General features: G+C 28.6%; 5 protein-coding genes and 1 pseudogene across 5 annotated transcripts; 1 reads left to right on the forward strand and 5 right to left on the reverse strand.

Moving 5' to 3' along the window:
• Positions 1 to 32,499: 32,499 nt before the first annotated feature.
• LOC113868082 lies at positions 32,500 to 33,797 on the reverse strand. Its single transcript, XM_027503648.1, has 3 exons — positions 33,722 to 33,797; positions 32,992 to 33,318; positions 32,500 to 32,693 (listed from the first exon to the last, which is right to left on the reverse strand). Exons 1-3 carry the CDS (start codon positions 33,795 to 33,797, stop codon positions 32,500 to 32,502), a joined length of 597 nt encoding a protein of 198 aa, XP_027359449.1.
• Positions 33,798 to 64,435: 30,638 nt separating this feature from the next.
• Positions 64,436 to 68,326, forward strand: LOC113867437 (oxalate--CoA ligase-like). The gene is made up of 4 exons (XM_027502764.1): positions 64,436 to 64,722; positions 64,806 to 65,859; positions 66,633 to 66,736; positions 67,894 to 68,326. Exons 1-4 carry the CDS (start codon positions 64,519 to 64,521, stop codon positions 68,080 to 68,082), a joined length of 1,551 nt encoding a protein of 516 aa, XP_027358565.1. The 5' UTR covers positions 64,436 to 64,518; the 3' UTR covers positions 68,083 to 68,326.
• A 3,633-nt stretch (positions 68,327 to 71,959) lies between these two features.
• Positions 71,960 to 75,204, reverse strand: LOC113868092 (receptor-like protein EIX2). Its single transcript, XM_027503658.1, has one exon. The coding sequence runs from the start codon at positions 75,175 to 75,177 to the stop codon at positions 72,190 to 72,192; it is 2,988 nt and encodes a 995-aa protein (XP_027359459.1). The 5' UTR covers positions 75,178 to 75,204; the 3' UTR covers positions 71,960 to 72,189.
• Positions 75,205 to 80,398: 5,194 nt separating this feature from the next.
• LOC113866649 lies at positions 80,399 to 89,740 on the reverse strand (annotated as a pseudogene).
• Positions 89,741 to 100,402: 10,662 nt separating this feature from the next.
• LOC113866650 lies at positions 100,403 to 101,836 on the reverse strand. The gene is made up of 2 exons (XM_027501460.1): positions 101,529 to 101,836; positions 100,403 to 101,435 (listed from the first exon to the last, which is right to left on the reverse strand). Exons 1-2 carry the CDS (start codon positions 101,834 to 101,836, stop codon positions 100,403 to 100,405), a joined length of 1,341 nt encoding a protein of 446 aa, XP_027357261.1.
• Positions 101,837 to 138,331: 36,495 nt separating this feature from the next.
• Positions 138,332 to 141,319, reverse strand: LOC113866651 (receptor-like protein EIX2). Its single transcript, XM_027501461.1, has 2 exons — positions 140,228 to 141,319; positions 138,332 to 140,071 (listed from the first exon to the last, which is right to left on the reverse strand). Exons 1-2 carry the CDS (start codon positions 141,317 to 141,319, stop codon positions 138,332 to 138,334), a joined length of 2,832 nt encoding a protein of 943 aa, XP_027357262.1.
• Between the last annotated feature and the right edge of the window lie 2,860 nt (positions 141,320 to 144,179).

Genomic DNA, 144,179 nt, shown 5'->3' on the forward strand with positions numbered 1-144,179 from the left:
TTCCAAGAAAATAATATTTTTATAAATATTTTTTTAACTATGTTTTTTTAGAAAACGTTATTATAAAAAAGCTGAGGATTTAAGATTCTTATAACAGTAATTTTTATATACTATAAAAATATAATTATACTCTTCAATATTCTTAGATCTAAAACTAATTAATATTATCTCTCCATTTTTTTAATTTCTAATTAACTTAAGTAATAACGTCTAACGTCATCTAATACTATTAATTATTTAATTTTAAATAGAAATAAATTTAGTTAATTATTAATATAAATAAAATTTATTAATTGTCATAAATAGTAAAATGATATTTTTTAAAATATATTAATATTTTTAAATATTAATGTTAAAACTAAATATAATATCAAAATATTTTTAAAGAATCATTGTATAACATTTTAAAAAATATTTAAAACATATTATAGAAAATAAAATTTTAAACACTAAAAAAAAAATATTTGCCAAATACTTCAAATTAATCAACTTTATTATTTTATTTATTTATTTATTTATTGTTGTTCTTAATACGCTGAAATTGAGTACGTCAAGATCCCTTCAATCAAATTAACGTTTTTTCATAAAGAAAAAAAAATGTCATGTATAATTTAATATAAAGAACATAAAATACCATTTATTATTTAAAAAATTAGATAGACAAATTTGTGACTAAATAGATAAGAAAAAGAGAGATTTAATGTCATTATTATGGCTAAATTAATTCAATAAAATTCACATTTAAAAATTGAATAGTCACGTTGATACTAGCTCCAATAATAACAATGATTTCTTTTTTTTCAACACGTTCTTTTTTGTTAATTACTTCCATGTTATATATATGCCTTTTCATTTATTTGTTCTATTTTTAAGACCTTTTTCTAATATATATATTTTTGTTTTCTTATTTATTTAAACAAACTAAAAGGAAAACTAATATTTTTCTTTCACTTCACATACTTTATGTTTAACTTTTTTTCATTTCATATTTCAATTATTATTTTTTTATTATATTTATTTGTTTAGAAACTGCTTTATCTGAGTCAACTAAACGCATATTATAATAAACTTATCTTGCATAATTAACAATAGCAGAACCTAAACAATAAAAGGAACAAAAAGTTAATGTTAAAGAGCAACGATAGTTGCAAACTTGCAATGAACCACATAAAAAAGAAAACTTAGAAAACATGTTACATGCAATAGACAAGAAACATATGCAAAGGAAAAAAAAAGTAATATAACTATATAAGACTTGTGAAATCCAAATGTAAGACTAGGCTTAGAATTTAGGCTGTTATTAGCACTACAAAATGTTCATCCTAAACTCTTCTTTGTTGCCTCCTTTTTTTTCCCCTTACGTGCAGCCTCTTTCTTCCTTGCTCTGTGTCCTCTCTTTTTTTCTGCACGGTCATGCTGAAGTTTCATGAGATGTTTTCCTCTTTTTTAATTATGCTTTCCATTTTAAGCTTTGAATCAAAATCCCACTTTCCACTCTTTCCTTATATAATTCAATAAATTTATTTAGAAACCCTAATCAAATCCTCAATACATCAATTTCACTAAATATATAAAACATTTAAAATGATTTTGTTTGTTAATTAAGGAAATGTATTCCACAATCAAGCTCTCAACCACTTCTCTACCATTAGTGAAAAACACATGCTGCAAAAGGATTTCACAAACTTAGACACTCAAGCATTATTGCATTACTATTTATTATTGTGTTTTTTGGTATCTTTTATTATCTAATTTTTATATTTTAGTCTCAAATATTTTTACTTTATTTTCATTTTTCGTTTATTATTTTATATTTATATTTTAATTCATTTGATAACCCCCAAACGCTGTAAAGAGACTGCCTATTAAATTTTTAGTTTATTTTTTTGTTATTATCATTTTTATTTTGTCAAGTAATGCGAGTCAAAATAAGGTAACCCCATATGCATGTGCTATTAAGAAAAAATAAACTGTTGTAATAAATATTGAGGGATCATCGTCAAAATAGGGTAAAAACATTAAGATAATAAAGTAGAATAAAAAGGATAGGATAAGATTAGTAGTACGCAACAAATATCACATTATGTTAATGTTAGGGTAAATAGATAATCTTAATATGGTTATATGTATGTCACAATGTAGTTCACAAAAAACTGATTAGTTTATTACTTTTGATTAAATAACATGAGAGTATAAATGGGAAAATTATAATTAACAAAATCTTAAATTTATAACTAAATAATAAAATGATTTGTTTTTGTTAACTAGACCTATAAAAGAAAATGGAGCACAGGTAGTATTTTTTTGAATATGATGTTATGTGAATTCATTAGTGAGATTGTAAATTATACTTTGCTGTTTTTATCAAAACCCCAGAAAATCTCAATATCCGTAGATGAATGTCCTATTGCCAGGAGTGGTAAATGGTAAGGGAACGTGTCTAAGGGGACTTCTCTGATCTATTAACTAATACTTATAAACATTAAAAACGTGCAACACTACAACTTCTGTAAGTGTTAGAAAGAAGAAATTCAAATTAATGCAATTTTACTTTATTTCCAATGGTGTGTGAAAATTAAATTTTAATTTTTTTAGTTCTTCAGACACATGACAAATCATTTTCAAAATGAGACAAACAGGGACAACATTTATCGTATCTGTGTAGGATTCAAGACATGAATTAGTTGTCTTTTAAAAGAGATTAAAAATGAGAGGAGAATGAATTGACTAGATCACTAGAACATTGGTAAATTGGTTTTGAAGGGTTGGAGGCATCCTTTGTACTCTTTTTATATTATATTTTTTCTTTTACTGAGAAAAAGAGTAGGTGATGAATTGGTCAAGTCGTTAGTTCAAAAGTTTCAAGAAAGAAACACAAATCTATGCTGAGGAACTGGTTGAATTAATTCAATATTGATAAAAAAAAATGATAACAAAAAATTAGTTTAATATTTTTTTAATCATAAATCTTATTCTAATTAACAAGAATGATAACTCATGAGCAAAGTTTTTTTTTTCCTTTTAAAGAAACACAATTTTATAATAAAATAGTAATCTTAAGAACATTCCACTCAAGTAAGATAAAAGGTAGGGCTAAAAATATATAATACACTGTACACATATATATATCACCAACTAAATCACAATTGCTATAATATGAAAATATCCCTACTTGGCCAGGGAACTTTCAAGGAGTTTCCATTTCTAACAATACAAGTCACAACTAGTTAGCCTCTACGTGTAACATATAAATTCTAATGAAGATATTTAAGAATTTCCAAGATCTAATGTATTCATAATTAACTCATTTGTAAAGTTTATTTGGATTGGTATTATTATTTAGTCTTTTATTAATTATTCAATATATATGACAGATTTTTTATATTAGTTTAAAATTTAGTTAGCTTAACTTTTAATGATTTTTATTTTATTATTTAATATAATATTTATAAATATTTAATTATTATCATTCTAACTATTATTTAATTACAATTAAACTAATAAATCATAAAATATTGTCATACTTATTTATTGATTCATCAAGATTAAATTATTGCTTTACCTTTTTTTATAAATGATAATGTCATATTTTTAAAAAAATCTAATTAATTTTTTTGTTGAGACAAGAAGTTTATTGGTCTATGAAATTACAAATTCATAATCACACTAGTAATAATGTCTAATTTAATAATTTTATAGAATGTGAGACTAATTAATTTAACTCTTAAATTATTTTATATCATTTTTATGATTATGTATATCAAATTTTATATAAGTTAAATATTTGTAGGTATGTTATCTAGAATTTAATATTTATACTTTTAAAAAATATTACACATTAAAATAAAAGAATGAGATAAAATTATATCAAAAATTAATGATGTACTATCAAACCCTAAAAAAATCTAAATTAAATTAAATTAAATAACTTTACTATCGATTCAACAGAAGAAATATCAAGTGATAATTTAATAATTTATTTTAAAATAATAAATATATTAAGTTGGTATAATAATTTCAATAATTTATTTTTATTAATTTTAAAGGCCTCACTTTAGAGCTTATTTTGCGTCTAGATCAAATTTAGGTATCATCTGTAATTTTTATACACGAGAAAAAAAACCATAAAAATATGATAAAAATATATGAATAATAATTTTTTAATAATTATTATTTTTTAAAATATTAAGAAAAACATAACGTAAGTACAAGAATGTAATAAAAAATTATCTTATTTTAATAATAATTCTTAATACATCATTCTATTCAAAATAAGATATTTCGCTTAATAGAAAAAATGGACATGATAATCACATTCTCCTACAAAGATATATGTACGGACCCCATTTTCAATCCTCTAAAGGCATTAAAACATTAGTTTTTGTCCAATATACGTATCATGAAAATTTTTCATTTATTATTATTATTATTATTGGTCCTTGTGCTTGAACTTAGTATTTGCTTGGCATTAATTTTCTGTATGTGTCATAATTAGAACGTGTTAGCTGAAAATGTTGGTAGTACATGTTGACCAACCGACCATAATTCCAGACCTCATATTGTTGTATTGCCAATTCGATTCAATAATACATGTCATCATCATCAACCAGTGTCTTTGCAGCCATTATTTGATATATATAAGAAAAAAAAAACATTGTCAATATCAGCGAAAAGCCTCAATTTACATGCACGACAACCCACACGACCTCGTTCTAATGGTCAAACTAGGCTCCTTTTCCTGTGTCTCAATCTAGCAGCTCGCAGAGAATTGTAACGACAAATATTAATTTAAAAGATGGCAAATAGTTTGAACATAAAAGTGTGAAAAGACCATGCATGCAATTCATTTGTTCGCACTTGCTAGTATCCTTGTGTTCGTTCTTCTCCTACCTATTATTGCATTAGCATCACAATTATTATTATCATATATGATATAAAAATAACAAAACTGTATTGTTCAGCAACCATTAAGAAAATTTTGATATAGATTAGGGTTTCAAAATGTCGCAATTTTTTTGCTGGATAATTAATATCTCAAGATTTCGTTACGAACATATTCGAAAGTTAGCTTAAACCAAATCATTGTACCACATTTTCTAGGTTGCACCAAAAATTGTGAGACTTAGGACTTTTTACCTACGAGGATAATTTCCTAGTGTAAATTTTAAAAAATTTACATAATTAGTATATAAGTCGCATTTATAAAGTCTCTAAGAGTATTTTAATTTCTGTTTTTAAAAATTAACTCTATATTAAAATTAATTTTTAAAAATATAAAACTGTTTTAAATACAGAAATCAAATAACATGCTTTAACTCACTTTGCTTCTTCTTTTTTTTTTTTCTAAAACATGCATAGGTTTGTGGTGCTTTTGAGTATAATATTTGATAAATTTTAACTGCTACGAAGTTGATGGTTGTTACAAACTACTAGAAACTTATATGGACAAAAGAAAATAAAAAAAAATGCAGATCAGAATCTATAAGCTAGTCCAACTTATACTATTTTCATAAAATTTTCAGAAAGTTACATTAATTAATTGGTTAATTTTTAAGAAATATTACCCAAATTGTGTAAAAAGAAAAACCATAATATTTTGTACTCAAATACTTATATATATATATATATATATATATATATATATATATATATATATAGTTAACATACTTAATAATGAAATTTTGCAGATTAATAACGTGAATTGACCCCACAACCCAGCCTGTAGTTAGGTATAGTTTACAGTACTAGAGATCTTGGCAGAGAAAATGTTATTGAGGGAGAGAGGTGATGGGCATGAAAAGAATAAAAATAGAGCAGTATAAATATGGTGCATGCGATGGATGAAGACACAATGAAAGTAGCCAAAGCATAATAGAATAAAAGTCACTAACATAACTCATGGTATGATAAAAAATAAATGGTTAAATATATTTTGTGCTTCAAAATGTATCAAATTTTAATTTTAGTTCTTCTATAATTATTTTTTTAATAGTACATTTCTTAAAAATTTATTATTTTTAAACCTTAGTCATTATTAAATGATGATGTGACTAATTCAAATATTATCATGTGCCATTTTAAAAAAAATATAGAGACTAAAACAAAAATAATAATTTTAAAAAGATTAAAATTAAATTTAATGTACTGTGAGAAGATAAAAATATATTTAAACCATTAAAAAACTTTAAAGTCACATGATTCTTTAGAAAAATAATTAACGATTGCAGTTAATTTTAATTTTGAATTTCTTTAGTTTCTTATTCGATTTAATTTAGATTTGATATGAGTTATACACTTAAATATAGTTGATGAGTCTACTACTGAAGATTTTTTACATATACAAAGACTTAAATCTAAAACTTTACTTAAGTGATATTAAGCCGCTTGCCATTTAGACTAATTTCTATTAGTAAAATAATTTTATTTTTAGATTATAGTTATACAATAAATAAAATGACATAACCACGTATAAATCCCAATGATGCATATGATAATTGATGATGAAAAATCATACATTCAACATGCAAACATTGCATGAATTTAAATTTTGAACATTTATTGGATAATCGATAAACTAATTTCAATGAAAAGATGATTTTATTTTTAAGTTGAATTCACATTGCATAATGTTTAAGATAACATAACTATTCCTATATCCCTATGATGGCTTTAATACTTCGTGATGGAGAATCAAACAAAGTCATATATCATAACATGAATTGATTTATTTGAATAAATTGAATGATTAAGAAACAACTTAATTACATTTCTCTTTACGATAAAGATAATTATTCACAAAGGGTAAAGGTCATAAACAATTAAATAAATTAAAATTTACACACCATTACACTGCTGAACAATAACAAGTTATATTAGAGCAAAAATGAGAGCACACGGTTTTACTTTTTTTTTTTTTTGGTCATGATATTTTTGTCAACGAGATAGAAAAGCAATGGTGCAAGACCGACAACATAGTCCAAACGATCCAGACCTTTTCTCTTTTTAGCCCAAAATCTTGCCCACTGAAAATCATATGAATAAAAGCCAACGAAAACCAAACCCCAAGTACGACCCCACAAATAATATGGCCCATTATTCGAAAAAGACAATATTCAGAAACCTTAACAAAACACGACCAAAAAAGAGTAACCTTAACAAAAGCAACATGAAAGATGAAAGAAAAATAAGAATCCAAAGCAAAAACTGGTAACAGAGAGGGACTTGCGCTGTGCTTCTTGTCCATTTGAGAATATTTCAAAAAGTTCATAGGAAGTTAAAAAATAACTTATATTTTTATCAAGTTTTTCAATTTATTTTAATAAGTTTCTTAATATATTTTATGAAAAGAATTTTTTTTATTTTATTCTTATAAATTTCATGATCAGATTTATATCTCGAACGTTAATATAAAACGAGTTTATTGATAAACATTTGATAAAACAATTTATCTAAATGTATCCTTATTAGTTCTTAGAGTGGTAAGGAGGAAATTTAAGTGGAACTTTATTTTCAGTGAGACTCTGCTTAGCCTTCGTTTTTCAGTATTTCTTATATCCCCATTGTTGTGCTGCTCTAAAATTTTTATGTTTTCTTCAGTACTTTTTTAGGCATGCAATGGTGGTTATATTTGTCTTCGAAATAGTGAGAGGTTTATTTGTGGCTCGATCTCCGATTTTTCAACTAAAAGTGAGAAAATACTTTTCTTGTAAACTATATATATAAATAAGAAGAAAGATCTTCTTATCTTGATATAAGTATAAAAAAATTTATATTTGATCTGAAGTTTTTATTTAATTTATATTTAACAATTAGTTGAATAAAAAATTATAATATATTAGATATAAGTTTAAATAAAAGACTCATAAAAATTTTTAGACATATAAAAAGATTATATTTCTATATATATATATATATTTAATATTTATATTTATAATTATATTATTTAATTTTTATAAGAAAATAATATACATAATTTAATGGTTAATTGGTCATTTTCATATTTTTAATAAAAATTAATAAGTGGTATAAATGTTTAAACGCGATATTTATATTAACGGATTTTGAATCATAAAAAAAATTACTAATTTTAAATTTTGCCTACATCCAAACGAAACAATTAAAAAAATACTAGTAAAAGTAAAATTAAAAATTGTTTTATATTTAAAATGAATGTAATTTTAAAAGTCACACATACATAGAGTTTTTCCTGTTAATGGGTAAAACATGCTTTTTAAAAAAGTAAAAATCAAGCCACAAAGATCATGAAGCTAATTTTGTCTATGCAATTGGGAAAAACTAGTTGTGGAACATATGATGTATTGAACTATGCTTTTACAGAAACATGTAATGCGTAAAATATGATTGCTTTCTTTATATGGAAAACAAAACTAGTTTTGTGAAGCAAATGAATGCTTCGAAATCAGAGCTATGTGTATTCTATTATTTTTATATAATTCAGTTACTGCATAACACAAGGCTAGAGAGTTTAGTTACAGTTCAAGGGCTTAATCTTTTTTCCTCCATTATTTTTTAAAAATCTATAATTTATTTTATGTTTTGGAAACAACTATCTCTAATTCATTAACAAATAAAATAATTTTTTTATGATTCTTTAAAAGTATTTATAGTTAAGAACAATTTTTCATAAATCTTATCTTATTCCGTTGTCGTATATTCTTGAACTGGAAATGGATATAAGCACATCGATCCTTGATACGTGAAGGTTATTGCCTATTTATAACGATAGTCATATAACACATCGTCAATAGCAATAGCATTGTGTCTACCTACGGATAGGAATGGATTTGTGCCTATTATATAAATCTAGAGTTTGAGTGTAGGTCTATGATTTATATAAGCTAAAATTTTAGACTTTACTTAGCTTTTTTTAGTAACTTATTTAATATTAACATCTTTAAATAACATTAACAGTTTAAATTTAATATGTCAATAAGCTAATAAACTAATAACTAATAGGCTAACAAGCTGAAAGACAATAGTAAAATAGAAAATATATTATTAGTAATTATATTTAAATATTATATTTAGTAATAAAAAAATACATAAATAACTTTATAGATATTATATTTCAAAATGATCATATTTAATAATTTCACAAAATTTTATATCTCAAATAATTTAAAAGTTAAAAAAAAATAATATGTCTATATTATGTAATTTTAAATATTAAGCTAACAATTAAGATATTTATTACCAAAAAAAAAAAATTAAAACGTATAATTCAACAAATAATTGTCAAGCTATTGGACAAAATATCAAATCTTCAATATGATTACTTCAAGTTGTGCATCTACTTAAAAAAATAATTTTTAAAACAAAAAGTGATTTTAAAATAAAAATAAGAAATATAAAAAAGTTGAGAAGTAATTGAATTAAAAAAACTAGAACAGAAATTAAGAAATAATGAATTAAGATATTTTAGAAATCAAACAAAGCTTTAAATAATAGGTTTTTCTTTTACAATAAATTTTAATTTTGATACTCTAATAGTATAATTATAATTATTATATTATTAAAGTATAAATACTAAACTATGTTATATATTATATTATATATATTAATTTTTTAGATAATTATATTTATATTAAATTGTTATAAATAAATAAATTATAAAATAATATAATTATTTAATTGAGTCAGTTTAATAGGTCTGAAAGGTTTTTTTTAAAGTTTAAGTTTAACTTTTTTTTATTTATTTAAACAGGCCTTTTTAAAAGCCTAAGTTTAACCCTTTTAATAAACAAGTCGAGTCGATAATTATTTTTCGTAGAAATCGTATAGAAAAAGATAATATTTATTTTACGGTAAAGTTAGCTATTTTAATAAAAAAAATTATGAAAAAATTAAATTAAAAAATTTACTTTAAAAAGTTAATATGTATCATTTATTAAGAAAAATTAACTATATATATATATATATATATATATATATATATATATAAAGGTTTGTTTGTTTTTTAGATAAACCTTTTCTTTTAACAATTTGACTTTGAGATATGAAACAATAATATCTATTTAATTATCAATTTATTAGATTAATATTATTTTAACTCTCAATTTGAGTATTTATGCTAAACACTCTATATACCTACAACATAAGTATTTTTTTATTTGTATAAGGTGTTCATATAGACATTTAAATTAAGTGTTAGAATAACATTATTCATTTTTGTTACCACTAATTTTTAAGTATAAATTAAAAAATTTAATATAGTAATTTTTTATTAAAAATATAACATTTATTACACTTATATTCTTAAGATGATAAGTAATTTTTTGATAAAAATTTATTAATTTTACTTGTTTAATCATAACCTTAAGAGTTGGGTTAACCTTTTCTCTAATTATTAAACAAAATATTTTATAAAGACCTTTTAAAGTTTATTTAGTCAATTATAAGTCATTTTAAGTTATAGACTTGTTCATTTAAATAAATTAAAAAAAAAATATTTCTATATTTAATTTTTTATAATATATTAATGTTATATACTTAATAACTTATTTAAAGATTTAATTCCACTAACTTATGTTAAGTTTAGGTCCATATTTAGAGATAAATTTGTAGGTCTATTTAAAAGATTTTAGTGTATCTTTCTTAAAATAACCTTATTTCTATTCAGATCTCATTACTATTAATAAGATATAATTGTTTATTTAAGAAAAAAATTATTCTTTTTATTCATAATTTTATCATATTTATTCAACAATTATTAAAGTTTGCACACCTTTTGCTTTTTTGAACTTTTAATGAGCTGCTTTGCTCAATGTTTATGCAGATCACAGTAGACACATTTACTCATTTGAGCTTTAATATCTCAACAACGACATTCACACACCCTTATTTTTTCACTTTTCTTTAATTATTTTTTTTACTTTTTAATTTTATATATTTTTCATAAAGGATAATTTTATTTAAATTAAGTACGACTATTATGAGCACTAAACTTTCTCTAAATATTTAACATAATTGTATTCACTGATATTTGAATTCAGGGCATAAATATCCTTAAAAATAGGAAAATTTTAAAATCTAATGAGATAAATCAGAACTCAAGTATTGTAAATGGAGGTCACTGGGTTGTTGAATGGAAACTACAGCTAATAAAAAGTAACACATTCATAGTTAATGTCTAAGTTAGATCATTTTTTCATTGAAAATACTAAATTCACTTATGCAGACTTTAAAAAGTTAGTGAAGTGGAACAAGATAAGGTTTGACATCTAATAGGTCACAGAAATCCCCATTCAACTCCTTGAAGCACGCACAGATAGCAATTAATAATCTGTTTGATCTTTTGTTAGCCAAGTATAATCTAGTTCAAAATATTAAAATCAATGATTAATATCATTTGTAAATTCAATTTTGTTGTATCAATTTTTTTTTCCTTAATTCTTAGAAAATCGATTCTCACAAATTTGAACTGAAACTAACCACAGCCCAATCTAGGCAACTTGCAAACATAACTCATTGTAATTTTTCCTATTCAAATTAACTCACTTTATTTTATATAAGCATTTCGAACTTTAATTTTTTGGCCTTAACTAACGTTGTGAATTTATTTTTATTTTTATTTTTGTTTTTGGGTGGAGTGGCTTTGCATTAATATAGTTGAAGATTGAGTAGATATCCATTGCAGGTTTCATGTCGTTGTATTACATGATGGGGTCCCTTGGTCTGTTCTGGTGGATCACTTTTTAGAACCATGACTTTCATATACACAATCCTGAAATTAAGTGCTAACTACTGATTCACACTTTCTCTAAGCATTATTGCAACACTGTTTATACACAAGTTTTAAAGATTTGGAAATTTCTTATAATAAAGCCAATCAAGTCTTTAGTGTACCCTTTTGTTTTCACTTTTTTGGGCATCACGTACCCATTATGATGCTCTTTGGTGATAGCAAAGAAAGACATTTTCTTTGTGCTACATAAATATTATATACAATGTTATCTTGTTACATTTTGAGATCTCTTAACTTCACAGCTTGTGGACATCATAAAATAACCCATAAGCTCAAACTTGAAATTTTGTCATTATAAAAGAAGCAAAATTTTATTTCTCACCTTTCTCAACTTCTTGGGACAATTTGAAGGAGATTTTGGCTCTTCTTCACTTTGATCTAATTTTCTTTGTTTTCTTAGTTGTGCAAACATAGTGCTACTCCAATTGGTCAGTGTAAAGGAGGTTCTAGCATATACATTCATGTGCTTGAAGTTCTAGTTCGAGTTTGTAAGTAGATAAAGCATATACATTTACTAACTTTCTATTATTATTGAAATATACTTTTAATTTCCACTATCAAATCTTACACTCTTTCATGACAAGAAAATAATAAATTTCACATTCAAATAATAGCTATTAATTATAATATAATTTGCAGAAATTATAAACATTTGTATAGATAATACACTTTGGTCTAAAACGCATACACATTTATTATCCTTACATGAATAAACCTAACACTTGATTAACTTTTAAGCCAATGAATCGAATAAAGCTAGCCAATCAAAAGAAGTGGAGACCAAATCAGAAGCACTTGTAGCTTCAAACAAGCGTGTGGTGTAAAATATTAATTATATTTTAATTTAAGAATGAAAACTTAATTTAATATTTAGAAAAATTATCCGATCCAAGTTAGTCTTTAAAGAAAAAAGAAATCACTAAATATTTATCAAAATATTAAACATCAAACAATTTCATTTTTCAATTATTCTCTCTATTTTAATTTATAATTAATCTTTTTTTTAAAAAAGAATAGTGTACTAATTTCTCTCTTAATTTACTTTAACCCATAAAGTTAACATAATGACGTAAGATCTAATGGCATTCACACGTGTAGTCAAGCCAGCGAAAATTACTAATTACAAGTGAGGATTAGATTAATCTTAAAATTTTTAAACTTATATATATATATATAAATGAATTTTTTTTAAATATCAAAGTATCTCTTATGTTTATGTCTCTTATGCAGCTCCATTTGAATATTTACTCTAAATTTAAGAGAGAAACAAAAGGAAAAAGGAAAAAGATAGAGTGAAGGAAAATGTCATTATCTGGAATAGAACAGTTGCCTAGGTTCTCCCCAGCAGCATTTGATGTTTGATTGCAACCTTCACCTGCCTTCAAAATCAAATGATCTTCCGTTATCTTGTTGGTCCCCATAATTAATAACATACTGCACTGCAGACTATAGGACCATTTTTCAGCATTGCCATATTCTATGTCCCTCTATTTTATATTGTAGCCTATATCCCTCCAATTATACATATGAACATGAGCTTGTAGAGCGTATTTATATTCACGATTAATGTGGATAAATTTATATATTTTACAGCATTATCAATTATAGTTTTTAATTTGAACTTACGTTTTTAAATGTGTTTTAGTGTTTTTTAATGCACACATAATCAATCAAAACATTTGAAACTTTGTATGCATGAAGGTCTAGTATGTGAGTTAATTGAAAAGTGTCGATTTGGTCCTTTGTACAATTTTATTTTATTTTTACCGTGTGGACACGTTTGATTATTTTATGTTTGGAAGGGAAAAATATTCTTCTTTTTTAAATATTGTGTTAAATGATCAAATTGTCTTATAATTTTATATTTAAGAAATATTAATTGATTTATTTTTTAATTTAATTTAATCTTCTAAGTTTATTTTAAATTTTCTTCAAATTTTTTGCATTTTTTATTCAATTTAATCTTTTATTTCTTCAAGTTAAATTAATCCTTTAATTTTATGCTTTCTTCTAATTTGACAATTTTTAAAAAAAATTAGTATATTTTAGACAAAAATATTTTTTATTTTATATTTATTAATTATAATTTAAAGCTCTCAAACTACCACTATTTTTTTAAAATTACCAATAATTTTTTCCATCAATTACTCATTTTTTCTTTTATCATCCTAAATACTTAACAATCTTCGTCAAGCCAATATCATTGATCAAATATCATGCATGTATCATTATCATTGCTAATCATCTTCATTGTAAACTAGTATTTACATAAACATCAAAATATCCACTAAATTAATAAAAATTAAAAGACAGAGTAAAGTTAACTCAATACTTTAAGATAAAAAAAAAATTAATTTAGAAGATAAATTGAATAAAATAGGCTAAAATACTAAAGTAAAACTTAAATTAAACTTATCCTAAATATTATATAAAAGTGTTAGAAGATTTTACAAGATTAAATTAAAACTTCTCTTAAACTTAGAAGAAGAAAAATATAATTTAGCAAAAAAAATTATTGAGAAAATTACATCCTCTTCTCTTAAAAGATACATATTACACTATTTTTCCTTCTATTTAAAAAATATATAATTTTTTCTCTTAAAAGATTAAAATACATCATAATTTAATGCATTTTAAGTTTTTCATTCAAGCACTGTTAGAAAAGAAACTATAATTTAACTTTTATCAAATTTATTTTCTGATTATATTTCCTACTTTCCTATATTTTTTTGCTCTCCACTTTTTTCTTTGAATGTGTTAAAGTTATAAATCATTTGTATCTTGTACACTTGTTTAAAGGTGAGTGTTTTTAGTTTTGTTTTTTTTATTCAATGTTGAGGCAAGTCTTTAAAACTTTTATAACAATTACAAGTGGTCTATAAAAAAACATATTGAGGTTGTTGAACTTCTTGAAATATTGATAACAAAAGTGTAAAATTTATTAAAAGGAGTATTTTTTCTGTAAAAAAATGTCAAACAAATGCTTAACATTTCTTTAACAGTAAACTTAAAATGGATTAAATTGTAATCCATTTCAAATTTTTTAGGGGAAGGGGTTATATGATTTTAAAATAAAAGAGAGGATAGTGTAATATAAGCATCTTTTAAGAAAGGAGAATGTAATTTACTCAAAATTCAGAATTATTTTATTTAAATTTTTATATCACACTGCTACAACAACAAAAAATTTAATGGTTAAAAAAATCCTACGTTAATTACTATTACAGTTACTAACTATACTCGTCAAGAAAAAGTATGAAACTTAATTATGTTAAACAGTTCTAAATTCCTTATGTAAACAATATATATCAATGGTTTCTTCAAAGAATTTCTAGGGTATTTTTTTTGTTTTTGAAATTAAACTTTGATTAACAATTTCAATTATGAATAGCTAATGAAGGTTAATCTACATTAGGGGTTGTTATTAAACTGTTAACGTAGTCTTTTTCTTAAAAATAATATAGTTTAATAGTGTTTTATTATAAGAACAGCTACCATTGAGTTTATTTTTTGCTTTTAGAAAAGAAAGAGTTTTATATTTGCTTTAGATCTGTTTCCTTGATCAAGACGCAACACAAATTATCAACGAAATTCTTTCTAGTTTCACCCAACGAATGATTAATCCAGTAAAGGCTATATCCCACATTCAAAAGTTATCATTATGTATGCTTTCAAATAAAGACATGTTTACAAAGAAAATCAGTAATAGGGAAAGCGGTTTATTTTGCAGAAAAGCTTGTTCGGTTCGATCAATCGCTATCTTCCTTGTGCGAATTAACTCGTTCTTCCCAAGTTTTGATTAAATTAGTATTTTTAGTCCCTAATCTTTTTAGTTTCAATTCCTTAACTTTAACTTGTGTGAAATATCCTTAACTATTAGAATGTTTACAACTTTAGGCATATTATTTGTTATGTTATAACATCATTGGACTTGTGCATAGGTCGCAGTTAACTATCCTAAGTGGCACTTGCTGACCATCTTGACCCATTGGGGACTCTCTTCTTCCCCAGATTGCCATGGTTTGCCTCCATACTTAATTTGAGAGTAAAAATTCCTCCAAACACGTCTTTTAGAGACATACTATTATCCTTACTCACTTTCTAGTTAATGGACACAATCCCCAATTGTTTACCATATGATCTAGGCAATATAGACTGAAAGGAATCTATGGGTGTTTGAAAGAAAAACAAAGGTTAGTGTTGACCACGTCCTTCACTGAGCTTGTATTGTGGCATTAGAAATTTCAAAATACCTGTAATTTACTCGTATTTAAGTTTTCAACAAGCATAAAATTGAAGGCAACTAAGTCCCATAGTATAATGAAATGTATATATGTACTAGAGTTTTTAAAAAAAAAATCAAGCACACATATATACCTAATTCCCATATATATAAGTAAATACAACATCGAGTTGTAAACACTTAATTAGCATCGATTTCTTCTTCCTCCTTGGCATTTTTTTTTCCTTTGAAAATTCATAAGTTGGGTTGTAGCTCATGTCCCAGCTTGAGTTGGAGTATATATATGGTTTGCTAGCATGGCTGTCCAAGAATGGAGTTGACTAGGTTGTACTTGTTGGGATGAATAACCAAACTAAATATCCAAGTATACTAGAATACACTGAAGATTTGATGGGAAATAAGGGACTCCGATCCCTAATGGTAATATATGGATTAACGTGGTAAATCAATGTCACTTAGCTAAGACAATTAAAAGACACACAATTAAACATGAATAATGGGTCTTATGGACTCACCGAAAATCAGACATGTTTTAAAGTTTAGAAGGCGCTTATAAAAGTGTTTACAAATTATCCACCACTAAAATCTTTATATCAATAATAGAATTTGAACCTGCATCCTTGTAAAATATGAATAAAGGGTTCAATTGTTTGAAATAAAATCATTTTTGACAAAATCTGTGTTAATTGCTGATTGTTTAGGATGTGACCCAAGACATAGCAGTTCCCATGGTTCTAATTTTGACACATGTTCAGTATATAACTAAAGTAATTATTAAAGACAACATCAATATGACGAAAGATTAAAGAATAGTCTTAGAATAAAAGAGAATTGGGATATTTCAGAAGTCTTTCAAACTAGACACGCCTCCGATCGAAGCACGAGGAAATCTCACTAGAATGTCTTGGTGATGCATGGTGAGAATGATTTTAGCTATCTTTAAGTAGAAAAGAAGGTAAAAGACTTTATTGGTGCCTTGCCAATGAGGGCAAGATTATCAACACATATGACCTGTAAGTACATATAAAATCAGGATGAACATTTTAAAATACAAATTATATATATAACATAAAAATTTATAATGATTTATATATTTCTTAAAAACATATTTACAAATATCAAAGATATTTAGACTCAATAATATCATTTAATCATGTTAAATTAAAAAAAAAGATAATTTTTTATTAACTTTAATTAATAATATCTACAATCAATCAAAGTGAATCATTGTTTAATATAATTTTTTTTCAATATAATTATATCATGTTATTTATCAATATCTAAATTTATATCGTAAATATTTAACCTTACCCCATAATTCAGCATATTTACGATTAAACTTTAGTTTTCTCTCCATATAAGTGTGAATCAGTACATAGTTATTTAAATTTTTTTAAAAAAATCAAATTTTCTAATAAACTTATTTTAAAAAATAAAGTATATAAACAAGAAGTTTAAGCCTAGAAAGGTCTAACAGATCAATCAAATCTTAGGTGACGTTTCCACATCGATCTATGAGTAGACTGAGGGATCCTCAGTAGATTGACTTGTGAACTGTGTTTAACAAAATGATTGGATATGGAAGGTGGGTTGAAATGGCCTAAAACTTCTGGTCGGCTAACGTGTGCATTGGTGGGGAAGAAATCATAATGTTGAATGCCAAAGTTTCGCATCAATAAATGCACATTAATTGGTGAGAAAGTTTCAACTGTTTCATTTTTGTTAGTGAAGCAATAGCTCTTCGTTCTCTGTCAAGGGATCCATCTTACTTAGACAGAATATTCTGCTTTGAATATAGTGTTAGCCACATATACATTTTAAATAAAGCCAAATTTTAAGATAAGATACAACATTCAACCATGGATTCGGTCCTACACAATAAAGCACCAAGGAATGTTGTAATTTCCAACTTTAGTCATCATAACACCACCATGTGTAATTTTTATAAAGAGGACAAATATGATTTATCAATTTATGTACACTTTTTAAAAATAATATTAATTTTTATTTTTATTAATATACTTTTTTATGTTAAAATTTTAAATATCATAAATAAATTATTTATATCAGTAAAACAGTCTTAAAGTTAAATAAAAAGTTCATTAATATATAAAAGATAAATCATAAATTGAGAAAATATCAAATTATTCTAAAAATAACTCTAAAAATAACAATAGATTCTTAATAACTATATTGAATTTTACAAATCCAACTTTTACAAATCCAACCATTAGAATTTAGGATTCGATCAAGTTCATGTACTCAATAACTCTTTGCTAATTTAACTTTTAAATTAAAAAATAATTTAAATATATTAAATTTTAAAAAATAAATAAAATAAAAAATAATTAACATTTCATCAAATAAAATTTTTAACACAAATAATAAATTATTAACTCATGAATTGTAATGTAAACATCAAAGACATAAGAATTAGAGCAAAACCCAACCTGTTTTTTTTTTTTTTTTTGAGAGGAGCAAATAAAAAGATTAATTAATTTAAAAATTAATATATTAAACTTAATTAATAGTCAAAAGATTTAAAATGATTAATACTTATAAAAGGTAAAGCAACAAAACTAAACAAACATATAATAGTCATCAACGAAAGATGAATTCAATACACTTTGTAGAGTTAAATTCATATATGATTAACTATATACTAAAAAGGCTAGTAATGTTTTTTTAAACATAAATAATTAGAATATCTATAAGAAACTCATTATTTATTTTTTTCATAGTCTAATCTTAACCATTTTCATTGTTGATAAGACTTTCTCCCTATTTGTTACATAGATAACAAGATGAATTAATTCATTAATCAAGTGATAATTCTTCTTTTTTAAATTTTCTCATCTTTATTTATGTACGATACAACTTAAAGAGTGTTGTTATAACATAAAAACTTTGATGGTAAGGTATATTAAATATTTCATATTTCAATTTTAATTAATCTTACCATTTAATTTAATTTAAGAAAAAAAAGTTGAGTCAAAAAATTAAATTTTCCTTGTAAATGTTGTGTTTGATAATTATTGTTACTATAAAAATTAAATAATTTTTATAATAAATTTTCCTGTAGATTTTATACTCCCATCCAAATTATTAATTAAATAGTAAAAACATTAATAATTAAATGCTATCCTCCTTACAATAGTGTTCGACTTATACTATTTTATACAACAGTTAATTACATGAAAATATTGCTTTAATAATGAAAATTTTTAAAGTTTTGGACAATATTCTAATATTGTTCTTGATTTATTTTGAAAATCAAATACAGTAAAAAAATTCTACTAAATGAAAATAATATCTCATGAAAAATAATTAACTATATCAAAATATGATTTTGACTTTCAAATTCACACATAAAATATTTTTGGCAATATCTATAATTAATTTTCACAACTCAAAAAGTTTTTTATAATAATTTAAAGTGTTTTTGTCCTATTTGAGATCATCTGTATATAGATCAGACGGATTAGTTGTATATTGAAAGACTTCATTGCAAAACTTAAAGACAAATAATTTTGTACTCTCTAAAATTTATAATAATAACATAATATTTTATGTTATTATTAACATGAATTTATATGATTTTATGGAATTATATAAAATAAAAAATTAAAAAATTATAAATATAATTTGTCTTATATTATATATAATATGGAGGTTGTCTTTTCAAGTTTCTATAAGCCAACGGGACCACAGCAGTGTTTTCTTGTCGTTATTCTGAAATCAGAAGAATATTATTCTTTCAAATAAGCTGAATAAACCATTAGTATTTAATCTGTTAGATGTCACTTTGATGCTTCCTCAACGGCTCATAACAATACGCTACACAGATCAAAACATTAAATCAATGACCACTAACTACATGAATTAATTCATATAAGACTATCTTAATATAATTAATAATTTTACATTCAAATATTAAATTTTTAATCACTTAAAATATTAAGCATAACTATAATAATCATGTTTAACTCAAATTAAATTACTTCGATATTATAAAAAAAAGCACTTATAATTAAAAAAAAATTAAAATTAATAACTTAAATATAAGTTTTCTTGAAGGTTTCTACACGTTTTTTAGACTATATAGTTGACAACACATGAAGTAAATCAAATGATTAAAGAAAATATAGATTCATTACAAAAGGAAAAAAATGTGTATTTAAACCCAATAGACAAAAGAGTATCTAATCTTCTTAAAAAAAATTCTTTTATAAATAATTTTTTAATTTTATTTTAATTAATCATAAAATTTTACCTCATTTATTAAAAAAATATAATGAAGTTTAACTTTATCTCAATCAATCCTTAAAATTTTGATTTTACAAATAAATATCCTAAATTGTAATTTAATTTAGATAATTCTTTAAACCTTATATCTTTTATAAATAATTTATTGTTTAAAATTACTAGTATAAGAAAGATCTCAACACTTTATTTACCATAAAATCCATTCATTTGTTAATTTTCTTTTAAAAAAACTTTGAAATATTAAAATATAATAAAATTCAAAATTAAAAAATAAATGTGGATAATTTTATTGATATTTTATGTTTCTAAATTTATTAATTATACCATGTTTTAATGTTTATAATAATTAAATTATAAGAAAATATCAATAAACGATTAAAATTTATGTTAAATAAACGGTGAAATATATTTCCCATTAGTAATTTAATTCAAACGTAATAGAATGTGATACTTTCGAAAAGGAGTAAATTTTAATAATCAAATAAAACACAGTAAGTTTACCGTATTTATTTGCAAAAAGAGACAAAGCTGAAGGGCTATATGGACAAAGTTAGAGTTTATGACATCTATTAGAAAAAAAAAGATGTTAAAACTAAGATGGTTGAAAAATGATTATAATTTTATAATTGCTAACACTCTTAATTTATTTTGATAATTAAAAACATCTTATGTGTTAATTAAATTTATTAATCATGTACTAAAGTGTGAAGTGTCTTCATCTAAAATAAATAATACTCAAAGATATGATCACAAAATACCTTTAACATATGTCAAATTTAAAAATATAAAATTCTCTCTGACAGCCTGCTTAATTACACCATGGTCTGTTCGATTGAAAAAATGCTATCAACTCGAAGGACTACAAAATTTGATAGATCTATTATTAGTCTTAAGTGTTTGTGCACTATCTCACAACAAAAGAATATTATAGATATTTGTGTGCCAACTCTAAATGGCATTATGATTTTATAACAAGTATAATATCTGAAAGGTGTTTAAGAAGAGAATCATTTAGAAAAAAAAGGTGTTAATATTATATATATAAATGTGTAATAAAGGTGATATAGAAAAATTATATATATATATTACATAAAAAAAAACTGTTAATATTATAACACACAACTCTATATAAATACTAATGAAAGCTACTTAAGTAATTTCCAAACCAACAAGATTACGTTCTCTACAAAATTTCATCATGTCACACCATATGTATGTGACATGAAACGAGCTTCACAGTGACATAACTATGGCATGAATAGCCCCCACTTCTCTCTTCTTATTCTATAAATCAGAAACCAACCCACAACTACTTTTTGGACCACCCTATATACAATCTCTCTAATAGAAGCTCTGGTCCTGAATTTGTGAAGAAAGTTTGTGATGGAGCACCTTATTGTAGGTGGAGGGTTCCAAAGGGATCGCATTGATCTAATTCTTAAAGATGCCTGCACTTACATGCAGTTCCTGGAATCAGCTTTGTTTTACAGGTTCATCGCTTAATTGGATCATGCGATCCCTTAGGAACTTTCCATCAACTCTAAATCTTTCTTGACTCTTTTGAGGTAAAACAACACTTTCCTACTCTAAGTAATTCATCTCCTTCTTCTCAATCTCCCTGTTGAAATGTATATTAATTTTACTATGTTAAATTGGGTAGACTTCAATTTTCTGATATTGCTTTAATTTGTATGACTTTTATATATAGCTGAAGACTATGTATCGTTAAGGTATCACTTGCAAAGATGTCTGTATGATATATTGTTTTTTATTTCCAGAATTATACTATTTCAAGAAGACAATTTTGTGTTGTAATGGATGTATGTTTAAAGTAATATAAATTAATTTGTTTGAAAGCAAGAATTGGTCAATGAACTTATCGTACTTTGTAAAATATATGCATTGATGAATTACTATAGTAAGAAATACAACAGCTGATTGATCTTCAAAGAGATATAAAAATATACTTTCTGTCTGTTCTAGTTGTAGGTCTGAATTATTGACTATATTCTTTACTTAATTAGAGGCCGTTTAATTTTAGAAAAGGTTTCTTATTTTTATTCTTTTATATACAAACACATAAAATTATAAAATAAAATAAAAATAAGATGATAATTTTGTAATCAAATTAATTAAAGTAGTTTTAAACCCTTAATTTATTTTGTTAATTCATGTCCATGCCAGTTAACCAGGATTGTTAATTGCATCATGGCTTACCATAATTTCAAAATCCTGCAGTTTCCACTGACAGATCTCTTAAGTTCACTAACACTATTGAATTTGTTCATTTCATATTTTGATTTCTCAATTTATACTGCTTTTTGGGGTATAACGATTGAAGAATATACCAATATATCATTTCATCTCTTTATTCCATAAGAGCGAGAAAGAAGGAGAAGAAGGACTACTCTTATTTCATGGAAAGGGATGGGGAATAAAGAGGAACTCATTTTCTCCATTTCTCTCCAAGAATTACAATTGTATCCTTTTCAAGGGAATAATATATAAAAAGAAATAAAGAGACATTTTTTAGTTTTCTTTTTATTTGAATTTTCTTGTGTTAACATTCAATATTATAAAAAGGACTCACAACCACCAACCTCCACTTTACATCGCTTTCATTCATTTTGTATAGAAATTCTTTATTTGTTTCCTTTTTATATCACAACTATAGCCAAAACTTCTTAATAGATCCAACTGTGCAAGGTACGAATTTGGATTCCTTTTTGTTTTTTTTAATGTTATTAGTTAGTATGATATGATTGTGTTAAAAAAATAATGATAAATAATATTTATTAAATAAGAACTCATAGTGATGTTAGTTATATTAAGCTTAATAATAATAATAAAAAGTTCCTTTCTAACATGAGCATATTATGTTAGCTAATAATACGAAAGGGTTCTAATTCAAGGTACAGAAGAATAGAAAAATAAAAAATTTTAATTATGAAAAAGAAGCTGAAATTTGATGTTTGCAGATAATAAGAGTGGATAATGCAAAGGAATAAAAGCAAAAAAAAATATAGTTGTGGATATAATGTGACGATGAAAAAAATAGAAAATTAAATATATAAAGTTTAAATTAATCATATTATATCTATTAATAATTAGTGTAATATACATCCTTTGATGTGCTGATGATCTTAGGGATGTTCATAGAATTGAGTCCATAAAGAGAATTTAAAGTAATTTGACTCTTTACACTATCCATTATTAATGGGTATTTTTTTGTTTTTTGTTTTCATAAAGTGTTATTGTTGATTAAAAAAATCTAAATTGATATAGAATTACTAACCAATATTATAGACAGCATTATTCATTTAAGTATATTGATTTTGTTTTACTACATAGGAAAAAAAATATTCATTTAAGCATTATTCCCACAGAAACAGATTCTTACCAAGTAAATAGAAAATATTCCGTGAAAATTATAATCTAAGAGTGTTATATATATATATATATATATATATATATATATATATAGTAGAATCAATTCGTTAAAAATCAAACAATCATTAATACTAAGATTTAACGTGTCTACCATTTTATTTCTCAAAAATCTCTCTCCAATCTTATCTCACAAATCGATTAATCGATTATAGGTTGTTGAACGTGTAACCAATTATAGGCTATTGTTTTGTTTGGATGGAAGAAAAGAAGAGAGGAGAAAAAATTAAGAAAAGAAAAAATGTTTTTGCATTTAAATGGAAGAGGGGGGGGTTTTATTTTTTGTTGAACTTAATTACCCAAAAGAAAAATCACCAAATAGGAAGAGAGAGATGTGGGGTTTTTTCATTTATTTATTATATATGTTTTTATATTATAAAAAATATAAATATCGAAAAATTAGAAAATAGAAGCATGATACTATAAAAAATATTTTTTAAAAAATTAATCTAAATTTATTATTATTATTACTATTATTATCATTATTATTATTAATTTCTTTTATATAATTAAATTTATTTTTTCTATTAATTTAAATAAGTAGAGAGATTTTTTTTTCTTTTTTCTTATATTTCTATCTACTCAAATAATATTATTTTTTTATTTTGTTTGTTAATTTTGTTCCTTTGTATTTCTCCTTTCATTTAACATGCCATAAGTCTATTACAAATTTAGGTTAAAGTTCTTTCACGTTGTTTGCCGCAGGTTTTAGTATCGAGTTGTCAACTCGGTGTTACTATTCTGAATCATTTTATTTTATTTTCAATTTATTATTTTAATAAATTCGAAATTTTGTCAACGAATTTTCAATTTATATTTAAAAATCTGTAATATTTTACTTGACTTTATAATTTTTATCCAAAAAAAATTTCAAAATATTATAAGTTTATTTTTTTTTAAATTACCAAAATGGTGAATTGATGGGAGATTTCCTTTACTATGTGATGGATCCGAATCATTTGCAGTATTGGCAGAAACTGCAGGGCACAGTGTGTTTTTGCTTAAGTAAAACAAAATTTGCTGAAACGAATTTAATAAAAAGTGATTTTGGCTTAAGTTAAAAAATTTGCTTAAGCTAAAATTATGAAAAATTTTAAAACTTTATCTTCTTCCTCTCTAAACTGCAAAAAATTCAAGAAATTTTTGTTTCTCGATCATGTGGTCACACTTTACGATCATACAACAAAAACTTAAGTATTTCAAAACATGTAATATCACAACTATTTCTCAACCAATTTCTTAAAGTTATCATTCTTATCATCGTTCTCAACAATTTAAATTGATTCTAAATGATTCTATCTCACTAATATTTAACACAAGTAGCACATTAGATAATATATTTAAAAACATTTATGTAAGATCATGTGGTCACACTTTATAGTCATAATACAAAAACTTAAATGTTTTAAAACATGTAATAATGCAACTATTGCTTAACCAATTTCTAAAAGTTATCATTCCTATAATTTTTATTATCATTCTCAACATTTTAACTTAATTTTAAATGGTTTTATCTCACTAATATTTAACACAAGTACAATAAAATATGTAAGAATTTTTGGTAACTAGGTAGTCATTAGTGAGAAATAAAAGTTTCTCAAATTTTCTACAGTTTAAAGAGAAAGATGATAAAGTTTTAGAATTTTTCACAATTTTAGTTTAAGTGAATTTCTTGACTTAAGCGAAAATCTACTTTTACTAGATTTGTTTAAGTAAATTTTTTTGACTTAAACTAAAATTACTTTTTATTAAATTTACTTAAACAAATTTTATTTCACTTAAGCAAAAATTGCACTGCTACATAACATCCGGATCCTTGTGTGATGAAAGAGTTGTAGAAGATGTAATCTGGATCACATCAACCCCCAACACGAGTGGCCCATTTGAAAAGCCCATCAATCAAACATGTCGGTTGATGACACTCCCACAAATGTTTGTTGCTTGCATTATGTCATCTGTCTCCACTCTCTGCTTTTAGTCTTTACTACCAATTCAATCTTCGACAAAAAGAAAACCTTTGGTGACTAATGACTTCGCACGTTGGTGCCAAAGGCATCAAATTAAAAGTAATACACCTTACAAGATACTCCTACCATAAGAGAAACTATATTTTTGACTTTTTGATTAAAAATATTTTTTAAATATTTATCAAAATAATATAATAACAAAATTGTTTACCTCGTTTGGAGTTGTTTTTTTTTCATATAATATAAACTTTATACTTATTAAAGAGAACATAAATTATGTGTTACAAAAGCAATATATACTTCGTGTGTGTTTAGCTTGCATTGTATATCACGCATTACAAAAACATATATTTTGTGTTATAATTAGGATAGATTTACATTTTTCCCACTGTAATGCAAATTAGATATTTGATTTCATTTTTATTTAAGTGAGAACAAATTTGTTTAACCAAAAATAGAGAAAATAAAAAAAAATTATGAACAAATTTTATGTACTTTTGATGAGAGAAGAAGAAGGGAATGGAGATAGAGAGAATGAGGTAGTATAGGAGTGAGAGTGAAGGGAGAGAAGGGTAGAGAAGTTGAGTATAAAAAAAGGAAAAGGATGTAAATATGGGGTGAAGTGATGGTAGAAAGAGAAAAAAAAAAGTTGTATATAAAGTAAAGAGAAAAGGGAGTTGAGAAAATAAGAAAGGAGTTGCACATAGAAGAAAAAAAATGATTAAATATAAAGATTGAGAAAAGAGAATTAGACAAAAAAGAGAAAAAGGATGACACAATTTGAAAAACAAAACACAAGATTTAACTTAAGGAAATTTTGTGTAAAAAAAAATTGTCAATTTTTACTTAAATAAAAATAAAATTAGACATCTAATTTTCGTCATAACAAAAAAGAATTTGGATCTAACATTACATACAAAAAATAAGTTATTTTTACCATAAAATAAAATAGTTCTTATATTAATTGAGTAAAATTAGTCTTATTTATTAAAAGACAATTTAATCACATTTTCTATTTGACAACTTTTTTTGTATCCTCCATGTAAATATAAATAGACGTAGTTTTAATATTTTGTTTGTTACAAAAATTAATATAAATAACATTCACAAATTTATTTTTGTTACAATAAATTTAAGTTCGGGAAGTGAAGTGATGTATTTGTAAATTGAATACTACGGTATAATTAAAGATATTTAAAATTAAAAATTTACTTATAACTAACTGATAAAAAAGTTATAAAATTATCATTTTAAATTAACCCTAATAAACGTAAATTCAAATGAAGGTGCAATTATTTTGTACCTAGATACATCGTTACTTTTAAGGAAATTAATTTTGTATTTTTTGTTTTTATCATCTACGTCACTCGTTTAGTTTTTCTTTTAAAAAATGCTCATGATCTGAGTATTACAAAACCCCCCTTCTCCAATTTCTTCCTTAGAGCAGCACTTTTTTGGTATGCACCAGTGCCATCGATTCCACAAAATTTTCAAATATTTGACAATAGCAAACAATCTTCTGCCTATATAAATTCTAAAATTGTGTAAAAACAAGCTTATGAAATTGCTTCTGGAAGCATTTTGATTTTTTTTTTTTAAATTGTGTTTCCAGAAGTTTAATAATATATTCCTTAAAATTATGCTTCTGAAAATTATATTTTAAAAGATATTTCTACATAATTTTGATTTTTAAATTTAAAAAACAGAAAAGTGTAATTTTTAAGATTATATTATGTGATATCTTTGTTTGTTTTTGAGTATTTTGTCATTAGAAATGCAGATAAAAAAGTATTTAACTTGGAATTAACCAAGGTATCTAATGAAGTCAAGAAGCCAACTAATATAGGTCCATGGTTTAAGGAACTTTTCTTACCACTTAATTTCACTAAAAAGTGAGTTAGAATGCAAGGTCATTAAATTTAAATATTACAAGTGTCCTCTCAAACTAAGAGTGAGTTCTTTAAAAAGTAATAAAGAGTGATAACTTAAGATACTTTTCTATCATATATTTAATGTACATCAGAATAATAAAATATATAACATTGTGCCATTCTTTTTAATATTTAAATAAAAAAAATAATAGAACAAAATATAAATTATATTTAAATAAAAATATTAATCTTTTATCAAAATTAATATAAGTTTAAAAAATAAATTTTATTGAATTTTTTTTACTTTTCAATATAAATATGTAAAATTATATTTTAAAATAAAAATATTTAATATACATACAATATTAAATTTTGATATTAAATTATGATAATTATATTTAATTTTTCACAATTAAAATTTTTAGGTACGAAATTATAATTAGAACAAAAAGCTATAAAAATTTAAATTTTTATAAAATAATTAAAATATTTTTTAAAAATGGATTTTAAAAAATACACTTTTCTTTAATAATTATATATTTTTCTAAAAACATTTTTTATTAAAAAATTTCATATAGTTTTTAATGAAAATATTAAAATCATATTTTTTAAAAATAATATTTTATATAAAATTGTAAAAAAGGTATATAATACGTGAAACAATATAATAAAAAAAATATGATATCCTAATATTTTATAATTCATCACTCTTTTCAAGATAAAAAATTTGAACTAAAATAAAATAATTTATCCATCACAAAAGAGGGCCTAAAATTGGCTTAGATAGTCTCTTGAGATGCGAGAGGACCTCTTATTAGACTACATTTACGATAGGCCCAAATTGATTGTCCAAAACAAAAATCAAAGCAATGATTCAACAATAACAATATCTTAACCTTCCTATGTATATTGGCACCAAGAAACTCCCTTATCTTACAAAAGCCTTTAATTCATTGACAAATTTTGACTTTTTACAATTTTTAAATTTTTTTAAAATTACCATCAATACTTTATAATTTTTTGTTCTTTTGTTTATTTTACAAAGACCACCATATTTTTATAAATTTTAAAAAAATACTATATTTTAGTATATATTGTTTTTAAAAGTCATATTTAAAATAATTAACTATGGTATCCATTATTGCTAGAAAACAAAAAAATAAAAGTGGCCAAGTGGAATATTTAAATAGGATGTGACACTGTAGAGATAATTTCGTTCGCCTTTCCTGTCCATGAATTTATGAACAAAAGATTCACGTGTCATTTTCGAATTTGTTTTCTTGTGTAGCGTGAAAAGTTCATTTTTTATATAATTTTTTTTTAAGTTTAATCTTTTTTAAAATTACATTTCTTAAAAGTTCGATATAAAAAAATGATTGTTACTTTTTCTAATAATCCGAATGAAACATGTTTTAAGAATGCAATACTTTATACAGAATAATTTCTGCCTTTTCAGGAAAAGGAATTTGATTTATTAAAAATTTATTTTAAATAACAAAGTTTCTAAAAATAGTACTCTGGACATTGTTATGTCTAGATTATATTTTATTTATTAAAGATAATATATTTGAATCAGATAAGATTATTATACTCAGTAAAACTTTTTTTTTTCAAATATTCAATATAATTGTATTCGCTTGAAGCTTGAGATTGTAGGATAAGTTGAAATAACTCATTATTAGTTAATTTATGTATTTGATCATTCATTAAATTTTTAATAATATAATAATATTATTTATAAAAAAATAAAAATATAAAAAATATTAACCAAGTTTAACTATAGTTGTTCCTTTATTTCTGACACACTAACATTAAGTAAAAACATGGGATCGGTATAGTTTGAGGAACTTTACGTTAGAATCACTTTTAGAAGGAAAAACAAATAAAATTATTCTTGTAAATTTAAATTAATTTATCACTTTATAGTTTGAAAAATTAATTAAAAAGAATTAGAAAAAGAACATAATTTAATTTAAATTTATAAAAAAAGAATTTATTTATTTTATCTTTTTTATAAGCTTAGCAAATCACTACTCTCAAGAACGGAATTCAATGACATTTGTTTTCATTCCAATCATCAACTGAACCAATCTTATTTATCAAATTCTAGATAATTACTATTTTTTTAAAAAAAAATTGAGTGTATGTAAAATATACCATTAGTGAAGCTCCTTACAATAGATCTTGTTGATAGGTGACTTGTAAATATTTTTATAAGCATTTTTTTATATGTTTTAAGATCAACATGCCCTAAATTTAGTAAATTTGAGGAACTCAACTAAACTTATAATGTAACAAAACAATGTGAATGCTCTCTGCTTCCTTTGCTTTTGAGAATTGCAATTGTACGAGAAGGCCATGTATATTCCTTCACGTTATGCTACTACCTATGTTCTGTCTTATTCCAACAACTTCAGTGGAGCTTGAACCTTAAAGGTAACACGTCATTTTTCTTTTGTTGACTCTTTCATTTTCTAGGTTGGATTGTAATATTTTTATAATAATTTATTTATTTTTATTTTTCTTCATCAGATTACCCATCTTATTACTGTTATTTTTCTTCTCTTCCTATTCCAATAAGCTGTCATAATAAGTGGAGTCATCACTTTAACTATCGTGTGAGGGTAATCCAAATCGTTGTTGCAGTCATTACAAGTATCAAAATCCATCACTATAATAATGATATGATGATATTTTAGAAGACCCATAGTGATGACAAGAAACAAAATTATTACTAATAGTCATGATAATAATTATTATAATTTATTCTAATACAGTAATTTTAGTTTCTAACTTTAAATGTGTGATTTTTTTCTTATTTAACAAATTTTTAAAGGTTTTACTAACTGGCCAATACTTCTAGGACAATGATTAAAGACTTGAAAATGGTAGGCTTTTATTGAAAGTTGTATTGGACTACATTGGAAAACATGAGGAGATGTATATTTATTATGTTTTTTTGACAATTTCTCTGTGTATTTCATGACGCATAATAAGTAATTAAAAAATAATAAATTTTTATACAAAAAATATATCATATAGTTTTATTAATACATTATATCCTATGGTTTTTAATAAATGTATTTTTAAAAAATTACTTGTTTAATTAACGTGTTATATCCCCAGAGAGATGTTTACAATGACAGGCTGGTACCCATTATATCAGCACCCAGCCTTCTTTAGGCCCAACTGATTTTAATAGAATGAAATCGAGCCCAAAAATTCAGACAATTACAAGAACATTATATACAAGCCCAATCAATTTTTATGGTTCTATTATGATTAAAAATGAAGGGAGACTATGATTCTATTCGATTTGAGAAAGTTGCTTTTTTTGTTACCTTCTTGTGGCAGATGAAATGTCATAAGCAACTTTTCAGTTAATGATATTGCATATGGACTTTTAGAAAGATATATAAGCTCAATAACAAATATTTAATTCCTAACACAGTTGCACATATCTGGCACTCTTAACAATTTTCTTCTGCATAAAAATAAAAAATCTTACACATTTCTATACACTTTCATTTGCCCATTATTGATCGACTGTTATAGCTCACACATGCTCACATGATCCTGATTAATTGGGAAAAAAAATAGGACCAGAAAAGGGAAAAACAAGAAAAATAAAATAAAATAAATGCAATAATATAAATGCTATGGTTCTTGTTTTATTATTTGCTGAATTTTATTTTATTTAGTTGTTTAATGCTTTGTGTTTGCAATATTTGATATGCTATTCGTATCTTTTTCTAAAAATAATAAATGGTAATTCATGTAATAATTTATAAGTCTGTCATCTTTAAATATTGTATATAAGAGTTTACTATATCTATGCTCTTTTAAGTCCTTTAAAATATAAATTTATTGTACAAGTATATAAATATTAACCTTATCTTAAATTAACTACAATGCAAATTCCATTATCTCAGTTTTTTTTTACTATTGATTTTAGCGATGAATTACCAAATAAATTTATGATAAAATTTTCATTTATGTGGCAATCTACAACATTGATGTATGATTTTCTCATCCTTCAAGTATTATACATATCTTAAGAGTAGGATCTATATTTCTGCAGTGAAAAAAAAAATCACTTTAAATCAATGATAATTTTAACCATTCATTGTATTAAAATATTATTTTTATTATTTTTATATAAAAATATAACTGTTTTAATGACTAGATACTATAATATTTTTGAAGAGAATTCGTATTCTTAAGGGTATACATATATTTGTTTTATCTAACACTGTGAGTGGAAAATAATCTTCCTTTCATAAATTTTCCTTTTGAAACTTAAAACTTAATGTCACTTTATGTGGCTTAAAATTCTTTAATACACTGGAAGATATGTATGGATAGAAGAAAATATTTTAAATTAAAATATTTTTTCATACAAAACTAAGAAAAATTCCTTGAGGATAAATAAGAAATTAAAATGGATATTCAATATATAATTTTTGAAAAAAATTGTTAATTAGTTATTATATTTGTCCTTAATTGGATTGATATGCAACTCTTTTATGCGAAGTTGTGCAATTTGCAACTACTTTATGTATAAGAGCATTTAAAATAATTTATTGGCAAGCAAAAGAACAAAGGGTGAGTTCAACATCCATCACAATTAGAACCTAAGTGGTCATTACACAATCCTTGTTCATTAGAAACATATATAGTTGCTTCTTAATTATAACGAGCAATTTATATTTAGAAAGCAAATAGTAAAATGCTTCATTCATTTTCAATGCGAAGAATCTGAAAGATCACTTCCAGCATTAAGCTTTTGTACAACAGAATATATTAATTAATGATACATTCCAAACACCCTACATATAGCTATATTGGGTTGCTAAGAACATCCTTATTAGAAACATAGCATACATTAAGTATAAAATATGATAATAATTAAACTTTTTGCATGAAATCCAAAACTATCAATTAATATGGGGATGATGCGGGGGCCATAGAAGGTTCAGCTGTGAGATCCACAGCATCAAAAGGTTGTGGAGAAGTTGCTGAGAATTGCACAGAAGTGATGGGTCCTGGTGCCACAATACCTGAGCTTTTCATCTCAGCCATTCCTCGACGAGCATTTTCACCTTGTGATTCACACAACTTAGGAAGAAACACACCTATGCATTCAAAGTTCGAATATTAATCAGCATCATCATTTCGTTAAAATGTTCCTCTTTAAGATATTAATTAGCTTGTCAAAAAAACTTTCACCTAATTGGGTGTAATCGATTATCTTCATGGGGGTTTCTCTGTGAATTACTTATTTAGAAAATTGTGAAAAGATAAAACACACGTAGACATTGTTTGTTTTGAATTTATATATTTTTAGTAACATAATATAATCGTATTAAAAAGAAGAAAAATCTTTTATTAGAGTGAATATAGCCATAATTATATACGTATATGTTTGTTTACCTTCACCAGCAGCAAGGTTGAAGTAAAGGTCAACAACGTTGGGGCAGCTTTGGTAGCATTGAGGGGAGCAGAGTTTCTGTGTGAAGCGAGATTCAAGAAGAGAATCTGATGAGATTCCGAAGGATTTTCTGTTCAAACCACAAACCTTAACACATTGGTCTGTTTCAATGTGGTCCTTTTGTTTATCAGCTTCAATTTCTGATGTCTTGCATGTGTATGCTTCTTCTCCGCTCCTCTTCACACTCTTCTCAAGCACGCACCTTTTCCCTTCATATGATACCGCAAATGCACACTTCTCGTGGCTCAATTTCTCACATTCTATTGCTCCTGCACGCATCCATGTTTTCAAGGTTTATCTCCTTTCTAAATTAAGAAAAATGTACTGCTATATATATATATAAATTAAAACTATATGGGTGTATATGTATCGTAAAAATAATTAAAGTATTTCGAATACATATTTAAATTTTTTTAGTTTTCGATATATGCATCTCTTCTCTTTAAATTAATTAAGAAACAAAATCAAGTGTATTTATATTAAGAAAATAATCACTTTTTTTTTATTCTTAATAAAAAAAATTACTACAAATTATAATATTATCATACGCAAATTCTTATTACAAGCTCTAGCATACATTAAAACAAAAACAATTTTGCTCAAACAAATAATTAAACAAAATATAGTAATGGGTTTGGATTAATTAAGAACTTAACAGGTTTAGAGACTTACCAAGAGTTCCTTGCACGGCGACAAAAAATGCAAGGGCAACTATTACCAAACATCTCAAGCTAATGTTAGAGGCCATGGCTCAAGCAGAAGAAGATCGTTAAGATAGGCCAAAACTAGCTTGGGAGTTTGGAAATTTGGTATGGCAACTCTGTGCTTTGTAGTTGTAGGTGTGATGATTTATGGTTAATTAAGGAGTGTATTTATAGTGGTTTCTTAAAGAGCAAGTTTACCCTTCTTATTTAAATACGAAAATTCATATTTTATTAGGAGACGGACTTTTCAATACGATTTCAAAAGAGAGAACAGTAGTTTAGTTGTTTATAGAAGGTTGATTTAACTTACATGATAGCAAAATGTTCTCAAAATTCTGCCTGTTTTAATAGAAAGAAATAAAATAAATTAAAAATATTATAAAAAAATTAAAGAAAAGTCTAGCACAAAAGTAAGATAACTTTCGTTTTATTTTTTAAAAAGAATATTTTAAGATAAGTGTATATATAAATGATAAAAACAATTAGACTTTAATTTCGATACATTATCAAATACAAAAAATTTTATATCATCAAACATATTAAAATCATTTTAGAGGTGACTTTTAAAATAATTACTAAAAGAGTTAACAATTTTAATTATATAATAATATAAATAATTATATATGATATTAAATAAAATATAATATAAATTATTATGACATAATGCAAGGTACACATGGTTGAGGAAATAAGCCGTGTGAGTGAGGGTTGTATGGCAACAATGAGTACTCAAGTTTGGTTAATAGTCAACCATTTAGCCGCTATCAATGGAGGAACCGTTGTTCCACAGTATCTTATTTTTGAAACAAAACAAAAGATTGCTCCTCCTATTGGCTCCTCATATTGAAAGTAGTCTCATGCTGAAAATTACATTTTCTTGTGGTTATGTCAAAGCACACCGATATTTTATTACCAATAAGAATATAAAGCAGTGAAGCTAAGTTTCTTATTCACGACAAAATATGGTTCTCTTGATATTTTTAAGTACTATCATACTAATTTTTAATTTTGATTCTTTAAAATAAATAATGTGATTTTGACATAAACTTAATTAAAATGTATTGATAGTGTAAAATATTTTTAAATTATTAATTTTTTAATGATTATTCCAAAAGTTATACAAAGTAAATTTTGGTTTATTGTTAATATAAAACTTTTTACATCAACCATGTAAGAAATTAAACTAAAATCTTTTGTGTGTGTGTATATATATATATATATATATATATGTTAAATAATTTTTTTAAAAGTTATAAAATAAATATAAGCAACTCATTTTTAAAATGAAAATGGTTAAATTAAAAAAATACACACTTATTCGATACAAAACAAAGTATAATACTAGTGCAAAAATTGCATTGACAATGTTTCAATAGCTATGGGGATAGAAGAAAGATTCTTAATTTTTTTACATGATTTTTAAATTATATGTTGTGGGATACAGAGAGGAGACCTTGGGTTATCACATTAATGATTTTATAATGTGGCATTAAATAAAGAAGAAAAATAGCCGAATTTTGTCAGTAGAAGAACGAGAGATGAATTTAGATGTAGGATCCTAGAAAATTTCTGAAAGTATTAATTAGAACTAGCAATTTTACGAGAAAATCATATATAGCTAAATATTGGTAGAAGGTAGATTCATCGGTGCTCTATCCGGTAATGTCAGCATATAAAGGCTTTGTTTATATTATTATTTTTTTTATAAAATTAACTAAAAGTAGCTAAAATTAATTTTGAAAATTAAAATTTATTAAAACACTTTTTAGAAGCATTATAGTTGTAGTGCTTTTTTTTTTTTTTTTAATATAAGGCAATCTTGTTACTGTAACTGATAAATGATAATTTTTTTTTCTATCAAATAGAGGAAGTATTAACATCGATGATTGATTTTCATTTGGGTTTAAGATAAAAAGGATTGAATATATTAAAATTCATGTTTCAGTTCTGGTGTGAGTTTCTTTATAGAAAAAAAAAATAGCAAAATGTATTAAAAAATTAATATTATAATGGGTGACGAGAGATAAAATTAATATATATATATATATATATATATATATATATATATTTCATTCAATAACCAAAGCGGGATAAGATTGAAGATCTTTGGAAATCACCATTTTAGTCTTGATTGATTTTAGGGCAATATAAAATAATCTTTGAACTATGTATTATAACAAATCAACTATTTCTAAGGATTAATATTTGCAATCATCAGATAATTTAATTCTTGCTATCATTTAGACATTAAAAGCTCTAATAAACATGTTGATTTGACATGATAATGACAGTGCATGCACTATAAACTATTATTATAAACATATTTTTTATATCATAAATTATTTTAAAAAATAACTACTTTAAATCAAATTCTTTCTCTAATAATATAATAATGTCTTTAAAATAATAAAAAAAATTATATGACATTAAGTAAAAGACTTTGTTGTGAAACTTTACTTAATATTATTCTTAAAATATCCTTGTATTCTTGATATTTGTTTATTGTTTTAGCAAATGCTCGTCTACATTAGATGAAGTTTTAGTTAAGACACCTATTAGTAAATCTTTGACAGTTGAAGTGTTGAAAAATCTCAAATGTTCTTAAGATAGTGAAAGTTGATGTGACTTCAAGAATGAATGAGTTGGTGAGAAATAGAAGTAAGGTTAGTATGTTCAAAATCCCTTCCCTTCCCTTCCCTTCCCCTCCCCCATTCCCCGTTTCCAAATTGTAGTATTAACAACCCTCTTCTAAATTATTTTTTTCGTTTTTTTTATATTAGTAGTTTTAAGTGGATTTTTGAAGTGTTACTGGCTGGAGAAAAAAATTTTATTTGTGTCTGTTAAGGTGTGCTCACAGCTCTAAAATATAAAAAAATAATAATTAATTTTTGACATATTTTATTTGTAAAAACAAAATATTTTAGATTTTTAAGTATAAATATAGATCTAAATAATTTTTTAAATTTCTTTTGAATGTTGATGAACTCTAAATTTGTTGATACCTAGCTGCCTTGCAGTTCCAAAATAATTTTGAGAGATGAGTTAGTAATTTTTTATATAGATAATGATTATTGTGATGTATTTTTAATTATTATTCTAAATATTAATTATGTTATTATTGTCATAAAACTATTTGTTTAAAAAAATAAGTCTTAAATTTATTTTTGGTTATAGGAGAATTCATTATGTATGTATTTTCTTCAATTACGTGAATTTATTTAAAAAGTGTGAAAAAGTAATTATTTTAATATTATTCTTTAGTATTTAATTATGAGATATGTGTATAGAGATTTTTATTATTGAAAATAAATCCATTTTATGCATGAGAATAATTTTTTATGATGTAAATATTTTTAGAAGAAACTATATTAGAACTTTATAACGATGAATGAAAAATAATGGTTTATGTGTACTTATTTATATTTGACAAAGAAATAACTTGTTAGATGAAGTTGTCTATGTAGAGAATACTATCAACAAAGTAAAAATTTCTTTGCCGAGATTAATTATGACATAATATATGTAAGGAGAGCGCTATCTATTAAATGGAGCTATCTCCTAAAAGCATTCATTAATATTTGTCAAAAATATAAACTTTAGTTTATTATAATTTTCTATTTTATAAAATTTGTTTTTATTAATAGAATCATCATATTTTAAAAATAGATCTTATATTTTAATTATTTTAAAATACATTTTATAATTTATTTTAGGTCTCAATTTATGTTGGGTCAGCCTTGTTTATACATAGAAACGATATTGCTTCATTATAAAATCAAGGTATACTATAAACATTTAAAATAGAACAAAGTTAATTTAAAACTGTACAAATGGCAGAGAAACAAAAGAACTATTTAATGATATTAGATCTCTTCATTTGTCTTCTCTTTTTTTAAAATTTTTCTTTTCTTGGATTACGTAATTGCTTAAGGAATGTGATGGCTAGCTAAAATCCATTTTATAGTAATATTTTGGTGCTATTTTCTTGGAAGCTAGCTAGTGTTTGGAAAAGACTAAGGATCTCTCATCCTGGGAATAATAATTAACATATATCCAATTTCCTGGCTGACAAGTTTAGCAAAATAACAAAGGCAGAAAAAGAAAACTGCAAACGTGTAACGATGAAAGTATTAAGAATTGTAATTCCATGCACATTTCCTCTTTTGTGTGCAGAACAGATCATAGAACAAGATGATCAAGACACAGACTAAGAACAGTGGAATTAGTTATGTATTGACCACAATGTGATTTTTGTCTTTGAAGAAAAAACACTCATTCTTTGCTCTTGCAAAATAATATAAATAGTAACCTTTGCTCGTAATCATAAAACAATGAATAGTATATGTCCACACCAGAACCTCTCATTCTCGTAGAATGATCAATTATGTAATATTCGTGAAGTGGGATCCACTAAAAGGATGGACAATTTGACCTAATTTTGAAAAGTTTGCATTGAAAAAGTTTTTGTTAGGATAGGTTATACCACTTCTGTCATCTCTCCACTTCTAAAGAAATATGCCTGTTGACTGAGGAATATTCTTGATACACACAAATTATAATTATTAAAAAGCGAATTCATTGTATAATTTACTACAAGCTCTATTTATGGCAAGCTGAAGAATTATTCTAGTTAAATAATTATTAAAAATATAAAAAAAAAGAAGAAAAGGTTGCTCAGACATAACAAATTAGAACTTGATGGAATTATAATTATAATAAAATGCCTTTTTTGCGGATCTGCATATTTTTATTTGTATTTTTGTAAATTAAACCATAAAAATTACATAAAACAAATTAGGTTATAAGTATCAACTGCGGAAAAAAAAACTTGCAATTTTTTTTGTGCTTAATATTTATTAATTGTAGAAATTAACAATTTTTTTATAGTTAATAGGCAAAGGCTAGATTAAAACTCATCGTGACAAACCAAATAAAAATGTATATTTCATGACAGAATATATAGATCAACTTACGTAAGTTGTTACAAATTTAACCAGTGATCTTGAATTAAAATTTTAAAAAACTCAGCTTTTGTTAATTTTGTAGAAGCAAAATTTTGTATTTTTGTAATAATTTCATCTAACTTGATAAATTTATCTTTTAATATATATATATATATATATATATATATATATATATATATATATATGTGTGTGATGTCAGCAAAGGAATTTACAAATGGGATGAACGTTATTGGTGGATTTGAATTCTCTTCAACTTGCGTAGAAATTGAATGTCCAATTCGTTTTTGTTTACGCGAATCTAAATTTACTTAAATAAAAAAAGTACTTTTTACTTAAGCCGCTAAAAATCGCTTAAATGAAAGTCTTATCATTTCGTGAAAATTGCTCCTTGTATTGCAACCTATCAAATTCTCTTTCCGTTGTTTTAGTTGTGTTTGTTCAAACACTAGAAAGTGGCTTTCAGGCTTAGCACATCACCCTACCTACAATTTAAGCCACATCATATTGGGGCAAGTGCATGCCATTTTTCTTGTTGCCAAGTGATAAGTGTCAATATTCAATAGTTTGCAACGTGTATTTGGATAATTATCTATTTCTTTTCATAATTTAATTTTTTTTAATTTAAGCAATTTAAATTTAACATCCTTTTAATTTGAAGTCATTTTAAATTTAACATTTATTGTTTTATTTATTTGAGAAAAAATTATTTGATCAATTTCTCTTGTAATTTTATTAAGGCAACAAAGACTTAATGATGATTGAAGGCAAAAATAGGCTAAGACACCTATTCTGATCAAGTCTCGTTTAAGTGAGATGTTCCTTTGTTTGAGCGAGAAGACCTATAGTAGACTTTATTTTCTATTTCATTTTTGTTTGATCAGTGAGACTCCTTTATCAACTTGAGTGAGATTGTAGTTTGAGCAAGATTTGACTTCTCGCTTAAACAAGAATTCTCTTATTACCTCATAAGAAAGAAAATTCAACTTTAAAAAAAAAAAGAGCCCAAAATTAATGACCTAACTAAGGAAGTAAGAACAATGGAGAAGACTTGGGAGAGCAGCGAAGATTATTAGAGAATCATTTTCTAAATCATTTTCCTTTCTTTTCCTTATTGCAATGACGTCACGAGGAGTTAAACCCTTAATAGGATTGGATATAATATTCAAACTCTGAATATTTTCCTATTTTAATATAATTGTTTACTTTTATATGTTATTGGTGATTTCATTTTATTTGTAATGCTTGATTTCACCTTACAAGGAATGATTCATAATTTAAAAATATGGAGACTAGGTGAATTGGAAAACTATCTTAGAACCCTATTTGAATGAAACTCATGCAATGTGTTGGAACTCTAGGAATAAATTTCAATGTGTTTTATGCTAATTAGCTCTTAATTGTAATGCTGGAGTGTTTGTTGAATAAATAAGGAATTATTATCCAGAGAATTACTTTTAGAAACTTAGGTGCGAAGAATCAAAATAAGGGAATATAATGAGAGTAATCTATAACTATAAAACTTGTTCAATGTATGTAATTACCAAAATATGAGGAAAATGATTGATGAAGTCTAATCTTCAATTTTTTTGTATTAGTTTAAATCTTTTTTCATTTATATATTGCATTTACTTTCTATGAACTCAAACAATCAATATTTAACTCAAAATTACTTGTACATTTATGAATACTTAAGAATTTATTATTTTAATTAAGATAATAGAAATTATGTAAATATTTGATAATCCCTGTAAATATGACAACTTTTTTACTCACTCCCTACATCAAAAATTTGGTGTGCTTGCCAAAATAAAATAAAATTATAACACCAAATTCTTAAAAGTGAAGCTTATATTAGATGGTGAGAAGGTTTGGTGGCAAGAGTTTGATGTTAGGGCAATTGGAGAGTTAGTGTAATCTCCTCAATTCATTTGCATGTTAAGAAACATTTATCATCCTAAATACAAATCACGTAAAGGTATTGTCATGGCTAACATAATTATGGCTTCCTCCAAACCTTTGGTTCTAGTTGCCACTAATTTTCGTCCATCCATACTCAAACTCCTAATCAAACTCTCAATTTCAAAGTCTCAATTACTCTCCCTAGTGTGTATGGCTACAGACTTTCTTTGCAAGAATTGAGAAAGTAGTTTTATTTGACTTCAACCTCACTCTCTCCATTTTAATGCTCAAGTTCTTGTTGCTCATGGTTAGGACTAAGGATGTGGGAAGGAGAGATGAACCAATATTATACAAAACTTGCAATATGGACAATTTTTAGAAAATGTCGAAACTTTTGCTCAAGCAATTCTCAGCAGCTTAAGCAAAAATTATTTTTTTAAGTAAAAAAAGAATTATACATCCAGTTTCTACGCAGATTAAAAAAAAAATTGTTAGTGAACACTTATTGAAAGAAAGCTTACAATGCATTGTGGGAGGGTGACAAAAGTCACATAATTTTTATAATTTTGATTAAATTAAAAGTAGCATTTTGCTAGCATTTTCAATGATAAAATCTTAAATCAAAAGAGAAATTAGAATTCATGTATTAGCTTTCAAAAAAAACACTGAACAACTGTATAAATATAATAATTTAAATGTTTTATTTTAGAATATTTTAAAATCATATATTATCTTATTATATATTAGGAGAGAGAACAAATTTAAAATATATTATACGTCAAACTTAATAAAGTAATTTGTCCAATAACTTTTATAAAAATAAATTTTATTAACAGTGTGTATGCATTGTTTTGAAAACAAAATATTATTTATTTTATATTAAATGATAAAAAATATTAAAAATAAGAAACAGAAAGGGGAAATCTAATAAAATAATAATAATAACTTATAAGCTCAAAGTTACATTAAGTAGCATTTTAATTAATTTTAAAATATAAATGTTCATCATAAAATCATGATGATAATTTATTTTATTCTATTTTAATTTTCTATTAAATGAAATAAAATATTATAAACAAATTTAATTTATAATTTTAATAATTTAATATTTCAAAATAAACTAATAGTTTTGTCGAATCTTATTTAAGAGATTATTTTGAGAATCACTAAATAGTTATATATATCATTCCACTCACCTCTGCATGATTAGCGACTTCAAATTGGGTTTTTTTCCTCTTAAATCACGTTTTGTTGAACCCCCATGCCTCCAATTTTTAGGAAACAAGAATGTAATACACACCTAACTTTTCAAACGTGCTTTTCTGACTTGCGTTAAGTCTCTGCAATTCTTCATCCTTTCTCTTCAATTTCATGAATAATTTCACGCACTTGGGTCCACTCTCCTACTCTTACCCAACACTTCAGACTTTGGACGAAGGAAAGAAAATTGAGCACATCAATTAATTAGTTCCCTTAAAGTGTTAGGCTCTAATTAATTGTTAACTGCTGGTCATAGTTAACAAATTACACACGCACAATTTTTTATTTTTTTTAAATGTCAACATTTTATTAAAGACAAATTTAAAATACAAGAATATTTTAATGTTACAATACTAAAGAGAATTAACAATACTCATGCACAAGAGTTTATGAAAAATTTATAAAAATAATTTACAAATAAAATAAGCTCTTTTTAACTTATTAAAATAAGTTATTAAAATAGTTTGGTTAATATCTGCTCATAATTCGGTGAAAGGTATTTCTTGGAGGTGTAAAAGACCCCTTTTGTCCTACCAAACTGTTCTCTCCTGAGGTTGATTTTGACTGTCTGAGTTTTAAAAAATGATGTCCTTTTCTTTAAGTTTATTTCCTAAAAGAAATGGTATATAAGTAATAAAACTTTAAAATTTAATAGATAATATTTTATGAGACATGATAATATTATTTATCTTAAAACACTTTTATTTTTAAAACATTGATAATCTCATTTCTTTATACATCTATTCCTGTTTTCTCTGTTTTCTCTGTTTCCTCATTCTTCAGCCTGTTTTGGGCAACCAGATTAGGACGATCCACTAAATTGAATTGGTGATTGGGTGTTCGAGTCTATTGGGGCTATCCAATCAAGTCCAATTAAATTTGGGCTATTCCATTAACATAGCAAATAGAAGAAAGAGTGCAAATGGTAGTATGTGAAAGATTCGTCTATTCCAGACCAAAACAATATTCCCTTAGTCCACATTCTACAGTAGTGGAGCTTATATGAAACACCTCCATAACAAAAGTACCTTTCTGAGGCGCCACAAATGCATAAAAAGTTAAGATTATTTTGTCTTGCTTAATAAACCTCGAATTGTACAAAATAACTTGTGAGATACATACACGTGTAGATTTTAAACTTTTTAAGCTTTTTTTTTTTAAATAAAAATGCTAATAAGTATTTTAAGACTATTAGTTAAAGAGTTAAAAATAAAAAAATTTGTTAATATCTCTCATGTGACTTTTAATATGGTTTAACGTAATTTTTAATTTGATTAATATCTTAAGACACTGATTAGTAAGATTTGTTGAAGGCTTGGAGGAGCACAATAATAGAAAGCCTTACAACAATAGAAATTTTACAATTTTTTTATTTTAATAATTTATTTGATTTAATTTTATTTCTTATTTTTAATAAAAATAAATATTTTTAAATTTATTGAAAATTGCACAACTAATTATAATTAAAAAAATATTTAAAATAAAAATGTATTAAAAGTCCAATAAGATTTTCATGCTCCCTTGTGTATCATTATAATTGAAACTCAAACTCGTTATTGTAGGGTAAATTTTCAAACCATTAAGTGCATGATAAATATGTAATTGTATTAAATAATTAAAAAATTGGCATTTACAATTATTGTACCCAATTAGGAATTATTTCCTATAAAATGAATATCTTTGATTTAGGATTTTTTAAAAAAAATTAAATACAATTAGTGAACTTTTTATCATCCTAATAAATATTTAGACGTCTTTTATCATGATTCCTTCCAGCACATTGTGACACTTATCCTTTACAATTATTTTTATTTTTATTTGTTGAAATGTATGATAATGATTTAGTTTACACTTTTTTGGAACACTTTAAAAACTTGTCTCTTATATCCGACAGATGCAATCTTTGAATTTCTTTATCTTTCTTTTGTGTTAACCTAATTTTCAAATCCAAGTTTAGTGATTTTCCAAATTTCTAAGTACATTTCAGTCAAGATTCAAGACCCTACCTTCCACAATTGGAGGCCACATGTCAAGTGATTTATTTAGCCGATATTATCTCTTTATCTCAATTTTAAAATAAAAAATGTTTAAAATTGAAATTATTGATAAAAAAAATTATAAATTGATATTATATGTACATGTGTAATAAATTAGAATTATTAAAATTCATTTTCTCAATTTTCGAGTAAAATCATGCTGCCATTCAAATTGGATGCTATGAAACATGACAAAAGAAGACGGGTTAAATATATTTTATTTCTTGTGAAATTATTGAATTTTAATCCTTGTATTCAATTTTAGTCGATATTCAACAAAAAGTAGTGTGTTTTATTGTTCCTCTTCAAGCACTAAAAGTACATAATTTATATTTTTAAAGAAATTTAAAATAGATAAAATTTAAATATCTTATCCAATAAAAAATAATTGCATGTAATAAATTAATCCAAAGTTAGTACTAAAAATAAAATCAATATACTTAAACCCAATGCTGTATTACACCAAAAATGTTAAAGGTTCATATTGTATCAATACTAAAATGTCTCATTCTACATTGTTATTACTAAAATAAAATATTTATTATTATTTTTAATTAATAATGTTAAGATATTTATTAAAAGGGTGTATAACACAAATGGGCCACGTGTTAAGTTGCACTCTTGAGTCAGAGAAAACAGAAGATAATGCCTTCACCAGTTTCTTTCTCCATAAATTATGTAGACCTGCCCTAGTTATCACATTCTTTTTTGTAGCCATCTCCCATTATATAACCATGGAAATCGAAGCAAATCATTGCGGCAAATAATGCTTCAAGAATCAAAGTTCCTTTTTAAGTTTACTGAAAGAGTTAAGAATCTAAGTTGAACTTGGTTCCTTTTATTCATATTTAATAATGAAACATTGTATCTCTAAAATGTTTTTATTCAACTTTCAACACAACTAAAAAAGCAAGAAATGTAAAATAATATGAATAATAGATGCATGACTCAAGACAAAAAGTTGTACACTTAACATATATTTTACTATGGGAGTTTTAACATTTGTTTGAAAGAGTTTATTGATCAACTTATAAAAATATTTTATGATTTTTATACATTATCTAAGGACTTCTTTCAATAAATATATTGGTATAACTTATTGAAATAATTTTAATATATCTAAATAAATATTTATTATATAAGTGTTTAATGAGCTATATATATCTAAATGCATCCTTAATTAAGAGAAATCCATCCGCTTTAATAGGCAAAGTAAAAATAATATAATTTCTATGTATAAAATATTTAAAATATTTTATAATTAAAATTGTAATTTTTATTTTAAAAATAATGTCAACTTTAAATATTAATTTTAATTATGTTGATTAAATTACAAAAAAATGTTATTTACTAGCAAATAAAAATTGTGGAGTACTAAAATAATTAAAGGTTTATATTAACAAATATTGTTTTCTACTAACATTTGATGTATTGATAATATACATTGATACTTTTACTAATAAATTTATTTGTTGGTATGATTTACATCATATTATTATTATACTTTTATAATGTTTTTTTAATAATTTAATTTTTATTTCAAAGAATTTATACTAATAAAGACTAATATAGCACTAAATTATTAATAACTATTTTTATAGAGTTATTAAAATATAAAACTTTAATTTTTATTAAAAATAACACACAAAAAGTTAGTATACCTAAATTTTGTCCAATGTAAAGGGGTGTAATTCCATATTGCCGAAATGTTGAAATGATTTAGTCACCAAATGCATGATGCTAGGTTTTTTAATTGTTCATGCCAGCTTCTTCCCCAAACTTTATTCTTACCTTTGTTAAATTCGTGCTTAAGCTAATGCAATGGTGTCTAAAAGGACATTAAGAAAATAGACTTAAAGTATTCTGTAAGACTTCTTCTGATGACAGATATCCTTTCCCGATTAGTTGATAATAAATATAATATCGTTATATATTTAGCAATTTATTTTAATTTTATGATAAAATTAAATAAATGCGCCTAGATATACAAATATATATATATATATATATATAATAAGTTGAAGTATAAATGTGTAAGAAATCAAGAATATAATATTCTATAATTGTTAATTCATGATCTATACAAGATGTGGGCAGTTCAAATGTAAAAAATCATATCTCATAGAAATATAGTTAAAATATTTTTAATAAAATTTGAATAATCTTTTATTTAGGTCTGAATTTTTTAATATGATCAAAGTTAAGAATATGGCCAACATATTATTCATAAAATTTTGAGTTTTCTCTTGTTGAAAATTTTAAAGAAAATTACTTCATATTTTTTTAATATGATATAAAAGTTCGTCTAGTTTTAATGTTAGATTACATGTGATCTTAAAAATATTTTGTTTATATTTTACATCATATTTCCCATAAACAATTTAATATGTTTATATTTTTAAAATTTGATTATTTAATGTTATTATTTTTTTTAGCAAAACTTGTTAATTATATAATATTATAATCTAAGATATTGAAATATTGATATTTAAAAATCATTTTATACTCTGATTAATTTGAATTGAATCAAATACCCTACTTAAAAAATAAGGTCGTTACATTACTTATTTTTTTATTCATAAAATTTAAACCCAAAAAATTATTTAAAAGAATTTAAACGCATTAATATTTACATCAATAGAAGGTGTTAATATGTGCTTTTTATTTTTTTACCAAAAGTTATATACTTTTATTCTTTAGTTAGTATATTTTTTCTTTTTTTTATTGTTTGCTATTTATATTTTGTCTCTTTTGACTGATTAATGAGAATTATGTTTAATAATCTATTATCTATTTATCAAACACCAACCGTAAACTAAAGAAAAGAGATAAAAGAAAAAAATTATCTCTGAAATCTATAAATTTTCGAAAAAATAGGGTTATTTTGTTTTAGAAGGCACATTTTTTTTCTGGTATTCTGAATGTAATTTTTATTTTGAAAGGTACCTTCCCCATATATTATATTAGTGGGAAAAGCTAAAATAGACGTGGGGCCAACAAAAGAAAAGCAGAAGTTTGCAAGAAAAAACTTAGGACTCGTAATTACTTCAAGTTTCTTGTCGAAGCATATCCAATAGTCACATCAAAAAGCAAAATAATAAAAAGTATAATTTCACTTTTAAAATATTCTATTGAAATCTAAAAACAGACACTTAAACACGTCTTTTTATTTATGAAAATATTTTTATGTGTGTGTATATATATATATATATATATGTATATACTTTTAATATAATATTTTAATTTTAAATATTTAAATAATTGGACTTTAAAAAAAAATATTCTTATTGTTTATTAATAAAGAAAAGTAATGAGCTGTCAACAAAATCATAACCTTTATTTAATAAAATCTTTATTGTAAGTATAACTATAAATTTTAAACATACAATAAATACAACATCTACTAATAAAATTATTTATTAATATAAATGTATAATATCTATTCAATAAATATGAATTAGTGTCTTTAAAGTGTGAGTTACAGAATTAAAAGTAAAAATTACGTGAAAAATATTGTTGATTCATTTTTTCATAAAATTTAAAGCATCATAATATAAATTTTACTTTAAATTTCTCAATGAATATATTTTGGCAGTACCTTGTTTATATTAATATTTTTAATTTTTGTTAAAAAATTATATTTGTAGAGAATAATTTAACATTAAATTATTAATAAATAGTAATTTGTTTTAATTAGTGTTTTAAAATAACTTGAAACATATTAAATTAATGTTAGTGATTGTGAGTTGAAAAATAGTAAGAAAGCTGATGCAATTGTAAAGACACGTTAATGCTTGAATTAATACACGTGTTACCAAAATAATAGTAAAATATATATAGAGAGAGATATTTAAGCAACGTGACAACAGGTGTAACTTTGATTGTAAATTTTTTAGATTTTTTTTATAGATAAAACATATATTATTAGAGAGAGTTTAAAGAGAATTTAAAATTCATATATACAGAAAAAATTTATTTACTCAGAGAAATAAAAAGTAAAAATATATTTATACAACATAAAATTCTTTTTTAAATAATATGTATAGGGTATTAAATGTGTAAGTCTATGCTATGCTTTGAGCTACAAAATATACTTTAATATAAGTTTAAACACTTGATCTTTAACAGTTTAAATTTATCACTAAAGAAAATAAAATTTATTGAGTTATCCCATGTCAAAATCTAATAAGAAATTTTGAGGAAATATTGAAATAATTTAATTAATCTATTTTAGGTTATATACCTTTGTCATTTCCATTCAAAATGTGAACGTAAAGGCCTACGCTAATGTATTTCATTACATATTTGGTCTTGTCTTTCATTCCTCTTGAGATATGTCTGGGAGGAAGTTTTTGGAGAGAAAGAGAGAGAAAAATATTTTTTAATTTTTAATTAAAAAATTATATATTATTTATAATAATAAATATATTATTAATAAATTAAATTTTTATTAATATATTAATTTATATTTTTTATTTTTAAAAAATATTAATTTTTAATATATTTATTTAAAATATAAATTTATACTCTTTTTCATTTTTCTTCCAAAACTTCTCTTCTCAAACAATTATATAGAAAAATAAATAAATGAGAGTTAATGATAATAGATAAATAAAGAAAGAAAAATATAAATATAAAATTGATTTATATATTTTATATAGTTATATTTACACTCTTGTAGATAAATTTAGTTTTTAAAAATGTGAATATAATTCATTTAAAACGATTAAATATAATATATAAACTTCATTGCTCCCCTTTTACGCTACAAATTATTTGGATTATTGAATATTATTTTTTTAACTAATTAAACAAAGAGTAATAATAAATATATTAAAAAAATTATAATTTATTTTTTTCATCTCTTATGTTTACATCACTTATCTTATCACATATTTTTTTTTGCATTATAGTATTTGGAAAAATCATTCTTACTCTTATACATAAAAATGACATTTACATTTACCACGAGCTTGTGTAGGTTCGCGGCACTAGTCTAATTTGTGGGTGCATATTAGTTTCGTGTTATTAAGTAGTGTAGTTATTACTTCATAAATATATATTTAATAATAAAAAAGATATAATTTTTTTAACAACTAATATACCTTAAATTTATTTTATATTTCTTATAATTAGGAAAAAATATTTTATTTTATTTATTATACAAAAATAAAAAGTATAATAGACCGTAAAAGTTAATGGTTATAAAAAAAAGTATTTTTTAATTTTTAAGATATTAATATAATTATAACTATTAATTTTAAGAATAATATAAAATATCTATTAAAATTTATAAGCATGTATCAAGCACCATAATTTTTTTAATAAAGGACTGCTATAATTATCGTATCTCAGAACGCGTAACTCAGACAGTCGATTAAGTAGCTTTTGTAGTTCCTTGTCCTTTATTTATGAAAATGAAATTACAGATATAATTTCAAGAAATGCTTGAAAGATGGAGTTTATGAGTAGTTAATTTATTTAAGTTTATAAAAGTAAGTTATGATTTTATAATTTTATATAACTTATGAAATCCAACTTTTAGAATTATTTTAATAATTTTTATTTGTAATTGAAATTTCTTAAATAAATATTTAATTTAAATTATTTATCCAAAATCAAATAAATGGACAATGTAATAATTAAGCATGATGGATATGCCTAGTACCTATCTGCAATATACACTTCACGTTGAGAATCTTAAGGTATACCCCACTCTTCTTTTTATGTCTGTCTTTCCAAAACTCGTCATTTATGTAGTTTGTAGTCAAGATATTATGATTGTTGGAAATATTTGTATTTGGTAGTCACGGTGAGACAAGGAATAATAATAATAATAACAAATATTTGGTAGTCACGGTGAGACAAGGAATAATAATAATAATAATAATAATAATAATAATAATTATTATTATTATTATTATTATTATTATTATTATTATTATTATAAATATACCGAATTATGTAAACAATAAAGTAATTAATAAATAGAGTATTACTTCATGAGGAGCAAATTTTGGCATGTATTGTTTTACAAAATTGAAGTAATTGAATGCGACTTGAATCAGAGGGAATTCTAAAATATTTAAAATGTGCAGTTGATCTTAAAAAGAAAAAAAAATATTAAGTCAACAGGGAGTTTTTAAGCAAGACTACAAGAGGCATAAGACTTGAGTTAAAACAGAATTCAATCAATAATGAAGAGAGTTAGAAATAAACTTTAATTATTATTTAAATAATAATAATTTTCTTTAATAGTTAAGATAGATTTCCACTAATATACTTCATACCAATTTTTTTTTGGTATAGAAAATATTTGTAATTCATATACATTCATTGATTTTTTAAATTCAGAATATATAAATATAAGGTATTACAGAAAAAAAAAACCCACTCATAGATTTTTATTTCTAAAAAAATAAAATAAAAGATGAGACACGTAAATCAAGAAACATATATTACTTATCATTTTATTTTTCAATGTTAAGAAGGTTGATCAAGTAAAGCATGAGTAGTTAATTTATACTAAACATGAAAAATAAATTTCTAAGCTAAGCATCCAAAGAAAACTTAAACTAGAGTTAAAGAGTTAATTGCATCTCAATTCCAAAAGTGTTCATCAAGTCATATCTTAAAGAAGTTTAACACAATTACAAGGAAGAAAATATAAGAAAAAAATGATAATCTCTTAGCCATGTCTTTGTAAATAAATAACAATAAAAGCTAAAATATCAAATAAAATTGAGAGCAAATAAGAAATTAATGATGGAAAAAAGATTAAAACTACTTGATTTTTTACACATAACAATGACAAAATTTTTTATCTCATCACATATTTCTCATACACAAGATAATATAATAAAAAAATATATAAAAAATGTACATAAATGATAAAATTACTTTTATAAAAAAATGATGACATTGGTCGAATGAAGTAGTCCTAGTTTTGATACCAGTTGTGATATTGATAGCAGTGAAAATGTCTAATTATCTTCAATCAACCTTTTCAAAATAGATGAAATTATATCAACATATCTAAAACCAAACAAAATAGTTGCATTTGAGTCTCTTGAAATAATATATTACAGTAAATGCTTACAGAAGAAAGTTTCTAAGGTTGATTTGAGGTAGTATATGTGGTTTTTCAAATTTCTAGCAACATTTAATGTATCATTCTCTTGAGATTGAATGATGAAGCTTCTTCATATGCTCATAAAATGCTTTTGCTTATCAAAGTATAGGTGTATCAGATAGAGATATTATTGTTCTTTTGGTTTTTGACATGTTTAGAGTATTTGAAATAAACTTTTATTCTTGGCATGTGATAGAATGACATATGTCCATAAGCATGTTCTGTTGCTTCTACTTTTGTGTCAAGTTTGGTACTTTGAGACTTCTAAGATATTGATCTGAGAATATTTGTCTCTTGTAATTGACTATAAAGCTTAATCAAATGTCTTAGGATGATTGTAGAATTTTCTTTTATTAATTTTCTACCTTTTGTATGCTTCAAGGAAAACTATTAGTACTTAATAATTATTCATTTTTATCTTTTCGAATTTGTTATTTATAAAAGTTCCAAGGTCAAACCATCTTGGTCTTGAGAGTTTTGACGGCTCCAAATTGCTCCAAATCTGAAACCTTTGCATTTGACCCCTGGACTAATAGGTACTGCAACTACATAAGTTGTGATTCAGGTATCGTCTCTACGGACATTGTTCTGTTAACTACCAAATATTTATAATTTAATTATTTAAACAGAATTAATCGATAAAATAAAATAAATAATTAAAGAATGTGATGAATTTAAAAGGAATGAAAACTTTTTGCAATCAATTTTATCATAGATTAATTAGAATTAATAAACTTAACTAAAATATATTTTATGCTAATTCTTATTTAATTATATCTAATTAAAATCATTAAGTTTTATAGTGATTAGATAATTTTTCAAAAGATATAGCCTACTTTCGTGGTCTAAAATCTCAAGTTTAATTATAGAATTTTAAATGTTAAGGTTATTTTTTAATCTTTTTTTGTTACATTTAAAATCATGTAAATAAAGAACTTAGGGATGGCAATGGGTAAAGTACCCAATGGGTACCCGCAAAATTTACCCACAATGGGTAGGGTATTTACCCGCTATACGGGTACGGATATGGGTGTGGGTAAAAACCTGCAAATTTTAATGGGATGGGTGCGAGTATGGGTATCTAAGCACCCACCCCGCTCCATACCCGCATATATATATATATATATGCTTGAACTTTATTCTACAATTATGTATTGAATTTTTGTATTATTATATTACTTATGTGAAGTTATATAAGATTAATATAAAATATATATTTAATAATAAAGTAAACCAAAAAATTTATTTTGGTTTATATTTTTAATAGAAAAATTTATTTACTATTTTATATCATTTAATTAAGCTAACACAATTTAATTATTACATAGTTAATATAAGATTGACTTTTTTTAAAATATTATTTATATATAACACACATAAAATATTTTTTACACAAATATTTTTGTTAATAAAATCATATTGATGTTTAAATCATAAAGTGAATGATAAATAATAAATATATTATAAATATTTTATAAATTTTACAATCACCTACTATTACCGTAAATTTATTATTTATTAATAATATTAAAATTTTATTTTTATATTTTAATTTAAAATAATATTTTTCTATGTAACATATGTATTACAAGCACAACTATAATCTATTGAATCTAAATAATATTATTCTTACTATTTATTCACATTCAAAGAAGTTTTTGAAAAGATATAAATATAAAAAATTATTGTTAATTTTTATTTGTTAATTTTTTTAAGATAAAAAAGTATAATTTTTTTAATATACACGTATATTTCTTTATTATAAAATTTTATTGTAACTATTTATCTTTTATTCAAATTCTTTTTTTAAAAAATTTATATACATTATAAATATTTAATTCACTATAATAATTTTTCAAAAATTTATATTTTTGATAAAATACTTTCGTATAGTATATGAGTTAAAAAATACTAGTATTAATATATATATATATATATATATTAATTATATTATATTATTTTAATTAAATCTATTATTTTTCTTACAATTTCAAATTCAAAAGTTAAAAAAAATATTTTATGTATCAACTTTCTGTTATTAGTATTGAACTTCTCTACTTTAACTCTATTCTCATTCTCAATGTCTGTCTCACTAAAACTTAATAACTATGAAATGTTATTCATTAGAGTTAGTTGTTAATGCCGTCACAAGAGGTTACTAAGTGATCCCACACGAAGGGACAACCATTGTATAAATCTATTTCGTTGTCGTTTTGACATTACCAACAATCAAATCTCACACAAGATAGAATTATCACTGACAAATAACTTGTGTGTTTAGTTTTTGCTTATTGTTTCTAAGAATTTTAGTTTAGAAAATTATTATATTAAGATACATTTAACATTTATGATCTTTGAATATTTGTTTTTTATCTATATTTGTACCTTGTTCGGCAACTACATATTGAATTTTTGTATTATTATGCTACTTATGTGAAGTTATATAAACATATTTTTCTTTATAAATATTTTTTTTTCTCAAACAAGCGCGGGTAATGGGTACAAGACGGGTATGCGAGTACCCAGAGAGTACGGGTACGGGGATTAATATTCATACCCACGCGGGTATGGGGCCGGGTATGAGTATTTTTTTAAAACGTGGGTATGGGGATGGGTACTGTAGTACTCTACCCATTGCCATCCCTAAAAGAACTTGTCAAATTTGCAAGTATTAAAAATATAAATAATTAAATCAAGAAAAGAAAAATTAACATAAAATTATAAAATATTTACCATATCATCATCAATCCAATTTTTGGTTGCTCCTATTCCCTAGAATAAAGAAAATTACTTAGTCATGTTTGGACTACAAAGTTAAAATAATAAACCTAAACATAATAGAAAAGATGAACAATAAAAAAAATGTGTGAAGAAGGAGATGAATCATAATATATACCTTTAGAAGTGAATCAATCTTTTAGTTCTAGAAGATCTTTCCAAATCTTATCACAAAAAAATTTCATTCTTACTTTTCTTTTTTTCTTTTGATATATAACACGTGTGAACTATCATATATGTGTGTCAACAATAATATCATTTATTTTTCTGTTTTAGAGTTTTTAAAGATAGCATTTTAACTCTTCTATTATATGCCTTTAAAAAGATAGCTCACACAATTTGAGTATTTGTTGTAAGAATAGTGAATACAAGTGTGTTTCATCGCACAACTTAGTTATGTTAATTGCTTTCTGGCTAATTTTCAATTTCTTTAAATAAGACATAAACACAAGTGTTTTTTACTTAACATAAGTGGGTTGTATACTTTGTTGCATAACCTTTTTCTTCCATTTTTAAGCTTCAAATTAAAATATCTTAAACTCCATTTTATTCTCCAACTTAATTTATTCAAGTTCCATGTACAAACTCTACTTTTCTATACAACAAACATATAAAATAAGTAATTTTAACAAAATAAATACAATGGTGGATAAAATTTAATCTAAATTTAAGATTATACTTGATTTAAATAAAAATAAAATTTATAAACTAATTCATGTATTACACACATCAATAAATCATGAACAAATAAAGGGTCTTAGAAAACAAAAAGTTATGACTCAATCCTTATATACAGGTGTTGTGGATTTTCAAATTTAAATGAATGTTTAGATGGAATAGTTGAGAATACTAACTTGAAAATAATAAAAATTAAAGCAAATTGATAAGAGAATACAAAATGGACAAATTATAAAATAGAATTGTATGAAATTAAGTCTATGGCTTTAGTTTCCTCTTGTGACTATTTATAGGGTGTTTGGTATCCAAAAATTTTTAAGTGAGATTTCTGAGAATGTGTTTTATGAGTAACGTTTTATCCATATTTGTTTATTAAGAAGTTTTTTGAAGAATTTTTTTATTTTCTCTCATTCCCATGTTTGATATTAGAAAAACTTATTAAGAATGTTATTACTTTTACAAAAAAACCCTTAACTTAAATATAAGCCATATAAAACTTTACTTTATTTTTCTCTCACAATTTCATTGCTTCACAGAAGTGGCCATACCATCAATTTCACAATCATGATGTGGATTACACCATGTTGATAAAAAAAATAATACTTTTGCTGCATAATCCAAAAATATTGGAGAACATAATTGAATCAATATGATAATATCTTCAAATATTCTTTTATTCACTAAATATATAATCCCAAAATATTTCAAAGTTTCAAAATACATAACTATTGTTATGTTAAACATTAAACCATTGTGACATAATACAATGGTTGAAAAAGTATTCTTAAACACAAAAGCACCAAGCATTCTATGCAACTAGATGCTTATTGCTAAAAGACCACTCATATAAAGAGTCTTCATCTTAGGATAATCAATTGTAAAGAAAAATTAACAACACTTGGGTTGTTTGTAATTAAAGCTCCAACTCTAACTACATCAGTCAACCCCTCTACCTTATCATGTTCTATATTGAAATTTTTATGTTCTTTTAATGAAAATTTCAAAATTTACTTTGAACCACTTCCACCTTTTGTTAGTGAAATTTTTTTAAATTGGTTGAGGTTCCTTAAAAAGTTCTTTGTGGCATCTTTAAACAGCATATAAAATATAATTAAATCTCCTACTAATTATTTAACTACTCCTCATGAATTGTCTCTTAATTATTCTATTTTTAACATTATAAAAAAGTATATGTAAAAAAATTGTCATTATCTCCTCCACATCCATATTTTTGGATGGTTCTAATTAACCCACTGTTTTTAATAGATAACACAACGAATGAAAGCTTTTTCTATCCATCTTTGTGTTCTTCACACATTACAAAAACACTAACCTATCAAAATTGACATCACATATAGGAATAGAAATAGGATAGGTCGTCCGATAGGAGCCTACGACCTAGCCTTTTTAAAGCTTAGCCCATTCTAACTTATTGAATTAATAGACTTAATTTAGGTTTTTAAAAAGTCTAATTAATTAAATAAGCCAGGTTTGAACTTAAAAAAAGGCTATTAGACCTATTAGAACGGTCTATTTAAAATAATATGTTAAATAATTTTATATAAAAAATAATATAATAATATATTAAATTAATTAAATTTTAAAATAATAAAATCTTAAATTAAAAATCCTAATCCTTTTTGTTAGAGTTGAAGAAAGTCTCTACTACATATCTTTTAAGAGAGAGAGCCCTACTTGTTAAAGTCTTTTGCATATCCTATACGCATAACACTGATTTACATTTAGTTGTTTCAATTACGTCTATGTGGTTTGAAAGTGATAAATAGGAATATGTAATTTTATTATACATATTCAAGGTGTTGAATTATTTTTTTAATAATTTATTTAAATATAAGCCTTATGACTGTTAAAAAGATATACCCAATTTAATAGCTTATTTACAATGAAGCTTAATGACATATTGAATGTCTCTATACAAAGTAGGTCGTTAAAATGACTAATAGGCCAAATCAAGCTTTTAAAAAGACTAGGCTAGACTTAATTAAAAACCTATGACAAGTAATATGTAAGGCTCAGACTTCAAAATTATTAAATAAGTCAGGCCTATTTATGCAAAGCTTAGCTTAGTCTAGCTTATTTTCATCCCTAATCACATACTAAATGTCCATCATATGCATTCCAAGTCATATTTCTTTCATGCTTAAGATAATCACTTATTATATATGTGCAAACTGATATCACGTCATAATATAATCATTTATCATTTCTACATGAACAATTAAAGTTGCAAAATCCGCATCTTGTATTTTTCAATTGATTCATGAATTGAAAAATCAACAGATAACTCTGGCACATAAAAACATAATACAAATTAAAATTATTCTTTGTCTAATATTTATAACAAAATAAAAATGCAGCATAAAAGGGTACAAGACATACCATACAAATTATAATAAGTAGAGTAAACAATCCGAAGAAACAAAATATACAAAGAAAATAGTATATCCTAATTCATCACCTAAGAAATAAGATACTACCAAAACAAACCATAGGAATTAAATAAGCAACTAATTCACACAATATTAGATTCGCACAACCATAGGAAGCAAAGAATTAATGTATAAAAATTAAAATTAGGAAAACTAACCCTAGGCAAAAGAAACAAAAGAAGAAGAAAGATTATGGAAAATATACATAAAACTATAAGCAAAAGAGAACGATGAGAAAAAAAAAACATAAGCAAAGACACGAACCACAAACAACAACATAATAAAAAAAAAGCAATGAAGAAAATATTATGAATTTTGATTATGAACTCAATATTTGATACAAATGAAATAGAATCCAACAAGAGAAGTAAATCATGAAATGGATTCTAGGTACTAGATGTATTTTAGTATAATTTCTCACAAGTCAAAAATTTTACAGGAAACACACCCAAGCTAGATGTTAGACAGAAGAAGAGGTCTAAAGTTTGATTTTAACCGCAATAGGTAAACCAACAAAAAAATAAAATAAAGAAATAATAGAGAATTCAGATAAGGAAATGAACAAAAATAAGAGCACATGTTTACCAAAAATAGGAGCAGAGCAGCTATAGAGAAGAGAACATGAGAAACCAGTGAAGTAGAGAGAAGAGAGAGTGCAACAATGATTTGAAATTGATAAAATAAAATAGGGTAAAAGGAGGCATTTTGTGCGAAAATTTCAAATTTTTGGGTAAGTTGAGGATACCCACTTATTGAGATGGAAAAATAAAAATTCCAATTTATTCACAATTCAAAAAAATATTTTTGAAAATATGAGATTCTCAAGAATATTTTTTGTATCTTATACTAAACACAAGTAAAGAAACTTTTTAAGTAACATTCCCGAAAAAGTTAAAAGATTTCAAATACCAAAAACACCTCCTTAGATATAATCTAATTCAATTCTAAATTGTTATGCTATTTTAATTACTAATCATCTAATTTGATTGTTATCACTACTTAATGATTATGCAACAATGACATTCTTCTTATTTTAAGTATTATCCTAATTATCATAGATAATAATAATTAAACAAGAGCATTAATGTTTATTAGATTTATCAAGTTCAATTAACTGATTGAAAGTATAAGTGATAAATTGATTCTTCAAAATCTTATACACAAATTAACTCTTAGTTCCATTAACATATTAATGGTACAATTTTCTATCAATTGATTAACTAGAATTAGCTTTGAGTGGTTAATTTAATAATAATAATAATAATAATAATAATAATAATAATAATAATAATAATAATAATAATAATAATAATAATAATAATAATAATAATAATAATAATAATAATAATAACAACAAAGAAGGAATTATAATTAGCATCAACAACATAAAATCAAGCTAGAGTTCAAAATGGTTACATCACAAAGTATCCACTTCAGTCCCGAGAAAAGCAATATTTAGTTGTACATAATTACAACACTTGAAAACAAAAGAAACTAACCAACAAATATCCTTAATTCAAAATAAAAAGGAGAGAAAACCCTCATGATTGATATGCTCTAAGAGAAATACAACTATATGATAGAGAATGTTGCTTCTTAGAGACTCTGTATAAATAATGCTTAAAATAGAAGAGAATGATACGATGTGGATAGGGATGCTATAAACTTGTGGGTGGGGAATTATAAATTAGGAAACATATCCTTGCAATTTTGGTACAAACTACAACATGTAGTGCCATTTCACTTAAATAAATCCATATTCACTTAAGTAAAAATGGTACATGTCTCACTTTACTCCCTCCCTATCTCCTCCCTTTCATCCCCTATCTAGCCCTCTCTTTCTCCCTACCTTTCCCTAGGTCCTCCCCCTATTATCTCTCACCTAGCCCCTCTTTTGGTCTCTCTCCCTCTCTGTCCCAAGTGAAGTTTTTTATTTTTGTTTAAGTAAATTTTTTAAGCTGAAAATCACTTTTTTGTGTTTTTTACTCAAGCAAAAATGATAATACATGCTAAAATTGTAGAAGATTTGAATCCTAGAACATGAATGTAGAGGAGATTGAGAGAGTTAAAGTCTCCTTTTTAAAATCTTAATTCTAAAAAATAAAAGTGAAATTTAAATCTAACTTCAAAATTTATATCTAATTTTAAAACTCAAAATCTATATTCAAAATTTAAATTTAAAATTAATCTATTATTTATTTATTTTAACAACTTGTTTTTAATATTTGATATATTTTAATCAAATTACATTATCAGTACTTCTTACTGTAAAATCAAAAGAAACTTAGTTTAAAGAGTAAAATAATAATTTTAATTAAAAATAAAATGACAAAATGATAGTTTATCAATAAGTCAAGTATTTAAAGTTTATGCCTAGCTTATGAAAAAAAAAAAAACAAACTCAAACTTAGTTTATTTATTCTGATTTAAAGCATGAACTTTATTTATTGAATAATTTTGAAACTTGAGCTCAAATCATTAGCTTGTTTATAATTTTTTATGTGTTTTGAATTATTTTATTAATTTATTATTTAAAAAATATTTTTAATGTTAAAAAGTAAATTAAAATTATAATAAAATATAATTTTATTTACATAAAAATAAATTAAGATTAAAAACAATTTTTTATTATAAAAATAATAATTTTCTTTAAAAAATTATAATCACTTATTTAAAATATAAATCTTAAAAATTAAAATTACATAAATAACACACACAATGTTAATATTAAAAAATATGTAAATTTAATAAATATAATGAATAAAATTATAATTATTTAAGTATGCATGTATAAGAGAATTACTTACAATGTCAAAACTTGAAAAGCTTAAACTTTATTTATTTAAATAATTAGAAATAATATTAAGCTTGAACTAGCTAATTTAATTAAATAAATAAATTTAGTGAATCAAACATAATTTACAACTAACTCAACTTATTTATACTGTTTATACACGACAACCCTTTAAAGCCTAACGCACTCAGTATTCTTTATTAAGTTCAAATTTGATGATCCCAACTTTCTAGTAAAATAATAAATGCTTAGGGATTTTATAATATTTGGAGACATTTGTCGACTACCCATTTACTGTTACTCTATTAATTCATATTCTGATTTGGATGGAATATTTTTAAAGGTACACTTCCCTTTATCATTAGCTCAAACTAGCATTTGGACTTCTCATCAACCACTATTAAATTATCTAGGCTAGACTCAGTATAATTGATAATGTAAAAGTCATATATTAAGGTAATAACAAAACAAATAAATCATTAAATTATTATCGATATAAAATAATCAACTATGATTTCAGTATCTTATTATTATTATTATAAATTTAAAGTGTGTATTACAAATTTACGTTTTTCATGAAAAAGTAAAAATTTAATATTATTTTTTAAAATATTTAATATTATTTTCATCGTTATTTTGTGACTATAATACTAAAAAAAAAAAATAACTATTTTGTTTATTGTTATATAAAATAATATTATAGATAAAATAATATCTTTGGATTACAATAATTATTATTTAGATATAATAATTATAAATTTTGTTTAATCATGTTATGTAAAAGCTTTATACTGTTTGTTACGTTATATTTTATTTTATAATTTGTGAATTAAAAGAGTAACAATTAGAGAAATGCTCTCTAAAATTCACTTTAGAGAATGGATCAACCACTCTTCAAAGTTATTCTTAGAGACTAATAGAAAATTTATTTCAAAAGTTTTTCTTTTTTATAAATTAAAATTTTAAAATGTCTAGTAATTTCTATTTTGCAAATAAAGCACATTCAACTCACACCTTATGAATCTCTTTATTTTATTCTATGCTAATAAAGTAATTTTTTTTTTTTTGTCTTTTCTATGTTAATAAAGTTAATCTTTTTCACTTATTTACCTTTCTCATAGTTTTCTTCATTATCTTTTTCTTTATTTTTCTCTCTATTAACACTGAAACATCCTATTAATTTATTCTTTTTTCTGTACTTACTAGTATTTGGTTCATGCAAATGTAAATTATTTGGTTAATATAATATACAAACTCCATTTTCAACATCCAGACAAATAATTAATTTGATTTGTATAAAAATGAAGAAATTTTTAATGTTAGACATACAAATTCAAATTTAAATATAGCAATAAATAAATTTTGATTTGTAATAAAAAACTCATAAAAAATAAATTTCAAATTTCAGATTCGTAGTTTATAATTATATTTTGAGAATAGTTATATGAACTGCTCTTTAAGTAACATCTATTTTGGATAACAATATACTTATTAGAGCAGTTTAAACTTCTTTTTAAAACAATACAAAATTATTATCTAATCCTTCTTTTGTTGGAGTGATTACAATGAAGATATCTTTTATAAATTGGGATTGATAGATGAGTTCCTCCAAAAAAATAAGGGAGACTAGTAATGTTTTAAGTATGTCTTTTGTGAATTTGGACGGATAGATGATGAGGTTATCGCAAGAAAATACTTCAAAAGTTTATGTCAAAAGAGATCTTAAGTTAGTGAAATGTGTGTAAAGCAATAACTATGTAACATTCTATTAACATAAATTGTGGTAAAGGTTGTGCTGAATTGACATTTACAACATGTTTTTGATAGTTCTAGCAATTTTTTAGTAGTGTTTAAGTCTTGCTTGTTAAGGCTTTTTAGTGTGCAAATTATATGTGGATGAGACAAGTATCATAGACGTCTTTTTCTTTTTGAGCAATAGACAATTAAAATGGAGATGTCAAATTTATTAATAATTTAGTATAAAATAATTATTTGATAGTCATAAATAATGAATATAAGAATTTTAACTTTAGTAGTGATATTAGTGCGACTATCTTTTAGTTTGGTGTGAATTAACATTAACTTGAATGAAATTAGAATAAAGTAAAAATAAAGAAGTTATTGTATGGATAAAAATATAATGTTAATTATATTAATAATATTTATAAAAAATAATAGTGTTGTTACTTTATTATTTTAACCATAATATTTTTATATTATTATTTTATTGATATAGATTTGTGTAAAATTCTAATTAATTTTTCAGTAAGATAAGCTAATTTGATTTATTTTTAAATTAAAAATATTTTTTATTTTTAATTATCATAACATTAAAAACATAATTATGTTTATAGCAGTTTTATATCACAAATTCATCACAGATTAAACTTTTAATTTAGTGTTCAAAAATAGTTTATATTTTTAAAGAAATATTTGATAATATTTTTAAAATATTTATTTTTTGTGAAGTAAATGTTCGGTGAAACAAAATAATTTGTTTATTATCTTTGTTGATAAATAAATTATATTATTTTTATTTTCAAAATGTAATGCTAAACCATATTAATATTATAATACAAATATTTTAAATAATTAATATTATAAATTAAAAAATACATATAATTTTTCTGAGTACAAAATTATTATATATGTCTAAGTCTTCTGTATTTTACACTTTTGATTTTTTTAAAATTTTTCAAAAATATTATATAAAAATACCAAAAATTTAAAGAAATGAAAAGTCATATATATATATATATATATAATAGGCTGAGAAAAATAAAATAAAAATTAATAAAAAAGTCAATATATTTTTACTGAGATATAAACTTATATTTAGAAGTCTTACAAAATTGAAATTTAGAATAAAATATTTTTAATTTATGAGTCATAATCATTAGTTCAAAGTATTTTAAAAATATTATTTATAGAAATACTTTCCTTCTCATGATATACAATATTTGATAATATTTTATTCAGAAAAATTATTTTAATTTAATTATACTTGTGCAATGTAAAAAAAAATTACTCATGGGGAAAATATAAGTCCCAATTCTGAGATGGTTTGGTAAAAAATAATTAATTTAATTTAATTTAATTTTGTATCTTCTATTAATAATACATTTAAATATTATAACATTAAACTTTTATCTTTTACCAATAATATTAGCAAAAGGGTAATCAAAATTTTTATAATGCCTAGTGTTCTAAATAAATATTTTACTGTAACAGAATTTTTTTTTTACTTAGTGTAATATGTGATAAAAATTTAATAGAGAATGTATTATTTTTTAAATAGAATAGTAGAAACAAGTAAAAATTATGCACTAATGATTCAACACGAAAACTGGATTAAATGAATAGTTATATTGAAACAAACATATTAAAAAAATGTCTAACAATCAAAGTTTATCTTAAAAATAATTACATTTTAAAAATGACTATTAGATTATAAAATGAACAGATTATAGCATGTATAAACAAGTTTTATATTTTATCTTTTATTTTTTTAATTTTTTTTTAAACATTCACTTTAATCCTTTAAATATTCACCTAACATTTATTTTATATTTTAAACATTTACGACATTAAATTCTTCTAATATTGAAAGGTACACAAGTAATTATCATTTTGATTTCATTTAAGAAATTAAGAGATTTATTTAATATTGGAAACCTTTTAATTAATGCTTTTGAAAGACTTATTTTAAGTAATGAATAAATATTTATTATTATTTTTAAATAAGTTCTATTATTTTTTTCAAGAATAGATTTGATCAAATAAAAAATAATTTAATTAAATTATATTTACTGTATAAACATTTTTACATAAAAAAATTATAAATTATCATATTATTATGATTTATTAGCTTTTAAATTATTATTTTCAAAATTTATATTTAAAATATTATTTGATTAATGAATGAATTTTTTATTTGATTAATGAATGAATTTTTTATTCTCTATCTAAAAATATCTTGGTCGAATTCAAATTAAATTAGATGTGAAACAAAAAAAATATAAAATAAAAAAAATAAAACAATACAACTATTTTTTATTAAAAGATAAAAATTAAAAAAATATTAGTGTGATATTTTATTATTTTTAATAAAATTATTTTATAAATTAATCTGATGAGCATTTATACAAACGTTAAAAAAATTAATTAATTAATAATTTAAAGACCTTTTCATTAAAAGTATATTAAAATCAAATTCACAAAAATTATTTAACGATATAATAATGCATTACAAATTGTTACTGATATAAAAATAAAACTAAATATTTCACAAATCCGTTCATATGAATACGAAATCTTGTTTGCACTTAAAAAATTTTCTTTCTGTTTTAAAATGGGCACTTCAAGTCTTTTAATTAATACAATCAATTAATTGTCGTATAACATTTATTTTCAGTATTAATTTTTTAATGGAATAATTAATTATTTTAATTAATGAAAAATAAGCATAAACGCGTTTAAAATTTGATAGGAACTGTAGAAGCTGGCTGCAGGCATACAGATTTGACTGAAGCGTCCACCACGCGGCATGGACCTCTGTTGTACAGAATCACACTCTTTTACTTACCTTCCACGTACCCAAATTTGCTTCCTATTCTATTCCCAGATGCCACCTCCACCCACGTCCCTTTATAATATATATAAACACACACAGGTTAACACAACGCAAATTCCCAATTCATTATTCTTCATTGCACCTTTCACACTTTCATCGATTGCAATTAATCTTAACCACCGTTCATAAAAGAAAAAAAAAATGGAAACCCCAATGACACTCACCGGCTTGCTCCGCCGCGTTGCCGGAAAATTCCCCTCCCTCCGAGCCATCTCCGTCGCCGGAAAATTCGACATCACCCACTCCCGCCTCCACCAACTGGCCGAATCTGCCGCCGCTCGCTTGGTCTCCGCCGGAATCAAGCCCGGCGATGTCGTCGCCCTCACCTTCCCTAACACCGTCGAGGTTCGTTTCGTTTGGTTGCTTGGAAAACGATGTAGAAAACAAGAGAAAATACTCACACGTTTCCTTTTCTTTTTTTGTTTCAGTTCGTTGTTATGTTCTTAGCCGTTATTCGAGCTCGAGCCACAGCGGCGCCGTTAAACCCGGCTTACACAGCCGATGAGTTCGAGTTTTACTTATCCGACTCGGAATCGAAGCTTCTGTTGACATCGTTGGAAGGAAACGAGCCGGCTCAGTCCGCGGCTTCCAAGCTCAACATCCCCCGCGCCGCGGCTTCAATTAGTCAAGCCGAAAACGAACAAGCCGAGCTGAGTCTCTCGTTGAACCACCTCGACTCGATTGACTCGGTTTCCGAACTCGTTAATGAGCCTGATGACGTGGCGCTTTTTCTCCACACCTCGGGCACAACGAGCCGTCCCAAGGGAGTGCCACTGACTCAGCACAACTTGTTATCATCGGTGAGGAACATCGAGTCAGTGTACCGACTCACTGAGTCTGACTCGACGGTGATTGTGCTTCCTTTGTTTCACGTTCACGGGTTGATCGCCGGGTTACTGAGTTCACTCGGCGCCGGCGCGGCGGTGGCGTTGCCGGCGGCGGGAAGGTTCTCTGCGTCGACGTTTTGGAAGGACATGGTTAAGTACAACGCCACGTGGTACACTGCGGTTCCTACCATACACCAGATCATACTGGATCGCCACTCGAATAACCCCGAACCGGTTTACCCGAGGCTCCGGTTTATTAGGAGCTGTAGTGCTTCGCTTGCACCGGTTATTTTAGGTAAACTGGAAGAGGCTTTCGGAGCACCGGTTTTGGAGGCTTATGCGATGACTGAGGCCTCTCATCTTATGGCTTCGAACCCGTTGCCACAAGATGGGCCCCACAAGGCCGGGTCAGTTGGGAAACCCGTGGGTCAAGAAATGGCTATATTGAATGAAACGGGTCGGGTCCAAGAAGCTGAGGTTAGTGGAGAGGTTTGTATTCGGGGACCCAACGTGACAAAAGGATATAAGAACAACGTGGATGCTAATACGGCGGCGTTTCAGTTTGGTTGGTTTCACACTGGTGATATTGGATACTTTGATTCGGAGGGGTACTTGCATCTCGTGGGTCGGATCAAGGAACTCATTAACCGAGGAGGTATTATTATTATTATTTTATATTCATCATTTAATTCAACTTTATTAGCTATATTATTATTATGCTTGGGAATGAAATATAAAACGTGGGTACAATAGTTAAACTAGTTTGGGGTTCTTTTTAAATTAAGTAAGTATTTGATGTGAAGAATTGTGGAATATGCCTAAACTCATCTTGCAATGAGAATGAATTGTGGAATACGAATATTATGAATTGTGGAACACTATGTGATCTCCAAACTTGGTGCATTGACAATGTTAAAGAAAAGTCCGCGTTGAACAGAGCTTAACGTTGAATGTCTTCCTGATTAGGGTTTCGTTCTAGTTTTCTAATTTGTCAGGTAGTCGTGACTCAAGAAACTTCTTAATATTTGCATTTTTGATCCATAAATTATTTATTAACATGGAAATAGCGTTGAATGTTTTTGGTTGAAGTTGGCTTTTCGTTTGTATTAACAACAGTTGTTATACCGGTTACGTGGCCAAGTAAATGATGGTGATGTTAATTGGGTTTTGATTTGCTAGTCATATCACGAAGGAAGTGGACACAATTGTGGTATTAAGTATTAACCATCCATATCATAAGATTAGGTAATAAAAAGTAGAAATATAATAATTTAAATTTTATTTTCATTGATTTGTATCACATAGAAAAAGAAAAAGAAAATCTATTTCGCATTTATTTAATATGGTTCTCAACTCATCTGTGTTTCACTTTCTGAAGATTGTCCGATGAAGGTGCATTTTTTTAAATATTTTATTCTCTTATTTTAGGGGAAAAAATATCACCAATAGAAGTGGATGGTGTCCTTCTATCACATCCAGACATTGCTCAGGCTGTTGCTTTCGGAGTGCCCGATGAGAAGTATGGCGAAGAGGTATGTCTTTTTCTAATTTATTTTTGGGTCTTATTATACTGTGTACATCATCTTTTGTTTTTTTCCCTGGAAGAAACTACAGTTGAACTATAAAATATAAATTTTCCCCATCATTTTATATGGATTGAAGTATCAAATTATATAACTTATATTTACTTTTACACTAATTTATACTTTTTTATTTAATTTTCTTAATAGAAAATCAACTATTAAATTAAAAGTTTTAATTATATAAATTATGTTTATCAATTTTAGGTTAATTTTCTTCAATAAAAAAAATCAACAATGAAGAAGAAAAATAATACTTGAAATAGTAGTTTGATGGAATTGACTATAGATACTGGTACTAAATGGGTCATTGATGACGGCAAAACTGTGTCTACTTGTGTTCGTAAGAAAGCTCTTGCCTCACAAAAATAAACACAGGCCTACTTGTTTTCTCATAATTGGTGGTATATCAGATGACACTTCTATTTTGTGCATTGATTGGTTATTAACGATAACGTGTGATGAGGCCCTACCAACAGGGTAACATCTTCCAGAAAGCCAAACTGAACCGAGGATTTCTGTGGTGTTCAGTTTTTATCACTTTCTGCCCTCAGGAGTCGCACTCTATCATATACCAACATTTCGTGGCGTACAAGAAAACTCATCTGCTTCAGAAGAGTCCATTTCTATCTCAACATCTTTTGGCAAATGGATTTATAAGCTTTTCGATGCCATGTTACAGAAAATCACTTTCCTATCTTAATATCCACCGATAGGGAAAATGATCCAAATCTGAAAAGCTTTTCGTGTGATCTTGGTTCTCAAAATGGCATTATTTTCTTTAAACGGTTCAGCTACTTCATAACCTTTTGATGCCATTCTCCTTAAGGAAAACACCTTGTTAATTGTCACCTTGCAACTACTCGTTTTCTGACCCACTTACGGGACCCTTCGCAATAACTTTTTAATATCACGAGATTTTCATTAAGAAGTTTTAATATTTCCGAATATTCATGATCAGTTCAAAAGTGCTTAAAAATAAGTAGGTGACCACCCTTTTTCTTGTGTGCACTTTGAGATATTAAATGAAAAGAATTCTGAAATTGGTCATGATGCATCTATTATTTCATTGAAAATTGGGTTGAACATATCTTTTTACCTTTCAACAGATATACTGTGCTGTGATCCCAAGAGAAGGATCAAACATTGATGAGGTAGAGGTTCTAAGATATAGCAAGAAGAATCTTGCATCTTTCAAGGTCCCCAAAAAGGTCTTCGTTACTGATTCTTTGCCCAAGACCGCCACTGGAAAGATTTTGCGCCGTCTTGTAGCAGAACACTTTGTCTCTCATATTTGAGAAGGATGAGTCCCTAGCTTTGATGCCTACATCCATGGCCAATACATGGTTGGAGTCTGCAGACCATAAATTTAAACAATAATTTGGCTACTTGGCATTTAAGAGGTCGATATTTCTGCAAATGGTCTTTCCTACAGGATACAATATAGATTGGGGTTTTCAATGATTCTTGTTAAATGTTCAGAATGTAATGTTTTCAATATTTTATAGATCTTAAATTCCTAGTCCTTTTTTGTTTACATTTCCAACTTCATGAATCATGAGATGTGGGAAATTAAAAATTAATCGTCCAGATAATAAGTATGAAAACCTTCAACTAGAACAGCACAAACATCAGTTCTAAACACCGATATTCTTGCAAAGTGCAACTGACATTTTAAAGTGAAGGACTTAATTTAAATATTTAAAAAATTAGAGAGACTAAATATTAGGAACTAAAACTATACTGAAAATGCAATTAAAGTCTTGAATATAACAGTGAAAGGGTTTCTAATGTCTGAATAAGAAATGTTGAAATGAAGGGGCTTAAAGTCAAACAGAAGATAAGCAGAGAGAAGTGTGCCATGCTTGTCATGACTGGAAAAATTATTGAGTGATCTAACGAGATCTGGGTCGCTTGCATTGCATTATGTGAATAAATTTTATAATTTATTAAAAAGTTGATTTATATAGCAACGTGAATAGCCAGATCACATGGTTCCTGATGATGAATTTTTCGTCATGACAGAGTCAAATATTGGTTGCCACAAAAGATGAATAGAACACCACTGCAATTTTAGTCCTAGTCCATCTCTTGGTCCTCTGAAGTAATTAGGATAATGCACTATTAGGCTCTCACAAACTATACATCACTGCGTCGGGTTTCAACTATCTTCACTCAAACGAGAAATACCAAACAATGCAATGCATGAGTTAAGTAGCACATAGCAGCAAACGTACACGTGAAAAGATAATACTCATCTAAAGCTAGCTTGTTATGAAGTGATAAAGACTGTATTCATGCTTAAAGTGCATAGTGATCTTAACCTACTAAAATTCAAGAGAACAATTACATTTTAAGGATCCTTTTTTCCAAAATAGTGTGATTTGAATTAGGAAATATTAGCAATATTCAGTAAACATCCCTACGACCGTTGATATTTATCAACAATTCTTTCTGGACACATTCTTAGCAATTGTCAGTACAATAGCAATAAGACAACTTTCCGAAGAACATAGCAGTGAATTGTTCAGTCTATCTCTTCAACATATCCTGAAGATTGTGAAATATTTTAAATATTTGTGAAAATATATGTAATAAAAGAACTTGTTACAAATAAGAAAGAATGAATTTTACTAAACAGATAAATAAATATGGGGAAATTGAAAGAAGAGTAGGATAATCTCTAAATTTACCTAAAATTGTCATTTTTTTATAAAAATAAATTTTCAAGTTGTATATACTCTGATTAAACTTATACAGCATACACTTTAATTTATTTATTTTTTAATAAGTACTCAAGTATATCCATGGTGTACTAGTATCCGGTATGCAAAAGCTGATATTGTAGAGAGCCTCGTTATCCAACAGGATCAGATACCTCAAGGGTATTCTTCCCGCATCTTGGAAATTCGAATCGTTCCCTTAACCTCATTCTAAACCAGTTCACCCTCCCAAGGAATGGCACAACTGAAGCAGCAATAAGCAAAAAGTGCAAAACTTGTTTTTAGCACCCGGATTACGAAACACAAGAACAATACGATTTCATATAGAACCCACATGCCCTTGTCATCATAACACACTCAGGATTTATCCCTTTTTCACACATATAAAGTCAAGGTAAAACACCAATCTGATTCTGCATATTTTCATTTCATATGTCACACAAGAGACTCTATCCAAGACTTCAATACCATCTCTTTTAATTATAGTTGAGATTATTGGAATTACAAAAATTGCAGGTAAAACAACTTGGCTTTCCATTCCTTGCTCCTACACATTCTTGATTTGAATATGGTTTTCCATGTAACTTCAAGTTATTCATTATGTTAGTTAATTGTGCTAACATCTCATCCGTAGCTTCATGCTTCTATACTCGTGGGAATGTAAGGGTTTTCTCAATGAAATGAACTTCAGAATCTGGTTTCCCTGCTCATCAATAGGTAAGTAACTGTAACATAACTTGGCCATTCTAAGCAACAATAATTCAATGCTAAAGTAAAAGTTATGCCACTGTTTTCTTGTTGGCATACTAAGCAACCTTAGGTGTTAGGACACAGGATTCCTAAGTACTCACTGTAGGCACTGTGTCTTATTCCTACGGTTCAATCATGGGTCAAGAAGTACCCAATTTAGCTAAGCTTACAATTAAGGTCCCTTTTATTTGTTACAGTCTCAAGAGTCACTTTCAAAATACTTCAATCACTTCTACATTACTTGTGGAATGAATCTAACTGCATCGTCAAGTCTTGAGTTGCTTATAAGATTAGGGAGTTGTTGGAATTTAAATTATTGCTTCTGTTGGACATGCTGAAGGAAGTTTTACAGGAAATATAGGAGTAGGATTTGCAGCGGATTTTGGGGCATTTGTAGTGTAATTTTCTTAAAGAACAATGAGGCATGCTTATATAGAATTATTATGAGAATTATGAAATTCAAGTAATTCTATAATAGCAAAATCAAATATAGAAATTACATCGTGGAATAAATCTAACATTTTGGGGCACTTGTAGTGTTATTTTCTTCGACAGAACATTGAGTCATGCTTATTTTCTTTTTCTTAACCACTTGAAACCTTTGATTAATGAGACCATAGTCTAAAGGTAAGACTTTTCTCCTTGCTTAAATTGTGGTTTTCCAGCTAAGAAGTGAGAGACATCACAAGGTGCTGTTCAAGCCATTAATAATCTAGAAATGTTCCCTTTCTATATGTTGATTATTTGTGTGTGTTATTACTTCTTTTTGTTTATCTTCTTTCATATGTAATTAAAATTATTGATGTCAGTAAAACTTAAAGAGCTTAATATTGATTTTTTTATTTACAATGGATTGACGAATAAGAAATTTTTATTATCGTTGGGTGTGAAACAATCTTCTTACACTGTATTATTCAGGATGTGCAACATCTGTTCAATTGTAAGAAAGGTACTAACTAGTCATGATAACTCTGCTTGCAACCAAATCATGCAACAGTTGAACTTTAATATACGCAAAGATTAGACATACCACTCCCAATCAAAAGTATAATGTGGTGTTAGTTAAAAAAAAAACATGCCTATTGGTTGCAGCATTTGCAAAGTCATTGAATTGAGATATTTTTCAAGTTCTAAATTATTAATATTATTATTACTAGTTTTAGTTTTGGTTTTCTTTGGCCAGAATAGCTATATTTTGTCATTTGATTGTATTAGTTGTTGTCTGGACTGAAGATAAATATTTTAGAAGTCTATTATAAAAACAATGAAATTAGATTCATGATGATGACCTTTCTAACTCTTCTAATGTTGAAATGATAATTAGGAAGAGAGTTATGGTTATTTATGCAGGCTAGTGAGTAACATACATTGAGCTGTGTTCTCTTAATAAAAATAAACACAATGATGTATAGTGATGATTGCTGCTTGTATAGCACAGTCAATAGTAGCAATTTATAATGTATAGTGAGTTACACTTGTATCACAAAAAAAAAAACTTGACATGATTACAAACTGATTATAATTCATTTCTAATGTCATCTAACATATGTAGAACAACAACTTGTTATCCAAAACAAATTGCGTCAGGCTCTCGAAATTGAAAGAATGAAACAAAGTGAATGCGTTAGGCAATGGGCCATTTAACTTACTTTTACAAAATAAAGATAGGAAAGGCCAACAAGATTGTCTAACCTGACAGTAACATGATGACAGTTTTATTTTTCACAATATAAAATAGTATTGAAAAAAATTAAACAAAGTGCCAGAGTAAGAGAATAAATGGGCCATATAACCTATTTTACCAAGACAAAGATAGGAAAGTCCGTATTAAATTTGACCAGCCACGTAATACTGTGAATCAATAGCTTCATTATTATTTGATAATTTTAACTTGCAGAACATAAAATACTAATTACCATATTACCAAAAAGATTAGAGTTTGGACCACAGATAATTAATAATACAAAAATAGACAGAGCTCCATGATTTATACATGAATGAAGGAGCAACCACAGCCCAGAATCCCACCATAAATCCAAATGCCATACTCACAGAAAACCAATTCACTTCATGTCCTTCACTCTCATTGCCATTTTGATCAATATTAGGAATTTTGCCATTTGAAATGCAGTTGATGGGCAACGGCTCGCCACATAGATTATTGTCAACAAAGTTGGATGCCTCAAGGGATTGCAACTGTGTGCCTGTGGGTATTTTTCCCTTCAAATGATTATAAGACAAGTTCAGCAAGCTAATAAAGCTCAAATTTGATATGGTTGTGGGGATTTCACCAGAAAGTTGATTCCTTGAAAAATCCAGGGATTGCAATGAGCCAATGCTTTGTGGAATATGACCAGTTAATTGATTGTGAGACAAGTTCAAAAAATTCAATCCATCTAGATTTGTGATTTCTCTAGGCATTTCTCCTATTAATTTGTTATCTGAGAGATCAATGCTTGTTATCAAACCAAGAATATTTTGATACTCATCTCCCCTTCCTTTCAGCCACAGATGCATGCTTACAACACCAGATTCAGAACTGTTTACTGATGAACTAAGGATAAATGGATCAGTACTTCTGTTTGGCAACATCATGGCATTCAAGTGGTTGAAACAATTTGGGATATTGCCCGAGAAACTATTGTTTGCAAGGTCCAAAACCTGAAGAGATTTCAAAGCACATATTTGACTGGGAATGTGACTAAAAAATTTGTTTGATCGAAGACGAAGAAATTTCAAATTTATGAGTCTTTCGCCGATCCATGATGGAATATTTCCTGAAAAATTATTTTCGCCAAGGTCCAAGGATATTAACTCACTAGTGTTCTTCAAAATCGGGGGAAAATTTCCAGAAAGTGTGTTGTTGCGGAATTGCAAAGACTGAAGCAACGATAAAGAGCCCACAGACGAGGGTAAATTCCCAGTAAAATGGTTGCTTTGTAAATTTACATCCACAAGATATGGCCACATTAGCCAACAATCAGGAATTTCCCTTGATAAATTATTTGATGCAAGGTTGAGAAACTCTAATTTCTTTGGCTTGTCATGATTTTTGCAAAGGAATTCAGTCATGGATCCGGAGAACAAGTTGTGTGATAGGTCTAAGCGAATCATTTTATCAAAAAGTTGAGGCAGTTGGCCACGTGAGCGATTTGAGCTTAGATCCAATGTATTTGGAAGCTCACCATGGATGCTATTATGAGAGAGGTCCATATCAGACGCCTGAGAAAATGTTTCCCAAAACCAAGTGGGAATAGAATCTGAAATCCCTGTGTTAGAGATTCTCAGAGCATTAAGATATTTTTGTGACTGAATCCACGATGGAAATTTGGGACCCAAGTTCCATGAGCTCAGTGTCAATCTAGTAACTTGAAATCTAGGACTCCAATTAGGAGTCACTTCTAAAGAGAAGTTGTTCCCTCTCGCATAAAATCTCTTTAAGTTCGTAAGATTTGCAAGATCATCTTCCTTCACAACTCCTTGAAAACGATTGTCGCCAATAGAAAGATATGACAATTTAGAGATCGATCCAAGACTTTCAAATGGATTTCCATTGAATAGATTGTTGGACAGATCAAGAACCCTTAATGACGAGAGTTTTCTAAATGATGGAGGGAGTGCACCATCAATTGAGTTGTTGTACAAGTGCAACATCTCAATATTTTTGAACATCCCAATTTGATCTGTGAGATTGCCTGACAGATGAGAGCTCCCAACTTGAAGACTTGTGAGTCCATGGGAAATACAAGGAGCCAGAATTTCCAAGATTTCACTAACTCGTTGGTTGAGTTTGAGACGTGAGAAACCAACTTCCCTTATGTTGCAGAGATTACCCAAAGAAGTTGGAATTCTTCCTTCAATCTGATTTGCAGAGAAATAAAGTGCAACCAGAGAAGTCAAATTTCCCAGGGCATCAGAAATATTTCCACACAAGTTGTTGTATGAAAGGTCCAAGAACTTGAGATGACGAAAACTATATATCCAATCTGGTAAAGATGAGAATGAATTGTAATACAAGTCAAGATTTTCAAGAAGTGTGAGGTTTTGAAGGCCATCAGGAATTGGACCTTCGAACTGATTACCACTTAATTGAAGAGAAACAAGTCTCCTCAGTCCAAATATCCACTTTGGGACAACAGAAGAAAAATGAGTAAAGGAAAGGTCGAGAGTGAGAAGAGATGAAAAGTTGAGTAAGGATGGTTGATTATAAGGATGGACAATACAATATGACAAGTGTAGGTCCGTCAAAGAAGGAAGAGCACTCAGAGTTTGTAGCCAATCAAATGATTTGGACAGGTCTGCAGCTCTCAAATCAACATACTGAAGATTGGAAAGACCCGATAGCCAATCAAGATTTTCAGCAAACATAGCTCCCTTGTCATAATAACTTGCAAGGCCAAGATGTACCAAATTTGTGAGGTTCCCAAATTGAGGAGGAATCTTACCACTGAATCCGGCATTTGAGAGGTTGAGGTAAGTTAAGGAGGTGATTGCCCCAATGAAAGTAGGAATTTGCATACCTCCAAAGTCATTGCCGCTTAAGTCCAAGTAATTCAAATGCTTCAAATCAACCAAACATGGATTTATCTCTCCACCAAAACTCGATTTCACAAAAGCATCATATGCGACATCGTCGTACTCGTCAGAAGGAGGTGTAATACTGAGGTGAAGCTCAACAACATGGGCAGTTATATTACTGCACACAACTCCTAACCACTCACAGCAATTGGTATTAGCAGTTGCATTCCAAGAAGAGAGCCTATTCGAATGATCAATGAGATGATCTTTCAACTTCACAAGTGTTTCACTCTCACTTGGGATGCACACTACATCTCTCGATGCCTTGCAAATTACTATAGGAAACGTCAACAAGGCAAGACAGAAAAGGCTAAATATAGAATTCATGATCACACAATGCATTCCATACAATGTTTTTTGAGTGATTCTTGCTTCTGCATGTTAAACCTTCTTTCTAATATTTATATTGGTTGGTGCCTTGCCTTTTTTATTTTTAATATCTTCCTCCTTTTTCTTTAACTGATTTTATATTGACTGAAACATCCTGTTGAACAAAATTCTTAGACACTGTGAATTTTTATATATATTTTTATCTCTCTCACTGTTTAAAATTCTTGTTCTAAATTATTAAAAATTTGACGCGACAACAAGTTATCATTTTAAATAGATTAATTTTAGTACAAAATTTGAACAATTGTTTCATATTAAAATACTTGAGTAAACAATTTGCAGGAAAACATGATATAACTATAATAGATTAACTGCTGACTTTACTTGAATTATTTCTGTACCAAATACTAAAATAAAGCATATAAACAAAATTTTATAATGTAGTTCTTAGAGCTAATTAAATGGTTGATTCTTGTAATCTAGCACCATTGTGTTATTCATTTACAATGGAATACAAATTTCTTAACTTATATTACACAGTGAGACAGATTGTGTTATTTATTTGTTTAGTTAATTAGAAATTTAATTTTGTAATTAAGGTTTTAATTTTAATTTGATTTTATAGTTACGATTTTAATTTAGGAATTATTTAGCTATTTAGAAATTCTTTTCATCTCTATTTTATTGGATTGGGCTTTTTTTTGTTGTCCATGTTGATATTAGGATTTATTTAGCCTATAATATGCTCTTTTGTAAACAATTGACAACTTTTGAATGAGAAACAACTCTGTTTTTTTGTACGAGTCAGAGAGTATTTACTATAGAGGTTTTAAGTTCTGGTTATAATTAAGTCACATAGATATTACATTAAGTTTAACTTTTTTAAAATTTGAAGTTGAAGCGGAGCAAGTGTTTCATTTTGTTTTTTCATAGATATAACACAAATGTTAAGAGTGAGTCAAGCAAATAAAAACAAAAATGATTAAAATATATCAATCAATTTAAAGATTATTTTGTTCCTATCTATTTATTTTATATATTTTTTTAATTTAACAAAATAATATTCTTCTTTGTTATTTTACTTTTCATTTTCTATATTTGAAAAGGTTGCTGTGTTATTTTTTCATTTCAATTGTATTTGAATAGCAAAATATGTTTATTGAAATAAAAACTAATTAGAGAGGCTTACCTAGAAGAAATGTTGGATATAAAAAAATCATATCATGGGCTGTCATATTACTAGACAAGTCTTTACTTTGATAGTTCCTATCCATAGAATATTTCACAACAAAATAAACAAAAGAACATACAAAGAAATGGGATACATTTTAAACTTTATACCCTTAGTCTATATGTCACTACTAAACCTTATGTCCATATTGTTGAAGTCTTTATTTTTATTTAAATGTGTGTTTACTTCTATGATATAATATCTTACACGTAAACTAAAAAAATAAAAAAAATACATAAAATGTATTTTAAATTCAATATCTATGATCTATCATACTATTAGACTACATGTCAATTCTTCTAAATATTCTATTAGTTTAGTTTAATAAATTTATAATCCTCTAACATTTATTTTTGTTAATGTTACACCTAAATCTCGTTCCTAATTTAATTTGAATAAAAGAATTTATTTAAAATTTAAATTATTTTAATGATAACAATAAAATAATTAAACTTAATAATTACATATTATATAATAGGTTGTAAAATTTATATTAAAAATTACTCCCTCCAGTCTTTTTTATAAGAAACAAAATAAAACATTTTTTTATTCTTTATTATAAGAAACAAATAATAGATTTAAGATGTATTAATTGTTAATTTTTTTTATACTATTCTTTTATTAGTATTATTAAATATATGCATTATTAACTACATTATTTAATATCATATGTATTTTTAAAGCAAAATTTATATATATAAAAAATATAACTGAATTAATTACTTTCCTTAATCTAATAATTTAATTTTTTGTTTCTTATAAATAGAGTCAGAAAAGGAGTATAACATATAGTTACAAAAACATTCTAAAATATAAAATTTGATTCACTCGTCGCATTATTATACATAATAGTAGAAGATACAATATCTAAATAAATAATATAACTACAGGGTCAAAATGCACTAAACATTAATTTTCATTAAAGAATCATCAATATTCACTTATGATGTTTTCTACTGTGTTATTCAATAACTAGAACACTCTACAAATTATCAAATAATAATAATAATAATAATAATAATAATAATAATAATAATAATAATAATAAAAAAGGAATGTATAATAAATCTTTATGATATTATAAAAATATTTTTTTTTTAAATCTGTAAAATTTTCTTGGATGTCAATACTTTTCCAGTTTCAACTTCATTGACTATATATCATTTACTTTCAAAGCCTTACTCATGAATTGGTATAATAAAGAATCTTTTAAAAGTATTGGTCTTCCGCCCACACTTATGACCGACTCATCTCACCTTTTTTTATTTCTTTGCTAAGATTTTTTGCATGTAGCAGCTAAAGGAAAATCAATTTTTAAACGATCGCACCTTTGGAATATAGAACAATGTGAGTGATTAATTGTTTTATGTATTTATTTATTAATGATTGATGGTTTTGGTTCTGAAACTCAAAGGAAGTGTTGCGCCAAGTTTCCAAGAGAAGCACAATGCTTGTTGTTTTGAATCGAGATTGATTGGAGGCATGAATGAAAATGTAAAGATGTTGAATCGAATTGGGTCATTTATTATAATTTCAAAGTTTTGGTAAGATTGAATCATGAAAACCATATGCAGGAAATGCATAAATCAAGTTATATTACAGGAGCTTAATAAATTATAATTCATTAAATTTAAAATAAATAAAAAGTTAGAACAAATGTAAAAATTTTTAGACTTTCACAGGTGAAAAAAATCATTCCTTAAAGATTATATTTTACATCTCTTGCATTTCCTTTCCCAACTGCATGAATTTTAACCATCAATATAATTTTTTACTCAACTAAAATATTGACAGAAGAATATGATTAAGAAAGGATGAATGATTAAAGATGAAATTGCCCCTTCATTTATTTTTCAACTGCAGGGGATCCCTTGTATTATTTTGCATGGATTTATCAGTAATATCATTTCCATTTTCAGTTTAAATAAGCTTTGAATTTGTAATTGACAAAACTACAGTAATGAGGAAATAGATATCAACAAATGTGAAATCAAGAGTGCCCCTTTTGGCATAATTACGTTATGCTTTCTCAAATTGGTTACTTCAAGAACAAGTGTTACATCTCAAGCAAAAATTGTTCGGATCCGGATCTTAATGTTTCAGCACAAACTGCAGGGTTATGTTAGTGTTTTTTTCGTATTTTTATTTAAACAAAAATACAAAATATAACCCTACAGTTAGGGAGGAATCCTTTGGTTCAATTGCCTTTTTCTTTATATTCTCAGCCTTACGAAAAATTTAATTAAAATATTTTAGCTGAAGGCTAGTATAAGTTAGCATATTAAGTAGTTTGTCAGCTTAGTCATTGTGTAGTTACATGAAGCTTTGCTGACTTTATACGCTCAATCTAGTGAGATTCTGCATAAAATGTTTTCTTTGAATGTGATTTTTTTTTTATTCAGTTCATGCTTTGAAATGCTGAAAAGGACAATTAAAATATGTGCATTAGAATAATAGAATTCTTAATGATTTTTGGATGAATCCAATCCTCTAATATTTTAATTTGTTTGTGGATAAATAAAAGTTTAAGTTTGAGTTTGTGATGAATTCACATTTTGTTGATATTTTACTTATCTTTTTAATAGATTTTTTTTATAAAATAAAGTTAAAAAATGTAAATATATAAAAATATCATTTATGTTATTAATTTTAATTTCTCTAATTTAATTTAATTTACGTAGTTTTATAATTATTTTTTTGTAAATATGCTTATTAGAATAAAATTGCAGGAAATTTTGCGCAATGATCCATAAAATTTGAGTTTTTAAGAAAAAATTTGATACAAATAATCACTTTCAACATTCAAAATAACTTCTAGCAAGGATTCTCTAAAAGTCAGCTAAAAATAAACACTTCTAACATTCATAATGAGTACTCCAGAGCTATTTCTAGAAAGCAAAGTAAAGCCTATTATTTTATATAGATTAAAGTATCAAATTATATAAGTATAACTTATATTTACTTTTACATTAATTTGTACTTTTTAATTTAATTTTTTCATTAGAAATCAACTATTAAATTAATATTTTTAATTATATAAATTATGTTTATCAATTTTAGGTTAATTTTCTTCAATAAAAAAATCAACAATGAAGAAGAAAAGTAATACTTGAAATAGTAGTTTGAATGGAATTGATTATAGATACTAGTACTAAATGTGTCATTGATGACGGCAAAACTGTGTCTACGTGTATTCATAAGAAAGGTCTTGCTTCACAAATAAACACAGGCCTACCTGTTTCCTCATAATTGATGGTATATCAGATGACACTTCTATTTTGTGCATTGATTGGTTATTAACGATAACGTATGATGAGGCCCTACCAACAGGGTAACATCTTCCAGAAAGTCAAACTGAACCGAGGATTTCTGGGGCGTTGAGTTTTTATCACTTTCTGCCCTCAGGAGTCGCACTCTATCATATACCAACATTTCGTGGCGTACAAGAAAACTCCTCTGCTTCAGAAGAGTCCATTTCTATCTCAACATCTTTTGGCAAATGGATTTATAAGCTTTTCGATGCCATGTTACAGAAAATCACTTTCCTATCTTAATATCCACCGATAGGGAAAATGATCCAAATCTGAAAAGCTTTTCGTGTGATCTTGGTTCTCAAAATGACATTATTTTCTTTAAACGGTTCAGCTACTTCATAACCTTTTGATGCCATTCTCCTTGAGGAAAACACCTTGTTAATTGTCAGCTTGCAGCTACTTGTTTTCTGACCCACTTACGTGACCCTTCGCAATAACTTTTCAATATCATGAGATTTTCATTAAAAAGTTTAATATTTCCGAAGATTCATGATCAGTTCAAAAGTGCTTAAAAATAAGTGACCACCCTTTTTCTTGTGTGTACTTTGAGATATTAAATGAAAAGAATTCTGAAATTTGTGGATTACTATATGCTCACATGATGCATCTATTAGTTCGTTGAAAATTGGGTTGAACATATCTTTTTACCTTTCAACAGATATACTGTGCTGTGATCCCAAGAGAAGGATCAAACATTGATGAGGTAGAGGTTCTCAGATATAGCAAGAAGAATCTTGCATCTTTCAAGGTCCCCAAAAAGGTCTTCGTTACTGATTCTTTGCCCAAGACCGCCACTGGAAAGATTTTGCGCCGTCTTGTAGCAGAACACTTTGTCTCTCATATTTGAGAAGGATAAGTCCCTAGCTTTGATGCCTACATCCATGGCCAATACATGGTTGGAGTCTGCAGACCATAAATTTAAACAATAAATGGCTACTTGGCATTTAAGAGGACGATATTTCTGCAAATGGTCTTTCCTACAGGATACAATAGATTGGGGTTTTCAATGATTCTTGTAAAATGTTCACAATGTAATGTTTTCAATATTTTATAGATCTTAATTTCTTAGTCCTTTTTTGTTTACATTTCTAACTTCATGAATCATGAGATGTGGGAAATTAAAAATTAATTGTCCAGGTAATAAGTATGAAAACCTTCAACTAAAACAGCCTAAGCACAAACATCAGCTCTAAACACCGATATTCTTGCAAAGTGCAACTGAAATTTTAAAGTGATATTTTAAAAATTAGAGAAACTAAATATTAGGAACTAAAATTATACTGAAAATGCAATTAAAGTCTTAAATATAACAGTGAAAGGGTTTCTAATGTCTGAATAAGAGAAATGTTGAAATGAAGGGGCTTAAAATCAAACGAAGATAAGCTGAGAGAAGTGTGCCATGCTTGTCATGACTGGAAAAATTATTGAGTGATCTCACGAGATCTGGGTCACTTGCATTGCATTATGTGAATAAATTTGTTAATTTATTAAAAAGTTTATATATATATATATATATATATGTATATATATATATATAGCAACGTGAATAGCCAGATCACATGGTTCCGGATTATTTAAATTTTTCGTCCGTCATGCCAGAATCAAACATTGGTTGTCACAAAAGATGAATAGAACACCACTGCAACTACAGTCCTAGTCCATCTCTTTTGCCCTCCGAATTAATTAGGATAATGCACTGTTAGGCTTAACAAACTATACATCACTGCCTCCTGTTCCAACTATCTTCACTCAAGTGCAAAGGTACATTCATAGAAAAACTGTGGAAAACACAAACGAGAAATACCAAACAATGCAATGCATGAGTAAGTTGCACATAGCAGCGAAAGTACACGTGGAAAGATAATACTCATCTAAAGCTAGCCTGTTATAAAGTGAGAAAGACTGTATTCATCCTTAAAGTGCATAGTGATCTTAACCTACTAAAATTCAAGAGAACAATTACATTTTAAGGATCCTTTTTCCGAAAATAGTATGAGTTGAATTAAGAAATATTAGCAATATTCAGTAAACATCCCTACGATCGTTGATATTTATCAACAATTCTTTCTGGATACATTCTTAGCAATTGTCAGTACAATAGCAATAAGACAACTTTCCATAGAACATAACAGTGAATTGCTCAGTCTATCTCTTCAACATATCCGGAAGATTGTGAAATATTTTAAATATTTTGTGAAAGTATATGTAATAAAAGAACTTGTTACAAATAAGAATGAATGAATTTTACTAAACAGAGAAATCAATATGGGAAAATTGAAAGAAGAGTAGGATAATCTCTAAATTTACCTAAAAATTGTCATTTTTTTATAAAAAAATAAATTTTTAAGTTGTATATACTCTGATTGAACTTATACTGCATACAATTTTTTTGAAAAAAATAATAATTTAATAAGTACTCAAGTATATCCATGGTGTACTAGTATCCGGTATGCAAAAGCAGATATTGTAGAGAACCTCTTTATCCAACACCATGCTTTCCCTGGCATTCTTGCATTGTAAGGTTCATCAACAGGATCAGATACCCCAAGGGTATTCTTCCCTCATCTTGGAAATTAGAAGCGTTCCATTAACCTCATTCTAGAACCAGTTCACCCTCCCAAGGAATGGCACAACTGAAGCAGCAATAAGCAAAAAGTGCAAAACTTGTTTTTACCACCCGGATTACCTGAAACAGAAGAACAATACGATTTCATATAGAACCAACATGCCCTTGTCATCATAACACACTCAGGTTTTATCCCTTTTTCACAAATAATATAAATTCAAGGTAAAACACCAATCTGATTCTGCATATTTTCATTTCACATGTCACACAATAGACCCTATCCAAGACTTCAATACCATGTCTTTTAATTATAGTTGAGATTATTGGAATTACAAAAATTGCAGGTAAAACAACTTGGCTTTCCATTCCTTACTCCTAACATATTCTTGATTTGAATATGGTTTTCCATGTAACTTTAAGTCATTCATAATGTTAGTTAATTGTGCTAAAATCTAATCAGTGGTTTCATGCTTCTATACTCATATGTGGGAATGTAAGGGTTTTATCAAAGAAATGAACCTCGGAATCTGGTTTCCCTGCTCATCAATAGGTAAGTAACTGTAACATAACTTGGCCATTCTAAGCAACAATAATTCAATGCTGAAGTAAAAGTTATGCCACTATTTTCTTGTTGGCATACAAACCAACCTTAGGAGTTAGGACACAGGATTCCCAAGTGCTAATTGTAGGCACTGTTCCTTATTCCTACGGTTCAATCATGGGTCAAGAAGTACCCAATTTAGCTAAGCTTACAATTAAGGTCCCTTTTATTTGTTACAGTCTCAAGAGTCACTTTCAAAATACTTCAATCACTTCTACATCACTTGTGGAATGAATCTAATTGCATCGTCAAGTCAAGAGTTGCTTAAAAGATTAGGGAGTTGTTGGAATTTAAATTATTGCTTCTGTTGGACATGCTGAAGGAAATTTCTTTGAAATATCATAGGTTTACATGGGAATATAGGAGTTGGATTTGCAGCAGGATTTTGGGGCATTTGTAGTGTAATTTTCTTCAAGAACATTGAGGCATGTGTTATGGTGGAGGATAGTGGGCAAAATAATGCGGTTAGGTATAGCAAACGTGTAACTTGGGTTCCCTTGCGATTTAGGGACAGTTAATAATAATATATGTAGTGGGTGAAGAGTTTGAGGAGTAGGTAGATTGGTAGATTTTGGGTGAACCTCTTTGCTCTCTTTCTATTTGTTTTTGACTTGTCTTTTCTTCTTTTATTTGTGATTTTCTAAATTCTGTACTACATTTTTTTGCTTTTCTGGTGTAATTCCTCACTGTAGGACTGATCATTACCATTGAATATAAATTAACTAGAAGAATTCTTCTTTTATATGCTTTCTACGACTTTACACTCTAGTGGTAGGAATTGAATTGATGGAACCCATTACAACATGTTTGTTTTCTTTTTCTTGACCACTTGAAACCTCTGATTAATGAGACTATAGTCTAAAGGTAAGACTTTTCCTTGCTTAAATTATGGTTTTCCAGCTAAGAAGTGAGAGACATCACAAGGTGCTGTTCTAGCCATTGCTAATCTAGAAATATTCCCTTTCTATATGTTGATTATTTGTGTGTGTTATTATTTCTTTTTGTTTATCTTCTTCTATATGTAATAAAAACTATTGATGTCAGTAAAACTTAAAGAGCTTAAGATTGACTTTTTATTTACAATGGATTGATGAATAAGAAATTCTTATTACCATTGGGGGTGAAACAATCTTCCTACACTGTATTATTCAGGATGTGCAACATCTGTTCAATTGTAAGAAAGGTACTAACTAGTCATGATAACTCTGCTTGCAACCAAATCATGTAATAGTTGAACTTTAATCTAAGCAAAGATTAGAGATACCACTCCCAATCAAAGGTATAATGTGGTGTTAGTTTTTTTTTTTTTTATTTTAAAAATGCCTATTTGTTGCAACATTTGCAAAGTCATTCGATTGAGATATTTTTCAAATTCCAAATTATTAATATTATTATTACTAGTTTTAGCTTTTGTTTTGTGGCAGGAATAGCTATGTTTTGTCGCTTGATTGTATTAGTTGTTGTCTGGATTGAAGATACATATTTTAGAAGTCTATTATAAAAACAATAAAATTAGATTTATGATGATGACCCTTCTAACTCTACTAACGTTGTAATGTTAATTAGGAAGAGAGTAATGGTTATTTATGCAGTAGTGAGTAAGATACATCGAGTTGTGTTTTTAGTAATGGTTATTTATGCAGGATAGTGAGTAAGATACATCGAGTTGTGTTTTTATGGCACAGTCAATAGTAGCAATTTATAATGTAAAGTGAGTTACACTTGTATCACAAAGTCGATTCTTGTTAATGTTTGAGACTACTTATTATCTCTAACGGCAACTTTAACATATAACTTATTTTACCAAGATAAAGATAAGAAAGTCCTTAATAATAAATTTGATCAGCTACGTAATACTGTGAATCAATAGCTTCATCATTATTTTATAATTTTAACTTGCAGAACATAAAATACTAATTACCATACTAATTAACATAAATTATATACATGAATGAGATATTCCAAAAACCATTCATGTATATAATTTTCCCAATATATCATTCATTTACAAAATTGCTCTGCAAGAGCTCAGAGTACATAATACATATTTACAATAATGTTTATACTATTGAAGATTGCAACTACTAATCTAGGACTTCCAAAACAACCTAGCCTATCTTAACAAAAGAACAATCTTTACAGCTATCAAACTTCAAGTTTTCCTCAGCCAAACCGACCAGTCTAGGAGGTAGTTGCAGAACCTGTAACATCTACTCCCGTACCATCGTACGATCATCGCCAGACACACAACACACAAGCAACAACAACAAGTACAAGGGTGAGCTTACATAATACAAACACAATTAAATGAGGAAAAAAAGTAAAAATAATCAATAAAGACATTCATCTCTTTCCACCACATGTTCCTTGTATCATTCATTCACAGAAGTTTTCTTATCCACATTCTCATTTACATCCATAATTATCGAAACATCAACAGTAGAAACAATTTGGCACCTTTGTTTTCAACTCAACCTATGGGCCTACCAACTCGGCACTTTGGCCTACCAACTCGGCACATCAACCTACCAACTCGGCACATCGGCCTACCAGCTCGGTACATTGGCCTACCAACTCGACACATCAGCCTACCACACATTCATCTCATTTCTCAGTCTATTTCAACCTCATATATATAAACTCATGGCAAAATAGCATAAAATTTCACTTCCTATATCAGACTTATAAAACACATCAATCACAACCACAACGTTCTACTCTAACTTTTTACTTAATGCTCAACACAGTTTTGACTAATACACAGCTCCCTAAAGGTGCTCATACAGTTCAATATTATAGAAATATCTAAAACTTAACCAGAGAAAGCTCCCCTTACCTTGAAGATGAATCCTCAGAGAGATCTCACAAAGGTTCACGTCTACAATAGAAAGATCTCTCAGAACCCATAAATAAGAAAAGAATCGAGAAAAACTAGATTTAAACCGTAGAAACTTACTTGAAATCGTTCAAATTCAAGGTTCGAACTCTAGTTCGTCAAGTAACTAGAGTTTATGAGGCTTTAATCTAGGTAATAGAAGGAGAGAGTTCAGAGAAAATGGATGGGAGAGATGTGTGATAAGTTTTGAATGAGTTTTTCATGTTGAAAATCCCTTAAATACCCTCAACCCTTGCGCATTTTGCTTGAGCGACAGATATCTTGCATGAACGAAATATGCAGACAAATCTTGACCTTCTTTTCTGATAAGCTCGCTTGAGCGAGCTCTATCTCGATTGAGCGAGATGGTGTCCAGAGAGCATGATGCTCACCCTGTGCGTGCTCGCCTGGGCGAGAATCCCCTCGCCTGGACAAGATTGCTTTGCACCTACAACCTCCCAAATTCAACCAATTTCACATCCAAATGCTTTCTAACATAGGCTAAACTCAAACACAATATTTCAGTTTATTCACAACCTAACATACCAAAATCGTACAACCTTTACATTTCATAATATAACATTATACGAGTCTTACAACACCTAAATCAACAGGGTTAACAATAATTAAACTTATAATTACATGAATCTAACAAGGAGACTATTATACAAACATTCTACCTTATCCAATTGGGCAATGTGGATGTCGTCCTTGGTATGGATTGGCTGCAAGGTTTAGGAACAATCACTGCCAACATCTCTCAACTGTATATTAAATGGCACGAGGGGGTAAAATCTAGGTACTACGAGCTGACCCATCCTTAGGAAGAAAGGGGGCTACATTCAAAATAACGTTGAAGGCACTGAAAAAGGAAGGAAAAGGCATTTTGGTGACTGTAGTGGAAGCTCAACCCGAAGAAGAGGTCTATTTCACCAAGACAAAGATAGGAAAGTCCATAATAAATGGGCCATATAACCTATTTTACCAAGACAAAGATAGGAAAGTCCATATTAAATTTGATCAGCCAAGTAATATTGTGAATCAATAGCTTCATCATTATTTGATAATTTTAACTTGCAAAACATAAAATAGTAATTACCATACTACCGAAAAGATTATAGTTTAGACCACACATAATTAATAATACAACAATAGACAGAGCTCCATAATTTATACATGAATGAAGGAGCAACCACAGCCCCGAATCCCACCATAAATCCAAATGCCATACTCACAAAAAACCAATTCACTTCATGTCCTTCACTCTCATTGCCATTTTGATCAATATTAGGAATTTTCCCATTTGAACTGCAGTTGATGGGCAACGGCTCGCCACACAGATTATTGCCAACAAAGTTTGATGCCTCAAGGGACTGCAATTGTGTGCCTGTGGGTATTTTGCCCTTCAAATGATTATAAGACAAGTTCAGCAAGCTAATATAGCTCAAATTTGATATGGTTGTGGGGATTTCACCAGAAAGTTGATTCCTCGAAAAATCAATAGATTGCAATGAACGCATGCTACCAATGCTTTGTGGAATATGACCAGTTAATTGATTGTGAGACAAGTTCAAAAAATTCAATCCATCTAGATTTGTGATTTCTCTAGGAATTTCTCCTATTAATTTGTTATCTGAGAGATCAATACTTGTTACCAAACCAAGAATGTTTCTATACTCGTCTCCCCTTCCTTTCAGCCACAGAAGCATGCTCACAACACTAATTCCAGAACTGTTTACTGATAAACAATAGATAAATGGATAAGTACTTCTGTTTGGCAGCATCATGGCATTCAAGTGATTGAAACAATTTGGGATATTGCCCGCTAAACTGTTGTTTGCAAGGTCCAAAACCTGAAGAGATTTCAAAGCACATATTTGATTGGGAATGTGACTCAAAAATTTGTTTGATCGAAGCCGAAGAAATTTCAAATCTATAAGTCTTTCTCCTATCCATGCTGGAATGTTTCCTGAAAAATTATTTTCCCCAAGGTCCAACAATATTAACTCACTAGTGGTCTTTAAAATCCGGGGAAATTTTCCAGAAAGTGTGTTGTTACGGAGTTGCAAAGACTCTAACCAAACTAACGAACCCATGGATGGGGGCAAGTTCCCAATAAAATTGTTGCTTTCTAAATTTACATCCACAAGATATGGCCACATTAGCCAACAATCAGGAATTTCCCTTGATAAATTATTTGATGCAAGGTTGAGAAATCCTAATTTCTTTGGCTTGTCATGATTTTGGCAAAGGAATCCAGTCATGGATCCGGAGAACAAGTTGTGTGATAGGTCTAAGCGAATCATTGTATCAAAAAGTTGAGGCAGTTGGCCACGTGAGCGATTTGAGCTTAGATCCAATGTATTTGGAAGCTCACCATGGATGCTATTCTGAGAGAGATCCATATCAGACGCCTGAGAAAATGTTTCCCAAAACCAAGTGGGAATAGAATCTGAAATCCCTGCGTTAGACATGTCCAGATATTTAAGATATTTTTGTGACTGAATCCACGATGGAAATTTGGGACCTAAATTCCATGAGCTCATTTCCAGTCCAGTAACTTGAAATCTAGGACTCCAATTAGGAGTCACTTTTAAAGAGAAGTTGTTCCCTCTTGCATAAAATATCTTTAAGTTCGTAAGATTTGCAAGATCATCTTCCTTCACAACTCCTTGGAAACGATTGTCACGAATATAAAGATATGACAATTTAGAGAGCAATCCAAGACTTTCAAATGGATTTCCATTGAATTGATTGTTGGTCAGATCAAGATACCTTAATGACGAGAGTTTTCCAAATGATGGAGGGAGTGCACCATGAATTGAGTTGTTGGAAAAGTCCAACTTCTCAATATTTTTAAACATCCCAATTTGATCTGTGAGATTGCCTGACAGGTGAGAACTCTCAACTTGAAGACTTGTGAGTCCATGGGAAATACAAGGGGCCAGAATTTCCAATATTTCACTAACTCGTTGGTTGAGTTTGAGACGTGAGAAATCAACTTCCCTTATGTTGCAGAGATTACCAAAAGAAGTTGGAATTCTTCCTTCAATCTCATTTTCAGAGAAATCAAGTGCAACCAGAGAAGTCAAATTTCCCACGGCATCAGAAATATTTCCACAAAAGTTGTTGTATTGAAGGTCTAAGAACTTAAGATGACGAAAACTATATATCCAATCAGGTAAAGATGAGAATGAATTGGAAGACAAGTCAAGATTTTCAAGAAGTGTGAGGTTTTGAAGGCCATCAGGAATTGGACCTTCGAAGTAATTACCACTTAATCGAAGAGAAACAAGTCTCCTCAGTCCAAATATCCACTTTGGGACAACAGAAGAGGAATAATAAAAAACAGCGGTAAGGTCGAGAGTGAGAAGAGATGAAAAGTTGAGTGAGGATGGTTGATCATAAGGATGCAGAGTACAATATGACAAGTGTAGGTCCGTCAAAGAAGGAAGAGCACTCAGAGTTTGGAGCCAATCAAATGATTTGGATAGGTTTGCACCTCCCAAATCAACATACTGAAGATTGGAAAGACCCGATAACCAATCAAGATTTTCAGCAAAGAGAGTTTCACTGTAATAATTTGCAAGGCCAAGATGAACCAATTTTGTGAGGTTCCCAAATTGAGGAGGAATCTTCCCACTGAATCTGGCATTAGAGAGGTCGAGGTAAGTTAAGGAGGTGATTGCCCCAATGAAAGTAGGAATTTGCATACCTCCAATGTCATTGCCGCTTAAGTCCAAGTAATTCAAATGCTACCATGGGCAGTTATATTACTGCACACAACTCCTAACCACTCACAGCAATTGGTATTAGCAGTTGCATTCCAAGAAGAGAGCCTGTTGGAAGGATCAATGAGATGATCTTTCAACTTCACAAGTGTTTCAATCTCACTTGGTATGCAGACTACATCTCTCGATGCCTTGCAAATTACTATAGGAAACGTCAACAAGGCAAGACAGACAAGGTTAAGTACAGAAGAATTCATGATCACACAATGCATTCCATACAATGTTATTTAAGTGATTCTTGCTTCTGCGGATTATATGTGCTGGTGCCGTGCCTTTCATAGACAACAGTTGTTGAGAGTCGATCAAGTCAAGCAAGTGAAAACAAAAACATTAATATTCATCAGCTAATTTAAAAATTATTTGGTTCCTATCTTTTTAATTTATATATTAATTTTAATTCAAAATAATAATCTTATATAACTTTATAACTTTTCATTTTAATTTTTATTGAATTTGAATATTAAAACATTTTTATTTTAAAAAAACTAATTATAGAGGCCTAAAATTTGCCTGACACATTAACCACGATTTAGAGTCTAATTTTGGAACTATTTCGTTCAATCCATTTAATAATATCCACATAATTAGAGATGTTTTGAACTAGAAATCTTCCCACGTGGCCACGTCTAAATACTTCATTCATTTTTATCTATATACATATGAAATTCCTAATTAACCACATTCATGGGTAATAAGAATTAATAAGTGTGTTATTTTTTAATTGCTAACTTACTAATTATATTTAATTAATTTAAATTAAATTTATTTTATTAACACAATGATTTATAATGGTAATGTATAATAACTCTATCTTTATGCATTATAAATTATCAAAACTCATGTATACTAATGCTACTTCAAGTTTTACACACTATCAATATATTTAAAAAATTAAATCATTCTAAAATAAATCTTACACAATTATTTTTATTTAATTAAAATTTATCATCTAAAATATTCTTTTATTTACATTATTAAGTAATATAAATTATTAAAACTCACTAATATTCATCTTCGATTAATTATATATATATATAACTAATATAAATATATTTCTTATAATTTTTATTTTTATGATTAATTAAAAATATACCTCTTAAATATTTTCTCTATTCTTTATTATAAATAATTTATTTATTTACTTAAATTAAAATATTTTACCATATTAATATAGCAATTTGTAATGTTATTGCATAGAGTCATTATCTTTATAAACTTATCAAATAATATTTTAATTCTTTTATTGAATGATTGTCTTTATTAATCAATTCAAATATATTTGTTCCTTTCATTAAATAGAATTAATTTCATATTTTAATTTTTTAAGTCATATTTTTAACTTTGATATATTAAATAACTAAATACTTAATTACTTTATTTTATTTGTTCATTTTATTATATAATTTTTTTTAACATCGACATGTAATTTACATTATTTTTAGTTATCCAATAAATTATAAGAGATTCATGTATAATTTACACTATCTTAAATTCTCTTTTAATATGAATATTTAAATTCAAATATTTCATTTATAAATAAAAATATATTTTTTTAACAATTTGCAATATAGCTATATAATCTCCCTTCGCTTTCTATATTGTTTTATCAAAATACTTTTTTTATATATGATGTATATATAACTACATTATCTTGTATCATAAACATTATAATTTTATTAAAATAATTTTAATTTTAAAATTAAATTTTTTTTACTAAACTTAATTTTAATCGACAAAATTCATAATTTTTATGATAAAATTACATGACTTAGAGTTCTCCATAGACTTAGAGATATGTAGAAGTAAAAGAACCAACTTGTCAAGTCAAAATACTATTCAAAAATAACTTTTCTCTTTTCTAAAATATTAATTAACACTTCAATAAATAAATTTTATTTAAAAAATAAAAATAGTAAAAATTAATATTCAGAGATTAAATAAATATTTTCAAAATTAAAATAAATTTATACAATTAATCTAAGGTAACTTTTGTTTAAACAGACATTGCAGTGCTACTATTTTTCTTGCACACATAAAAAACTCTCAAACTCTTTTTTTGTTTTTTCAAAATCATAATGTTCTAATTTTTTTTCAAAATTTTAATAAATTTTGGTTATGACTCTTCTATTTTTTTAAAATATTTTATTCTTAAACAATAATTTTTTTTTTTATAAAACTTTTCTCTATCTGACCGAGGAAACGAAAGATAAGTTGCATAATGGTTCTAACGCACAGTAAAATGTTTATTATTGAGTCTAACACGCTGCGTCATAAATGATAAGATATGTTAATTTTTTTAAAGACAATATTGGGTGTTTTATTTTTCATTTTAGTTTCATTTTAGGCACCTGCATCGTGGATGGAAGGGGAAAATGCATATTAAACAAAACAGGTAAGGTAAGATTCACGGATCTAACTGTTGAATCATCTACATTACTTTTATAATTATTTATATAAAATTTTATATAATGTAGACATTTGTTAATATATTATCTAAAATTTAATATTTTTTTATCTTTCAAAATTATACTATCCATTAAAATAAAATAATACAATGAAGTATTTAAGTTAATGTTTGATAAAACAAGCTAGCTGTGAAACTAGTGTATTTAAAATTAAAATAATTTAACAAACTAGATGTGTAACTAGCTAATTAGTGTTAAATAACTTAAAAGAATATATAGTATATTATATTAACATAATATTAAAATTTGTTACTTAGTTTATTTATTTATAATCAATTAATTAAATAATTATATAAAAAATAAAGTTTTTCTTCATATATTTAAACATAAAATATTTATAGGCATATTTTTTTTAATATCAAATACATTTGGATAGAAGTTATAGAAAAGCATATAAAAAAAGAGAAAAGAAGAAAATAAATGAGATTGTTTTGAACGTGAAGAGAAAAAAATAAAATTAACATGAATACTTTAAGTTTTAATTTTACAAAAAATAAAAATATTGATAGTTAACTTTTAAAAACTAATTTTATATAGTTTTTGAAAAACTAAATTTCAAAAGTTACGACATTTTATCTCGTATGTAACATGCATTTCTACAAGCTTATTGACTTAGTTACAAATTTCTAAATAAAGTACAGGTTACATTTACTAACTATAGGCTGGACTATGTTTATTTACAAACATAGATTTTTCTATGCACTCTTTTGTAGGAAATTATTTATAAATTTACTTGTAACTTTTCCTAAAATTTTACTTGTGGATTTATCTTCAAAATTTTTTTGGGATTTTTTACTTTTTTTCACAATAAATTACCTATGAATTTACCATTCCAAAATCTGGAAAAAAAAACTTCAAATTTTACTTTTCGCATAAATAATTATCTACGAAGTTTTTCTTCCATGAAAAGAAATCCGTAAGAAACTTCACAAGAAAAACATGTTTTTATGTAATTTTTTAATTATTTTTACAAAAACAATTTGCAGGAAAAAACTTAAATTCTAGAAGTCATGAAGTAATAAGCAGTTACAACTTCATTGTCGATATATCACTTACTTTCAAAGTATTGGTCCTTCCACTCATACTCATGAATTGGTATAATAAAGAATTTTTTAAAAGTCTTGGCCTTCCACGCACACTTATGCCTGACTCATCTCATAAAGCAAGAATTTTTCCTCCAATCCCTTTAAAATTCACATTTTTTCAAAGTCGTTCACTTTTCACAAGTCATGTACCTGGTTCTTGGCCATTATAAGCAACAATAGTTCAATGCTAAAGTAAAAGTTATGCCACTATTTTCTTCTTATCATACAAAGTAACCTTAGGAGTTAGGACATAGGATTCCCAGGTACTCATTGTTGCACTGTGCCTTATTCCTACGGTTCAATCATGGGTCAAGAAGTACCCAATTTAGCTAAGCTTACTTTTCCAGTTACAACTTCATTGACGATATATCATTTACTTTCAAAGTCTTGGACCCATTTTGATTTCTTTACTAAGATTTTTGGCATATAGAAAGAAAATCAATTTCCCAATCGCACCTTTGGAATATAGAGATGTAAGTGATTAATTAGTTTATGTATTTATTTATTAATGATTGATGGTTTTGGTTTTGAAACTCAAAGGAAGTGTTGCGCCAAGTTTCCAAGAGAAGCACAATTATTGTTGTTCTTGCTTGAGAAACACTAATCTTTAAGTCTCTGATCTGTAGTGATGACGTCTCTCTGATTATTGCTGACATGGGGAAGGTACCTGCAAAAGGTACTCCGATGCTGAAGTCAGGATTCGGTTCTGAGCAATAAATGCTATTTTAGTAATGAAAAGTCAACCTTTTACCTGTACTTTTACCTTCCTTATATAGGCACTGTAATGGGCTAATGGGCCTGCTAAGCCAGTCTTGATCTTTAGCCCTTTAATTAAAATAAAATAAATAATATCTTGATTATTACCTTAATTGGGTTAATTACCTTTTAATCCTGACAAAAGATATTCGGCCACTTAGGCCGAATAGATACTCAGTTTCCTTTTCTTATAAGTAGGATCGAGTTATTCCCTATCCAGTACACTAGCCCCCCAAGCCCGAAGAGGTACGGAGTAAGGCTGTAAATATAAACCAGCATAAAACACAGATAAAGGGGTACTCAGTTTGTTGGAAGTGTAAGGATACCGAAGGGGTATTCGGCTTTAGATAAGCGAAAAAAAATACCGAGGGGGTATTCGGCTTAAGATAAGCGGAAAAAATACCGAGGGGGTATTCGACTTAAGATAAGAAATCTTGTTTGATGTACTTTTAAAGGAGTACTCGATTTATCAGGAAATTATTGTAGAAAATATTGAAGTAAAAGGTAAATATAATAAAAAAAGATTATTCTAGAATCTTCAGGGTTTTTAGGGTTTCCTTGATCTATGTGCGTGAAACAAAAGGATGTCCGATCTTAACCATCCAATTTCGAAGAGATCTATCGGTTTGGAAGAGAGGTGTCTCTTCATATGTCCGAGGGCCCAAGGCCTTATAAATACATGGTGGTCCAGGTCTTTTGTTCTCCACTTTGTTTCTAAACCGAGAAGTGTATACTACCACTTCAAACCGAAGGGTGTGCAAATTTTCTCTTTTCTTCCAAACTGACTACTTGTGAGGTACGTTTAGTTTTTTTCTCTACCTTCCTTATTTTATCATGGCCGAGTCCTTGGAATGGGAGGACTCATTGTCGGACTCCTCTAGGCCGACTAGTGTCAATATTCAAAATGCTGAGAGAACTGAAGAGGGGGTGAAATTTGCTTCAAGACTAAGTGGGGAAGAGGTAGAAATTCGCTCTAGGGAATGCAATGACAAAGCCGAGTCATCTGAATCCACTGATTCTGACTCTTCTGAACCTCTGCCGAGTATGAGCCCCCCTAGGGAAAGACCGATATTTCCCCCATGTATAATTCCTGGATACGAATGGGTACACGGTGAAGTAGCCGCCTACTTCTCTCATTTTAAAAGAAGTAAGATTCTTCAGTCTTTTGTTGACCATGTTGATATTGCATTATGGGAACCTTCCGATCCCTACCCTATATCCATTGAACCTTGTCGAGTAGACGAGATCGAAGACCTTGAATTTGTTTTTCTAGGAGGTGCTGGGATGGCCGACACCTTCTTTGTGTATGATTATATATTTAGAGAATTAGGTATAAAATTACCCTTTGATGACTTCCAAATGGGAGTATTAAGAGTTTTAAATGTAGTGCCGACGCAACTCCATCCAAACGGGTGGGCGGCTATTCAAGCTTTTAGAGTACTCTGTAAATTTCATTATATAGAACCTAGTGTAGGCTTATTTCTTTATTTTTTCTGTACTCGTCCATCCGATTTGGCAAGATGGATATCTTTAATAAGACAACCAGAATTGCCATTGTTTAAGGCTTATGCTTCGCCTTTCAAGGGTTTTAAAACCGATTACTTCAAAGTAACTGTCCACCCTGTAGGTAGAAATTTCTTCTTTGATAGTGAAAATAACCCCTTTTTCCCCTTCCACTGGACCCGGGTACCTCGCCGGTATGACTGGATTCCTGAGGACATGTTGTCGACCGGGGAGTTGTCGGCTTTGGATTACTTGAAGTCTCTTCCCTGAGAGCTTCCTGCCCGACATATACTATTAGTATTAAAATCCCCTCAACCTCGTCTGGACATGGATGGTATGTTCCGTCCTTATGATTTTATTTTTGATTTAAGTTGTATTGATTTGACTCTTTGCTTCTATTGTAGGTCTAATGGCTCAACGTGGTGTTCACGTGCCGACATATCGTAAAACTCTGAAGACCAAGACACCTGAAAACACACTCATTGAGGAGCATTGAAACCCTTAGTTGGATCATATTCCTGAGGTGATCGAGCCCTGACCTCCTCCCCGAGACCTTGCCATTGTAGAAAAGCAGCCGAAAAGGCACAAAGACAAAGGCAAGGAGAAAGAAAAGGGGAAAGAAGCGGAGAGAGAGAAGAAGAGGAAGCACAGTCATTCGGTTCGGCTGAATGAATAGTGACAAAGGATCGCGTAAGCAAGCTCAAAGTGCTGTGATGGCTATGGTCAGCAGTTCTTCAAATACTGCGATTCCTCCAGTCGTTATATCTGACTCCTTCCTGAATCCCGGGGTGCATGCCGGTCAGTTAACTGGTCCAAACCTGCTTTCTGACTTGGGAAAAGATGTGGTCAACAACTTAGATCTGGAAGCATTGTGGTGGTGCTATGCGGAGATGCAAGTGCGATCTGCCTCCATGCTCCGAAGATTAGTTGTGGATCCTATACTTGAGTTAAAAAATGCCGAGAAGGCATACTCGACTTCACAATAATCTTTGGCTGAGAGCAAAGAGACTTAGTCAAGCCTTACCGAGACCATGCAATTACTGGAAGCCGAGGTTACTCAGTATAAGGAGCATTATGGCATAGATGGACGAGGCGTTAAGGGTGAAATCTGCAGAGATGAAGGCGGCTTTAAGAACAAAGTCCTTGGAGATTGAGGCTTTAAAGACCAAATCTGCTGAAATGGAGGCGGCCTTGGCTCTTGAAAAGCAAAAAGCGGAGGCTGACCTGAAAGCCTTTGCCGACAAGTGTTCGGAGCAAGTTGCTTTTAAACATGAGTCGGGCTTCAATAAGGCTGTTCGCCAATGCTATGGATTCTACCAAGTGCCAGCTGACTTCCAGTTTGACCTCACCAAGGACTTCTTTGGTGGCAGGTTCTTATCGTATGATGAGGTTGATAATGATGTGGAACCTGACGCCGAAGCCCCTAACCTAACTGACGCCGATGATAACGTTCTTGGTTCCGAAGCCCCTAGTCTTGAAGCTCCTGATCTTAATGTCTCCGGTCCAGATGCTGGAGAGGAGGGAAATTAAATAGTTTTTGGATTTTCTTTTGTATTCATGGGCCGATAGTGCCCAAATTTTGTAATTCTTTCAAGTGAAATACAAGTTTAGCTCATTTCCTTCTAAGTCTCTATATAACAATTAAGCCAAATACTTTTGTTTGTCTCATTCCTCGATCGAGTAAGGGTACCCGGGAGAGAATTTATTAATTCAACCTTAACCAATACTTGTGAGGGTAATTTCAAAAGTGATTCATCCTTGGCCGAGTAAGGGTACTCGGGAGGGAAAACCAAAATGATTCATCCTTGGCCAAGTAGGGGTACTCAGGAGGGAATTTGTAATAATTAATGATTCATCCTTGACCGAGTAGGGGTACTCGGGAGGGAAATTAAATAATGATTCGTCCTTGGCCAAGTAGGAGTACTCGGGAGGGAAATTAAATAATGATTCATCCTTAATCGACTAGGAGACTCAGGAGGGAAATAATTCAAAAGGAATTGCTTGAAAGAAGTGCATAACTGAGAAAATGAGAAATATTTCATTGGTAAGGTGCCTCGTTAAAAACCTTCCCAGGAAAACTCCTTTTCACTTTCTATTAAGAGGACAAAACCTAAGCGAGGAAAAGAGTACACCAAATACAAATTACAAGTCGTTAACTAAAGTAATGCTTCAAATGTGTGACATTCCAAGTTCTTGGCATAAGCTTTCCTTCTAGTGTCTCCAATTTGTATGCTCTATTGTCTAATGTTGCCGATACCCGAAATGGTCCTTCCCAATTAGACGCCAACTTTCCTTCCCATCGGTCTCGTCGTGCATCTCCGGTTACTCGCCATACCAAGTCGTTCTCATAAAATTGTCTTGGGTTGATTCTAGAATTAAACTTCCTAGCCATCATTCTTCTGCTAGCTTCGATCATTATTGCTGCTTGGCCACAGACTTCATCCAGCAGGTCTAAATTGACAGCTAGGGATTCGCCATTGGTCGATTCCTCAAAGTTCTCCCTTCGAAAAGATGGTTCTCCAATCTCGACCGGTACCATTGCATCAGTACCATAGGTTAACCGAAAAGGGTTTTCTTTTGTGGTAGTTTGTGCGTACAACGATAAGCCTATAGTACCTCGGGTAGCTTCTCTGCCCATTCCCCTTTTGCCGACCCCAACCTTCTTTTTAATTCACGTAAGATGACTTTACCATTGGTTTGAGGATGTTCGACGGACGTGACCCTGTGCTTGATGTGAAGCCCTTCTAAAAACTTGTTAAATTGTCGATCTGTAAATTGTAGCCCATTATCCGTAACCAAGTGAACTTTTGAACGTTATTAGCCATAATGGTAGCAAGGGGCTCAGCTTCAATCTACTTAGTGAAGTAATTCACGGCGACAATGAGAAATTTACATTGTCCCTTTGCCAAGGGAAAAGGACCGAGGAGGTCCATACCCCAAATAGCAAAGGGCCAGGGAGAGCTAATAGGGTGGAGGATGTCGGCATGTTGGTGCAAGTGAGGACTATGTTGCTGACAAGGGATGCATTTCTTTACAAACGCGTGGCAATCTTGGGCGAGTGTCGGCCAATAGTACCCAGCTCTGAGTATTTTTGCTGCCATGGTTCGTTGGCCCGAATGGGTTCCACATATACCTTCGCGAATTTCTCTCATGACGTAACTAGCCTGGTCATCGTCAAGACATTTAAGCATAGGTGTTGAAATCCCTTTTCTATATAAGTTTTTGCCGAGGAGAAGATATTTGGCTGCATGAATTCTTATCTTCTTAGCCAAGTCTGGATCATTTTGCAAGCTGTTGTTGGTAAGGTATTGGATGATGGGGGTCATCCAGTTGTGAGGTATATTTTCTATATCCATGCACTCTTGCTTAACTATGCTCGATTTAAGGATTTCTTGGTGAATTACGCTTTTTAATTGCCCAGGTTTTCTTTGGCAGGCTAACTTAGCAAGCTTATCGGCTTGTTTATTCATTGTTCTCGGGGTGTATCAAACACATACCTCATCAAACTCAGCTTCTATATTTTTAAATTCTTGGTAATATTGGAGCATGACCGAATCCTTCACCTGATATGTTCCATTGACCTGTTCGGCCACTATCTTTGAATCACTCCAACAAGTGACACGTTTTACTCCAACATCCCTTGCCAATTTGAGGCCGGGGAGGGCTTCATATTCAGCTTGATTATTAGAGGCTTTGAATCCAAACCAAATGGATTATTCAATTGTTACAGTGTTCGAGCCTTCAAGTATAATTCCTGCTCCACTACCAGATTGGTTTGATGATCCATTAACGTGCAAGTTGCACATATCCCAACTGGTGTGTGGCTGAGTCGTGAATTCATTGACAAAGTTGACAAGTACTTGAGCTTTAAGGAGGCGTCGACTTTCAGAGTGTATATCAAATTGGGATAATTCTATTGCCTATGCTACCAACCGACCAGCTAACTCATGTTTTCTTAAAATTTTGGACATTAGACAATCTGTCCGTACCACCATCCGATGACTTTGAAAGTAGTGTCTTAACCGACGAGCTATGTGGACTAGGACAAGCACCACTTTCTCCATTAATTGATACCAGGATTCGGGACCTTAGAGCGTTCTGCTGATGAAATAAACTGGGGCCGGTTCAGGTATTTCTTGTAACAGGACGGAACTGATGGCGTTATCCGACACTGCCAGGTAGATAATCATCTCTTTCCCATGCTGCGGTTTTGTTAATACGGGTGGTGCTGCTAGCATATTTTTGTATTGGGTGAAGGCGGCCTCACACTTGTCATTCCAAGCAAATTTTTGAGATTTTTTAAGCAAGTTAATGAAAGGCTGAGATCTCTCTGCCATTATGGGACGAAACCTGGAAAGGGAAGCGATCCTGCCGGCTAGTCGTTGAACTTCCTTGACATTCCGAGGACTAGCCATCTCGATGATAGCTTGACATTTATCAGGGTTTGCCTCGATCCCCCTTTCGGATAACATGTAATCCAAAAATTTACTGCCAACTACACCAAATGTACATTTTTCAGGATTGAACCGCATCCCATGCCGCCGAGCTTGACCGAATACTTCTTTTAAGTGCATGAGGTGGTGCTCTAATTTGACAGATTTGACTACCATGTCATCAACATATACTTCCATGCATTTGCCTATTTGTCCTTCAAAAATTTTATTCATCAGCCTCTGGTAGGTTGCCCCAGCATTCTTCAAACTGAAAGGCATTACTCGGTAACAAAAATTAGCGAAATCAGTGATGAATCCAATTTTTTCCTCATCCGGCGGATATATTCGGATTTGGTAAGAAACTGAACATTCTGTGCCCTACTGCGCTGTCTACTAAGGCATCAATGCTAGGGAGTGGGTAAGCATCTTTTGGGCATGCTTTGTTTAAATCTGTGTAGTCGGTACACATTCGCCATTTGCTTTTTTGACCATGACTACATTGGCCAACTAGGTAGAGTACCTAACCTCTCAGATAAAACCGGCCTGTATTAATTTAGCAGTCTCTTCTTTTACTGCTTTTGCTCTGTCACCTCTCACTTTCCTTTTCTTTTGGGCTATTAGTCTCGCTGCTTTATAAACCGAGAGGTGATGACAAATAAATGTTGGATCGATGCCAGGCATGTCAAAAGCCGACCAGGCAAATAAATCAGCATTTGTATCAATGTCTTCTGGAGCTCCTGTTTTTCTTGGCTGGATAGGCCGACTCCCAAGTAAGTAACCTGTTCAGGCTTCGGTCCAAGCTGAAAAGGTTGCTTATTTTCATTGGGCTTAACCTGACACCCTTCATCAATCCTAGGATCAAGTTCAATATCTATGTCTTCCTCAGACCTAGGGGTCACAATATTGACATCTCGTTTATATTCTTGGAGTGGTCTGATGCGTAAGCTTGCAAAATAGGACTCCCTCATTGTCTTCTGATCAGCATGCACTGTGACTATTCGGCCCCTTTCTGATGGAAATTTCATAGCCAAATGTGGAGTAGATACTATAGCTTTAAGTTGGTTAAGGGATGGCCTACCGAGTAATATGTTGTACGAGGTATTTGCATGAACTACCAAGTACGTGACCTTGATGTTTTTTCCTTTTTGCTCTGATCCAAATGAGGTGTAAAGGTCAATACACCCACGAGTCTCCACCCGTTCCCCTGAAAAACAGACTAGGATTTCACGATATTCTTTGAGTTCCTCTTCTGGTATTCCCAATTGCTTGAAAGTATTCCAGTAGAGGATGTCGGCTGAACTCCCCTGGTCTATGAGTGTTTTCCGGACAGTGCAGTTGAGAATGTCTACACTTATCACCATGGGGTCATCTTGTATAGGATCCACTCCTTGAAAGTCTTCATCAGTAAATGTAATATGGGAAATCCGAATCCTACTACCGAGTGAGATATTGTTGACTGATCTGACTTGCCTCAAATGTCTCTTTCTGGCCGAATGGGTAGGTCCTCTACCGGCAAACCCTCCAGCTATGGTATTAATGACCCTTTTAGGATACTTCTCACGTTCATCGTATCTTCTAGTTGTGGGTTCCCTGGACCTACTCCTCTGTCGTTCGGATCTCCTCGGTGGTTCAGGGTATCGGTCTCTTCCTCTGTTAGTTTGACCGATGGGATCTATTTGTATAAAATTTTTTAAATGTCCTTTCTTGATAAATTATTCAATCTTATCTTTCAGCACTATGCACTTTTCGGTGATGTGACCCCTGTTTTGATGATAGTGGCAAGCCTTGCTTTTATTTGCCCGAGGAAGGGTGTTGGCGCGTCTAGGCATTCTCAATATTTCTGTGGCCAATGCCTGGTCAAGTACTCTGGACCGATTGGTGTTGAGCGTAGTGTATGAAGGATATTTAGGTCCCCTGGTCGGTCTTTCAAGCTCATTTCTTCTCTCTTTATTTTCCTGCCGAGCCTTGAAAGTTTCTCTCCTGTCTGTATTTTTTGAATTTGACCCTTGGTCCATCTGCACCTGGTTTCGGTACTCAGACAATTCTTCCATCTGTATATACTTTGCAGCCTAACTTTTTAACTCGTCTAGGTCGACAGGTGGTTTTTTGCATATGCTATCAACAAAAGGTCCTGGCTTTAGGGTCGTTGTGAGGTGGTGCATAGCCACTGCTGGTTCCAAATTATGGATCAAAAGGGTCACTTTGTCAAAGCATTCCATGAACGCTCTAAGTGACTTTTCCTTTTCTTGGCGAATATTAACCAGCGCTAGGGATGTTAAGAGATGAGGTTGGCTTGTGGCGAACTGTAAGTTGAACCGTCTTGCGAGTGTTACAAAAGAGTCGATGGACGAAGGGAGGAGTCGGGTGAACCAACTGAGTGTAGGCCCTCAGAGTGAGGTGGAAAAAATCCTACACCATAAAGAATCATTCTCGGTGTACAGATTGACTTGAGTTGTAAAGACATCCAAATGTTCTCTCGGATCAGATGTGCCATCATATTTATCTATTGTTAACCCTCTCCAATTATCGGGCAGCTTAGCCTCCAAGATATGGTAAACGAAGGGGCTTCGGCTCACGAGATCGTCTCTGTCATTTTTGGCTTCAGATTGATAGACCTGCTTTGATTTCTCTTGCAACGCCGAGGATTCCCCCTGATCCTGGATGATGGGTGTAGTTTGGGAAGGGATGTGTGTTCTTATCTCTTCTCAAAGCCGAGAGCTCCAGTGCATCCTTCTCTCTCTTCTTCTTCATCTCCGTCATTTATGCTTTGAGCTGCCTCAGTATAGCTAAAATGCTCTCGTCGGTTCCCCCTTGCATCACAACTTCAGGTGTTGGTTCATCTGGTGTAACCTCCTCCAGATGTTGCCGAAAGGTTCCTCCCTATTGAGTCTGCCCTTCCTGCTGACTTCTCGTTAGTACCATGATTAATCTGAAAAATGAGGCTAATCGTGCCCCATAGTGGCGCCAAAATGTTCTTGCTTGAGAAACACTAATCTTCAAGTCTCTGATCTGCAGTGATGACATCTCTCTGATTATTGCTGACGTGGGGAGGGTACCTGCAAAAGGTACTCCGATGCTGAAGTCAGGATTCAGTTCTGAGTAATAAATACTATTTTAGTAATGAAAAGTCAACCTTTTACCTGTATTTTTACCTTTCTTATATAGGCACTGTAATGGGCTAATGGGTCTGCTAAGCCAGTCTTGATCTTTGGCCTTTTAATTAAATTAAAATAAATAATATCTTGATTATTACCTTAATTGGGTTAATTATCTTTTAATCTTGACAAAAAGTATCCAGCCAGTTAGGCCGAATAGGTACTTAGTTTCCTTTTCCTATAAGTAGGACCGAGTTATTCCCTATCCAGTACAGTTGTGATTTTGAATCGAGCTTGATTGGAGGCATGAATGAAAATGTAAAGATGTTGAATCCAATTGGGTCGTTTATTAAAATTTCAAAGTTTTGGTTAGATTGAATGATGAAAACCATATCAAGGAAAAGGCAAATCAAGTTATATTATAAAAGTCTAATAAATTATAATATGTTAAATATAAATTAAATAAAATATTCAAATTAAGTGTAAGAATTTTTAAACTTACACTAGTACAAAAATATTTTTTCTTAGGGATTATATTTTACATCTCTTAGCAGTTCCTTTCCCAACTGCATAAATTTCAACTATCAATATAATTTTTTATTTAACTAAAATATTGATAGAAGAATATGATTAAGAAAAAATGAATGGTTAAAGATGAAACTGTCCCTTCAGTTATTTTTCCAACTGCAGGGGATCCTTTGTATTATTTTTGCATGGATTTGTGAGTAATCTCATTTCCATTTTCAGTTTAAATAAGCTTCGAATTTGTAATTGACAAAACCACAGTAATGAGGAAATAGATATCGACAAATTTGAATTATAAATAAGAATTTATATATAATTTTTTTAATAAATATATAAAATTCAATACCTTAATAAAATTAAGTTTTATATTTAAATAAAAAAAATTTCTCTATTAATTTCTTATATTTTAAATTTTGCATAAAGTAAGAAAATCATCAATATATAAAAGAGTTGCATATTACATTTGCATAACATAGTATTTCATAATAACTTAAAAAATGTTAATGCTCAATATTTTTTATTTATGTCTATGAAAATAATATTTCATATTTTATTAGTTTATTATGGAATCTATAGTCCACTACCAGTTACTTTTATTAATATTACGCCCTATTAGTTTGTCAAATTTATATTAGAAACTATTACATATAGTTACAAAACCATTGTAAAATATAAAATTTAGTTTAACTGTTGCATTATTTGTATAGAATAGATTTAATTATTTTTTTATTATCTATAAAAATAGTATCATATTTGATAAATTTTTAGAAATTTTTTATTAGCATTCAGTTTCTAATAGTTTATTTAAAATGTCAGAATTTAGTTTCTGTTATTTGCCAAATGATGAATGAAATAATAGAGATTGAGCTTATCACTATCAAATTATTTAATTTTTAATATTATATTATTTAAATTAATATTTACACACAAGTTCTAAATATATTTTTAATATTTAAAAAAAACTCTTAAAACGTATTATGCATCAAAACCTTAGCCATTTAATGGAAATTGGACCTGACCATGAATCTGAAAGAGAAATGCACTAGTTAGACCATAATAAAAGAAAAAGGAAAAGTTTTGAATAGTTTGTATCAACTCAACTTAATCGATGAATAATTTTTTAATTTGTTTCCTGGCCATTGCTAGTACCTGCAGGTGAAAAAGGGTAAAAGAAAGAAGCTGGTTCAATTAGGACATCAGTAGGCTTCTTTGTATTTAGAAAATCATCATGGAAAGGGAAGCAATCTTCATTGAAAACCACATGTCTTGAGACAAACACCCTTCCATTCGAGTTCATACACTTATACCTTTTATGTGAGCTACCATAGTCAAGGAAAACACATCTGGTAGTATGAAACTGTAACTTGTTCCTATTATATGGCTTAAGATAGGGATAACATGCACAGCCAAAGGGTTTTAGTGTACTGTAGTCAGGCTCCTTGAGAAAGAGGGGTGAATAAGGGATTTGTTTTCCAATGGTAGGTGTTGACAATCTGTTAATTAAGTAGCCTGCAGTAGAAAAGACTTCCCAACAATAGTATAATGGCCTTTATGCTTGTGCTAGCAAGGTTAAATCAAGTTCTACTATATGCCTATGCTTTCTTTTTGCTTTACCGTTTTGTTGTAAGGTGTAGGGGCATGATATTCTTAACTAAATACCATATTCTTGGGCCAATTTTTGAACACCTTTGTACTTTCCACCACCATTACATTGAATCATTTTAATCTTTTTATCAAATTGATTTTCAGTTAAAGCTTTGAACTGAACAAACACTTGTAACACATCAAATTTTTGCTTCAAAGGAAAAATCGAAATGAATCTACTAAAATCATCCAGAAAGTGCACATAGTATTTAAAACCATAAATTGAATTTATTAGAGCTGGACCCCATACATCTGTATGAATTAATTCATGTGCTTCTTTAGCATGAGATGTAGAGGTCCTAAAGGGTAAGAGATGTGACTTTCTAAACTGACAAGCTTCACAAAAACTAAATTGATCACTTGATGGAACTTTGATTTTGCAGGCTTTTAATACCTTATCCAAAACTTTGCTACTAGGGTGACCAAACTTCCTATGCCAACTCTCTTTAATAGAAATGAAGACTCTTGGGTTTAAATTTGGCTGAGAAAGACCTCTTGAGAGCTGGTACAAGCAATCCTTAATTCTCCCTTCTAGTAGAATTTTCCCTATCAATTTGTCCTTCATAAAACATTGAGTGGCATCAAACTCAACAATAGTATTATTGTCAGTAGCAAGTCTGGAAATACTTTAACAGATTTTTGGTGATGTCAAGAACATAAAGAATGTCATACAAATTAAGTTGTTTCTGACTAGTATTCACAATGGCAGTACCAGAGGCTAAAATACTTAATTTATCATTATTACTAACCATTAGATTCTGCTTACCATCATGTTCAACATATTCTTAAAGCTGATCAAAATCATGAGTGACATGATTTGAAGCACCACTATCAAAGTACCAGTTGGAATCTCGAACTGAGTTAGATGATGCAATGAAAACATTGTGTTTTTCTGCCCTTTCCTCATAATGTTGCATATAACATTCATCAAAACGGTAGAAGCAATGAACAGTTGTGTGTCCAACCTTACCACAGACTTGACATGTTGATTTATCTTTGGTCCTTCCTCCTCTTCCTCTTCCACCTCTTGATCCTTGTTAATTTGAGCCTCTCCATCCTCCTTGATTGTAAGATCTGCCTCCTCTGAAGTTGACTTTAATGGCCACATTGGCTAAAGGATTCAGGTTGAGACTAGAGAAGTTATTCAACTGTTCTAACTTGTTTTCAAAGTTCAAGAGTTGTGCCTGCAAGTCAACCCACGTTAGACTAACTTTATCAGATAATTGAACCACTATTGCATTATAGTTAGAGTCTAGGCTAGCAAGGGTTTGAATAATTAAATCCAATGTTAGAATTGCAGTTCCTGCAAGCTTGAGATTATCTGCTAGTGTCTTCATTTTGATGAGATAGTCCTCCATCTTTATTGAGCCTTTTCTACAGCTATGAAATTCGGACTTCAATAAAGTAACTCGAGACTTGGTATGTGCACCAGCCAAGCTTTGAGCTTCCTCCCAAAGTTCCTTGGATGTCTTATAGTAGTTGTATTGCAGTATCTTCTTTCATGGAGTTGAACATCCACCCCAAGAGCTGTTGATCATTTGTTATCCACTCCTCATAATCGGGATTGGCCTTTTTGTTGTTTCCTTCGATTATGAATTTTTTTGGACATTTCTTGGTTCCAAGGATATATCCATCCATCTTAGCACCTCTGATCAGTGGCAGTGACAATGACTTCCATAGGATAAAATTGTCTCTGTTCAGCTTGATAGAGCACATGGGAAAGGGGATCTTCTGTGCTGAATTTGCAGCAGCCTCCATTGGATCGTTTGAGTGCTTGGTAGAGCTTTGAGACTCTGATACCAAGATGGAAAAATAGGGCAAAAATAAAAATATTTTGAAGAAGTGGATGCTCTCCATAATATTCATTGATTGAGTAAAAGGGATACGTATACATATTGCTAATAAATAGTTTTCTATAAATAAACTATTCACATAGCTGGTATACATCCTGTCACATATTTGATTTGATTATATTATCTAATTATTGTTATTCCTAAAATCATTGCTCCATTATATTTATTCTCTAACTTTTCCATTGAATTGATTGTTGGACAGATCAAGACCCCTTAATGACGAGAGTTTTCCAAATGATGGAGGGAGTGCACCATGAATTGAGTTGTGAGAGATATCAAGTGCAACCAGAGAAGTCAAATTTCCCAAGGAATGAGAAATATTTCCACACAAGTTATTGTATGAAAGGTCTAAGAACTTGAGGTGACGAAAACTATATATCCAAGCAGGTAAAGATGAGAATGAATTGTAATACAAGTCAAGAGTTTCAAGAAGTGTGAGGTTTTGAAGAATTGTATTTTAATTGTCTAAGAATTGTATTTCAAGTCAAGAATTGTATTTTAATTGAAGGGAAACAAGCCTATTCATTCCAAATATCCACTTTGGGACAACAGAAGAGGAGTAATAAAAAACAGAGGTAAGGTCGAGAGTGAGAAGAGATGAAAAGTTGAGTGAGGATGGTTGATCATAAGGATGCAGAATACAATATGATAAGTGTAGGTCCGTCAAAGGAGGAAGAGCACTCAGAGTTTGTAGCCAATCAAATGATTTGGATAGGTTTGCACCTCCCAAGTCAACATACTGAAGATTGGAAACAAAATCCAAAATATTTATTATTAAGTTAACATGCTGAATAATAAATGACAAGATATCTTAAATTTTTTAAAGACAATGTTGGGTGTTTTATGTTTCATTTTAGGCACCCTGCATGTGGATGGAAGGGAGAAAGGCATATTAGACCAAACACGTACCATAGGTAAGATACACGAAACTAACTATTGAATCATCTACATTATTTCTATGATTATTTACATAAAATTTTATATAATTTGGACATTTGTGAGTATATTCTTTAAAATTTGATACTTTTTATATTTTAAAATTATATTATCTGTTAAAATAAAATAATACGATAAAGTACTTAAGTTAATGTTTGGTAAAATAAGCGGAGAGCTCTAAAACTAATGTACTTGAAAGTGAAAGTTTATATCTATGTAACTTATAGAATTAAAATTATTTAACAAATTAGATGTGCAACTAGCTTATTAGTGATAAGTAATTTTAAAAAAAAAATAATATTATATTAATGTAATGTTAAAATTTATTACTTATTTTATTTTTTACAATCAATTAATTAAATAATTATACAAAACATAAAATTTTTCTTAATATATATTTAAACAGGAAATATTTATAATCATATGTTTTTTAATTTCAAATATATTTGAATAAAAGTAATTGAAGAACATATAAAAAAGAAAAAAGAAAAAAATAAATGAGACTGTTTTGAACGTAAAGAGAACAAAAAATAATAAAATTAATATAAGTATGTTAAATTTTAATTATATAAAGGATAAAAATATAATAAAAATATTAATAATTAGCTTCTAAAACCTAATAATTACTTTATATAGTTTTTGAAAAATTAAATTTCAAAAGTTACAGAACTCTTTTTATTTTATATTTACTAAGCATCTCTACAAATTTGTTGACCTAGTTAATAAACTATAAATTTCTAAATAAATTATAAGTTACATTTACCAAATATAGTCTGGACTATTTCCAAATTTACTAGTAACTTTTCATAAAATTTTACTTGTGGATTTATCTTCAAAATGTTTTTAGGATTTTTTGCCTTTTTTTTTCACAATAAATTACTTATGAATTTACCCTTCCAAAATCTGGAAAAAAAAAAAAAAAAAAAAACCCTTCAAATTTTACTTTTTGCATAAACAATTACCTACGAAGTTTTTCTTCTATGAAAAGAAATCCGTAGGAAACTTCACAAGAAAAACATGTTTTTATGCAATTTTTAATATTTACATAACTTAAATAATTGCATCATATATGCAAATTTAAGTTCCAGAGCAGTCTCCAAATACATCCCAAACCTGAGAGTCCTGTACTAGTCAATTCCATGTCAGCTCTCTATCTCTGCCTGATCTTTAGGATCAAGATCATCGTCTGATACAAGGTAACGATCATCTGAATCAACTGTGATATCTGTGCCAGTCACTTGCTCAAAGGTCCATCTTGACGGTCTTTCGAAATGGTCATGGTCATAATATGTAAATAGATAGGTGAGGGTTGCAGGAGTTCTAACAATACCACTATAAATATAGATACATAGGGTTTGTTGTATTTTATTCCTAGGAAAATCAAAAGGGATACTATAAAAGAAATCCATCTCTAACATAACAAAGGTCCTCGGTTCATCTTCAATAAGAACAACAAACTTAAAATAACATAATCATTGATATTTATTAAATACATAATTAAGCCTATTTTCTACTGAGCTATCTATTAGCCTAACTCTTTCTTGAGGTTCCATCATCCTGTTTTCTTGAAAATATTAATAAGGATGAGCATATATTCTATCATTTTGATAAGTCTGTAATTATGCCCTCTTTTACAGCCCATATATTCATATTTGACTTTTATTTTATTTGGGTTTTACACTAATTTATATATTAGTTGTGCAATTTGGTATAAAGAGGCCGGAAGTGAATTTTTGGTGCATTCTGGGCCCAAATTGATGGAAGATTAGAGCTTAACAGCAGTCAGCACGCCCAGACCCATTCAATAAGCACAGGGGTGCTTCGAGCCTATACACGATCGTGCTTAAGGCCTTGCTCGGTCGTGCTCATCTGCGACAAGCCCAATTATCAAGAGCCTTTAGAGTTTTTAAACCCTATTAAAAGGAGATCTTAGGCATCGTAAAGGAACGTTTTTACATCTAGTCTTTGGCTTTCGGATACACCTCTCCTCTCTTTTCTCTTGCACGGGATCCTTGGCACATGCTTGGTGAGACTTGGAGCTTCAAGCGTTCGTACTTGAAGACCACATTTCATACTCTAGTTTGCTATTTCTTTTGATTATGGCTTTGTTTATAATTGTTTTAGTTCTTTTCTTTAGCATGAGTAACTAAGTCCATAGCTAAGGCTATGGGAACTATTATTCATGAATTTATGAAATTTTGATATTTGAATCTAAATTTGATTTTCGCTTTGTGATTAGATTTTATCCTATTGTACTTCTTTCTTAATCCTAATTAATTATATCGTTAGACGACCGTATCTCGGTTAATTAATAAATCTATAGGGTAAAACGAGGCAAAGGATTCGAAGGATTCGGTGGACCAAACCAATCTTTCTCTTCTAATCGTTATTAAATTAAAAAGTTCATAGGTTCCTTAAGCTTTCTTAAATTGATGTCTTGCATGACCATTGGGGATGTTAATTTAGAGAAAAGAATATTAATATCGTATGAATGATTGGTAATCACAAAGAAATTGGATTGAGAATTAAATAGAAAAATAACATAAAGGATTGAATGAGAAAACCCATATGCCCTAGGTTCCTCTCCGATAAGTTTAACCAAGACGTGCATTGTATTCCTTGCTCTTAATTTTATAATTGATTTTATAAATTCTTGTTTTTAATTAATTTCGTATTTTTGAAGCTTAAACAATTAAATTCAGAAATTCTTAGTAATTGAAAATCAATCCTTGTAGGACGATATTTCGGGAACTTAATTTAATAACCTTTTATTACTTCTCGATGGGTACACTTGCCCTCTGAACATATTTACAAATTATTCATCACAAAATTATAGTATATAGTATAAAGAAAGTATATTCATTTTCACACTTCTTCATATTGCAAACATATTCACATGGACACAATTCAACAATCTCTCATTCCAATACGCACTCTCAGTGCACTGTGATCACAAATATCGATGTTTCTAACATTTCTTGAGGTCGTACTTAACTTGGTAAATATTCTCCAGTTAGCCCATGCACATGGATACAACGTATACAATAGTCAGGTCCCTTAGCAAAGGTATAATCAGGAGTTTAGTCAAGAAATAAATGTGAGGCCAAGTGGCACAAAGAGTATGTACACATACACAAATGTTGCTCACCACCCTACATTTCCCTCAGATTTCTCATCATCTTCGGACTCTATACCCTCAGTGTATCTATGTAACTATTCATAATAGATCTAATCCATATTCAACACTTAAATTCATTCTCTGAGTTTTTCCTTTTTTCCACTCATAAGATCGTGCTTAATAAAGCATTTCTAAACTAATTCCATTCCACTCATACTATTATTAATGTAGTTATAATTACTAAATCCTTCAGATCAATATCACACTTTATCATATCATTTCATCCAGACATATTCTATTAAATTACATCATAATCACTCTGCAAGTTTAATAATATTCCATATTGAATACTCATCATATAATGCATATAAACTGTAATAATCAATTAATCCAAACAATCAAACAAACATATTTTCAACCATTATTCACACAATATATATATATATATATATATATATATTTCAATCACATATTTTCATAAAATGTCCATGTAACAGTGCTCTAAAGAGCACAAAATAAATACTGTAATATAACAAAAAAATAGAACCTTCCTTACCTCAAAAACAAGTTTACGTACAGATACTGACGAAGATTAGAGTTTAACTATGAAAGTTCTCCTAAATACTAAAAGATATCCATAAGGAACGAAAAATACAATAAACGATAAGAGAAAATGAAATTTAATCTTGAGAAACTTACTTGTAAGTCATTTAGATTCAACGTCCAAGCTCGGATTTGAAGAGTAATTGAGGTTTCTGAGGCTTTTCATTGGGAAAAACAAGAGAGAGTTAAAAAAAAAACAGTAGAGGAGCGTGAGTTTGGAATGAAATGAAATTTTCATACTAGAAATCTCTTAAATACCCCTCAGCCCCACGCGCTCTTGCTTTAGTGAGGAACAACTTGCTTGAGCAACAGATATCTCGCCTGAGCAAGATAGGCAAACAGTGTTCTCCTCCAATATTTCTTGATATGCTTACTTAAGCGAGCTCCATCTCGCCTAAGCGAGATGACGTCTAGAGAGCAGGATGTTTTTCCTGTGAGTCCTTGCTTAAGCGAGATCACTCTCGCCTAGGCGAGGTGACAGTTGAGCTGAATTTATCCTATCTCGCTTGAGCAGGAATTATCTTGTTTGAGCGAGATTGCCCTAAAACATCATATTTTTGGGCGCTTGGTCTAGCTTGAGCGAGATTTGCCTCGCCTGAGCAAGACTCCCTACACCAGAATCCTTCCAAAAATCCTCCATACTCACTTCTAAATGCATTCTAATACTGCTTAATATCAAACAAACATAATTTACTGAATAATGAAAAAAGAGGGTGTTACATAGAAGGTCCTTGGAGTTTGAAGTTGAAGATCATGTATTCCTGAGAGTGTCACGTACTACAGGTGCAGGATAAACATTGAAGGCTAAGAAGCAGACTCCTAAGTTCATTGGACTGTATCAGATATTACATCGTAGAGGACCAGTAGCTTATGAGCTAGCTTTACCACCTTAGTTGGCACAATTATATAACGTTTTTCATATATCACAGCTGAGGAAGTATATTCCTAATCCGTCTCATGTAATCAAGACAGATGTTGTGGAGATACGAGATAATTTATCTGTTGAAGTTTTAACTGTTCGTATTGAGGACACCAGGGTTAAGGAGCTTAGAGACAAGTCTATTCAGCTTGTGAAGGTTGTTTGAGACACAGTTACTAGAGATGCTGCTTGGGAATTAGAGGAGAAAATGAGGGAGTTGTACCCTCATCTTTTATCTGAGGGATGAAATTTTTGAGAATGAAAATTTATTTTCAAGGGGAGAATTGTCAGGCTTGTAATTTATTATCGAGTAATCTGTAATGTTTTCGACTTGTTAAATGTTAATTGAAGAATTATTTGGTATTAGAATAGATTTAGATGAAGTTTAAAATTATTTATTAAAAAAAAAAGTAAGCAGTAAAGTCAGTGTGAACAGTAAATCTGGCATGAACAGAAAGTCGGTGTGAACATTAATTCTGACGTGAACGGTAAAATCGACATGAATAGTGCTAAAAAAATTTTCCTGAAATTTTTCCTATAAAAAAAGGGCCTTGTACGAAATTTTCATTTCTTTACACTTCTCAACGGTTCTAGAGAGACCCAAGGCCATATACCACCATTTTCTCTTATACTAAACCTTCATAAACTTAAATTTCTCACTAGATCTAAGATTCTACGTATGTTTTGAAGGATTTGAAGTAAGTTTCTATAAGTTTGAGGTTAGATTTACCATTTGTTTCTCTTCTTTTTTTCTTTCTTATAGATAGTTGATGATATCGTAGTATAAACTCCGTTGTAGAGCTAAATCTTCGGTGAATCTTGCCTTAAAATAAGTAATATTCAATAAATATGGTATGAATATTTGTTCTAAGGTAAGGAGAGTTTACTTTAACTATTAAATGATGTTTGAAACAATTGGTATGCTATTATAAGAAGTTTTGAGATGATTTTGTCAGATCTCCTAGATAAAAGTTGTTTTCTATGTTGTAACTGTTGTTAATTGATTTAAAATGCTGAGATTTGACTGAAATATTATGAATTATTTTAGCTGAGTTGTTGAAAATATGATTTTGTATGCGCTGCATCATACTAAGATATATGTCTTGCATCATTATAGAGTCGATTTACACATTTAGGTGGGTAGACGTGTAACGATAAAGCATGCTAAGTTATGTTGTGCTGTGCTGTCTAGATCCAGATATCGGAATAAGTCGCTCTTAGACTGACTCAGTTCCTTCTGAATTACTTAGGCTGTAAAACCAGTTGGAAACCATTTTCATGCTATTGCTGTGAGTAATATTTTGCTTTATATATGATTTTTTTTATGTAAGCTTACCCTTGCATTTTGTCTACGCTGTTGTGTGCATGTGTACTGTGATTATCGTATGATGATACATGAGCAGATGTAGCAGGTGTTGCATCTATTTCATAGGCTGAGAGACCAATAAAGAAGTGTTAGAAGACTGAAGTCAAGTAACTTTGCATTAAAGTACTTTTTCTTATATTTTAAGACATCATATAAAGGGAATTATGTAGTATAATTTTTGTTTATTTTAAGTATTATAAAATAAATGTAATATTATGTTATTCTGTTGGAGATTTGTTATAAAAAAATTTGTTTATTTTAAATAAAAAATAAATTTTATAATTATATTTTCTATTATTTATCTACATTAAGTCGTGGCAGACACCAAACCAAGAATGTTTCGATACTCATCTTCCCTTCCTTTCAGCCAGAGAAGCATGCTCACAACACCAACTCCAGAAGTATTTATTGAAGAACAATAGATAAATAGATAAATGTATCAGTACTTCTGTTTGGCAGCAGAATGGCATTCAAGTGATTGAAACAATTTGGAATATTGCTCGATAAACTATTGTTTGCAAGATCCAAAACCTGAAGAGATTTCAAGGCACATATTTGAGGAATGTGACTTAAAAATTTGTTTGATCGAAGACGAAGAAATTTCAAATTTATGAGTCTTTCTCCTATCCATGCTGGAATGTTTCCTGAAAAATTATTTTCCCCAAGGTCCAACAATCTTAACTCACTAGTGTTCTTTAAAATCGGGGGAAATTTTCCTGGAAGTGTGTTGTTAAAGAGTTGCAATGAATGAAGCGACGCTAAAGAGCCCATAGACGAGGGTAAATTCCCAATAAAATGGTTGCTTTGTAAATATAATTTCAACTTAAACACTAGTGTTGACCAATGACTTGGTTACAAACTTAACCATTTTACACGCATGTTAGTTGATGTTACACATGAGCTTGGCTCTTGATTTGACATCCATAAATGGTGTGTGTGTTGTTATTTCATTGACTGAAATTAACGTGTATTAAGTGGAAAAACTTCTGATCTTAATTCCCTGTGACACGTTTTGGCATTTTTCTTATTTTAAACAAAATCTATTTCAAATATAATATAAATTAATTTTAATTGACGGTTTATTTTGCATTCATGCAATTTTATTTTTATGATTTCTCTAATAATCTCAAAAATTAAGAAATTAATTGTCCATTCAATCAGCTTAGTTAGGTTAACTCTGATTTGCGCGAGCATACGTCAGCGGGGACTTATTTTTTTAATTAGGTTAATGAACCAATTTTATCATAGAATATAAGTTGAAGAAATCCAATAATTTAATATATCAACTTTTTAATGTATACAAAATTACACATAATAAAAATTCATATATATATATATATATATTCAAAAATTTATTGAATTCAATATATTAATAGTATTAAGTTCTATATTTACATTAAAAAATTATTATTTCTTAATTTCTTATCATTTTTAGTTTTTCACGGATTAAAAAAAACTGTCAATATAAAAAATACTTTTACGTAACATAATAATTCATAGTAACTTAAAAAAAACTATTTTTTTATTTATTTAGGTCTATGAAATATTATTCAATATATTAGTTTGGTATATTACATTTATTGTCCTTTAACCTTTACTTTTGTTAGTGCGGCACTTAAATCTGATTTTCAATTTAATTTGAATAAAAGTATTAATTTAAAATTTGAAGTTTTTTTTAGTAATGACAATAAAATAATTAAACTAAATAATTACATATTATATAATAGCTAGTTTGTAGAATTTTTATTGCAAATCATAACATTCAAATACAAAAGTATTTCAAAATATAAAATCAAATTTAGTTGTTACACTATTATATATAATTGTAAAAGATGCAATATCTAAGTAACAACTATACAGTGCATACAATTTTTGTTTTCATAAATTAACACTAATAGTCAAAATACAGTAAGCATTAATTTCTATTAGAGAAGCATCAATATTACTCCAACTATCATTTATGATTCATCTAAGAATATAGTAACAATTAGATTATTTACAATATTTTTATAACAAAAAATATTTCATTAAAATACTTTGAGTTGTGATAATGATTTTGGAAAAAGATTAAATAGAATAGCTTTGCCTTTTTTATTTTTAATTTCTTACTCCTCTTCCTTTAACTGATTTTATTATTGATCTAAACATTCTCTTGACCAAAATTCTTAGACAGTGTGAATTTTTATATATATTTTTATCTCTTTTACTGTTTAAAATTATTATACTAAACTTATTAACTTAAATAGGCATGTGCATGAGCGCAACATAATTGTAGTACAAATTTGAACTATTGTTTAATATTTTTAAGTAAAGAATTTGAAAGAAAACATGATATATTCGTAATAGATTAATTAAGTACAAAATTATGCGATATAAAATAATAACCTTTTTATCACGTAAAAGTGAAGAGGGTCTAAGTTCTAACCCTAAATTTTGAATAGGCACGTGCATGAGGGCAAAATTAATTTTAGTATAAAATTTGGACAATTGTTTCACATTAAAATACTTAAGTAAACAATTTGCAAGAAAACATGATATAACTATAATATATTAACTGCTGACTTTATTTGAATTATTTCTGTACCAAATACTAAAATAAAGCATATAAACAAAATTTTATAATTAGTTCTTAGAGCTACTGAAATAGTTGATTCCTGTAATTTTGCACCATTGTGTTATTCATTTAGAATGTAATACAAATTTCTTGGATTTGGCTTCTTCTTTTTTTTGTCCATCTTGATATTAGAATTTATTTAGCCTATAATATGCTCTTTTCTAAACAATTGACAACTTTTGAATAAGAAACAACTTCTATTCTTATTTTTTGTACGAGTCAGAGAGTATTTGCTACAAAGGTTTTAAGTTCTGGTTGTAAGTCACATAGATATTAATTGTACTACGTAAAGTCTAACTTTTTTATAATGTGAAGTTGAAGAGGGGCAAGTGTTTCATTTTGTTTTTCATAGATAACACAAATGTTAAGAGTGGGTCAAGTCAAGCAAATAAAAATAAAAATGATTAATATGCATCAATCAATTTAAAGATTATGTTGTTCCTATCTATTTAGTTTTATATTCTTTTTAATTTAACAAAATAATATTCTTTTTCTGTTCTTTTACTTTTCATTTTCATACTTGAAAAGGTTAATGTGTTATTTTTTTTTATTTCAATTGAATTTTAATACGAAAATATTTTTATTAAAATAAAAAATATTTAGAGAGGCTTACCTAGAAGAAATGTTGTATTAAAAAAATTACACCCATAGCCTGTCATACTATAAGAGAAGATTTTAGTTTGATAGTCCCTTTCCAAAATTCATATACACAGAATATTTCACAACAAAATAAACACGAGAGCCAACAAAGAAATGAAGAATACTTTTTAAATTTTATACCCTTAGTCTATATCGCGCTACTAAACTTTATGTCTATATTGTTAAAAATCTTTATTCAAATGTATGTTCACTTCAATAGCAGCTAAAAGAAAATCAATTTCTCAACCATCGCACCTTTGGAATACTGAACAATGTAAGTGATTAATTGTTTTATGTATTTATTTATTAATGACTGATGGTTTTGGTTCTGAAACTCAAAGGAAGTGTTGCGCCACGTTTCCAAGAGAAGCACAATCCTTGTGGTTTTCGTGCAAGGATTTGTGAGTAATTTCATTTCCATTTTAAGTTTGAATAAGGTTTGAATTTGTAATTGACAAAACTACGATTATGAGGAAATAGATATCAACACATTTGAAATCAAGAGGGTCCCTTCAAAGCATTGTATCTCAAGCAAAACAAGTGTTCCCTCAGGCAACAATTGTTTATAGGCTTTTCCTTTAAATTCTCCACCTCAGGAAAAATCTAATTAAAATATTTTAAAACTATTACAAATTCTGAAAATAATTTAATGAAGTTAACAATTTTATTGAAAAAAAATTATTTAAAATATTTTAAAAGTTACAAAATTAGTTACATGAACCAATGTGATTACCCTATACAAAGAATTTATTTATAATTTTTTAACAAATATATAAAATTCAATACATTAATAAAATTAAGTTTTATATTTAAATAGAAAATTGTTCTCTATTAATTTATTTAAATTTTCATAACATAATAATTCATAATGACTTTAAAAAAATTAATGCTCAATATTTTTTATTTATAATATGAAGCATTCTATTAGTTTAGTATAGTGAATTCATAGTCCTCTAACATTTACTTTTGTTAATGTTTACCCTATATCTCGTTCTTAATTTAATTTGAATAAAATTATTTATTTAAAATTTAAGTTTTTCAGTGATGACAATAAAATAATTAAACTAAATAATTACTTTTCTAAAATTCATATTAAAAACTATAACATATATACATATACAGTTACAAAAGCATTATAAATATAAAATTTGGTTTACCTGTCGCATTATTATATATAATATTAGAAGATACAATATCTAAATAAAAAATATAACAATGCATTATATACAACATATTTTTCATAAACTAACGATAATGGTCAAAATATATCAAACATTAATTTTCATCAAAGAAGCATCAATATTCACTTACGGTGTTGTTTACTCTTCATTATTCAACAACCGGAACATTCTAGCATAAATTATCAATTACCCATAACAATCTAACACTAATCACAATACTTCGGAAGCCAACCTTAGTTAGTTGTTAATTTTGCATAGCACTAACCCAAAGTCCTTTAGAAATGTGCTTATCTACTTGTCATGTTTCACCAAAACGTAGCTTATATATTTTCTATTTAATAAAATATTTTTTTCAAATATTACATGAATACCATAAAGCATAATTCAATGACATGTAATTCAATAACACTATACTTATTTTATATCATTATTTTATTCAATGATAAAAATTATAATTTGTTGTACATACGTATTTTATAAATATTTTTTACAGTAATGCATTTTTCTCGTATGACCTTTTAGTTTAAAGTTTACTATAAGTGTATTTTTATTTCATCAAGGGTATTTTATTCATTTATTAAATTTTTAATATTAAAATTCTGATTTTTTTTTAAATAATTAATCATTTCTACTATATTAAATTACCTTTAGTCTATCGTACTACTAGACCTCAAGTCTATATAATATCTTACACGGTTACACACATTTGAAGTTTTTGTTCAAATGTGTGTCCAGTTCTATATCTTACACACGTAAATTAAAGGGACCAAGAAAGATATATGAGACGCGTTTTAAATTCTATATCTAATGATTTATCATACTATTAGATTACAAGTCATTTCTTCTAAACTTTTTGTTCAAATGTTGTTTAGTTCTATAGATGTTATAATTTTTCACACATAAATTAGAGGACCTGGATAGATATGTAAGATGTGTTTTGAATTTTAAATGCATGGTCTATCATATCATTAGACCGTAAGTCTATGCATTTAAAGTCCTTCTTTAAACATGTCTAACATTAGTATAATATTTTATATATAAACTAGAAAGATCTAAAAAAAACTTGTGGCATAATATATTTTATACATAAATTAGACGAATCTGAAAAATACTACTTTTTAACTTCTATACTCATGATTTATCGTACTATTAGATCACAAGTTTATACTTTTAAAATCCTGATTCAAATGTTTTTCACTTGATATATTATTTATATAAAAGTTAGAAGGGCTTATAAAGATAAATAAGATGCTTTTATGGTGATATATCTTATTGTTTGACCAAAAAATTTTATTTGTAAGTCTTTTTCCAAAAAAATTTAGGCAAAAATAAATATAAATTATATAATATCTACCTCATGAAGAATTTGCTTATGATTAGGAGCTTATGTCTTAAAGTGTTATATAATAGATGTATATTTTTCTTACCTTAAATATAAGATCCTTTTAATATGAGAAGCAAAGTCCCCAGCTTTGATGCCTACATCCATGGCCAATACATGGTTGGAGTCTGCAGACCATAAATTTAAACAATAATTTGGCTACTTGGCATTTAAGTGGACGATATTTCTGCTATGGTCTTTTTTACAGGATACAATAGATTGGGGTTTTCATGTTAAGAATTTTCTTTAATCCATTATATAATTTCTATTATGTAATGACTATTATGAAATTACTTTTCTCTTTGAGATCTTGAATTACGTTGCTCTCACAATACAATATATGGTTCTCATACAATTAAGAGTTTAAAGAGCACTAACCTGAATCCATTGTTCCTTGATGTTACCTCTCTCTTTGATGTCGTTGATTCCTTGGTATTTTTCCCAACTCTTCCTTCTTCTTTAAGCTCCTCTCAGATGGTTAAGAGAAAGTTCCTTTATGCGTTTACTGTGAGCTCACTCAGAAACTGTGAAAGTGAGAAAATAGGGAATGCCGTAACCCTCATTTGGTAACCGCTTTTTAATTTATATGAAGGGAGAGGGGAGGATTTCCTTATAATTGTATTTATAATTATACCCTCAATGACTCTATATTTTATATTTAACTACCATCACATTAAGTCATTAATTAGAGTCATGCTATAAGTTACATAGGCCACTATAACAAGATTATTAAAATAATCTAACAATCTCCCACTTGGCCTATGTGACAACTTGAAGATTCAATGAACTATAAGTGCGCATATCATTGATAATATCGAGTTATCATCTTTTAATGATTTAAGTTGATCGGATCATGGCAGTCACAAGTAATTTGACGATATGATTCCTTCCAAGTATCACAGAATTAACCAAAATCAAAATAGCTTTAATCAGTCATACTACATACTATAACTCTGATGTGTTTTTAACACCCAACCTATTATCAAATTCAAATCATACATGTACATTAACACAATTCAGATAACAAGTAAACAAGCAGAAACAATACTTTTATTGAATTTCCAAAATGTCTACAATAATATGAGCAAAATAATCTATACACATATATATGAATCACACAATCATGCTAACAAGGACTTGTGTATAATGCCCATTCTACCAACATGGCCAGAAAACGTTTCAAGCGGCAATCCCTTAGTTAGCGAATCCGCTATCATTAAATCAGTACCAATATGCTCAATAGACACTTTCTGTTTTTGCACTTCTTCTTTCACTGATAAGTATTTTAACTGCATATGCTTTGCTCCCTATGAATACTTATCATTCTTAGAGAAGAAGACGGCTGCAGAATTATCACAGTACATTCACAGCGGCTTTTCTATATTATCAACAATACTAAGCCCTAAGACAAAGTTCCGCAGCCACAAAGCATGAATAGTGGCCTCAAAGCATGCCACAAATTCCGCTTCCATGGTAGACATAGCAATAATGGACTCCTTTCCGCTCTTCCATGAAATCGTACCTCCAGCTAACAAGAAAATGTAGTCAAAGGTCGATTTCCTTGAGTCTACACATCCAGCATAGTCTGAATCCGAGTAGCCAACCACTTCCAGTTGACTAGATCTCCTATAAGTAAGCATGTAGTCCTTGGTGCCTTGTAAATACCTAAGGACTTTCTTTGCAGCCTTCTAGTACTCCATTCCAGGATTACTTTGATATCGGCCTAACATTCCAACAGCAAAACTGATATCAAGCCGAGTGCATATCTAAGCATATATTAAACTCCCGACCACTGATGCATAGGGAATAGATTACATTGCTTTTTGCTCCAACTCATTCTTGGGACATTGCATTTCACTAAACTTGTCTCCTTTTTAAATTGGAACTATCCTTGATGAGCACTTTTCCATTTTGAATCTCTCTAGTACTTTGTTGATGTAGCCTTTCTGAGACAATCTCAGTAATCCTTGTGATCTATTACGGAATATTTCTATTCCAATCACATAGGAAGTCTCACCCATATCTTTCATCTCAAAGTTCTTAGAGAGAAATTCCTTTATATCATGCAACAACCCAACATCATTAGTAGCAAGAAGAATGTCATCAACATATAGGACTAAAATGATGAACTTACTCCCACTGACCTTCATATAGATACACCGGTCAACAATGTTATCTACAAAATCGTATGACGTAATGGTATCATTGAACTTAAGATACCATTGTTTGGAAGCCTGTTTCAACCCATATATTGATTTCTTTAACTTACAAACCATACTTTCTTTACCTGCGGTCAAGAAGCCATCTGGCTGATCCATATAAACTTCCTCTTCCAAGTCACCATTCAGAAAGGCGGTCTTTACATCCATTTGGTGGAGCTCTAAGTCATAATAAGCCACCAAAGCCATAACAATTCTTAAAGAGTCTTTCTTTGAAACCGGAGAAAAGGTCTCTTTATAGTCTATGCCATCCTTTTGAGTGTATCCTTTAGCAACAAGTCTAACCTTGTATCTCTCAACGTTACCTTTTGAGTCACGTTTGGTCTTAAAGACCCACTTGCAACCGACTCGTTTTGAACTTTCAGGCAACTCAACTAGATCCCATACCTTGTTGTCACTCATTGATTTTAACTCTTCTTTCATGGCATTCAACCACTTTTCAGAATTGTAACATTCCATGGCTTGCTTAAATGAGACTGGATCCTCATCAATACTCAAGTCACATTCATGCTCAAGTGAGTAAACCACATAGTCATTCGAAATAGCCAGTCTTTTCTACCTTACAGACCTCCTTAATGCTATCTCTTGTAGTTCATCTTCCTCTTGCTCACTTGTGACTTGCGCATTTTCAGCTGGTTCATCCTCTATATGTTGTTCTTGTGAGTTTGGAATATTATTTTGTCGTCTCCTTATGTTGCCTGTAATGGATTGTCAGTAATGTCCGATTGTGCATACTCTTTTACCTTTGCCATAAATTCCCTAACATTTTCAGTCTTTGGCATTGATGGTTTCACATTTTCAGCCATAGTCATCTTCAGCAAGCTCAAGCTCAGCCTATTCGACCTTTCCTAAGCCTCACGAAGAGTTCTTTCCTCTTCAGTACTGGTCTCTGTGATGACTGCAGGCTCTTGCTCCATAATGATTGCTAGGTCTAAGTTCATAACACCTAGCTGGAATCGAACTTGTTCAGCCCAATCATCATAATTAAGCCCATTGAACTTGACTACGCCATGCTCATGCCATACGCATTCATAGAGACTGAAATATTTAACACATGCTTAAACATTTATGCTTTGAATAAACTTAATGGATTCAGACAATCAATTGTCATTAATTATGCATCCAAGTTTACCTTTGGGTAACGCATAAATACACAATTTATCTATAATGATGCTAATAAACAACTTTAATTGACAACCAGTCACTCAAACCAATATGTAAGTCATCTTTGGATATACAAACATATTATGAAGTGCTTACATGTCTCCTTAATGTCATCAATCATATGCAATGATTCACCTTTGGATGATCTCCTAGCATTATAATTAATGAGCTAAATTGTTCACTCTTTGTTTCCATATAGCATCAAACAATTTTGAACAATTTATAACACACAATTAAATGCTTAAAGAACTTTTAAAGCTAGGCCACTTTGGTGACTAACAAGCTACCCTTAAAATTAAGCATTAAATTGTGAAGTTTTCATTATGATAATGTAATTTAGAATTAATTAACTTGAGAATTTAATCACTTTGGTAAGTAAAATTCACTTTGATGTAATTCTAAAATTATCTATAACTTTTATGAATTATGTTCCTCTTTCTGCCGTAAAATTACTATGCACGGCCATGCTTTTACTTGATGCATGGCCGTGCTTCAATGAAGCAAGGTCATGCTCATTTCTGATGCATGCCCCTGCTTCCTGATGCATGGCCATGCTTATAATTGATGCATGGTCGTGCTTCCTGATGCATGGCCATGCTTATAATTGATGCACGGTCATGCTTCCTGATGCATGGTCGTGCTTATAATTGATGCACGGCAGTGCTTCGTTGAAGCATGGGCGTGCTTGTTCCTGATGCATGGCCCTGCTCCTTGATGCATGGCCTTGCTCACTAATACATGGCCCTGCTCATATTACAAATTCAAAACCTAACATTTCTAGCTTCCAAAACCTTAGGATTTTCAATTATTGAATCCAAAACAATTATTTAACATTAAAATTATATCAATCCATCATATAATACCTAGGGTTTATGTAATTTGGGAAAAATTTTAATGGAGAACCAATCTCTTATGGAGAATCAACGAAATTCATAAACTAGCTCTGATACCAACTGTTAGATTTTTTTTTAATCCATTATGTAATTTCTATTATGTAATGACTATTATGAAATTACCTTTCCCTTTGAGATCTTGAATTACGTTGCTCTCACAATACAATATATGGTTCTCATACAATTAAGGAGGGTTTAGAGAGCACTAGCTTGAATCTATTGTTCCTTGATCTTACCTCTCTCTTTGATGCCGTTGATTTCTTGGTATTTTCCCCAACTCTTCCTTCTTCTTTCAGCTCCTCTCGGATGGTTGAGAGAAAGTTCCTTTATGCGTTTACCGTGAACTCACTCAAAAACCGTGAAAGTAAGAAAATAGGGAATGCCGTAACCCTCATTTGGTAACCGCTCTTTAATTTATATGAAGGGAGATGGGAGGGTTTCCTTATAATTGTATTTATAATTATACCCTCAATGACTCTATATTTTATATTTAACCACCATCGTATTAAATCATTAATTAGAGTCATGCTATAAGTTACATAAGCCACTATAACAAGATTATTAAAATAATCTAACATTTCAATGATTCTTGTAAAATGTTCACAATGTAATGTTTTCAATATTTTATAGATCTTATTTTCTTAGTCCTTTTTTGTTTACATTTCTAACTTCATGAATCATGAGATGTGGGAAATTAAAAATTAATCGCCCAGACATTAAGTATGAAAACCTTCAACTAAAATAGTCTAAGCACAATTGCACAAACATCAGTTCTAAACACAGATATTCTTGCAAAGTGCAACTGAAATTTTAAAGTGAAGGACTTAATTTAATATTTAAAAAATTAGAGAGACTAAATATCAGGAACTAAAATTATACCGAAAATGCAATCAAGTCTTAAATATAACAGTGAAAGGGTTTCTAATGTCATGAATAAGAAATGTTGAAATGAAGGGGCTTAAAATCAAACAGCAGATAAGCAGAAAGAAGTATGCCATGCTTATGCCTGATTGTGATGCTCCTGTCCTTTGCCACTAGCTTGTCATGACTGGAAAAATTATTGAGTGATCTCACGAGATCTGGTTCACTTGCATTGCATTATGTGAATAAATTTTATAATATATTAAAATGTTGATTTGTATAGCAACGTGAATAGCCAGATCACATGGTTCCGGATGATAAATTTTTTGTCATGAGAGAGTCAAATATTGGTTGCCACAAAAGATGAATAGAACACCACTGCAATTTTAGTCCTAGTCCATCTCTTGGTCCTCTGAATTAATTAGGATAATGCAGTATTAGGCTCTCACAAACTATACATCACTGCGTCGTGTTTCAACTATCTTCACTCAAACGAGAAATACCAAACAATGCAATGCACGAGTAAGTAGCACATAGCAGCAAACGTACACGTGAAAAGATAATACGAGTACTCATCTAAAGCTAGCTTGTTATGAAGTGAGAAAGACTGTATTCATCCTTAAAGTGCATAGTGATCTTAACCTACTAAAATTCAAGAGAACAATTGCATTTTAAGGATCCTTTTTCCAAAAGTAGTGTGATTTGAATTAGGAAATATTAGCAATATTCAGTAAACATCCCTACGATCGTTGATATTTATCAACAATTCTTTCTGGACACATTCTTAGAAATTGTCAGTACAATAGCAATAAGACAACTTTCCAAAGAACATAGCAGTGAATTGCTCAGTCTATCTCTTCAACATAGACTGAAGATTGTGAAATATTTTATATATATGTGAAAATATATGTACTAAAAGAACTTGGTACAAATAAGAATAATTGAATTTTACTAAACAGAGAAATAAATATGGGAAAATTGAAAGAAGAGTAGGATAATTTCTAAATTTACCTAAAAATTGTCATTTTTTTATAAAAAAATAAATTTTTAAGTTGTATATACTCTGATTAAACTTATACTGCATACAATTTATTTATTTTTTATTTTAAAGTACTCAAGTATATCCATGGTGTCCTAGTATCCGGTATGCAAAAGTTGATATTGTAGAGAGCCTCGTTATCCAACACCGTGCTTTCATTGGCATTCTTGCATTGTAAGGTTCATCAACAGGATCAGATACCTCAAGGGTATTCTTCCCCCATTTTGGAAATTAGAAGCGTTCCCTTAACCTCATTCTAGAACCAGTTCACCCTTCCAAGGAATGGCACAAGCAAGAAGTGCAAAACTTGTTTTTAGCACCCGGATTACATGGAACACAAGAACAATACAATTTCATATAGAACCCACATGCCCTTGTCATCATAACACACTCAGGTTTTATCCCTTTTGCACACATAATATAAAGTCAAGGTAAAACACCAATCTGATTCGGCATATTTTCATTTCACATGTGACACAATAGACCCTATCCAAGACTTCAATACCATGTCTTTTAATTATAGTTGAGATTATTGGAATTACAAAAATTGGAGGTAAAACAACTTGGTTTTCCATTCCTTACTCCTAACATATTCTTGATTTGAATATGGTTTTCCATGTAACTTCAAGTCCAACATCTCAATATTTTTAAACATCCCAATTGGATCTGAGAGATTGCCTGACAGATTAGAATACACAACTCTTCGAGTTGTGAGTCCATGGGAAATACATGGAGCCAGAATTTCCAAGATTTCACTAACTCGTTGGTTGAGTTTGAGAACTGAGAAATCAACCTCCCTTATGTGGCAGAGATTACCCAAAGAAGTTGGAATTCTTCCTTCAATCTGATTTCCAGAGAAACTAAGTGCAACAGAGAAGTCAAATTTCCCAAGGCATCAGAAATATTTCCACAAAAGTTGTTGTATGAAAGGTCTAAGAACTGGAGATGACGAAAACTATATATCCAATCAGGTAAAGAAGACGAGAATGAATTGTCATACAAGTCAAGAGTTTCAAGAAGTGTGAGGTTTTGAAGGCCATCAGGAATTGGACCTTCGAAGTAATTACCACTTAATTGAAGAGAAACAAGTATCCTCAGTCCAAATATCCACTTTGAGACAACAGAATAAGAAGTAAGGGAAAGGTCGAGAGTGAGAAGAGATGAAAAGTTGAGTAAGGATGGTTGATCATAAGGACGGAGAATACAGTCTGATAAATGAAGCTCCGTCAAAGAAGGAAGAACACTCAGAGTTTGTAGCCAATCAAATGATTTGGATATGTCTGCACCTCCCAACCCAAATCAACATACCGAATACTGGAAAGACCCGATACTCGATAGTCAAATGGCATTCGATACAATGTTTCAAGGCTAAGATGTACCAAATTTGTGAGGTTTCCAATTTGGTAAGGAATTTCTCCACTAATGGCATTCCATCCAAGGTCGATGTAAAGCTGTTGGTTTTATGATAAAAAAGTAAAATAAAGTGAAGAAAAGAAAATATGAATAAAATGAATGGAGAAAGAACTCAACTCTTATTCAACAGCAACAATACATTTATAATAAGTCAAAGAAACCTAAACTAACTACGTAACTGAAAAGATTTGATAATAAACGAAATTATTTTTAAAATATCAAAACGACTTATTGACTATGATACTAATCTAATAAACTGAAATAACAAAAAATAACTGATAGCAGTTTCAAAAGCATATTGTTAATATTCCTCCTTACTTTTTGAACTGCAAATTCTATTTAAATTTGTTAACAGAAAATGGATTTGTTGTCAATAAGAATTTTGTGTTCTTTTTCTGCTTCAAATTAAAATCAAACAGAGTCTTCTTTTGCCAATAAGAATCTTGTGTTCTCTTTCTGCTTCAAATTAAAATCAAACAGAGTCTTCTTTTGCCATAGAAAAGGGAAGTAATTAACTGAGTCACTTAGATCACGGTTAGAGAAATTAGTCAACTTGAATTTTTCACCCTTCTTGAATGCTTGAGTTACGAGTATCTTTGAAATATTTAACTACTCTCTTTGCAACTTTGGGATGTCTTTCATTTGTATTATGGATGAAACTAAAAAACTTACTTTCAGCACTCAAGGTATTAGGATGAAATGTTGTGGTATTTCCTTTGCATGGGAAAGTTATTTGCTCCTCCTTCGATAGATTCAGAGTAAAAATTTTTTGTTCCATTTTTACTTTGAAAATAACTTGACCAGCTTCATCTTTAATCAAACAATGCTTACCTTCAAAAACAACTTTGAACCCCCCTTCAATCAGTTGACTAACACTTAACAAATTTTGGTCAATTTTACGAACCCAAAGAACATCATGAATTAACTTTATGCCTGAATAGTTTGTCATTGCAATTGTTCCTTTTCCTTTGATTGGGATGAAATTACCATTACCTATTTTGACTTTAGTGATGTTAGTCGGCATCAAATTTCTGAAGAATATTTTGCTATTAGTCATGTGGTTAGTGCAACCACTATCAATTAGCCAACTTTCATTTGATTTAAAGTCGGAGAGGCAAGTAGCAACACATAAATGATCTTCTTTCTCATTCTGAGCGATCTTAGTCTCTTCATCTTGGTGTTAGTTTTCATTTTTGCATATAATTTTTTTATGTCCCATTTGGTTGCATTTACTGCATTGTGCATCTAGCCTTCTCCAACATTTGAAAGGAGGATGACCAATTTTTCCACAATGATGACATGGAGGATAAGATTTCTTCTTATTGTATCTTGCACTTTCATGATGCGTGATATGTAAGGCTCCCTCAATAGCACCTTCTTGTCTCATTGCACGCCTTTGTTCTTGTGCTTGTAAGGCATTTAAGAGTTCCACCAGTGTGATTTTGGACAAGTATTTGGTATTCTCTAAGGTAGTGATCGTAACCTCAAATCTTTCAGGCACTGTTACAAGAATTTTTTCAACAATTCTAGAATCAGGAAAATCAGTATCTAGTAATCTTACCTTGTTGGCTATGCCAAATAGTCTGTCTGAGTATACTTTGATTGTCTCGGACTCTTTCATTCTTTGGAGTTCAAATTCTCTCATCAAATTCAATACCTGCATGTCTCGAATTCTTTCATTCCCGGCATATTCTTTCTTAAGATAATCCCAAATTCTTTTGCTGTTTTTAAAGTCATGATTCCAGTGAAGACAGTTGTTGAAACGCTAGCAAAAAGACATGCTTTTGCCTTTGCCTTTCGTGTTTTTTTCTCCTTGTAACTTCTTATTTGAGCTATGGTAGGATCATGCGGCAGCGGAAGAACTTCATAATCCTCTTCAATGGCTTCCCAAAGATCTAAAGCCTCTAGGTAAGTCTCCATTTTGATAGCCCAAAGATCATAATTTTCTCCATCAAATACGGGAGGAACGACTTGTGAGAAATTTAATTCAGCATCCATTTTTACATGTCCGTAAGAAAATAGCTCTAATACCACTTTGTTAGTTTTATGATAAAAAAGTAAAATAAAGTCAAGAAAAGAAAATGTGAATAGAATGAATGGAGAAAGAATTTAACTCTTATTCAATAGCAACAATACATTTATAATAAGTCAAAAAAACCTAAACTAACTACGTAACTGAAAATATTTGATAATAAAAAAAATTATTCTTAAAATATCAAAACGACTTATTAATTATGATACTAATCTAATAAACTGAAATAACAGAAAATAACTGATAGCAGTTTCAAAAACATATTGTTAACAAAAGCAAATTTGTGAGGTTCCCAAATTGAGGAGGAATCTTCTTTCTAATATTTATATTGGATCACACAATACAAAGTATAATTGTATTGAAGAAGGACCGGCCTTTCATTTTGTCTTTCATAGATAACAATTGTTGAGAGTCGGTCAAGTCAAGCAAGTGAAAACAAAAATATTAATATACATCATCCAATTTAAAAATTATTTGGTTCCCATTTTTTTAATTTATATATTATTTTTAATCCAAAATAATAATAATAATCTTCTTATATAATTTTTTTAACTTTTCATTTTAATTTTTATTGAATTTGAATAGTAAAATATTTTTATTTAAAAAAAAACTAATTATAGAGGCCTAAAATTTGCCTGACTAATACACATTAACTACGATTCAGAGTCTAGTTTTGGAACTATTTCTTCAATCCATTTACTAATATCCACATAATTAGAGATCTTCTCACATCTAAATACTTCGTCCAATTTTCTCTATATACATATTGAATTCCTAAATTAACCATATTCATGCGGAATAAGAATCAATAAGTGTGGTTTTTTTTTTAATTGCTAACTTACTAATTTATCATCTAAAATATTCTTCTATTTAAATTATTAAGTAATATAAATTATTAAGATCCAATCATATTTATCTCCAATTAATTATATACATATCACTAATTGAAGTATACTTCTTATAATTTTTATTTTTATAATTAATTAAAAATATATCCTCACAAATATTTTTTTATTCTCTATTATAAATAATTCATTTATCTACTTAAATTAAAGCATTTTCATCATATTAATAAAGTAATTTGTAATATTGTATAGTATTTTTATCTTTATAAACTTTAAACCGTTAAAACTTTTGTGTAATAATATTACGTTGGTCTATCATGCAATATAAACTTATCAAATGATATTTTAATTTTTTTATTAAATAATTATTTTTATTAATCAATTTAAATATATTTATTTCTTTCATTAAATAGAATTAATTTAATATTTTAAAATTTTAAGTTATATTTCTAACTTTGATAAATTAAATAATTAAATATTTAATTACCTAATTTTATTTGTTAATTTTACTATATAATTTTTAGCAACATTGATGTCTAATTTACATTACTTTTAGTTATCCAATAAATTATAAAGAATTTATGTATAGTTTATGCTATCTTAAATTCTCTTTCAATATACATATTTAAATTCAAATATTTTATTTATAAATAAAAACATATTTTAACTATTTGCAACATAGTTATATCATCTTCCCTTACTTTCTATATTGTTAATTATAAGATGTGTCTATAACTGTATCATCTTGTATTTTAAAAGTTATAATCTTATCAAAATAATTTTAATCACAAAATTAAATTTTTTTTACTAAATTTAATTTTAATAAATCAAATTCATAATTTTTATGATAAAACTATGTGGCTTTGAGTTATCCATTGCATTAGGGATTTATAGAAGTGAGATAACCAACTCATCAAGTCAAAATAATATTCAAAAATAACTTTTTTCTTTTTTAAGATATCAATTAACATTTTAATAAATAATTCTTTTTTAAAAAATAGTAGAAATTAATGTTTAGGGGTTAAATAAATATTTTTAAAATTAAGATAAATTTGTACAATTAACCTAAGATAACTATTATTTAAATGGACATTGCAGCGTGCTAATATCTTCTAAAAGTTTTATTAAATTTTTTTAATAAACTTTGGTTACGACTCTCTTAATTTTTAGAAAAAAAAATTATTATTTAAAAATATTTTTTTTAAAGCTTTCCTTATCCCATTGTGACCTATGGTCGTGACACTGAAGAAATGAAATATGAGTGCACAATAATTCTAAATGCAGAGTAAAATGTTTATTATTGAGTCAACATGTTGCATAATAAGTGACAAGATATCTTAAATTTTTTAAAGACAATGTTGGGTGTTTTATATTTCATTTTAGGCACCCTCCATAGTGGATGGAAGAAAGAAAAGCATATTAGACAAAACACACGTTATAGAAGGAAGGTAAGATTGACGTATCTAACCTTTGAACCATCTACATTATTTTTATGATTATTTACATCAAATTTATATAATTTAAACATTTGTGAGTATATTATTTAAAATTTGATACTTTTTATATTTTAAATTATATTATTCATTAAAATAAAATAATGTGATAAAGTACTTAAGTTAATGTTTGATAAAATAAAATGAGAACTGTGAAACTAGTGTACTTGAAAGTAAAAGTTTATATATGTATAAATAACTTATAGAATTAAAATTATTTAACAAATTAGGTGTACAACTAACTTATTAATGATAAATAACTTAAAAGAATATATAATATTATATTAAAGTAATATTAAAATTTATTACTTATTTTATTTTTTTACAATTAATTAATTAAATAATTACATAAAAAATAAAATTTCTTTGTATATATTTAAACATGAAATATTTATAGTTACATGTTTTTCTAATATAAAATATATTTAGATAGAAGTGATAGAAAAGCCTATCAAAAAGAGAAAAGAAAATATGAATGAGACTGTTTTGAATGTGAAAAAAACAAAAAATAATAAGATTAACATTAGTACATTAAATTTTAATTATATAAAGGATAACAAGATAATAAAAATATTAGTAATTAATTTTTGAAAACTATTAGTTACTTTATATAATTTTTGAAAAACTAAATTTTAAAAATTATAAGCTCTTTTTATTTTGTATTTACCAAGCATTTCTAAAGTTTATTAACCTAGTTAATAAACTACAAGTAGTAACACTTGAAATGCCAAATTAGAATGTCTTAAACAAATTCTCCAATGATCATATATTTTTAAATTTTAAAATGCTCACTACCAAAAAAGTGCAACTTTCAGACGGCTATTATTCATCTATAATATAGACGATTTTACAGACAGATTTGTGAAATTTTTTTAAAAAAAATTTATGAAAAATCCGTTTGTATTATAGATAGATTTTGGGTCGTCTGTAGTTTGTCCGTCATTTGGCACAAAATAATATAGATAGGAATTACAGACATATTTTTCTATCTGTAATTTGAAAATGGGAGGAAAATTTAGAGCGGGAGTTACAAACGGAAAAATTCGTTTGTAAATATTGCCCCCTTTTTGACTGACTTTTCATCTAGCAATTTATAGACGGATTTTTTCGCCTGTAATTGGACTTGATGAATTTACAGATAGAAAAATTCATCTGTAAATGAATCTTTAAAATGCACCGTTTCATTAAACCATTTATAGATGAATTTTTCCCTCTGTAAGTTACAGACAGACTATGTCATCTGTACATTACAAACAAATTTTTCCATCTGTAGGTTACATACGGATTTTTTCGTCTATACATTACAGACGAATTGTGAAATTCGTTTGTAATTCTTTACCGAAAGCATATTACAGACGGTTTATGTCCATCTGTAATTTCAAAAACTGTCTGTAATGGTTTAAAAATCTGTCACATATCCTTCTCTAAATGAATCTTTAAAATGCACCATTTCATTAAACCATTTACAGACGAATTTTTTCCTCTGTAAGTTACAGACGGACTATGTCGTCTGTACATTACAGACGATTTATGTCCATCTGTAAATTTATCTGTAATTTTAAAAACTGTCTATAATGGTTTAAAAATCTGTCTATATATACGGGTTTTATAGTAATGGCTATCAGTAAGTAAAACACTCTATAAGTAAGGAGACAGTGGTGTCACATATCTAATAATAATACAAAGATATTATCTAATATTATATAAACATTTGGGCTTTCATGAGGAGCACAAGGTAGTTTTTGCAACCTATATATTGGCTGGAGAAGTAGAGGACTGGTGGAGGTTTATCGTGAGTCAAGGGGTATTTAAGGGCATTCAACTTAGAAAACTTGGATTGCAATCCAAAATCCCGATTTCTCCCCTATTCTCTTTGACCTCTCACCCTCTCCTCTTAGAAATCCTCCTCTAAACTTTAATCTTCCCTTGAATTCAGGTTTAAGAGCTCAACCATTTAGATCCAAGTAAGTTTCTTTAAGCTTAGTTCTCAATTTTATTCTTATTTCTCCATTTTATCCAATCTAAAGATTTGTACTTTGTGATACTCAAGGAAACCTAAACTCCTAAGACAATATTCTCTACCAGATCTCTAAGAAAACCAGATCTGGGAGACCTATTTCCATGTAAAGGGAGTGAATCTCAAACCCTAACTCCTTCTTAGTATTTTGGTTTGAAAATACTAGGTTTTCTTAAAAATTCATGTGTAAGGATAGAGAATTTGACACAAAAACCCCATGCTTATATTTAGAACCAACTAAATATAATTTATAACTAAAGCTCTAAACAAAACTAGTTTAAGAAATATTATGATTGTACTAGTCACCCTTGTTTAGAGGTAATTGAAGATTTACACATTTAATATTTTTGGAATAATAGATATACTATGAATATTGGTTGTTACCAAAATTTAAGATAGATGACTGTATTGAAATTGTACAATTGGACTGAGTCTAGAGGTGTCTGACCGCCGACACATTGTATTGATTAATGTGGTATGAAATTGTTTGAAGACCTTCTGTGTTAGATGGATATGATACTATAAATATGAATGTTTGTGATGACTGGTGTATGTTGAAATTGGTGAAATTATGTTATTGATGACAAGTGTTATATTGTTCTCAAATAAAGAAAAATTTTAATGTATAAAAGTAAATGATATGACATGATGAAGGAATTATGAGAGATGTGATTACAGTACATGAGTCAAATAGATTGATGGATGTTATTATGATGCAGGTATTGTGGTACATCGAAAAGTGTACTCATAATATATGTATTGTAATGTATTAAGTTATATGATCAAGACTCACATTTTAAGGGTGATGGGTGCTTTTCTATGATTGCGTAAAAACTAATGAAATAGAGAGAAAAGACACTAAAGGTCGAACTCACTTCCTAACCTAAACCCCTGACCATACTTTTGCTAAAACAGGCTGGGTCGGCACACGTGTGTATCTGTGACTGTGTTGCTACGGCTAACCAACAGCTTTCTATGCTATGAAGTCATCAAGAGATCCAAGGGGCAATGAATATGAAAGTGTAATAAATGTGAAAGTGTGATGAATATGAAGTAGTTTAAAAATTGTATGATTATAATATATGCATTGTAACATATTGATTAATGTTGTTGTGATATATATGTTGTAATATATTGACAGGTGTGATTAGGACACATGTATTGTGGCATATTGGTTGATGTGGTATAATACATATATCATGATATACAGATTAGTATAAAAATACATGCCATAAATAATTGCATAGATGATTGATTGATTGTCATATATGTGCTCCATTGTGAAAATGACTTATATTGAGTATTATTGTTAATCAAATACACATATATTAGATAATATTTTTAGTATTATATTTATATTTATATTTCTTATGACAAATAAGAAATTTAGTGGAACGGAAAATACTCACCCTTACTAACTATTTTTAGGAAGACGAATGAGGAGGGGATGAAGGTGATCGATCTGTTATATGATCATAGTTCAGTGATATTGAATGAAGACTGCTCTGTAAGGATTAGAATAAATTGAGAAATTATAGTATTTTACCCTATTTACATGTTAAGTTGACAAGCTCTGGAAATATTTTTCAAATGCCAATTTTAGAATTCTAAAATACTTTGATAAATTCTTGTTGTAATTAATATTTTTGAGGTGTTATTGATTATATCTTCAAATTATATATATGTATTGTGAATCAAATAATTTGTTAGATGTAAATATAAGTTTTATTTATCATTTTAAAGTCTCAAAATTATACCTTTGAAAATTTTAAATACTTTTGAATTGAGTAAAATTTTTATGAAAGAAATATAAGTTTTGTTTTTATCCAATTCTTTAAATATTAAAATAGAATAAAATTCTTCTATTTTCTACTTTCGCTCTAAAAATTTATTTACTTTTAAATAAAAAATGAGAATGTTATATAATTCACCAAAGTTATCCATCTTGCCCATTATATTTATAATTTGACAATAGTTAATAATGATTAATACATATATGCATGCAGTTTCCAGCCCTATAATCTAAATAATAATTGTATCAATCTTCTTTACAAGCAATAATTAACAATGTTTAGTTCCAAATCATTTAATTTCATTTCTTTTAAAATTAAACAAAATATTATAAAACTCCTCATATATTTTATTTTCGTGACTCAGTTATCAAGAATAAAAAAAAAACTTTAATTCTTTGAAAATCAAGAAAATTAATCTAAACCGTTGATCGAACATTAAAAAATGTTGAATTGAATTGGGTTACTACAGAAATTGCAAAGTTATTGTGAGATTGAATAAATGAAACGACGTGCGAAGAATGATGTAATTGTACAGTGAATGCCCGTTTCCAACACTCTGTTTAACATTAGCTGAAATTTCAACGTAAACACTAGTGTTGACCAATGACTCAGTTACAAACCTAACCATTTTACAAGTTAGGTGATGTTACAGATCCATTAACGGCCTTTTGGCCTTTTTGAGGTAATTTTTAAAAAGAACTGCATTGAATCAAATTTTCTGTCTAGAATAAACAAAGCACGTGACATGAAAGTAGTCTAAAATCGAAAATGATGTTTTTTATTAAGGACTGACACTTATGAGATAATGACATATATCACGCTATAAACTTGTGTTGTCTGTATTTAAACCAATTTTATACGTGTCTTTTAGGCAGGTATTTTCATTGCAAATTCCAATGTAGAAAATTCATTCATGAGCTTGGCTCTTGATTTGACATCCATAAATGGTGTGTGTTGTTATTTCATTGACCCAAATTAACGTGTATTTACTGTTCAGTGAAAAATCTTCAATTTGGTCTTAATTCCCTGTGACACGTTTTGGCTTTTTTCTTATTTTAAACAAAATCTATTTCAAATATAGTGTAAATTAATTTTAATTGACGGTTTATTTTGCATTCATGCAATTTTATTTTATTTTATTTCTCTTATAATCTCAAAAAATAAGTAATTAATTGTCCATTCAATCAGCTTAATTAAATTAACTCTGATTTGTGCGGGCATACGTTAGTGGAGACTTATTTTTTTAATTAGGTTAATGAACCAATGTTATTATAGAATATAAGTTGAAGAAATCCAATAATTCAATATATCAACTTTTTAATGTATACAAAATTATACATAATAAAAATTCATATATATATATATATATATATATATATATATTCAAAAATTTATTGAATTCAATATATTAATAGTATTAAGTTCTATACTTACATTGAAAAATTATTATTTCTTAATTTCTTATCATTTTTAGTAAAAAAGCTTTCTTCAACTATAAAAAGTACTTTTACGTAACATAATAATTCATAGTAACTTAAAAAAAATTATTTAATATATTAGTTTGGTATAGTACATTTATAGTCCTTCAACATTTACTTTTGTTAGTGTGACTCTTAAATCTGATTTTCAATTTAATTTAAATAAAAGTGTTGGTTTAAATTTTGAAGTTTTTTAGTAACGATAATAAAATAATTAAACTAAATAATTACATATTATATAATAGCTAGTTTGTAGAATTTTTATTGCCAATCATAACATTCAAATAAAAAAGCATTTCAAAATATAAAATCAAATTTAGTTGTTATACTATTATATATAATAGTAAAAGATACAATATCAAAAGTAACAACTATACAGTGCATACAATTTTTGTTTTCATAAATTAACACTAATAGTCAAAATACAGTAAGCATTAATTTCTATTAGAGAAGCATCAATATTACTCCAACTATCATTTATGATTCATCTAAGAATATAGTAACAATTAGATTATTTACAATATTTTTATAAACAAAAAATATTATCATTAAAATACTTTTGAGTTGCAATAATGATTTTGCGAAAAGATTAAATAGAATAGCTTTGCCTTTTTTATTTTTAATTTCTTACTCTCTTTCTTTAACTGATTTTATTATTGATCTAAACATTCTCTTGACCAAAATTCTTAGACCATGTGAATTTTTATATATATTTTTATTTCTCTTACTGTTTAAAATTCTTGTACTAAATTATTAAAAATTTGTCACGAGAACAAGTTATCAACATAAATAGGCATGTGCATGAGCGCAATATAATTGTAGTACAAATTTGAACTATTGTTTAATATTTTAATACTTAAGTAAAGAATTTGAAAGAAAACACGATATATTTGTAATAGATTAATTAAGTACAAAATTATGCGATATAAAATAATAACCTTCTTATCACTAAAAATTGAAGAGGGTCTAACCTTACATTTTGAGTAGGCATGTGCATGAGCGCAAAATTAATTTTAGTACAAAATTTGAACAATTGTTTCATATTAAAATACTTAAGTAAACAATTTTGCAAGAAAACATGATATAACTATAATAGATTAGCTGCTGACTTTGTTTGAATTATTTTTGATATTAGGATTTATTTAGCCTATAATATGCTATTTTGTAAATAATTGACAGCTTTTGAAAAAGAAACAACTTCTGTTCTTATTTTTTGTACGAGTCAGAGAGTATTTGCTATAGAGATTTTAAATTCTGGTTATAAGTCACATAGATATTAATTGTACTATAAAGCCAAATAACTTTATTTTACCAAGACAAAGATAGGAAAGTCCGTATCAAATTTGATCAGCCACGTAATACTGAGTCCATAGCTTCATTATTTGATAATTTTAACTTGCAGAACATAAAATACTAATTACCATATTACTGAAAAGATTTTAGTTTAGACCACACATAATTAATAATACAAAAATAGACAGAGCTCCATGATTTATACATGAATGAAGGAGCAACCACAGCCCAGAATCCCACCATAAATCCAAATGTCATACTCACTAAAAACCAATTCACTTCATGTCCTTCACTCTCATTGCCATTTTGATCAATATTAGGAATTTTCCCATTTGAACTGCAGTTGATGGGCAACGGCTCTCCACACAGATTATTGCCAACAAAGTTGGATGCCTCAAGGGACTGCAATTGTGTGCGTGTGGGTATTTTCCCCTTCAAATGATTATAAGACAAGTTCAGCAAGCTAATAAAGCTCAAATTTGATATGGTTGTGGGGATTTCACCAGAAAGTTGATTCCTCGAAAAATCAATAGATTGCAATGAACGCATGCTACCAATGCTTTGTGGAATATGACCAGTTAATTGATTGTGAGACAAGTTCAAAAAATTCAATCCATCTAGATTTGTGATTTCTCTAGGCATTTCTCCTATTAATTTGTTATCTGAGAGATCAATGCTTGTTACCAAACCAAGAATGTTTCGATACTCATCTCCCCTTCCTTTCAGCCACAGAAGCATGCTCACAACACTCATTTCAGAACTGTTTACTGATAAACAATAGATAAATGGATGAGTACTTCTGTTTGGCAGCATCATGGCATTCAAGTGATTGAAACAATTTGGGATATTGCCCGCTAAACTGTTGTTTGCAAGGTCCAAAACCTGAAGAGATTTCAAAGCACATATTTGATTGGGAATGTGACTCAAAAATTTGTTTGATCGAAGCCGAAGAAATTTCAAATCTTTAAGTCTTTCTCCTATCCATGCTGGAATGTTTCCTGAAAAATTATTTTCCCCAAGGTCCAACAATATTAACTCACTAGTGGTCTTTAAAATCTGGGGAAATTTTCCAGAAAGTGTGTTGTTACGGAGTTGCAAAGACTCTAACCAAACTAACGAACCCATGGATGGGGGCAAGTTCCCAATAAAATTGTTGCTTTCTAAATTTACATCCACAAGATATGGCCACATTAGCCAACAATCAGGAATTTCCCTTGATAAATTATTTGATGCAAGGTTGAGAAATCCTAATTTCTTTGGCTTGTCATGATTTTGGCAAAGGAATCCAGTCATGGATCCGGAGAACAAGTTGTGTGATAGGTCTAAGCGAATCATTGTATCAAAAAGTTGAGGCAGTTGGCCACGTGAGCGATTTGAGCTTAGATCCAATGTATTTGGAAGCTCACCATGGATGCTATTATGAGAGAGGTCCATATCAAACGCCTGAGAAAATGTTTCCCAAAACCAAGTGGGAATAGAATCTGAAATCCCTGTGTTAGAGATTCTCAAAGCATTAAGATATTTTTGTGACTGAATCCACGACGGAAATTTGGGACCTAAGTTCCATGAGCTCAATGTCAATCTAGTAACTTGAAATCTAGGACTCCAATTAGGAGTCACTTCTAAAGAGAAGTTCCCTCTCGCATAAAATATCTTTAAGTTCGTAAGATTTGCAATATCATCTTCCTTCACAACTTTTTGAAAACGATTGTCGCCAATAGAAAGATATGACAATTTAGAGATCCATCCAAGACTTTCAAATGGATTTCCATTGAATAGATTGTTGGTCAGATCAAGAACCCTTAATGACGAGAGTTTTCCAAATGATGGAGGGAGTGCACCATGAATTGAGTTGTTGGAAAAGTCCAACGTCTCAATATTTTTAAACATCCCAATTTGATCTGTGAGATTGCCTGACAGGTGAGAACTGTCAACTTGAAGACTTGTGAGTCCATGGGAAATACAAGGGGCCAGAATTTCCAATATTTCACTAACTCGTTGGTTGAGCTTGAGACGTGAGAAACCAACTTCCTTTATGTTGCAGAGATTACCCAAAGAAGTTGGAAATCTTCCTTCAATCTGATTTCCAGAGAAATCAAGTGCAACCAGAGAAGTCAAATTTCCCAAGGCATCAGAAATATTTCCACACAAGTTGTTATATGCAAGGTTTAAGAACTTGAGATGACGAAAACTATATATCCAATCAGGTAAAGATGAGAATGAATTGTAATACAAGTCAAGATTTTCAAGGAGTGTGAAGTTTTGAAGGCCATCAGGAATTGGACCTTCGAAGTAATTACCACTTAATTGAAGAGAAACAAGTCTCGTCAGTCCAAATATCCACTTTGGGACAACAGAAGAAGAAGTAAGGGAAAGGTCGAGAGTGAGAAGAGATGAAAAGTTGAGTGAGGATGGTTGATCATAAGGATGCAGAGTACAATATGACAAGTGTAGGTCCGTCAAAAAAGGAAGAGCACTCAGGGTTTGCAGCCAATCAAATGATTTGGATAGGTTTGCACCTTCCAAATCAACATACTGAAGATTGGAATGACCCGATAACCAATCAAGATTTTCAGCAAAGAGAGTTTCACTGTAATAATTTGCAAGGCCAAGATGTACCAAATTTGTGAGGTTCCCAAATTGAGGAGGAATCTTCCCACTGAATCCGGCATGAGAGAGGTTGAGGTAAGTTAAGGAGGTGATTGCCCCAATGAAAGAAGGAATTTGCATACCTCCGAAGTCATTGCCGCTCAAATCCAAGTAATTCAAATGCTTCAAATCAACCAAACATGGATTTATCTCTCCACCAAACCTCGACTTCACAAAAGCATCATATCCGACATCGTCGTACTCATCAGAGGGAGGTGAAGTACCAAGGTGAAGCTCAACAACATGGGCAGTTATATTACTGCACACAACTCCTAACCACTCACAGCAATTGGTATTAGCAGTTGCATTCCAAGAAGAGAGCCTGTTGGAAGGATCAATGAGATGATCTTTCAACTTCACAAGTGTTTCAATCTCACTTGGTATGCAGACTACATCTCTCGATGCCTTGCAAATTACTATAGGAAACGTCAACAAGGCAAGACAGACAAGGTTAAGTACAGAAGAATTCATGATCACACAATGCATTCCATACAATGTTATTTAAGTGATTCTTGCTTCTGCGGATTAAACCTTCTATCTTACTCCTCTTCCTTTAACTGATTTTATTATTGATTTAAACATTCTCTTGACCAAAATTCTTAAACCGTGTGAATTTTTAAATATATTTTTAACTCTCACTATTTAAAATTCTTGTACTAAATTAATAAAAATTTGTCGCGACAACAAATTATCAATTTAGTACAGAATTATGCGATTTAAAATAATAACCTTTTTATCACGTAAAATTGAAGAGGGTCTAATCTTTCATTTTGAATAGGCATGTACATGAGCACAAAATTAATTTTAATACAAAATTTGAACAATTGTTTCATATTAAAATACTTAAGTAAACAATTTGCAGGAAAGCATGATATAACTATAATAGATTAACTGCTGACTTTTTTTAAATTATTTCTGTAACAATTACTAATAATATAAACAAAATTTTATAATTTAGTTCTTAGTGCTACTGAAATAGTTTATTCTTGTAATCTGACACCATTGTTATTCATTTACAATGGAATACAAATTTCTTAAGTTATATTACACAGTGAGGCAGATTGTGTTATTTATTTGTTTAGTTAATTAAGAATTTATTTTTGTAATTAAGGTTTTAATTTAAATTTGATTTTATAGTTACGATTTTAATTTGGAAATATTTAGCTATTTAGAAATTTTTTTCATCTATATGTTATTGGATTGAGCTTTTTTTTGTCGTCCATCTTGATATTAGGATTTATTTAGCCTATAATATGCTCTTTTGTAAAGCGGAGCCGAACGCACTCTGCCTCCCGCTCTCTCTAAGCGACGCCCCTAAATCAATGCTTCTCCAAATACATTCTGAGCTTTGATTTGCGATTTCTGTTCTGCTCGCGATTCATAGTCAATTCGTGTGCATTGTGTTCCGTTGTTCGAGTTCAACCTGCGCTCTGTTTTCCTGATATACTTTTGTTCAAGTCCCGTTGCTCATTGCGCTCCCGGGTATTTGCGAAGCTCCACCGCCACCGTCAAAGCTAGGGTATTCAAACGCGCCTTCTCCACCGCCACCGTCAAAGATCACGTCCCTCGCACGTGGCTATCAAATGTGCCGCGACAATAACGAGAAGAAAGTTAAATCCCGAGGCCGTAAAAGCACGTCGAGCGTTCCGTTGAGGAGAAGCGATTTTCTAATCGATAAAGTCAACGAAGAATAAGAAACTTGGGGAGAGGTTTGTAGGTAGTGGTTGCCTACGAATATTTTTTCGGTGAAGGCTTCTACAAGTGCTTCATCCAAGGAGAATACAATGGTGGAACGGAGGTCTAGAGGAAGGAGTAAATTTGGTGGACATCTTGGGAAAGTTTTACTCAATTTCACATCGTACTTTTTTACAAATTTTTCACTTGTTACTGGTGTATCAGCCTTGTGGCGAATATTTCAACGGTGGGGAAAGGTGGTTGATGTTTTCATACCTCAAAAGAGTGATAAACGAGGACGTCGCTTTGGTTTTGTCCGTTTTGTGGATGTGGCGGAAGCCAAGAGTTTGGAGGCTAAACTTAGATCTATTGTCATTGTCAGAATGCGCTTGTCTATCAATTTGACGAGGCATGCAAGGGAAAAAACTGTGGGAACAAAGGTGTCTGCGAAGGACAGTGAAACGAGACACTCCTTTGTCATAGGAGCTACAAAGACGTCAGGAAACACGTATGCGGAAAAGCTTAAAGCACCCCGTCTAGTTGACACACACATAGGGCAGAAGTGGGTGGAAAAGAAGAAACCTTGGGCTCACCTTGAGTTTGAGGTGGATGAAGGGCGAATTGAGGAGTGTAGAGGTGCTATGGTTGGATGCCTTCACAGAAAACAGGATTTAAAAAATATGCGCGGGGCTCTTCTGCGAGAAGGTATGTTGGATATTAATCTCATGACCATGGGAGATGATATGGTATTGGTAGAATCTGATGCGGGGGTAGATTTAGCGGATACAGTATCGCTCAACAAATTGTGGTGGGAGAAATGGTTCTATGATCTACTAGAGTGGCAACCAAGTATGGTAGCTGTGCGGAGGGTGACTTGGATACATTGTTATGGGGTCCCTTTGCATGCTTGGGGTGAATTATTCTTCTGTAAGTTAGTTTCTTCGCTTGGTGATTTTATCCAGATAGACCAAGTCACGGCAGAAAGACGACAATTGGATTATGGGAGGATACAATTAGGTACTACCATTGCTGAGCTTATCAAGCAAAACATTACAGTGAAAATTACTGACCGTTTTTACTCAATAGTCATGCTTGAAGAGCATGCCTATGACGTATTAGCCGCAACAGAGGAAGGTGTGGTTAACTCTTCTGAGGACGGCAATGACTCTTCTGAGGTTGGTTCAATGGAATTGGAAGCGTTGGATAACTATTCTAGTGAGGAGGAGGGTGTGCTGGAAGGTGATATCAGAAGTAAGGGTTATGTGGTTGATTCTGTGATTAGGGGTGAAGTGTCAGCAAAAGGGTGTTTGGTGGATGAGGGTTTGGGGGCTAGTGGTGTGGATGCTATGGGTCCGACGGTGGCTATCTGTGATGCTGTAAATGAGCCTTCTGAAAATGTGGAGAGGGGAGTCCAAATAGTAAGAGATGGATTAAATTTGTCAGACCCGTTTGGATTAGATGCATTGATTTGGAAAAATCCAGAAACACGGGATATGAAGACAATTGGGACAACACAAGTCAATCCTGTTCAATCCAAAAAGGAGAAAGAAAGGGTCAATGTGCGTGAATCCCTTAGGAAGGCACGCTCTGTGAAAGGTAGTTGAGGTAATGAAGGAGGGAAAAGACATAAGAGAGCAGTTTTCATAGAACCTTTTTG

This window comes from Abrus precatorius, unplaced genomic scaffold (assembly GCF_003935025.1).
Source record: "Abrus precatorius isolate BTA unplaced genomic scaffold, Abrus_2018 Scaffold5, whole genome shotgun sequence".
NCBI lineage: Eukaryota > Viridiplantae > Streptophyta > Magnoliopsida > Fabales > Fabaceae > Abrus > Abrus precatorius.

What these genes read in the sequence shown, in the direction of transcription:
- LOC113868082 (XM_027503648.1), bottom strand. Translation starts at nt 33,797, where the DNA reads ATGGCCTCTAACATTAGCTTGAGATGTTTGGTAATAGTTGCCCTTGCA. An exon ending in CGCCGTGCAAGGAACTCTTG is followed by an intron (nt 33,319 to 33,721) that starts GTAAGTCTCTAA and finishes GGATGCGTGCAG; the next exon opens with GAGCAATAGAATGTGAGAAA. An exon ending in CAACCTTGCTGCTGGTGAAG is followed by an intron (nt 32,694 to 32,991) that starts GTAAACAAACAT and finishes TTGAATGCATAG; the next exon opens with GTGTGTTTCTTCCTAAGTTG.
- LOC113867437 (XM_027502764.1), top strand. Translation starts at nt 64,519, where the DNA reads ATGGAAACCCCAATGACACTCACCGGCTTGCTCCGCCGCGTTGCCGGA. An exon ending in CCTTCCCTAACACCGTCGAG is followed by an intron (nt 64,723 to 64,805) that starts GTTCGTTTCGTT and finishes TTTTTGTTTCAG; the next exon opens with TTCGTTGTTATGTTCTTAGC. An exon ending in GGAACTCATTAACCGAGGAG is followed by an intron (nt 65,860 to 66,632) that starts GTATTATTATTA and finishes CTCTTATTTTAG; the next exon opens with GGGAAAAAATATCACCAATA.
- LOC113868092 (XM_027503658.1), bottom strand. Translation starts at nt 75,177, where the DNA reads ATGCATTGTGTGATCATGAATTCTATATTTAGCCTTTTCTGTCTTGCC.
- LOC113866650 (XM_027501460.1), bottom strand. Translation starts at nt 101,836, where the DNA reads ATGGAAGAATTGTCTGAGTACCGAAACCAGGTGCAGATGGACCAAGGG. An exon ending in AGGGGTCACATCACCGAAAA is followed by an intron (nt 101,436 to 101,528) that starts GTGCATAGTGCT and finishes TCAAACTAACAG; the next exon opens with AGGAAGAGACCGATACCCTG.
- LOC113866651 (XM_027501461.1), bottom strand. Translation starts at nt 141,319, where the DNA reads ATGAATTCTTCTGTACTTAACCTTGTCTGTCTTGCCTTGTTGACGTTT. An exon ending in ATCTCTGCAACATAAAGGAA is followed by an intron (nt 140,072 to 140,227) that starts GTTGGTTTCTCA and finishes AAAAATATTGAG; the next exon opens with ACGTTGGACTTTTCCAACAA.